Genomic DNA, 143,208 nt, shown 5'->3' with positions numbered 1-143,208 from the left:
AAGCTGACGTCACAGAATGTTACTGCTAAAAAGGTGAGACGATCATAGGAAACAAACAGCTGGAAGACGACCCCCAAGAGGAAAGGACACACGCACACTCCTGTCCCCCGGCGAACACGGTGAAGCAGCCATATTTTTAACGCAGCAGGTGCCGCTCGGGTGGATAAATTGCCAGATATTTTGCAAGAATTGCACCGACTCATACAACGCCGGCTAACAATCTCTCGACAGTTCTTTGTGCTGCTTCAATAAACACAGCCGCCACTTTCCCAGCTTTTAGTTCTTATCCCGATAAGGCGACGGCGTCCGAGCAGCTGCCCCGACAGAACGGGGAAAAAAAGCGCCGTACAGGGTGTTGAAACACGGCAGCTTGAGTTCTTTGCAGACGACGGAACCATTGATATTAGCGTCACTAAGTAAGCTACGCTTAAGAATACCGCCACTTCGTGCACCCAGAAGCGTCTGGGGGCCATTTTGTTTCTGGCTTGCAGTGTTGCAATCTCTCTCAACGACACCGCCGCCGGTTGTGATGGGCCACTGATCTCCACTAGAGTTGGAGATCAGTGTGATGGGAAGAGTGTGACCGGCCGCTCTAGCGCCCGCGCAGCAGGGAGAGAGAGAGAGGAGACGCCCAGAAACAAAATGGCTGCGCCAATATGTAAACTAATATCACGTGGTGCCGACCGACCAATGAAAATCCTGGCGGCACATAACAATGAGAAAAGAGTGCCGATACTCTGAAAGCCTTTATTTAGTGACACTAATTTATATCGTCAGCCCACATGCACTCGGTAAGAAGGATAATAAGCTCGCAAGCTGCGTGCATTTCCACGGTTAGCACTTACGCCTACTTCGTCAGAACGAAGCGATAAAGTTGATGCAAGGGACTTTCCTCCAGACAAAACTTAGGCGAGCTTGAAAGAGTCTTTCATACCGAAATATACTGTAAACGGTTGCTTCGTGATTCTTCGTCATATTTGCATTTTTCTTTCTCTGTGTTGTTCTCCCACTTACTTAGCAACGAAAGCCCGCGAAGAGCTACACTAGTTCTCCGTTTGCACGACCATGCGCGCAAATTCACTTTGCAATTCTCCTGAGCGAGATCATTGTAACGCGTAGCAAAGCCTTATCAGCACTGTATCGAGAAATCACACAGTGATATCTTTACCGGTACTTGAAAGTGGATAGATGGACCATTAGATGACGTCGAAGCCCTACCTAGCCAGAACGTAAACGAACAAGGCATCGAATGCCTTAAACAAAGTACTTGAAATTTAGAAGTGTTTTCGAAACGACAAGGTAAGAGGGCACTAGTCACGGCCAAAAACAGTCCTAGCAACAATGTGTAGCACTTGACCTGAGTTTCAGATAAAATATAACTAAACGCTTCGGGCACAACGCAAGCGCAGCCAGTTGATTTTCAATGCCTAGGACATGAGCAAACAAAAAAAAAAAAAAGCAAAAGCTTTTGCTTGACGTTTCCGCGCCTATTGTTGAACCTTACGACAAAGAAAGCAAAAACTTTTTTACAAGTTTCTAGTTTTTTTCCCCTTTTGTTATCACTTCAACGACGTCGCAGGCTTCCAAAAACGCTCGAGTGAACAATAACCTACTGTTTAAACTTTTCCTCCTGCTTTCGTCGGCACGAAGGAAAAGAAAATTTCTAGAACCAAGGGACTTAACACGATGTAGGAAAAATAATGAACCGAGGTTATGTAGCTTGCAACATCTCGTTTTATCGCCGATAAAGTACACCCGCTTTTCACTAAGGAAGAATAGCAAGGCGACTTGTTGAACTCAGACGAAAAAAAAAACACGCCACGCAACAAGGGCTGATTCTGATCAGCAAGACGTGCCAGCGAATCAGTAAAGGAGGGGGGAGAAGTTGAGCAACGCGTTACATGTGCCGGCCCCACCAAAGGTCCCCACGCAATGGAAAACCAGTATTAAACCGCGAATCGAAAGGAAAAAAAAACAACACGAGTGCACACAACGGCGACCGCGACTCGGTATTGAAATTCACTGGACGTCCAGAGGAAAAGCTAGAATCGAGGTCGGCGGCGGCCCGAGCCAAGGTATGCCATCGGCTGGGTGCCTTGCTGCCAGCGCCCGTACGGGGAAAAGTTACCGGCGTCTGCTGAGGCTGCAGATGGGCCGCGGCGGTAAGGACGAATGCAGCAACGGGGACCAGCCACAGTGAATACAAAACGCACCCTGACAAAAACAAAACTCGGCAGTACCGACAAACTGCTCGTAAACTTCATCCGGCGGCGTCTGCAGCAGCGATCGGCGCACTGAAGCCGCTCGCAAACGGATGGAGACAAGCCATGAGTCACAGTCAGCTGCGAGCTAGAGTGCCCTGACCAGTACCGCGAAGCTCTTTATTTACTGCACGCTGATACTTTACGGCACACCCGACATCTGCACGCGAAAGCTGCGAGCGCTGGGCTCGCTAAGAGGAACTAAAAAGCGAGAGTAAACATCCCGACAGGCCTGCGCGTCCGAGGGAAATGATAACTCTCCACTTAAATAAGAACGATGTCGTGAGCCGGGCCCATTACCTTATCTCTCGCCGATCTTGGCCACGCTATTCTGACAAGAATGCGTGGAAACGGCGAGAATTTCCGCTGCCGTGGCGCAGGAAAGCACTCGCGAATGCTAAAAAGCAACAAAATAAAAAGAGAGGTCCAAACCGCGTCATTAATCTTATGCGGAATGTTATAAATTAAAACCGCCCTCGTTGAAAATAGACAAAAGTCGGGTGTGAATGCAATCGGCACATTGCATGCTGCAGTACTGACAATTACTGAGCCTCAATTACGTAATCATAAGTCAAGAAATGGTTTTGAACAATTACGAAATTATTTTCACTAATTTATAGCAAAACACCGGATATGGATGTGTATTAAATGGCGCAAATGAATAAAAAAGAATGGCATCCCAAACAAAAGCGGCGCGAAGATTGCTTTGGGACCGTTTTGCAGAGGCGCGGTTGTTAGCGACTTCAGGTACTGGTCATGAAAAAGCAGATATGGAGGTGGGTTTACGAAAAACAAATGCGGTGGCACGCAAAATGAACAGACCGCTGCACGGACTCGTGACAAACAATGGAAAATGGAGAGCCGCATAACCGTTGTGAGCAACTGGAAAACTGCAGCCATACTTTTTGCATCATTGGCGCCATTAAATTCGAAAGTGGTTCATTCTTTATATAACGGGTAGCGGCCCTGGGTCTTCAAATACCACCACATCCTTGTTCTGTCCTCAATGGCTAAATGTAAACGAAAGGCACAGAATAAGCATTCAAAACTCGCCGGGAAGTTTTTAAAGTTCCGCCATCGCCATTGACATCAGCTACAAACACCCCGACCGTACGGGCACGTACCACAGGTAACGCAACGGAATCACCTCATCCACGTTCGTTCCACTCGGCCAGCAAAAATGTGCGCAAATACCTTGCAATCACTTCATACCGAACATGCCGGAGAGAATAAAAACTCACATAACGTCGTTACAGGACCAAACGCTTACCTAGGAGATCGTGTGAACGAGGCAGCGGACGGACAGAACAGTTGATTTCCGTCGGTGGCACACGCAGGATATACTCCAGTCGGGCTCAGAAATCCAACTTGTGCGTGCAGACGGAGGCTTTGACCTGTTGCTCGCCGAGTACACCAATGAAGAAAACGGGCGAACTCGTCGTCGGCGCACGGTATACGCTCCCGATTCAGGAACAGAGCAAGAAACACACTCAAACAGCAACACTGCCCAGTGCCGGCACGCACTGTCCGGTGTGGAGGAGGACCGTCGTTCACTAATCACGCGAAAACCGCACCAACTCCAGACCCATGACAACACCGTCGAAGCGTTCCAGAATGCGAGTACACAGCGAGTAAACGGCGTACGGCGCCTGCCACGACTGCTCGCTGCCTCGGACAGGAATAATAGAGCCGCCGGGCCGTTCAGGTTTTTCTTCCTCGCCGTGAGGCCACGATCGCACGGGACACGCGTGAGCGTAGCTAACCCGCTTCTACGGCCGTTGAAAGCCCGCTCGTTGCGCCATCTACACAACAAGCGGAAAATCAACAAGTGTATAGTTTCCCAGCCACGGCGCGCGGTGGCTCTGGGTCGCTTGCCAACGGGTGCGCGCTGTGTTTGAAGTATTCGCCGCGAGCTCGACATGTAGGTGGCGACAGCGTCGCGCTGCTAGTGTGGATGCTCCGCTGACCGGCCCGTAAGAATGCATACTGTGGGCGCGCTTCGTTCCTTTTTCCCGCTGTATGTGAGCACGAAAGGTGCAAACAAGAGTGGTATGCTGTAGTTCGGTTCCTCAACGTTCAATGTATAGCATGGAAGCGGCAGTCAGTTTTCATTACTACGTCAAAAAAAGCGACGACTCATCGGGAATCTCAGAATGGCCGTAATTGTGACAATGGACTTGTACGCTGTGGCTCGTAGCAAGCTCGATCTTTCCAGACTACGGCTTTGAGCCTTCAATAAGAGCATAAATAGCAAAAAATCAGGAAGCCTCGATCTCTGAAATTCAGTTTACAACGGCAATCTCAATCGCTTTCACTGGTAGCATGGCGCATTCTTGCATTTGTGGGATGCCCTGAAATGGTAACACTACTTAACTGCCCCGAAATTCTTTCTAAGAGCTTACGATATTTTTTGTGTGTTCAAAAAGCAACATAAAATTGCTGAATTTGGTCAGCGCAGAGATATAAATGTAACCGCTCTAACGGGCCTTTTAAATGAAATTTTAACGACTCTGAAGGAAGGTTTGATAAATAACGATTTCGGATCACTTATTTACGGCTTTCGTCGCAAGTGAACTTGCGAATTTAATTGTCAACGCACGCAGAACAATCAACATCTCATGTTTAGCTAGGCTTTCGCAAAGTGACAAGCAGGTTTGCAGTGGGCAAACCAAGCTTCTGGGACCTCACTGTGAGCACAAATTTTCTGTTATGGCTGCTCTGTTGACCATTTGCGTTCCTTTTAAAATCTAACAGGTGCCTGCAACAGCGAGATGTGTTTGCATTCTTGCGTATAAGGTCGCTTACAAACCCTAAAGATGGCAATAAATGAAGTTGCGCTGTTGCAGATGTAGTAAAACATTTCCTTTTTATTTCTCGTTGCGAATCAGCGCAACGGGTTCCCGGTAACTACTTTGCTTTGTAAACTGAATATCGCCTTTGTCTTGGCATTTAATTATTAAGTTAAAAATGAAATTCTGTGCATTTAGTTTTTTTGGGGGGAAGGGGGGGGGGGGGGGGTTCCTACCAACGTTGCAAGAGCAGCGAGAAGAGAACGCATGTAACGCGAAAAGCCAAACTATGGTTATAAGTATTACTTACAATCGAAACTACACTAGGCGTCGTGTTCTGTAGCGGTGAAAAAGCAGTACGTATTTTCAAGACTGATTAACCCCGTTTGGTCCGGGATTGTCCAGGAATTGTGGCTCGCCTTTTTCAAAATTGTATTGAAAGCAAACATTGTGGGAAAAAATAAAAAAAAACAGCGAGTCATGGCACACACCCCTCACACATGTGGGCAACAATGTGCATTATATTACGCGTTTTTTCCTCTTTCTTTAAACTTAGTACGTGACAATATTAGGCATTTGGTTATGCTGAGTGAGACACGTTTCTGGACAAGGTGATTGATGTCGGATTTGAAAAATGATATATATGGAAATGACACATGAAATGCCACATGACAGACGCAAACTCACAACTGCTTAATTTTACCGAAAAATCCCCCCTAAATACTCTTGCGCAGCCATATAGAAACGTGTTTTAAATAATACGTAAAATTAGCAACTCGATACAGTTGAATAAATGTTTATTCCTCCTCCTGCAATATAAACAACGACTGTCCAAAAATTGTATTTATTTTAGAAAAGGTACGGGAAGGACACGATCACACAGGCGCTTGCGGGTGTAAAATACGTGTCCGGTAATGTATGGGCGATAGCGCACGGGTCGTGTGCAGTGTAAATGTTTTGTTTCTTTCTTCTTTCTATAAGGACACAGCGCAATTTTACAATGGTGTGGAATTTGCACGCGTGCACAGGTCTTGTCGCTTCTTACCCGTTTCGCGTACTAAACTTTTATCCTTTAAATAATCACCACGCCACCTTCAAAAAGCACCCTTCTACGTTCCCGAAACGGCAGACGACTTCACTCAACAATACGAAAAGTGCGATGTGTGGAAGCAATGTTTTTAACACGGCTCACACTCAAGCGGCGACCAGGGCGAAGATGTTTCGTGGAATTAAACCAGCGCATTAACCCGCAACGGCCGCTGATTATTGCGTTTCTAGAGGAAATGCGCAAGTAGAGGTAACTATGCCATTGCTTACTGACAAACGAGCACACATATTGGTTGTTTTGTCGTGTGCAGCACGCGTCTTGCGCCGCACGCGCCACGTGAAAAAGCAGACGACGCGAGAGCGCCATCCACACTAGGAGCGGTTCGTCCCGCCGCCGCCAGGGGCCGACTGTGTTCGCGCTTGGGGCGGTGGTAGGTAGGTAGGTAGGTAGGAATAAATTTATTGATGCCGGCAACCGACGGTTTAACTCGTCGTGACGTTGGCCAAGCGTCGACCCGGGGTTATGCCCTACTCTGCAATACCCCAGTTCGGCCCGTTTGTGGCGGGTCGTGAGGCTTGTGCTTTTCGAGCGCACCCCGGGCCTGCTGGACGGCCCATAGTTGAGTGTCCTTGTCTTTAGACTCCACTGCGCTTTGAAGTTCGGGCGGGTATGTCCTGGAGGTAGCTTCAGTCGGGAACCTGGCGCAGTCCCACATGATGTGCCATTGATCCGCCAAACCCACTGCACAAACACTGCACATACCACTCGGATAGAGTTCTGGGTGAAGCACGTGTAGCACTGCCGGGGCGGGGAGTGACCCGGTCTGTATCTGCCTTAAGATAACGGCCTCCTCCCGACTGAGTGCCGGGTGGGGAGGCGGCATTGTCCGTCGAGCTAGGCGATAACACTTGGTAACTTCGCTATAACTGGTCATTCGGTCCTTGGTTTCAAACCACCACACGGAACGGTCACTCTCGGGGGAACGGAGGGTAAGCGCTCGCGCCGCCGAATGGGCCGTCTCATTGTGGTTCGGTGAGGATGTACACTCGCCCGCGTGAGCCGGGAACCACTTGATACGGATGGTGCTGCCGCGGTCTTGGAGCTTGAGCTTGCCGATGATGGCGGCCGCCGGCGCGCACACTCGCCCCTTGGCAAAGTTGCGCACGGCGTTCCTCGAGTCGCTGAGCACGGTGCGACACTCGACCTCGGAGATCGCCAGAGCGATGGCAACCTCCTCGGCGTCTGTGGCGTCTGTGCACCGCACGCTCGCTGCCGTTGTCTTGGTCCCGGTAGCCGCCGCAACGACCACTGCCGCAAAGCCTTCTCGTTCGTATTCCGAAGCGTCTACGTACCGGGCGTGCGGGTCTTGGGCGTGTTGCTTGGTGAGGGCCTTGGCCCGCGCCTGCCGTCGTTCTTGGTTGTACTCGGGGAGCACGTTCTTCGGGATGGGGTCCACGTGGATGTGGGCCCGCGCCTCCTCGCTGATCTCCCATGGTTGCCGGCTGGGAGCTCGCGGGTTGTAACCTAGGGACGCCAGGATACTGCTGCCCGTCTTGGTGGCAGAGAGGCGCTCCATTTGCGCGGTGAGCTGCGCCTCGGCTATTTCCTCTAGGTTGTTATGGACGCCGAGCTGCAGGAGCCGAGCCGTACTCGTGGTCTCCGTTAAGCCCAGAGCCGTCTTGTAAGCCCGTCGGATCAGCGTGTTGATCTTCGTCCTGTCGGTGACGTGCCAGTTGAGGTAGGCCGCAACGTATGTGATGTGACTGATTACAAAGGACTGGACGAGGCGCACTACTAGAATTTTGAAGAGTGGAACTTGCAGTGGAAACAAGATCACAAGATCTGCCTCTACGCCAAACTGCGACTTGAGCATACGCAAGTGGTTAGCAGTGAATCATCGCAATCAATAACGAATTGCTAACAAACGAAGCAAAATTACAGGCAATGTCCCACTGAGGAACGTGAAAGAAAACCACCTCGAGGATATCCAACGAACCATGGTCTACTCTGGTCTCTACTGTCTCCGCAACGAATTACTATTGGACTTTGTCTCCACCTCGTCCTCTACACGCTAATAACTTATGCAGCAACGTGCACTGACTTCAATTCAAGGGGTGGAGGGGGGGAGGGGGATCACTGCTGTCTTTGGCATGCGTCGCAATGGTTTTCCACTGAAGCGATCCCAATTTGAGCCTGGGCCACCAGATGAGGAAATTAAAACGTTTCCCAATAAATACCCCCAAATTAAAATAATTTCCAATTCCATTAAAAAATGGCGGAAATCATTTATTGTGAAAGTAAGTTCTGCCCTTCCTCATTCATTCGAAGTAATCAATCAGCTTTGCAAAATGATCCTTCATCTGAGAGTGAATCGGCACAATAAATGAGGGTGAAGAGGCTCTCGGTGTGAAGTCCCCGAACCTATATAATGCCGAGACCAAATACTCTATGTAAATATGTACTACGTAGTTCTAATCTTTTTTTTCGAAGCAGGGATTTTCGGAGCTCCAGTACATTTCCGACATGGTCAACGCGAACTGGCAAATAATTCAGACATATCTTTCCACTCATTATGGAATTTATCAGCAATTCTGTTTGAGATTTCCATTTGAGCTGACCAACCAAGTTTTCGGATATTTAAGAGTTTGCAAACCGATGATCGCAGCAGCCAAAGCAGGAAGACGTAGCCAGCACGTGGGCGGGGGGGGGTCAGAACACTTTCCGAAATTTTCTGAGCATCACATCCCCCTCCCCCTTTCTGTCACCCTATTTTTCGCCTATGCTATTTACACACCGAATTTATTATACTACCTTGTAAGAGCAAAAATACCGAGGGTGTCGGTTTATTAAAACCGGAAAATTACTAGTTTTTTTGTATGTGTGGGGGGGGAGGGCTGGATCTCTCTCTCTCTCTCTCTCTCTCTCTCTCTCGCGCGCGCGCGCGCGCGAGCGCGCGCAAGTTGTCCGGATGAGATGACTTATTGGGCTTAGGTATATGAGACGCATTTTCGCAGTTTTCCATTGGGAAGGAGGACAAGAAGCAGCCCAGTGGGTATAAATGGGGTGAAGTCGATTATCTGAGAGAGTTGCCGTCGAGGTTTGCGAAAAACTTGCAAGTTACTGGTCTTGTCCTGGAGCGCTATTCTTCTTGTATTCTGACAGAGCTAATCCTAATTCGTAGATGTAAAAGTCCCTGTCAAGCAGATGTTTCGGTAGGCGTGTGTATGGGGGTGGAGAAAAACTCTTGCTGGCCTTTGGGGAACCTTCAAGCGAATGTATGGTCCGAGCCATGCTGCATTGGGATGCGCTCATGCTGGGTAGGGAGCCTATCAGATGTCTGAGTAAGCGCCAAATTTTACGTGGGGTCAGGGTCCCTTGGAGACTATCGCGTAGCGGAAGCCACTTCGCTTTCGAGAGGGCATATTCAGTGGCGGTTTGATTTAGTGCGGAAATTTTATGGCGAAGTCGGCGATTGTGGCGTTTGCGTTTCCATCGCTTGGTGAGGCTCCGACCGGCTTTCCAAATGTGGAGGAGCTTGGGGTCGACGCTGGGTGTTTGAGAGGACGTAGCGATGCTTTTGGTGGGCGCCCGTACTGTTTGAATGAGGTCGTCAATTCAAGAGGGATTGAGTGATATCAATGGAGCGGGAGAAGGTAGCCCCTCGGAAGGCGTCCCAATTAGTATCACTTATTGTGGAGATATCAACTGTCCTCTGAGTAGGGCGGCAATTAATATCGTCCTCGATAAACACGCACCGGGGTTGCCCCAAAACCGGCGCGGTACACAGTGCCCCGGGACGGTGCGCACCGGCACGGTGCATTGATTGAGGACTAACTGAGCAGTTAGACCAAAGCGCCACCGAAAGCAGCTCATAAATACGTTCACAAAGTGGCAATAAAGGAGCGCAATATGGCACAGCGCTACTACAACGAGTATTTATTGAAAGCCAATGATTATATGCACACAAAACCCATATCGCAAAGCTCCAACGGACTGGCCATGCATGCAGTCTTCTTTCCCATCATTTGCAATCGCTGGCAGCTACAGCGCCCGTTCTGAGCCCGTCGCATCGTTGCCCCATGAATACGCAAGCAACTCAACCTTGTCAGCAGCAATATACGCCTCGAGCTTCGCGATCGCTGCGCCGCCTGCCGCCGCTTCTCCGCGGCGTTGACGGGATTTGCGCTGCGTGGCTGATAGGGCCGCGTGCAGTGTTTAGGTTCTGTTTCGCTTCTTTTCGCCTTTCCGCGCCCTGTAAAAAACTTGTTATGGTGACGTCTACAGGCAAAGAGTACGTTTAGGTCACTTAAAAAGCAGCCGCGTCTTCGTAGAGTACGCGATCGCCTGCAAGAGCTACCCGGGGACGCGGTTCTGCGTGCTTCGTCGCCGCTCTTCCGGGCGTCGGCGACGGTAGCAGCATATCACCCCTGTCACCTCCAAAACATCAGGCATAAATGAATTGTACTGTCGCCTCGTTTAGACCTGATACTGGCACAATGAGAGGTTGGCTTCATTTTGCAGCGTCGACAACGAATGCGGCTTCGTTTCGAATATATACGTCGCAGAAAAATATGTTTCGGGGATGTGATTACCAAACCCCGGACAATAACTTATGCCTGTTATAAGCATATAAACCATGCGAAAATGTTAAGTATATTCCAAGCCTAGCTGTGCGTCGTTAAATATGTGCCCACAAACCAAGGCAAGTTAATGAAACCACGGAAAAATAAATGCTGTGCAAGTGCGGAATTAAGAAACATAATTCTCTAACGGAAATAAAGAAAACAGTGCAGCTTCTGACATGCTAAAGACGTTCGTCGAAACTTAAGCCAGGTAGGGTTCACTAGACCAACTATACGCGAAATGCACTGCTATTTCGCAAGACATCGTTGATCATTGGGGGGGGGGGGGGGGAGAGGGAGGAGGGGGACGCTGTGTACAAATGCGGAGCGGAATCAGGCAATGAACGTTTTAGTAATCACACACACACACACACACACACACACACACACACACACACACACACACACACACACACACACACACACACACACACACACACACACACACGCACACGCACACGCACACGCACACGCACACACGCACACACGCACGCACGCAGGCACACACACACACACACACACACACAAATATCGCGTTTACTTTCCTTTTCTTTTTCTACTTCAACGAACAGCTGATCATACGGCGGCCGCATTTTTGGAAATATACAGGGTAGGCTGTTCAACAAGCGATGGTGTCGTTGGAAGAGAGTGGTTGTGATAAGGCCCTCTGATTTCAGTTTCTGCTTTATTCTGCTGGCTCCCTGTGCCATGTGACGATATTTCGAAGAAGCATTAGTCGCGGACGCGGATTATATTCTAAGCCCGTCTCCGCGCTGCTCGCAGAGGAGCAGATGAATGTTTGCGGGCGCTCACCTCACGACAAGAAGACTTTGTCGTGTGCTGATCCCCGAGTATAATTACGTATGCATTGTCCATCGTACTTTTGTTGAATATTCCCGAAATTAACACAGACTGGCTTGTAAATGGTGGTGATCAATATCAAAGTTATAATATTGGCAAACGTAACTGGCGTGCTGTCAGGTATGAGAGCCCCGCTGATTATGTAAGCGCACAAAACCAATTTAAATCGTAATGTATAGCCGTAGAATGAACATCTGAGGAACCGGTGGTTACGGAGACACTGCTAGTAAATTCAGGTCAGTGTAACTACAATCGGCTCCATCACACGCCGGTTCCGCGACGCTGGCCTGTGACACACACCTGGCGCTTATACAGATCGAATATACAACACTAAGATCGCGTCAGAAATATTTACACTCTCGAAAACACACCTCATTTGCGAACAGAAAGACTGCTCCACATAAACATGGATTTCAAACGCCCGCACACGGTAAATCTCAGTCGTGGACGTGACGCAAAAGCAGCGGCGGCACTGGGGAGCGGGACGCCGACTCCCGCGCCTGCTTTCGAAACGGGCCGCTAGGGGGATTTCAGTGGCGCCCCTACTAAGGTCCCTAATTTTAGGGACCTTAGCCCCTACAGGCCGCGCTCGAGGCGTATACATCCCGTTCCACCTTCACACGAGTGCGTCGATGCGCCGTCGCTGCAGCATATGGCGGAGGTAGCCGCTTCGCCGGCGTCGTCCCCGATGCACCTCTGGATTGCATTCCGGCGCACCATCGACTCTCTCGGTGCGCGGCAGGGTAACCCGCGGCGGTGCGCCCTGGTCTATCGAGGACAGATGGTGCGCACCGGTGCGGTTTGTCGAGGATGAAAAAGCGCACTGGGGCGCCCCTGTGTGCCCCGGTGCGGTTTATCGAAGATGCTATTACATGCAAGGTGAAAAGGCGTGGTCGAAGAGGAGAGAAGCTCTAAGAGAACGTGAATGCACGCCCTTTGCGGGGTGACGTGATGAATTGCGCACCAGAGTAAGTATAGGAAACGAGTCGATGGAGCTGTAAGGGACATGGCCCGCTAGTCTGGTGAGTTAGCCTCCTGCAAGGCGACAACCGCAGACTTTGGGACAAGAGTGTTAACGAATTGAGTTAGGACAGCTGCTTTCTGTTCAAATGCGCGACAGTTCTATTGAAGAATGGTCGCGATATCACCGATATTAGACTTGGTCCCCACTAGTGTTACTAAATACACTATATTCCCCACCATCTAAAAGAGACGCGGTGATAAAGTTCGGAGTGCGTGAGTATGGGACGCTTCACTCTTAATAAAAAAGGTCGTAAAAAGGTAGTAACGGCCATATTTACTAACTCCTTACGAATCTTACTACCCCGCGGTTTCGTACCTAGGCTCTGCCACTAACAACTGCATGGTTAGTAAATTAACTGAGTGTAGGAAGTAGTAGCACTAGATTAAGGGCGTGCTTATGACTAGGTTATGCATGACCAGTTAGTAAACGCATGTAGCTCAGAACAGTGCTATCGCTGGGACTTTACTAGTGGGGTAGTGGTGCTTACTGCCTGCTTTGGTTAGTAATCCTGACGAGTGCTACATTTACTACCTCCAGTTACTAAGTACCTAGTGTATACTGGGACAAGTAACTTGTTAGTATTCCATTAGTGAATGCCCCAACCTTTTTTTTAAGAGTGTTGGGCTATCGATTCTCATGGCCCCTTTAGAAGACCTCTCTTGACGTATACGGTTCCATTTCATGGTTGTGATCGAGAGCTGCAGGTGGTTGAATTACTGGCGGTAAGAAATTCCTGTCGGAGGGCAGTGTGTTCGGAACGTAGGTACCGGAATTCTTGCTGTAGCGGCTGATTTTCTTGGCGAATGTTTTGTAGTCCTTGGTTGATGTAAGTCAACCGAGTGGCTAATTTAGAAAACACGTCTTGTATCTGAGGTGTGGGTGCTGGTTGCGTTTTCGTCGCAGGTGTAGCGGGAAGGGCCGCTGAGGTGGGCTGATTCAGTTTCTCGCATTTTTCACTGGGCGTTGCTTGCGTTTTCTTAGGTATGCATAAGCGAGCCCTGAGTGACGCTATTAGTGTTCTTTGTTGCTTTAGTAGTTGAGATTGATGTTTACATTCCCCAGAAGAATCGGGGTTTTAGGGCAAGGTTGAGGGTGTTGGAGGGGTAGTTTGGGAATGAGCTTCGGAATAGCCCCATTGGGCCCAGCTTACTTGTTTGCGCTCGTTTTCGTGATCTAGTGAGCGGGCTGTCGACTTGCTTCGAGAGTGGGTGAGATAATCTTCGGCTGCGTTGATTATCGAGCCTGATCAATTGATTGTCTCCTCCACCAGCGGATACCATCTAGGGGGGTATGTCTGGAGCTGCTTCTCCCACCCCCGCTTGGCGTTGCCGACCAGTCTTGGAGTTTGGCCTCGAATGGACTGCGCCCGTCGCTGTAGCTGCAGCTGTGATGGCGTATGCGTCAAGTATCGTTCTCCGCATCCTTTGGGACTCGCCACCAGGTGGCCGAGCTGTTCGAACGCCCCTCGTGTCAGCTCAGAACAAAAGCCATGTTTATTCAATTAGTGAGCCTCTACACCGGACAACTGAACCGCCTCGATGAACATTAACCTTTCGGGAACCTAAACAGTGAGTTTCTGGACTCTCCGGTGTTTTTTACGCCCGAAAGAAACATATTTCTCTCGCGACCACGCCGACGCGGAGCTAAGCCTGCTCGGTTCCACCAGTTCCTCGCCGCACCGGCCTGATCACGTGCGCCTGGCTGTGCACGGGCGCGTGCTACTAGCGCGCGCACCTCCGGCTCCGGCGCCCACCTCCTCCTCGTCGGCCTTCATGGCAGACGGTTCAAATTATTTCGCTCCTGCCGATGCAAGCGACTCGTCGGCTTCGCCTTCCCACCGAATGGAGTACGTGGTCGAGGGCGAGGACATTGACCCCCAGGTGCTCACGGAACCCGGATGGCTTAACATTCGCCGCAAGATCGCCGCAGCTGAAGCCACAGCAGCAACACGGACCACCCAAGCCCCCACCGCTGGCGACCAGCCACGCAAGCGCCGCCAGAAACGGCACAAACGCAAGCCCACACCACCTGAAGACCCTCTACCGGACAATGACGTTAAGGTGATCCTTCGTCCACAAGGAGGCCTTGACCTTACCAGCGTCAACGCAGCGACTCTAGCTGATGTCCTGCAAGACCAAGCCAAGCTACCTCGACACGCGGCAGACCAAGTACGCCTGCACTACAGATCTAACTTCATTGTCGTGAGCACCCCTTCGGAAGCTCGGGCGCAGTGCTACCTTGAACTCCCCTCCCTCCTCTGGAAGGAAGCCACTTACGCCCTAGCCAACCACATTCCTCCTCCCAGCGCCACTGTAGTAGGTGCCATCTTCACGGTACCGCCAGAAGATGATGGAAACACTATCCTTGAGAGCCTGTTGAATTACAACCAGTCGCTTCGAATCATCGACGCAAAGCGGCTGAACGGCTCTAAGATTGTGCAAGTGCTCTATCAAGGCAATGTAGTACCCTACTGGATCCGCTACAGGGCAGCCACTATGCGCTGCTACCCCTTCAAAAGAAAGCGAGAGGCATGATTTGCCTGCTGGCGCACCGGCCACCGCAAAGACGTATGCCCTCATCCACTCACCGAGAACCGTTGCACCACCTGCGGCACGCTAGCACCCCAGCCAAACCACCCTTGCACGCCATCGCGTATCCTATGTGGCGCGGCCCACCTCACTGGGTCGACTGGATGCACCAACCGCTTCAAAACACTGTGTATCATTTCAAAAAATGTGTATCATTTCGTTTGTCCTAGCATAAAACTGACGTTTGTTGCGAGTTGGCGTTGTTTGTAGAGCATAGTCTGTAGAGTTTGCAGAGCATGTAGAGCAAACAACAACAACAACAACAACAACAACAACAACAGTGGGTGTGGTTGAAAGACAGCTGTCGCCTTCGTGCTATCCTGCGGCTGGCACTGCGGCGTAGCTGTCTTACTGTGGGTGTGGTTGAAAGACAGCTGTCGCCTTCGTGCCATCCTGCGGCTGGCACTGCGGCGTAGCTGTCTTACTGTGGGTGTGGTTGAAAGACAGCTGTCGCCTTCGTGCCATCCTGCGGGTGTGGTTGAAAGACAGCTGTCGCCTCCGTGCCATCCTGCGGGTGTGGTTGAAAGACAGCTGTCGCCTTCGTGCCATCCTGCGGCTGGCACTGCGGCGTAGCTGTCTTACTGTGGGTGTGGTTGAAAGCTGCTGTCGCCTTCGTGCCATCCTGCGGGTGTGGTTGAAAGACAGCTGTCGCCTCCGTGCCATCCTGCGGGTGTGGTTGAAAGACAGCTGTCGCCTCCGTGCCATCCTGCGGCTGGCACTGCGGCGTAGCTGTCTTACTGTGGGTGTGGTTGAAAGACAGCTGTCGCCTTAGGGGCGCTGCATGTCGCCAATACTCCAGCGCAGGAGGCCTGTAGGGGCCCTCTGCTTGGTGCGTAGCATTAAAGACTGCCGAGTCTTCATAAGAGCTTCTCAAAAATACTTTAGGTAAGCCCAAACAATGACTGATAAACTTGGCGAGTTCGTTGCATCAAGCTTAGCGAGTTCGTCACGACACATGGGCTTCTATGGTGTGACAATGCATGTGGAATTGAAAAAAAATTCGTTAAATCCAGGATTTTGTTGCATAGAGGTTTGTTACATCCAGGTTTAACTGTATTCGAACAGAGCAACAGTATTGATTCGCTGCCCCAAAACGAATTGATCTACGCTCGTAGGCACCGCATATTTATTCCCGAAGCTCTAACGGTCAAACAGTTCTCCTAGTGTTTCTGCACACGGCCCGAACATATTACAGACACCCGACGCTCTTTCAAAAGGTCGTGAGGGGCCGGCAGCGGCACTTGTTGAGTATTAGAGAGGGGGGGAGAGATCTCGGCTGCGGTGTCCACCCCGCCGGGGCAAGTTTCAACTTGTAGATCCGTTGGCTGTCGCTGCAACGGTTTGGGTTGCCGACAGCGAAGCGCCCACGCACCCCGCTCACGTAGTGGTAGGCTCTGCACAAAGCACGGGAGCACTGCATGAAGCTTGCAGTACACACGAATAGAATAGCGGCGCGCTGAATCGTAACAAAGCAAACAGCTTTGTAAATCTGGACCTGCTTTATTTATTCGCAATGCCAATGATTGACACTCCGGCAGGTATGCTAAGGCAAAAAAAAACTGCCGACGGTCTATTTCATCTCAGTTGATAGCACCGCGAAGTCGGAATTGCGCCTAACTTTATTACCCTCGGCAAAATGTCAGTGGAAGTTCTTCTGTAGAAATAGCAGTTCGAAACGCGACGCTACCACGCGCATTTGGAGGTTGCTGTGAGCAGCAGACGCCCGTTCCCGTTCCATCCTCTTCGTCACGTCCGGCTGCCGGTAAGGGCCACCTTTCAGTTTCGGTTGCTAGAGCCCAAGTGCTTTAGGCCGACGCCTAGGATCACCAGCCTCCCCCAATAAAGTTATTTTTCTCTCTCTCTCTCTCCGAAAACGCGAATCTTCACTAGCCGTTTGCGTGGCCCAGGCTCCTGTTGTAAACGCAGAGTATTGCAGTTAGTACTTTTTTTATGTGTGCTATTAGATGGCATTGCTTTTACGTTGGCGAAAATTTGAGTGCAGTTGGCTTTTAAGCCCGAGGGGCCCGGTTCATTTGAACCCTTTGTTACGAATCAGAGCGCCACTGTGCTGCAAACACTCTTGTGCTTTGTGGCGGAGCCTCCCTCTGTGTCGGTGACTCATGCTTGCAGAGACAGCCAACGGATCCCGACTCGCGCAACATGCATGGGAAAGGCCGGCGTAAAGGCGCCTCGCTGTCTGCGTGTTTCAAACTTGGGCGGCGGCAAACGCAACGTGTGGCTACATGCCCGAAGGACGCGGACACCGTTGCGGAGACCTCCTCTCTTCCCTCTCTCGGACTCAGCATGCGCCTCACGACACCTCACGAAATCTGGAAAGAGCGTTGTGTGTGTCTGTACCATGTCACGTCGTGCGCAAAAACCAGAGGGAAGGCTTGTTCGACCATTAGCCCTTTGGGTATGAAATTCAGGGTGTCGAACCGGAACCGAACCGAACCGAAAACCGGAAGTGAACCGGTATTTTTGCCGGAACTGAACCCCAACCCGAACCGTTATTTTTTGAGCACGCTGAACCCGAATCGGAACTTAACCGAAAAAAGAAATAACGGTTACCGTTTCATGCCGAAACGGTTCGACCCTTCGTTGTTGATATTGCACAATCAATGCAATTCACGCCTTTCTTTTCCTTTCACGTACCATCAACTTCGTACCCGCTCGCCCACTTTCCCCTCCAGGCAATTGAACACTAACACGCTCTATGTAACAACAGAGGAAATGAATGAGCACCAATGTAGCAATGGTCTGTTGCTGCTGGAAGCGCGAGCGTAGTGCAAGCTGACCAAACGAAATGTCATTCTCGGCAGCTCGCGGGGGATATAAAACGACTTTGCCCTTCCCTAGCTGCGGCTTTGTTGGAGCAATCAGGCTGCAGGAGTGCTCCACTGCGCAACAGCGAAAGCTCACACCCGATGTGTGCAAACTTTTTGCATTTCATAATTTGTTTAAAAGGTCCGACACCTGCAAATTTTCAATACTTGACAAGTGTGTGACCGCAGTAGCTGCTCAGTGGCTAAGCCGTTCGCTGCTGACCACAAGAGGCCTCGATCTCCCTTCCCCCCGACCGTTTTTCTGAAGTAGATGGAAATCGAGAACGTCCGTGTATCGAGATTTTGATCCACGTTTAATATCACCCGGCGCCACGGAGCAGAGACAGCACGGGGCATCAAATGCGCCAGTTTTTTTTTTTTAATGTGTTTACACGGAAGACAACAAAAAAGAAAAGGCGAATCATGTTGTTTTAAAATATTACGCAAAAAGTAAGTAAAACCGAATAAGTAAAAAAACGCACCAAAACGTGGATATTGTTCTTTACTTTTGTTTGCCTTGCCTTTCACAACTAAACGTGTCATCATGCGAAGGAAGTGAGTTCCGTGGTCAGTTTTTGGGGACAGTACAGTGGACAAGCTCCGTTTTTAACAGATAACAACAGATATGTCAGGGAAAACTGTTAAGGTGCGCACATAATCCTTTGGCAAGAAACTACAGCCCTAGACCTTGTCTTGGAAGCAGAAACAGTAATAAAGCAGATGACCCGTGCAGAAAGGTAGGCCGGTACCTCACACTGCCCCATTCGCCCAGCGATCATCTTTACTGCTTGTTCTACAGTTTTGTCTCTTTCAGATCTGCTTTTTTTTTCGAAGATGCACTTGTACTGACTCCCCAACTTGCTACATTACTTCTACTGCTACTCGTTCCGGAGGGGAGTACTGCTGTGGATGAATTAAAGAGCGTCTACCCAAAACAGTCTCATGCTCCACGCGTCAAATTTCCCTTTCGTTTTGTAACAGCATAATCTGTGATAAGATTCCGCAATGTAGCACGCGGAACGATGGCCGGTGGTCAGGCGGTACGATGACATACTGATTGTAATGCACACATCCGGTATAGCTATCGCAAAAGGAATTGCAGTGGTCAGAGCAATAATGCAGTGACTGAGCGTTAACTAAAGCTTACTTTTAACAAATAGTGTGGCTAACAAATTCGGTAAGGTGACAGCTAACAAATTATTAAGGGTGAACAAATAATATAATTCATTGGTAGTACTTAAGTTCCTGTTGTAGGACTTTTCTGTTTTGTTACAAATATTAAAAATGTGCGCCATTGGTATTAAGCGCTGGTACTTGAACGCGCCAGTACGCAGGCCTAAATTTAAGGCTTCAAGGTTAGCGTGATTGGCGATTCCATAGCTACGATTGCGATTTCAGCAAAAAAGGAAAGGGCAGAAAATATATCCCTCCGTCATATCTTTTGGTGGTGGCTTTATGAATACTCGCTAGGACAACATAAAGTCCGGGCGAGAAAGTAGGTGGTAAATCGTCGCCACTTCATCTGTTTTTCTAATATCTCGTAATTGTTTAAAGTTTGCTTCGCAATTGCGCCACTGCCCTTGAACAGCAGCATTTTGAATTTTGTTTGTATTTTGATTTGACTGTCGTTTTAAACTACTAAATCTGAACATCAATGCTGATTGATAACATAGATCCTTACTAGTTGGAACCTGCACAATTGCTCTTGCTTGTCTTTTCTTTTTCTGGGCTTTTATGTATTATAACTGAACATGTGTATTTGGTAATTTGGTATTAGTTTTCTCTGATCTGCTTTTTGTTTGTTGTTGTTGTTAGTTGTGCTGACTGATGCATGTCAGTCACTATTTTTTCCTTTCTTTTTTGTTGTCTTCTCTATATGTATTTGCCCCCCCTTATGTAATGCCTTCGGGCCCTTAAGGAACAAATAAATGAAATGAAATGAAATGAAAATGTTTTTTTTAATTTCAGTGATAATTCAACTCATCGAACTGGTTTGCAAACCGGTTCGGTACGTGATTTTGTCGAACCGGAACTGAACCGGAACGAAATGATTTCACCTGAACCAAAACCGTAACCGAACCGGTCTATTTTTCAGTTCGACACACTGGTATAAATATAAACTCCAAGCGCCGGAGTTCCTGTTGGAGCAGTGAATCAATTGTCGCTCCGCTCTAGTCCTGTACTGTAATCTCGCCCGTCAGGGCATTGTACCTGCTAGTGCGCCCAGCGTATCACAGTACGAAAGAAAGATCGCGTATCTTTTGAATTGATACGTGTTACCCTCCCCCCCCCCCTCCCTTCCGCCCGTGCGCTTTAGAACTTATTGCTACAGCGCCTTCACCCTCCTCTCTTTTCTTCTTTCTTGTTGCGTAGAGTTGCCTCGCTGGTGTAAAGCCTGTGCTCTGACACAATAAAAAAAGTATGGTTGTTAGTCAGCGCCAGTGTTTGCCTTTTCCTTTATCGTGCTCCGTCAATCGTGCTGCTTTCATCGCTTCGTTCTTTTTTTATTTTGCCACCCTCTGATTGGCTACGTAGCGCACATAAAGCGACTCGCTAGCTGAATGAACGGCATTTTTCTTCGTGAAGCCACGTGCGTCTTCTCTCTGTTCCCAGGCAGCCGGCGGTCGTACAGCCCCAGCAACGGTAACGACGGTGGCCTTGGCGTCGAATTTGGTGAGAGCACGGCTTTTTTGTAGCGTGAGCTAGACTGGCCGAGGATGAGCAGTTTCGCGTGGCTCCTGGAAAGCAGTCCTGCGCATGCGCAGGGAGCAGTGACGTCAGACGGCGCACACAACGTTGCCCGCTGCCCGGCGTCTCTCACACACCCTACGCACCCAACGTCTTCGCCGACCTCCGTTCCGCACGTGACGGCCCGGTCCATTTGAGGATCATGCGAGGAGTGGCCTGGTGTGGAACCGATGGCTCGTGCGTCGCAGCAACACCGGCTTGCGCCCGTGGAACCAGCTTAGCTCTGGGGCGATTGGTGACACTGCGCCGGAGCCGCTTGATAAATATACATGTGTCACATAATGCGTATACCGCGTGTGTGTTCCATTGAAGCAGCAGTGAGCATGATAATCAAGCTAATCCTAGACAACCAGGAAAGCTAAGTAATAACCAGCTGAACCTTAGCTCACGCTACGTATATCCTGGCATAGCCGGGCTAATCCACTCATAATTTTTACTCCATTGGGTGCATTAATGACATTTGCTTGGTAGTCGAGGCTTTCTGACTTTGCTAGATATACGTAGTACGTCCAAGAGGCACTTTTCAATCAATCAATTACAATCAATTGTAATCAATTACAAGAAAACGCAGTTGAATTACCAAGAACGTCAGAGTTTCGAAAAGGTAACCTATTATATTAAAAAAAATTGCAAGAAAATGTAATTGATTACAAGTAATCGATTACTTGTAACGCGTTACGTACAACTCTGGTGCTCACGTATACACGTGAGAAATGAGGAACACTTCACCGCGAATTTGTGCAAGTTTGAAATTGTTTATTTACACGTTCCGCCGTTGCTTTGCACTGTGCTAGTAGTATTCTTCTGTCATATGCATCGATATCGTCGTGTTCATTATGCCAAGCATTACATGTGCGGCAGCGCTTGACGACAATGCTGGAGGATTTTTTTTTTTTTTGCAAAAGCCACTGCGTGAGCTGGGGACTCGGCGGTCGCCGCGAGGCACGCGCTCACGAGCGCTCCGCATTTCGTCGGCATTTTTTCCTGCACCACTGAGCTTACTGCTTGTACAGCAGCTCCGCTGTTTAAAATAGCGATTACTGGTTTACAACATAATCGCACTGTTGAATGCGCGGTCAATGTCATTTGGAGCCGTTTTGTCTCGCGCATGATTAACCTCGTCATCGCTCAGGTATTTCCCTTTTCCTGTCAATAACAAGGATAAAAACAAATGCGGAAAGGGATGTGCATCAACACTCTAAGCGTATGTTGTCGCTGATCACGCGTGCAGAGTGCAAGGCTGCCCAACGCAAATATCGCAATGTGCGGCCGGAATTGAGGCGGTATAGAAACATCGGCATCGTCCTTCCCTGGCGTATAGGTCTCGCTGCGAACGGTAAAGGTGCAACGAAGCCACAAACTTGTTGCGCTGTGCATCAGCGAGGGCGCCAGTTCTCAAAGTGCACCTGCTTATTGAATTTTAACACTCGTTTTACAAGAAAAACAAGGTCCCACTTGCGAAGAGTATACTTGGGAAGTGTGCTAACACAAGAGGAAATGAAGCAGAATGCCGTGCCCATAGTTTCTGAATTAAACCACATGCAGACAAATACTTTCTGCTCTCCTTCGCTGCCTTCAAACATCGAATAAACACAACCAAACCGTTAGTTTTCCTTCAGACGTCACTACCTCTGTCTAACCTCGCTCTCCGCTGTTGCTGCGTAAAGGACTGAAAGCTTAGGAAGGACGCGATGTGGATCGGTTGTATCACCCAGTTTCGTCCAAGTCAGGTTCGTGACAGTTGACTATTCATCGTGTCACAATGACTCGTCACTGGACCATTTGTTGCACACTGGAAACAAGATGAATAGTCTCATCCTTTAAAGGGACCCTGAAACCCTGCCGACAAAAGCTTTCACTTTCCTTGGTGACTAGAATCACCGCGAAAGCAATGGTTATCTCCTGCATGAGCCCTTTGCTCGCCGATACGTCTTACTATTTCTACTTTGGGGTTGTCGCCGTTATGTTGAAAGTGGGTATACAATGATTTCTTTTTCTTCTACTGAAAACGGGCCAGTAGCCGCGATACAGAGAAAAATCTTCTGACCAAGTCTCTTTACGGTATCTCATACCCCCAGAGCCGTAATATGACCACCGCACTTTGAGGCGGTTCAATTCAACTACTCGATGTGCTTTTTGAATCTGTTCTGAAAGCTTTTCAGATTTTGAAAAACGTTGAAAAAAAAAAGTTCCAGGCTCCCTAAACTCAGTGGCCCAAAATTTTTACAAATGGAGGGTAGGTAGTGCATATTCGCGCCGGAGACCGGCGAGTTTGTCACACACTGATGAATCTGAGCCTTCTGTGTGGGTTCAGCCCCGCAACTTGATCACTCTAGTTCCATTTCTGACTAAAAGCGTGATTGAAAGTCGCTTGTATTTCATGGGCCACGTACTGCCGATGTGTAGCAGCTAGTATACGGAAGGGTGGAATGGGCACTTATCTCAGGGACAGCCATTGGTTTACGCCGGGCAGCAGTTCCCTCCACCTACCAAGCGGGTGATGGGAGTGTCAGAGGGGCGGCTTGGATACGCTCTTTGCCCAGCACACTCTGCGCAGATACGCTTGCGTATGTACTGTATCGAGTGGTGCCCACCGTAGAAGGCAGATGACGGAATGCTCCTTGATCACGCACGAAATGAGGCTACAGAATAGCTCGTTGTCATGACCTGCAGCTGTCCATTTGACCTCCCTAGACAACGGCAGAGCAATGTTGACGGCGGCGCTACGAGTTATTTATGGCCAGTGAGGTGTAGTCAGCCGAGTGTGGGTGTCCGATAAAAAAATTCTGCAGAAATTCAGACAATTATGTGCTAATGCGTAGCATTCTTATGCCGCCTGTTTTGAGTGTGAGTTTTTTCCAGCCAAATTTTATTTTTTTCAATCCTGTCCGACCAATTATCTCCATTTACGGAATTATAACGACTACAGGTGAAACTTTCGCGAAGTCTACGTTATTGTGGAAATGCCATGCGGTATACGTTTTGACATTTTCTATAATTTTTTTATATTTTTAGTTTCAAAATTTCGCTCGACAAATGATCTCCATTTACGTTATTCTAATGATTACATTCGGAACTTTCGCGAAATATGCATTTTTGTGGAAATGCAGGGCGTCACACACTCCTGGCTGTGGGGGTACTTGGCAAAGAATTCTACGTATTAAAAAAAAAATAAGAGCAAGCTGCGGACACATGCGCTATCGATGCGGCGTTTGGTCGCCACGTCATGTCGTGCACGCGTCCATCTGCACAACGTCACCGGGAAGGCACGCGCGGATCGTGCGTCTTTCTCGAAAATATCGGAACTCGCGCGCGAGGGAGGCGTGACTTTCCCGTTGCCATCGCAAAAGCCATTGAATGTTTCCGAGCCCCGTGCTCGCAAATGCGCATGTTGCTGCTCGTTATCGCGTTCCCTTAAACAACCACGTCAACGGGCTTTCACCGGTGATCTTGCTTGTTTTACACTGAGAGAAAGCATTTAACGCTTGTGAAAAGACGTGGGATTACCGATCACTCCAGCCTGCCACTCCCCACGCTATTCGTCCTGGCGCTGTCTGTACCCGCAGTTCATGGCCTCGCGAATCCTGCAAATTCCTTTTTAGGCCATCAGTGTCCACCTAATTTACGCAAACCAATACGCACAGCCTGTGGGCATTGGCGAGACCACACTTTAGCCGATAAAAGAGGAGGTTAGGTGGCAGTATGTGTCGAGCAAAATCATAGCATGTCTTGCGTTTAACGGTTCAGACTTGTTGGTGGCTAATGCCGCAAATAATGACCATTGTTGCGTGCAAAAAATTATAGAGGCGGAGTGATATTTGTTGGTGAGGCTTTCGTAACTAGCAATTCTGCACCAGTAACCGGGTGGCCTCGTTTTCAGCCACTTTGTACTTTTATTCGGGAGTCTTGTGCCTGATAATATGCCTGAATCACATTTTTTTGGCCTCGAAAGAAACTGTTGGAGTTGAAGAGATTATTTCCGGGTGCTTTGCGATTCACGAAACAAAATTTTTTTTACCATGTTTCACGGCACGACATTGTGCTTTGCCGGAAAGCCCACCTCTGAGTCACACTGCTTTTGTCGTAGGACGGTTCGTAAAAAAAAAGTTAATATTAAGAGATATTGAGTAAATGAACCTTGGTAGGCGGGAAAGTTCCGAGTAAACGAATGATTAAATATATATCGTATGCTTATCAAACTCAGCTGCTTCACATTTGTAGGGCTCCGTAGGGTAAGCGGTTTACGGTATATTCGCGGCGAAAGCTGACACTCCCGGGGTGCATATCCCGCTTACGTTTAAAAAAAGTCCAGTGACCAGATCCGCGCCTCTTCCCTCAGAAAACCCCATCTTCCCCTACTACGCACCTAAGTGAGAGGCCGGTGGATGTGGTGGTGTCTTCATGCACGTGCCACGCGATCGCGAAGTGCCGACCACGTGCCCCGGCATGGTTCATGGAGGGACGCTGAAGTCAAAGGAGTTTAGTTCGTGTCGAAAAGATGTGAACGACACCATTCCATTTGCTTTCGCAGGGAATCTTTTCCAAGTAATTTACGCCACGGCCTTAGTTTCGCGATTCTCGAGTGGCGTCACAGGCCGGGCGAGTGCCCCAAAGTGTGCTCCTTTGACTGTCTCGGCCAACGCTCAGGCGCGCCCATTCGAGAATAGGTAACCGTGTTCCAGCCGCAAGGCAACAAAGGAATTCCGTGCACAGCAAGGCGGCCCTGTGCCGTCCACTGGGATCCAAGGTCGGGAATGATGACGTAAGCCAGACGTGGTGTTTCCCAAGCCGACGCGGCGAGTGGCATCCACGCAGTCTCCGCGACCTTTCTCCTCCGTCCCGCCAGGGGCGCCGTCAAAGAAACCACCCGCCGGGGAGTTCCTTGGTCACCTGGGAGCCCAGAATACACACGCTCGCGTGACGAGCCTCTTGCTTTGTTTTTTTTTTTTTTCATCTTCGCCTCTTGGACCAGGGCCAGCCAGTTCCGAAATTCACTTGTCGCCAAAGCTGCCTTCACGCCGGAAGGTTGCGTAGTTTACTTTTCCGCTGAACCGGCGTGCCGCTGGGGTCTCGAGGCGCCGGGAACACAGGCGCGTGCGGTCTAAAGTCCCTCCCGGATACGACGGGCAAGCTAAAACTATAGTGCCTAGAATATACTGTCGCCCCACGTGACGTCACAGGTGCTAAGTCGTCCAGCTGTGCCCACCGATATCTTGTGGTTAGAAGACAGACTTCCGCGTTCTAAAATTACATGCCGATGAATATATTTAGGAGGAAAACGACTGTTCACAAAGTCCTCAAGCAGCAGTGACTTACTCCTCCTAGTGTATCTGTATCCTTATAACACACCTCGGCTTGCTTGTTTTACGGAACGGCTACTGTAAAATTAAGTAACTGTTTCTTTAGCGGTATTGTAGCAGGTGACGCAACCCCCCCCCCCCCCCCCAAAAAAAAAAAAGTTTTGACTCGGACTTCATGAACTAATATCTGATATGCTAGTTCGTAAAGTAAGAAACATCTAAAAAACGTTTTTAGCAGCCTCCTAAGCAAAAACGTCTCTGCAGCGCACACTCCCTTCGTCTCATACTTTGAATCCATTCTTTTGTAGTTCAAGGGTAATTTAACGTTCGGTTTGCCTTGGAAACAAAGGGAGAAGGCAGACAGGAAGAGAGAGAGAGGGGGAGACAAAGAGTGAAAAGAGAGCGAGTGAAAGAGATTCCTCCCTCCGCCCTGCAGCGTTTGAACAATTCCTAGCTCGCTACGCGCGACAACGGCACACGCCCTGTACAAATGCAAGACATTCAGGCGCGATGCTCAATTAAAGAGCATGACGAGGGTCTGGCACCTTCTCTCGGGAGCTGTCCACAGAGGGGTAACTACGTAGCCGGCCGGGGCACGTGACCGGAGGCGCTGTTGCGAGCGGCGGTTGCGCTAATGCAATGACTCGCGCGTGCCGGGGGAGCAGTCGCCGCCGTTGAGCGAGGCACCAGTTGGATGGATACCCGGAGTACGGGAGTAGCGTCTGTTCACGCTTGCTGACGTTAGGCGCCCGGTCGTCGTCGTCGCCGTCCCTGGTGCAGTGCCCCGCGGTAGCCGTTTCCCGGAAGAGGACGCAAGAGCTCTCTGCGCCGAGCCGTACACCGTGTGTTGATTACGGTAGTCGAAAGAGCAGCGAGTAAAGGGTGCGCTCCGATTCCAGGATGAATATGAATATAGATCGTCTGCGCTTCTGCGTCGGTGGCAGCGTCTTCGCACACGGACTCTACTGGGTGCTGCGGTGAGTCGTACGGATGTATATCGTACGCAGCGTTTATCGACTCTTGAAGTGGCCCCTGTAGCACTGAGCCAAGCTTCGACAGAAATATAGTACGGAGAAAAGGCACGACACCGAAGCCAATGCACATTACTCGGTTTTGAAGGAAGAACCTGCCGTCGTGATGAACTATCGTTGAATTCAATGCACTTTTAATAACCCAAGGAAAGAATCCAAAGGGGTGGACATATTCTGGGAGAAAATTGTCTTGGTCCCTTCAATTAATTCGCGCTCTGCTCCCAAAAAGCTCCTTGTTTAAAGCCGGGCTATGTGCGTTGTCACCTGTGTCGCGCCTGTTTTCTGTAACGTATTTTTTTAGCGAAGTCACCAAAGTGTGTGACCCGGTGTTACAGGGCTCAAGACTCGCCTGTGGTTAGGGTTTTCAGATATGTCGTTTATCGACTGTACATGAGGAGGCCGGGGTTGCGGAAACGGAAAGAAATGTTCGAAGTCGTTCCGTGCTGACATGGTTGTGTGACAGTGCGTCTGGCTTCCGACCACGTGCGCCCGGCTCGGCAATACTTCTTCCTAAAAGCGTGAAGGGGTTGCACGGTTCAGATCGAATGGAATCGAGTAGAAGGACCAGATCTTAGTCGTCGAACGACCTGCTTCCATTGAATCCATCACAAATTCGCCTGTACCACACCCACTTCTACAGCAGCCTGCATAAGCATGTTTTTCAATGTAAATGACAATGTGTGTTTCACCTAAAACCCATTTCTTAGCCAACGTATTCAATTGTAACGTCGTTTAACCCACCCGTGTGGTTTGAGGGACATGACATTTCATCCCATGCATCACTTCTTTACTTCTGGCATCCCCCCCTCCCCCCCCCCCTGGAAATGTGATCAATGGGCAGCTGTCTATAGTTCATATCACAAGCTGCATGCAGCACTGTGGAGGCTACATTGTTGTCAATAGAGCGCCCACTGAAGGCATCTACCTCACCGTGAAGGGGGTTTTGAAAGGATCTTCCAGTCTCTCCTCTCGGCTGGTGGAACCGCAAGGCCCTGGCGCCTACTCTCGCTTTCCTTCGCGGGCGCTCTATTGACAACAATGTAGCCTCCACAGAGCTGCATGCAGCTTGTGGCATGGACTATAGACTTTGCATCCTTGGTTTTCCATCTCGTTTCACGATTGTTACGTGTATACACTGTATTGTGTATGCATTACGTGCTTTTTCAATTCCCATTATTGACCTATACGTGAATTAGCAAGCCGGCCCTGGCAGTAGTTGAGCTAGCCTCTTCAGTTTTATTTCACTTTCTATAGTTCAGCCCGCTTACAACGAACACATCGGGAAACGGAAATCAGTTCGTTATATCCTCCTTATCTGTTATTTCCGCTATATCTGTTCATAAATTATATGTATGCAATGGTAACGGGAAACAAAATTCTGCACTTTATAGTCGGGATTTCGTAAAAACTGGGTTCGCTATATGTGGGTACTTGTACGTACAACTATATAAAATTTGTCAAAAGGTGTAAACTGCGCTAAGGAAGACGCCACTCAGAGGCACCCAAGGACAGGCGCAGACTTGCAACTCACTTTTATTCCACGCAGAAACGCGCATAAATGCAGACGAGCAAATCATTGCGCACGCGAGAAAAAAAAAAATTCTCCCAATAACTTTTTTTTTTTATTCGCATTTTGCCATGCGGCATATAAAGAAAAGATAAGACATTAGGTAGAATAAAAATACCGGGTATAAAAGCACAGGTAGTCACTGTGGGGAGTATTTTCACAAACGCTCTTCGATAGACATCGTATCACTGTTGTGCAGAACAATTGGCGTATCGCTGACAGTCATTTCCCTTTATGATATGGTAAGCCTCGCGAACCTCTTGCTCGGCTGTCCAAATTAGCTTCAAATTAGCGTCCGTTCCTGTTGATTGGATGCCCTGTAAATGGTTGGTTTTCCGTAACATGGTTGTACCCCCCCCCCCTCCCATTCCCCACTTTCGGTTATGTATTGCGCATGTTGCTATCGTAGCCTGTAAGCTTCCTCTGAACTGCATGCCTTGTCACCCACTAACCAGCAGGCAGACTTTCCTTTTCATTCTTGTTTCAATAAATGCTATTCAAAGGGGCAATACTGCATTGGAGTTCACTATAGATGGTAGTGGTAGAGGAGAAAAGATGGTCACTGCCCCCCCCCCTTCCCCCCTACCGGTCAATGACCAACTCTGAACTTTTTAGATGACACCTAGAGTTCTGTATACAGGGTACGTGTTACAACAATGAATGAGCGTCTGTAAAAATATGAAGAACGACTGGCTTATAACTGCACTCAAATCGCGCGAAGGTCAAAATCTCTAATATATTTCAGATGAAAATAAAAACAACCGAATCGCGCTGTTTTTTTTTTCATCGCTTTCGCCAATGAGTTCAAGTTAAGCCTTTTTGGTTTTTTTTTACATGTGTCAGCATAGTGAAAATGGTTTTTTTTTTTTTTTGACAGATTTTTCCAATTGGAGAGAACTGGTTTTCGACAACACGGGGCACTGGTGCTACCGGTATTTTCAAACAAAACAGTCTGAATTGATGCCTCCTGATAAAACTTCAGTGAGAAGGGTTCACCGTTTTCTGACCAGAATTTATTTTAATGAGCTCATTTATTGCCTCCATCGGGAAAATCTAAAAGTTCCTGTCCACCATAAATTGCCTTCCTTTTCGGCATTTTGAAGTGTACAGCGGGAGAGGGAGAGAAAGGAACTCTTATTTTGCATATTTACGCGTGGTAGTGAAAACTTGGCATGCGCACATTTTCCACCCGGACAACCAGCGTTGAGCGGTTGCATTTTTCCTTGGTGGGTATGTCGCATGCAAACTCAGTCACATGCATAAATGCGCGCAGGAAATTGCGCATGTTCATCGCTTGCGCTTTTGGACTAGCCGGAAAAATGTTGGCACCGCTACCATTCCGCCGCTTCCGCGCGCTGCTGCGCGGCGAGTCTGGCGACACCCGCCGTCAGGTGACTCCGTCATATGTTTCGTGACGTCCCGAGAGGCTGAGAGCCCTAAGAAAACAAACATGGCCGCCGCGCAAGAGCAGGTTCAGCGACTGTACGCTTGGTCGCGGGAGTTTCTACGTAGTGGCTTCGAACGGCAGTTCTACGCCGCTCGAAGAAGCGACTGCGAGCGAGATGGTTCGCTTCTGAGCGTTTTGGGGCCGTTCGAGGCCCACTTGGTGTGGCTCCAGAGCTTGCTCATCTGGGAGAGACCGTACGTGAGTGCATCTGCCTTTGTTGCAGTCAACTGCCTGTTTTGGTGAGTACGCCGACGCAATACCACCGCTCGTTTGTCCCTGCAGCTATGACTCTGCCGCAAAATTGTAGGTGACTGGCAGTAATGGCACCATAACTGCGTGTAGTGTCCTCAAGGCCGCCGCTGCCGTCGACGCGTAGGCTATGTATGGGCAGTAGGCAGCGCAAACAATAGCAGCGTTTGCGTCGCGTCGCGTCGCGTCGCTTCTGCCAAATCACTATTGTTCCCAGATACTTGCGTATCAACTCCTGAAACGTGTATCTTAGTTTTGTATGCCGTTTTTATCTACGACCTGGCAAATTATTCGCACATTTCACTGTCCTTGTCGGTTCATCGTCCATACACTCTTCCAACCAAAACAAAGGCGCTTGTTGCGAAGTTTCCGTGTGTTTGCCGCTGAACGCGCCTTAGAAAAATGTATTTTGCAGTCTTGTTTTGGTGGGAGGAAGAAATTCTGAGCCACGAGTGTAAGCTGGCATGTCGGCGATCGGCAAAGCGAAATGCGATCGATTCAAAGCGTCCGCTCAGAAGTTATTCCTGTAGCACACGGGTGACACCATGACCTTTGTTTGCGAGCCCTGGCGTGTGTTAATTTTTAATTTGCAGAAACAGTTATTTGGAGTTTTTAATTCCTCCTCTGTCCGGTGGTTTCACTTCACGCCTTTAAACTTTACCTGCCGTGCGGTTCTTGATCTCGATCGCCTGTATGTTACGTAGTGTTTCATCACGAGTCGTGTTGACTACACGCCCTGCTGTTGGTGCTATCGCTTTCAGCTGTTCCTTATCAACTGCGGAAGCGCAGTTTCTTAGCTTTCACGGGCGTTTTCCTGTCGTTTTGGTTGCTTAGCAGTCGTGTTAGTCCATCTTATCTCCGCTGCGGACATTGTTCATGCTGTTCACAGGCGCTGTCCCGAAGTGTCTGCACTCAAAGCCTCGTTCCTCCTTCATTTCCATTTTTCTCGACGCTTTGTTCGCTGGAAACTAAGCTGTTGTCATGAAATACAACCCACACTTGAAACGGTTTACTTTGCCCGTCCAGAGCGCTCGCCCAACTCTGCACATTCGGGGCGTGTAATTATATGTTGCAAGGAAAAAAAAAAAAAATCTGAAGTGGCCTTCTTTTCACTGTATATTTGTCTATCCTCTTTCTTGCTGCATAACCTCTCCAACCAAGTTTTGCAACTACGTTCAGCTGTGGGGCAGAAGTACCAAATATAGATGCAAATACCAGGAGGTTTTTAACACAGCACTGTGTGTTGATGTTTTACCTGTTTTACCATCAGTGTCTGCAGTGTGCAAAACCTTCCCGCTCAGAGTTTGCAGCGTTCAATGAAATTTCGACAGCATTCTGCTTGCTAATTGCATGCTTATTAGATTGAGATTCCCTAATCTAAGTGTATTTGGCTAGTTTTTCGAGTGATAAACACTCCGCTATTTCTTTTTCAAGGTTTCACTAAGTAATAGTTCTTCCTTGGTGTGTAAAGCATCTTGCAGGTGCTTATTAGTCTTGGCAGTTAGCATGTGTTAGCACATTACTGGCTGTAGATAGCATGGCAAAGCAACGTGATACGGTGTAGCTGTCAGATGTTTCACTCGCTGCTTTAACCCTGCTATTCCGATGGTAACAGAGGGAGGTGATGTCGCAGTTTTCAACACTTATCTTGTTTTGTGGTCCATAGGCACGCTACAACTATCCAGTGCAACCTAATCTTTAATGAGGACGTGGCGGTGCTTGTGTGAGTTTTTGCAGCATGTAGTTTTGTTTGCAGCATCTGTGTGCACTATTTCGTTGATCAGCTGCAGTTCGTCGGTCGGGTTTTGCCATCGAGTGGCACAACTCCACCTGGTAAGCATGGAGGCAGGGAAGGATTTGCTGTCCGGACTAAACAAAAGCATGAACGCACATGCTGGCTGTGGAGAAATGGGTGATTTGTTGTTACATCACGCAGCGGCTGTTGTTGCTTATCGCTTCTGCCACTGCTAAGTAACAAGAGGTTTTTGCTTAGCCAGAACAGAGTAATGCAGCAAAAGCAAGCACCAAGTGCCCCAGTGGCAGCCTGATTTTGCCAATTGTAGCTGTCACTGGTCGCGTTTCTTGCAAAGATCTCCTCGTATCATTATGCCCTACACATAGGCTTGGCTGAACAGCTCCTTCAAGGCTTTTTGCTGTCCTTGGAAGTTCTCTTTTACTATTTTTGAATTTTCTGATCTTAGTAGCCTGTAAAGTTTGCCAAGCTACCTCTTTCCCTTAGTCAGCTCTGTGCTCACAGATGTCAGCCGACATGTCTGGCTCGAAATCTATGACGTCTTCAAAGAGGGATCTTACAATAAAGTGCCCTGGCCTCCTTGGATGCATACCATGACACACTGCCTTCTGTCTTCTCTGTTTCAGGCTGGTGGTGTCGTGCAGCAAAAGATTCTACTCCTTCGTGGCCCTGGTGGCAGCCGTGGTATTTATGTACAAGACGTGGGTGAACAGCATTTGGCCCGAGATCCGTGTGCCGCCTCCCGAGGGAGAGGATAGCGAACAGTGAGTCTCCCGGCTGGGCTCCCACAAGCTGGCAGCTCCTTCTCTTATTTGCTTTCCCACATAAGGGGAATTTTCGCTGAATGCTTCTATTTTCAAAGTTAATGCATTGAGAAGTCCAGGCTAACTTCTGTCTTGGCCGCGAGATGTTTTTTGATTCAGGAAGCTAAGTGGCTTCTCGTGAGCCTTATTTTGCAGCCACGGAATTTGGAAAGTATCGATTTGTAGCTTCCCCCATCCCTGTCGTTGCTGCTGGGGGCTGGTGTTTTTTTTTTTCTCTTTTTTTTTCTTTTTCTTTTTTTTCCTCTTGAGCCAGTGGACACATTTAGCATTGCTATGTATGAAATTGTAGCTTATAGATTGCTCTTTCAAATACAAGCAGCAGTTTTGTGAATGGTACAAATATTAGTGTATTGGCAAAAAAACAAAACAAAAAAATGCCAAAGAAAAGTATAGACAGTACATATAGGCAATTTTACTGAGCCTAAAAATTGGGAATTCTACAATATACAAGTTGCTTCTATATTCCTAAGCTACGATTCAATATATACATTAACGCTGTACACCAAGTTTTGGATTTCTACGGGCCCACCAATCTAGCAGCTCTGACGTGAAGCCACTCGAGAGCAAGTCGGTCTTTCTAAAAGATGCATCCAAGCATACTTGTTTGCTTTCTCGCACAAAATTCTTATCACTTGAGTGGTAAAAAAACACGAAAAAAACATCCAGTACTTTTGAGAGGCCTCCTAAGCGCTAATCTGACATTAGCTCCAGCTATCTTGAAGTTGATAACGCGATGTGGCAGTGTATTTGGCAAAATATCCTTACTGCACGTTTTCCAGACCATACACATAAAAGTAAAACCACAGTCGTTAGATTGGAAGCACATTTGTATATAAATACAGCGCGACTTTGAAAACGAAACTTACTCCCTGCCCTTGTCTAAGGCTGTTGAAGGGAGCATCTTTATCAGAACTAAAATTGGACAAATCTACATCATTGCTGTAGTAATCACTGCCGCTGAAAAATCGGCAGCTGGAGCTGCCCAAGCCGATGTTACAGCTGTCCGCTTTTGCGGAGTGCGCTGTGAAGTGTGGGCACCATTTTTGCGCTACTCACAGTTATCGCAGTTGAAATTTCACTCTCGATGCTGTCTCTGCATGCGAAATGTAAACAGACGATAATGAAATTGAAAAAGGAGTAGCCATTGAATACGCCAGATGGCATTTGAAATCATGGGAACTCCGTGTCCGGTGGCCTGTGGTGCTGTAAGGAAAGAGTTAAGGTGAAGTGTCCAAAGTCAGTGCAGTGGTGAGCTAGTTAAGAAGGGAGTGCGCCCTTGACTCCTAACCTTTCAGGTGGACTCCCGTACACCCGCAAGTGTTCAGTGTACCGGAGCTGAGCCGCTACATCACTGACTGGTCGGAGAGTGTGAGGAAGTGGTTGGCGAATGTGATTCTCCTACGGCGGACCAACCCAGGGCTGGTGAGTGGTGTTGTCTTTTGTGCCTTTTTCCTCCTTGAGCCTTTCATTGGACTCCCACACCCGTTCTTGGGTAAGGATGTTTCTTTTGGTTGCTAAAGGCTGGGAAAGCAAACACTGCTGGGACCTGTTGTCGGGGTGGGGTGTTCTACTTATAAAGCAGAAGCATTAAAGGGCCCTTTGAGTGAAAAAGCTGGCTGGCATTGGAAGCCAAAAATGGCTACCGTGTGACTGCACGGCATTTTATGTCTTGTGCCTTGTCCGCATTATAAAAACAAGAGTAATAAACTGTGCTGTGTTGTGATGCTTGGGCATGCACAGAGCCCCATGGAAAGCAGTGTGTGCAGCTGTGGATTTGGCTGAGGGAAATGTTGGAGGTCTTCAGTAACAGTTCATCTTGTCAAGCATGTGCTCCGCTGATTCTGCACAGTGGTGCAACTACCACTATACTCGCAACGCCTAAGTACAAGGAGCACTCAGCTGCATTCATTGCACATTGCGCATTGCCGAATATTGCACAAATCGTTACAGTTTGCTGTCACTTTTTCAGTGTTATGTTGAAGAGGAAGTGCTGTAGTGTTTTTTTTTTTTCTTGTGTTTCGCCCTTGACCCTTTTCTTTTTCTCCTCAAATTAGTTTTGATTGGATAATTGGGTTTAAACAGTTAAATTCTTATCAATATGTTAATCAATTGAATTGGGGGGTTCATTTTTTTATTTCACAACAGTGAAATACACCTAAGAGCTAACTTTCGGTTACTGTGTTGTGTGATGTCGCAATATTTGTGCCCGACGAGAGCTCATTGGAGAAGCATCTATAAATTTTTCATAGAAAAAACAATGCCGAAGTGGTTGAGCACTTAAAATAAATGTAAATCAAAGCTTTCTGTGAGCTGACATAACTTTAAAAATGCAGACAACAGATATTATACACATAGAGACAGGCTGCTTCCCTCACGCTTCTCAGCCATTGTGCTTTCAGTTTGATTTTGGAAAGGCATTGGTGCACAATTACCTACCAATAACCTACAATGTCAATAACCTACCATGGTGGATGCCAGAGCTTCTGCAAGCAATATCTCTGGCAGGAAGAGGCAAAAGAAACACTATGCACTGCAGGTGTTTAAGCGACTTGCCTGAGCTTCTAATCCGTTCTCCGCGTGCGGATGTTGCTATTGGTAAGGCCTGCCCACGCCTCATTTGAACCTTATTGCCTGTGAAAGGTTAGGGTATTTACTTCAGGGCGTTATCCGACGGATCCGAAGGTGTGCTCTCCTGTTTGCTGCGAGCCGCTGTTGATGAATTATCCGTAAATCGTGCGCGCACAGCTCTACCCTTGTTATGTTTGGGCGGGGCCGAGCTTTGACCACAAAGACTACGCGAGACGGCTGCGGGAAGCAAGTGTGTATTCCACGCCAGGTTGGTGCATCGCGTGAGAGAAAGAGAATGAGATAGACATGATTCCCAGATGAGGGGAGATGAAGGCTCCCGCTTGAGCGACGCATAGCCGGGCAGCTGCTCTTGCGTGATATTTGAAACTGTGCTTGTCGCTGTTTCGTTCACTGTTGGCATGCAGTCTGGGTGTACGGTATAGGTGGGCACAGCGTCCGCTGATCTGGTGAAAACAATTTCTTGTTCGGTTGGTGACAAATAATAGTAAAAGCCAGCCTCCGCGGTCAAAGAAATGTTCTTGGTGGTCAGCCATGGCTTGGTGACATGAAAGCTACTGTTGCCAGCCTGAGAGCGCCTAGCGCCACACCCATTTAAGCTCTGGACCACATTGCTGCCTTGCTGAAATTTGTGACGCGACATCTACTTCACAAAAAAATGAAAGGGATGCGGGAGGGAGAAATGCCAGCTTCCTTTGTGGATTTCTCGGGAAATAATGGATCGTTGTCATCGAACAAAAGCTGAGAGTGCTACGAAACGTATGTTTCAGTTTAAACAAATTATTATTCAGCCTTTGGTGTCCCTTTGATTAAGGAGGCGTAATTTAGGGTACTTGCCCAGTAATTTAGTGGGAATGTGTACCAGTAAAGTGGCTGCAAGTCCAGTCGCTTATTTATAAAATCAGATGGTTACCTCAATCCCAATCAAGGCCTACAGAATTCTTGCTTTTGCGTTGTTTACTTCGTTAAAATCCTATGTGGCTAGAATCTCCACCTTGATAAGGGGAGTGAGGAATGCCTCAAATTATACTTGATTTCATACAATTCCCGCAGCAGTTAAAAGCATCACACCAGTAGAGAGGGCGTGCAGTGGCAGCAGCCGGTGGAGACAGCACATTGTCACCATACCAGCAGCTGTTGTCTGCAGAAAATTAAAGGCCATCTTGTGAAACAGCAAGCATCGCACCAGTAGTGAGATGGGGCACATCTGTTCGCCAAAATTGCAGCAGCCATCGGAGACGACCAACAGAAAGCTTGTAATTTTCCTACTTTGTGACATTTGTCACATTCATCATGGGGGAAGCGCTCAGGGCTTGTTTTTTACAGCAGAGCTGTTGCTACTGGTTGTAAGTTCAGGGTTTGTGGGCGCTGAAAACACCCCACGAGGAACTTTATCGCGTAGGCAGAGCGCAGCTGTCTCATTACCCACTCTAAAACGGCCGCCGCAACACTCGAGAGGAGCGTGCGCATGTGCTTAGCATTGTACAAGAGACCTCTCGCGCAACGTCTTCGCAGTTCTCTGCATGGTCCGACCACGGATAGTGCACATGGCCGAGGAAGAGGCCGCGAACAGAAAGGCAGGGCGTGCTACTGAAACTGTGTCCATGAATGCTCACCTACAACAGCTTCACTATTTAAGTCTTGCGCATGAGTGCAAGCTTCGCTAGATTTTTTTTTTGTAGGCGGTGTTGCTCCTGCGCCTGTGAAGAGAAAGGAGATTCTACGTGCTTTGGGGATGCTTTCCTCTGGGCATTGTTGGCTGTACCTCTTTGTGCCGTGTAGCTGGGGAAGCATGTTCCGTGGGGCGTGTTTAGAAACACATGCCAGGAAATTGGTTCCAGGTTTGCCTTGACTGGCATAGCAAGGAAATCAAGGGCAGCTTCGGACGAGATTCTTTGCCTTTGGTGCCCTTTGGAGCACTCGCACCGTATTGTAGCTGAAGGAACATCATACCGTAAACGTTGCGAGGGTGTTTCTCTTGAATATTGGAGACCCTGCAAATCTTGCAAGAGGTGAAAACATAAGGTTGTAGTGGACTGTGAAGCAAATTGTCATGCAGCAAGAGGACAAAGCACCTTAAACACGGAGCAGAGACGAAGGGTCCCAAACGTTCTGTTGGACATTAATGCTTCTGCATTTAGAACCCTTAAAAAGTATTTCGGTGTGCTCTGACCATTGGTTAGTTACGATGACTCTACCCTCTGGTCATGATAGGGGATTTCAGTGTGGATGTGTTGGGACTGCAAAGGGAGTGGTATGCGCATTTCGCGTTGGAGACATTTGGCTTGCGATTACACACCGATCTGGCAGACCACCCTCTGGCCTACATGCACTGAATATACATCATCTAAGATTGTGTTTGCAGTTGCGAGTATACCGATCAGTGTATACCACAGTGACAACAGTGGGACTGCTGTTACAAAGTGACGTTACTAAGTGACCTTACAACTCCACTGGTTATCCACCTTTTCATGTGAAACGGAATCTTTTTGCAGCTTTTCTGGACATCAGGCAGAGGTGCACGTTAGGCCCTTGTCACAGTGAAAACATCATGTCACAGTGCATTAACCAAAACTTTCTGGCCCCAGGTTAACACCACAAAGGCCAAGACGTGTTTTCTTGTAGTTTATGTTGTCACTTGACGTGCCTAATTGATATCTGTTTCATGCTTCCCTTTCAGTTCTGTATTTTGGCGTCTTCTACTTTCGCCATGACTGCTCTTTTGGGGAGGATGGTATCCGGCGTCCTCATACTGTACAGCCTGTGTAAGTGAACGAGTGCCGCTTCCCCCGGAACTCTGTGGAAACTGCCAGAGTTCCCGTGTGACCTTATTTCTCCACCCTGTGTTTCAGTGATGGCTGTGACCCTTGGGCCTGGCATTGCGTTGTATGTAATACCAGCCACATGGTACGAACAAGCTGATGCACTTCTCCGAATCGCATCGGGGAAACCACCAAGGAGGACACAAAGTAAGTGTGATTAGTGCTTGCACGACTCTAAAATGTTGTCATCAGCGTGCCATTTCATTCTTTAATTGTGCACTGTGTGCCTCAAGCAGCTAGTCTCATTTGTTGCTGCATCAGTGGAAACGAAAAAAGTAATCGGGTACTGTTTTGCAGAAATGTTAGCATCCAGCAATACGAACAGAAATGAGAATTGGACTGCTAATTTTTTGAGCCACTTAATGACCATGCTGAGATTGTGGGAATACAGTTATGTCTACTACAAGTGCCGTTCAGCTGCGACAAAGTATTTTCTATTTGCTGTTAGTCACTCGCGAGTTAATGTACATAAATGCCCTTCTTAACAAACTTTCTCTGGGCCATTCTGCTCTAACGAAATTTTTATGCAGGGAGAAATTTATTTTGCTTATTTGGGAACTAAAACTTTCAATATCGTGCATTCCTAACATTGTAAATATGTGCAGTCATCATTGTAATGTCGTCGCTTGTTTTTTTACGTGAAACGTCTCTCAGTGCCAGCAGTACTGGTGCTGTTGTCAGTCTTGCTGTCAGCACCACGACAATGGAGGTAGTGCCAACTGGCAAAGAGCTGTCTTGATGTTAAGCCACGGACAGCCTAGCAATGTTGAGACAAAACTACATTTTGGTCGCTGTGCATTGTAGTGATCCCTGTTGCACGTTTGTGAAGCACAGACCCACACAACCCACAACCCACAAGCACAGTGCTGTCAAGTGAAAAGTGGGTTTTTTGAGATTACGAGAGCATAAAAATTCGCTCGTGCCTAGAACACATCAGTCGTAGCATCCGTAACCCAAGTACACGGTGTGCCCGATGCAAGAATCTTTCCAATTGGCATGCTCATTCTTGTGTATCTTATCGCCAAGCACCCATTTTGGCGGTTTTGGGGGAACTCGCCAGTGAGTTAATAACTTGTTGTACGGCTAGCTAGTTCCCGGTATAATACATGATTGATTGTAGGGTTTAACGCGCCGACGCAGCGCAGGCGATGAGGTGCGCCGTAGTGGAGGGCTCCGGATTAATTTTGACCACCTGGGGATCTTTAATGTGTGCCGAAATCTCGCACACACGGGCGTTTTTGCTTTTCGCCTCCATCAGAAAAGCGGCCGCCGCGGCCGGGAATCGAACCCGCGACCTCGTGCTCAGCAGCGCAACGCCTTAGCCACTCAGCCACCGCGGCGGGTCCCGGTATAATACAAAGGAACACTCCTGGAACTTTTGTAAAGCACCCTGCACCAATTCTAAAAACTGTACCGTGTCAATAAGTGACTGCCCTTGAAAGCAGCATGGCCAGGTTCTGTTGTTGCAGCAGTGTTCCTTGGAAGTAATGCCCTCCATGTCTTGAGGCTGGAATGATTGTTCACGAGTTGCCTCTGTGGCTCGAGTTTCTTCAGGAGAGATTGTAATGCTGACAGTGCTGACAGGACTGCGCAGACAAAACACAAGTTTGGTTCATTCGAACGAAGGTTTGCCTCAGAATCGTATTGACACCATTTTTAACGTAAGCTTCGCTCAAATAAGCTGCTTAATTAGGAAAAAGGGGAGTGGCTATGCCACTCACTAGCTCATTTCCCGCAACAAAACCTATGATGTCATAACCCCTGCTGTGCGATTGGCTGAGGCCGGGATTACGCAGGGCTTATAAGCTTGCCGAACGAGCTATTTGCGCCTAAACGTAGGGCACAATCTTATATCAGTAAGAATTGCAGTGAGAACAATTCAAGTTATGAACGAACACGGAAACGCCGAAGCAGTTAGTGCAGCACTTTGCCGGCTGATCCTAACACAGCCATCAGACGCGCTGGACTTGTCTGAAACGCTAACCAACTGACACAAGCAGCACGGTCGCTTTTGTCACCAAGTTTGTTGAGTTATAGCTTAAGTTTTAGGAAACGATTGGTATGAGGCCGGTGTAGAAATCCAGCCAAAAGCAAAGTGCAATCACTGGCACTTCAGCAGTATTGCAGCACAGTCTACGAAAGTGGGCGATAAACAAGTAGGAGCAGCCCTGGTCAGCAGGCTATATTTAATTTTAAGGCCCTGCTTCTAATACATCACTGTTGACGTCACAAAAACACTAATTAGTGGGAGAACTGAAATTTTGACTTGAAATATTTAATTTTTTAGTGAATAAAGCATTGTTCGCTACCAAACAAGCACTTGGGGCCCTATAAAACACTAAATCTGTAGAATAAAACAAACTTCTATTTTGTCTGCATGGCCAATTTAATTAGACTCTCAGCTTGGGTTGAGCTTAACCCTTTGCCCAGACTTCTTAACGCTTTTTACCCAAGTGTAGCATATTTCACCCAGCTTGCTTATTACACCTCTCATGTAGAAACTGTTGCACCATTTACTGTGCATGGAACTAGGCTATTACTGTTCGGACAGTAAAGTTTACTGTTGCAGGGCAGCTCATGCATTTCTTTTTTAGAAATGATAAAAATTGCTTATTGGAGTACAAAATGGTTTTGTTGTACTGGTGCAATTCCTTTCTACCAAACATATCAAAAACCAAAATTGTGTGGGCACCTTCTTACTAAACCACTAACTCTATGCAAGCACAGCTCAATGCTGTATGTAACAGTAGCTATTCTGAGGAAAAAAAAAAACAAAAAACAAATAAACCAACAAGGCAGTGCGTGGCATTGAAGTGGAGCATCCCATTGCTTGTACAATGATGCGGTTTAAAGTGGTTTAGATAGCAGCTGCAGATAGTGATCAACCTGCACGCAGTGTCTTCCTGCAGTGTGCCCATCTGCCGAATCGCCTGCCCAGGCTACTACTGGAAGCCTTGCCTGCTTCACTTTCAAAGCCCAAAGATTTGCTGTGCCCACTCAGGACAATGCCCAAACGTATGTTTGGTCTAGTGAGAAACTTTCATAGTATGCTAGAGCAGTGGTTCTCAGCCATGACTGCCCCGGGGACCCCTTTTGGGCTTGCTAAAGTGATGGGGGACCCCACAATGGAGTATATGTTGTTTGGTGTCATAACGTCAAACAATTTCTACTTGCAGCTTACGTAGCCTGCACACTTATTCGATGCCCGCCTTTTATGGTTGACGCTAATGACGATGCGCACCATGTTAAACAATCTGGTCTTGAATCTAAAATACTTCTAAACACCTATATATTGCCTCTTCTGTGTATGCTTTTTTCCTTCTCATAGCTGGCTCGTCGTGCAAAAAGCAGTTGTTAAAATATGTGCTACGCGGAGAAGCTAAACGTACATGTAATGTGACAAAGCTACATTTTTTACATTGCAAGAAAGTGCTGGCAAAATCGAGAAAAAGCTTTGAGTAAAAGCTTTGAGGTAGGCTTCGCGGACCCCTCAAATGCTCTCGCGGACCCCCAGGGGGGACCTAGAGCATTGAGCGCAACTATATGCTAAAGAGTGCTTGGTGGAGCGGTGACTCGGCTAGCAATGTTCGCCATCCGAAATTCCTACTTGCCTGTGTTACGACTATGCTGATACGTAGGTACTGACTAACTGGAAAAGGGGGGGTAAGTTATAGATGATGCTACAGGCACCCAACGCCCGATTCTGCCCATCATCAAATAATGACTACGGATGATTACTTCTGTCACAAGACATGCTCTAAGCTTGCACGGCCTCATTGTCTGCTTCAGATTGTTTTCTTCCCTTTACATTGCACCGTTTGTTTCATCTTTTGAACAGATTCTGTTGTGTTTCCCCCCTTGTCTTACCCTATTCTGTTCGCCATGAGGGAGGGGAGCCGGCCCCTTCCGAAATAAATAGCTGTGTAGTGCGCTCCCTGTAAGTGTGCTGTTGCGTCATGAGTAGCAGCTTTGTGTGCTAACCATTTTGTTGTCTGGAAACCTGCAGCACTTACCACTGACTATTCAAAAATCATTTTGAGTTAGTCTAATGTCCCAATAATCACTTGCCGCAAGGAAAAAAAATCGATCCAGTGTCACCGTAGCTACGCGGGATGAAAAATCGCAGGTAGTCGTTCCCTCTCAACTCGAGCTGGGAATATGCAACAAAGGCTTCACTCTCCCTCTCCCAGAGAAGGGGGTGGCTCATGGTGTTCTCTTTGATGGCCTTCGGTATATTAAACAAAGACTGGGCAGTTTTCTCTTTTTCTCGGCAACATCGAGTATAGACTATTTACAGTGTGGTGCAAAGCCAAGCAGGCATTCGTGCCTGCTAAGGCTGGTACGGTGCTTTTGCAGCAATAAACGCTTGTTGTCGAGTGGTCTGGTTAAAAGTGAAGTACTGTTGTGTTCATCGCCCTAACTCCGCACGCACACCACCCCAAAAAAAAGCCAGAACTGTGCTTCACGTTCAGGCATAAACAGCAAATCATTACTAGAAATACGAATGAACTGTGATGTTGATCAGCAGCAGCCAATGGGACAGCCACCGCTGCAATGACGTTATCAAGGCGGTGCATAATGAGGGAAATTGAAAAGAGCGAGGTTGGTTTTTCTGCATTTTTCACGGATTTGCGAGCATACCATTCACGTGCACGTGTAATATTTGGCTCGGGCATTCCTGGCAGTGTGATGTAAACGTCTCGTAGGTTTACTTGCAGTGCTCGAAGCGTGCTGCAGAGGCCCTTTAATAATAATCCAGCCGATCAGCCCAGCTAACCAAATGCTTGGAAATCTACTCGCGCAGGTGTGGGCAACACGTTCCCACTCTGTGGTGCGGTCCACAGATGCATAGTAGGCTAAAGCTTGGAGGAACTCGGCTTCTTCCTGGCCCCGTAGTTTGTAAGCAGCCCGGAACTACTTGCTGGGGTGGTTCAGTCTTTTCACCTTGCCTTAGCTCGGCATTAGCTCGGCTGCTCTAGGCGTGGCTTCACGTGTGTGTGACTGACCCTGCTTGCCTGCCTTGGTGCACTCTGTTCGCCTCAGGTGATGGCGGGGGGGATGACTCCACCAACGCTGGGGAGGAAGAGGATGACGAGTTGGCGGAGTTCTTGCCCAAGATGGACGAAAGGCTGCTAGCGAAGCAGCTGAGCCTCTCGCAGGACTCTGACACCAGGTCGAGCACACACAGCGAGACCTCACTTCTGCCTTCGGGGCTGGCCACTGCACCGCTTCTGGATTCCCTGGGTTTGTGCAGCACCTTCCTTCCTCCTCTCCTATGCGGGGAACTCTGTCTTTGAAAAGGACAGGCAAATCGAGAGCTAGCTGGGTTAAAGGGGCCATGAAGACAAAATACAACACTGTTGAATTTGGATTTGAACTGGCCTTCGGTATTTTACTCTGCTTCATTCTAGCTACTGAAGACCTTTTTTTTTTTTTTTTGACAGAATAAAATAGATGCCTAAAATGTTGAAAAATTTGCTCTACAGTGACATATGGGCAGGAGCGTTGTAATGAGGCCGGCACTAAAGGCTTTTTTTTTTTTTTTTTCTCGGTAAGTTAGCTGCACATTAGCATTCAAGCGATATGATCAAATAGAACTAGTGGCCTACTGAAACTGCCCTGTTGCATTTCTTGGCAAGGGCTCAGGTTGTCTTCTGCCAATCCGAGAAACAAGAATGCGCAACGTTGCGGAGAAGCTGCTGGGAAGTTTTTGTGGGGCCACCACTGCTTCTTATGTTTCCTTTAATGTTTCTATTTGTATGCAGATTGTGATAACATTTTTATCGGGAAATAGCATTTCTTTTAATGAACCACATTTGCATTTTGTCTTCCTGGCCCTTCTAAGGCAGTTAAGGAACACTGCAGTCTTTGTTAGCCTCCGGGGCAGTAGTGGCAGGGAAGGAAGAGAAGAAGCAGTAGTGTGACTGAGCAGTGACATTGGCATTTTGTGGAGGCATAACTGGCTGTTATGCCTTACTATTGTTTTTAAAAGGCTTTCCCACATGTCACCGATTGCGATGGCGTTGACAGTGGCAACTTTAGCAGCCTAAGTCACGCCGTTGTCCTTGATTTGCGAGCCATTTTTTGGGCATATGTGAATGCGCTGTGAGCCGATTATGCGAGTTGGGATACAAAAAATTAGTCAATAGAAAGCGTTACTTCCTGTAACCAGGGGCTAGCTGATTTATTTATTTATTTATTTATTCACAATACCCTCTTGGCCCAGGGGCATTACTGAGGGGAGTGGTACATGAGCAGTACAACACAAACAAAAATAACAAACAAAACAACTTGGCATCGTGTATACGAGGCAAAAAAGAAAAAGGAAGATACGGGAGTGTGTGCTTCTTCTGGACAAAATAGTGAGGTAGCTGCACGGGTATGCTGAGTATGAGAGTAGTGCATGCGCAGATTGCTACAGTATGGGCAGCCGATTCCTGCACTGTTTGCTGCCACTGGGAGTACAACGTAACAACGTAGTGATTCCCAAAGTATGTTGCTGCATGCGTTAGGCTCCCACGAAGTTAAATAGGCACATTGTAGCTTGCCTTGGACGCCCAGGTAATCTAGGCAAACGTCCTGTTTAGAATACCGTGCTGTAAAGGCCCAACCATATGGGTGCTTTGATGTAGCCTGGTGTAGGTGCGTGTAAAAGTGCATACTCCAGCGGACAGCAAATGCATTCGTGCAGACATTTGTATGAACTAGGTATCCATGCACTACACCTCCACATAAGCCCACTCATCTGAGTGGCCGACTAGCCGGCCCACGGAATAGGCAGGGAGATTTCCTATGCGTTTACTCCCACGTTGAAAATGGGTCGTAATTTTCTGGTTACAATAATAAAACAGTCCTGGTTACAATAATTCTTCATTCGGATTCGATTTAAAGGTTGGAAATGGTAAAGGAAAGCTTTGGTTGCAGCGGATCCAGCAGCGTAAGCCCTAGACTGTACAGTGGCCAGTGTGGTGAGGGCCAATGCCATATGGTTGTCCGCATCACCAGCATAGTGCGCGACAGTGCGCACTTCTATGTGTGCTGCACAAGTACGTAATTAATTTGCGCCTCTGTGGGTGGATTTTGAGATGCCACCCATGGAAAACTTCTGTGCTGGGAATACCATATTTGCACGACTCTACTTCATGTTACTGATTGTAATGTGCAGTAGAATGCAACACCCAGAAACCACTAAAATATCTTGGTGTCGACTGTACCGCGCACATGAAATAATGCAGTGAACAGGTGCCCGTGTTAGCGCGACGAATGCAACATCACAGTTCTTGTTCTAGTCGTTCGGTCTCAATTCCTGTTGCCGAGGTTACAGGGCTTAGCTCCTGCCACCTTGTTCGCGCCATCGTGGTGCTATTTGTGCTTCATTACCGCGTTGCCGTGTTCTAAATTCAGTGGGCTCGTAAGCACTCGAGAAGTCGAAGCCTGAGGCTTGCACGCCATGCGCGTACACTAGAAAAGAAAGGACGTCATTCTTGACCTTGCAAGCACCTCTTTGACGCATTTTAAAGGAGCCATGAAGAGAAAATGCAAGTTTGTTTTATTTGAAAGATTTCGTGTTTTATAGTGCCCCCAGCGTTTGTCTATACAAACGATGCTTTATTCACTGAGAAATTAATCAATTTAAGTTAAAATTTCGGTTTTCCCGCTAAATCGTTTGTTTTCGGGGCCTGCAATGACATCACAGGAACCGACCGCTCTGCAGCCTAGAGTACCTTGATTCACGCATTCGCCGTACAGGGTAGAGACATGTATACGCTGGCGCCGCTATTTTGGGTCACTCGCTCGCCGCCGAAGCAAGTCGTTGTGTCAAAACCGTGCTAAAATTATCGGCGCAACGCGGTTTACTGGCGAAGTTTGAATCATCTTCTCTGTTTCGCATTGCTAGTTCTCGTGGGAAACAAAAAGAACAACGCGTTGAGCACGTTGGCCCAATTGCGGCGGCAGGGGACCGTTCAAAGGGTGTCTCCCTGTACGGCTGTGCTGGCCTCCAGGTACCCTACGGTGGCTTTCCCGCGTTTCTTTACGTTACCTGAACCTAGATGGCGCCACCATACCGTGGCAAGCCTTTGGTTTGTTTTTGACCGTATTTAAACCTGGCTTGTTTTTGTTCTGGGAGAAAATAATTGTTCCCTCAAACAGTGCTCGCTCGACAAATATGGTCACTTAAGACACCGTTGCTTGCGTCAATCGGCCGGTGTTGTCTGAGACAACCCCAAGCCCTGCAGTGCGGTGCAGCTAAACCAACCATAGTGTGCGCAGTACCAACAGCAGTACGCATAAGTACTTCTATGTTTACATGTGCTTTCGTAACTTCCACTGTTTGTCCCACCATTCTTATTGCTTTGCAAAGAATGTGACCTAAATTTAAGTGCAAATCGCTCGTTCGGCTAGCTTATAAGCTCTACCTAATTTGCGTCTGCTTGTGCCGGCCTCTGCCAATCGCAGAGCAGGCTCGAGTGACATCATAGGCTCTGTTGCAAGAAATAAGCTGGCGGGTCACATGGCCATTCCCTTTTTTTCTAATTATGTAGCTTATTTGTTTGTGTTAAAAGTGGTGTCAGTATGATTCTAACGAGGCAATCTTTTGAATGAACCAAACTTGTGTTTTCTCTTCATGGCTCCTTTAATGCATTTTTAGGGCACAGTGACTAATTGTTGCCAAGTTTTGTACCTAAACCTCTTATAGTTTTTTGTTTTTCAGCTACTTTTACCTTCCAGTGCTTAAAGTTCCATGAAAGGCCCTAAAGAGTGTGTGCGCTCTTAAATTTGCACTTTTGCACATCACTCTCAGCAAACATAATTCCTGTTAAATGGAACTAATTCTTTTAGGTCCCGTGAAGTTCCGTTTATCGAGAGTCTACTGTATTACAATCAAACTTCGTTCCTTTGGACAGCAGAAAAATTGCAAAATAGTTCAGTATAGCCAAAATTGTGAGAAGTTTCGGCTGCAATTTTAAAAACAGCAGCACAAATAATCTTGCTTGTGGTCAAGTAAATACACACTTGAGGCATTGTCATGGACATTTCATTTGCTTATACGGGAAAAAAAAACTACAGCATCGTAGTCTGCGTCGACTCTTTGCACAGGGAATTTCGTGGCAAGGTGGGGGTGCCTACTTGTTGCGAAGCAAGGCCTTTCAATTTGTATTGGATTACTGGCCACAACGCGTGTACATTCCAAGTTCGCACGTTCATGAACCACTTGTGCAGCACTCTTCCCACGCCTTCGACTGACAGTGCGTTGGTCAGAGTTCTAACTCCCTTTTGTGCCCCGAATGATCGGAAGTTTCATTGCAAATACTGACGGCGTATGGTTGTCACCATCTTGCACCATACATAGCCACAGTGAGATAGTGAGATCGAAAGATTTATTGGGGTCACAAATGGCTAGTGCTGTAACTCAGGCTGCCAGTAAAGCTAAATTTGCTTCCAATATGCACTGCCGAGTCAAAATTGTGCCCGTGGCACCAAAGAGATGTGCTTGCCAGTGTCGCAAGCATCCTTTTGTCAATGCTGTCCATAATGTACTGCAAGAAAGCTCGCCGCCTGTTTCTGGAGCGGGACAATTGTGCGGCTAACCAGGTTCGATATAAGTTCAAAATACATGCAAATTGTCTGATGAACCCTATAATTCAATGTATCCATGTCTAACAAGCTTCAATTGTGTTTTGGAATGTGTTTTTGTCATTGTCTCAAAATGGGTTGAAAAAACCCTATTCTGCTGTGGTCTGGAGACGTAGCATTTGGCCATTACTTTCGTTCAATGAAACTGCTGCATTCATAGCATTGCAAGACCAAAATGGCTTCTTTAGGGCTCTCAGAACACATACGAAGAGCAAGAAGTTCCCTATCATGGAGGGAACCATTACTATTAAGAACTTCAACTGGGCACTTTGCACCATTTTCAGAGCCCAGTCATGCGGTGTACGCTCTCGGCTGTAAATGCCCCGGATGTGTTGCCAGGAATGCCGGTTGGAGAAAAAATTTTGCAAACAGGGCGGTGATTGCGAGCTTTGCTTCTTGCCCCCATGTGCTGCCACTTCAATGCTTGCTTCCTCTCCCGCAGACGAAGAGGCTCACTTTTACGAGGGAATGGGCAGCCTGCCGGACTATGATGAGGAGACCGACCTGGACAGTTTCCTGCCCGACGCCATGCCGTCGCTGAGCGAGGTGTGCGACGACGTCCGCATCCCCCCCACCGCTTCCGAGCAGTCGCCACCCATGCACTTCACGGCCAGCCACTTCCGCCAGGACAGCTCTGACTCGGACGGCGAGGGAGCCCTGGTCAGGAGCCTGGCCCTGGCGGCGGCCTCGCGGCCACAGCCCGAGCAGGCAGCGTCCCGGTCGCGGCCGCTTGCCGTGGGGCCCCGCTCCTCGCGCCACAGCTCCCAAGGTAGTGACATCGACATTGACGACTATGAGGTGGTGGACGAGAGTGAGCTGCTGCTCTCGTGATAACCGCACTGCGTGTGAGGCGTGCGTGCCTTGTGGGCGAGCACCCTGTGCAAGTGGTGACAGGCTTCCTCTCGCACTCCTCCCTGCTCTCATCGTTCTGTTTTCATTTTATCCCTCGTGTTTTGTACTCTGCTGCTTCTTTTTCACCACTCTGTACTCTTTGTGTTCTTACTGTTGGTGCAGACATCGCTGTTACGTGCTTGTGCAAGCAGTGGCATGGCACCTGGATTTCTTTTTTTTTTTTTTTCTAATAGCATGGCAGCTAGTTTTTTTTTTCTCGTGTGCCCAGCACTTTTGTTTCGTGTAAAGAAAAGAACAGCACAGAGCCAAATCGGATTGTAAAATACTATAAGGATGTTGCAAGGTTCCACTGTGTTCGAAACACACTTGGATGCCCAGCTATTTGAGTCAGTATGTCAGGTAGCGTTTCAGTTGTTAGTTTCTTAGTTGTTAGTTTCTGTGAATATTGGTTCCACTTATAAATGGAAGGAGGCTTTGTATTTTCTTTTCTTTGCCTGCAAACACACATAGCTACCACAAATAGCTACTCTGTGCCGTGTTGTACCCAAACGTTATCTTCATTTCATATTGACAAGGTTTGCCATCCAGATATATGGTTGTGTGGATTGGGCATATGTAAGGGATAAAAAAAAAATTGCTTCCTATTTTTCTTGCACTACTTCCTTCTAGTATGAACAAAATTATGTGGCATCACCCTCGAAAAATGTAGCAAATGCAGCTATTCTCGTAACAATGGGCATTTTTATACAGGTTTCTAGAGATGTGTTCGTGTCAGATTTTTAATATGATGGCTTTGTTTTTGTTTTCCCTGTAAAAAATGTACCTAGGCAACAAGAGTTTATTACGGGCACACTAAATCTAATCCATTGCTGATGTAGAGTAAAGTAGCACTTGGCATCATTAAGAAGCATGGCAGAGTTCTTGTCGTCTCGTATAGTGCGAAGAACTTTTACACAAACTAGTGAGCTGTGGGAACTCTAACTGGCAGCAGTAGTTACAAACTACGCAATTGTTAGTTAGTGGCACGTACTGACTGCTATATACTATTTGCGGCCATGAAAATTTGCATGCACAAGCAGGGTAAAAGCTAGCACGATTGGTTTGCTGCCACGAAACATCTGACCGTTGGACTTCTGCCTTGTCAGATAGCACATGAGGTCACTCTCCGACATGAATGCTTGCGTTTGTCAAGTGGTGCATGTTGGCTGCACTAACACTGACTGGGAATGTGTTTGTTTGTTGGTGGTGATGCGCTTGACTTTGTTTGCATATCATCAGTGCATTTCATATAGTTTGTTTTGTTGTTATTAAGTTATTAGTAGTGGTTTATCAACACAGCACGCGCAACATCATGACGAGCGTCCTGTATTTTAAAACGCCCAGTACACTTGTTTTCCGTTCGGCACGAGGTTGAGGTCGACACTGGTGTTGTGGGCTGCTGTTTTCTGAGAGAACATACAGAAGTAAGATTAAGCAAGTCTTTTTTTTTTTTTTTTCATCCATATTTTTAGACTGTTTACAGTATTCACTGCTGAAATCTGTTGAGGGCAACATATCAGAGACTGTATCATTTTTTTTCTCTTTAATTGACCAGGAGCCATTTGTAAAAGGCTTCTTACAAAATAGTGTTCATTGGCTTGACCGTTTGCAGTAACGTGCCTTGCATTAAGTGAGGCATTTGTTTGTTTCAACTCTTGGTCACCAGGGTATTGGAGACTTGTTCCTAACTGAGGGTTGTTGAAAACAGCACCAATGTGTAGGGTACAGTCACTCGAGTTTACCAATGCCAGTATGTACATCGTTCGGTGTAGTACATAAAATGACTGAAAAGTGTAGAGCTGCTATGTTCTGTTATTGTTGCCTACCGCAGTCTTCTGTACAAAAGAACTGTGATTTTACATTATTCCTGTTTTATGTATTACCATGCAGAAGTAGCGGGTTGCGCAACTGCTTTTGTTCTTTGTTACAAAATCAAATTTTGAAAGCAATGCAGCCTGTTTTAATATAAAGTGACGAGTCTTCTGTAAATTGTACGGGGTCATTACATTTTTCTCTCTTCTGAACATCCTGTTGGAATTTGTGCAGGAATTCTTGGCCATATTGGAAGGCTTAGTTAGCTCTTTGTGCTTCTGTTGTGCCATTGTACCATCAAAATTGATTGAACATTGCATAATTTGTATGAATATACTTTAGTGAATGCATCCACAAGGGCAGACGGCTACATAGGACTTGAATTGACCAGAACATCCGTGTCAACTCTTTCATTATTCGTTAGCTTCCTTTTTACACGACTAGAATTATTAAACAAGAGGTAAGGTACTGAAAGTATGTACAATGCTTTATTTTTCCTTAACTAATATTGCCTTATGGCTTTTTAATTGTTTTACGTTTCAATAGCCAGATGGCAGATTGCTTGACAAGTTTCTGTGTGCTGCTTTGTATTGGTGTACTCCGACCTCGTAGCACGCAAACACTGACACAATAAGCTCCTTGCCGATGTGGCATTATATGTAAAGTTTGTATTTTTCAACATATCATGATAATGAGTTGTGGGTTACATTCCGTTTTCCATTTTTAAATTCTAGCCCCCCAAGGAGCAGGCCTACATAGAAGGCTAAGTAAATTCTTGGGCGTTGTTTAGACTTCAAAGCTTTATGAATGCCCTTTTGTTACTCAAAAACCTCAGTATTCTTGCTTTGAACTGGGCCATGTGCTCAAGTTGAGCAACTGATGTAGGGTGTAACTGGTCAATGTAGAATTAGTGGAGTTTCATGTGAATGTTGAGTGGAGTCAGTCAAAAAAGGTTTTGTGCATTTGGTGCAATTGCTGTGGCGTAGTGTTGTGTGCGAGCGCGTGTAATGTGGCTTCTGTGTTCTGCTGTCTTTTTCAAAGTGTCACAAAATGAGAACATTTCATCATGCACAAGCGGTGACAATGTTCGGGATCGTCAGTAGCCCAAAGAACAGATTGTAAGTTGCCTTGATACCCCCCCCCCCCCCCCTACCCCCCTCTTTTTTTTTTTTTTCTCACTGCAACTTTCTATTAGCATCAAAACTTGCACAAAATCCTTCTCGCACTCGTCTTGTGGTGTGAAAGCACAATTTTGTTTTTTTAGCTCGCTGTTTTGTAATCGCACCTGTATGCCATTGAGCTTATCTAACCTCAAGTCGCTCCTATTGGAAGCTCCATGTACAAGAACTTTGCAGAGTCAAGTCAAACAGGTTGCCTGATTTCAGTGCAGTCTGTTAGAAAAACTTGACTTTGTCAAGTTCGTGTATCTGGCGCAAATTTAAAGTTTTTTTTTTTTACCACTTTTTGTGTGCTAGTCACAACCTGTGCTTGCATGGAGGCACATCACGGTAGTCCTGCTGTGCCATTTTACCAAGCCGAAAAAAAGAGAAAAATGTTGCAAAAGCTGCGTTTTTTCCAAAGAATCTCATATTCGACTGTTTTGTACAATAGCACCACAGACCCCACCTGGTTGAATGCGGTACGGCCCGCGCCAGCTGCTGGAGTCTCTGGAAAGGGCAGGCACGTCGAACCGACTTTTGCGGTGGGATTAGGTTGTGATGTTCGTCAATACGTGGATGTTCAGGATTGCAGTGACCCAGGCATCGTAGTGATACCAGCACGGACCTATTTTTAAGTGCCTTGTACATAAGTCGACAATAAAAGAAAACGTTTCAGATCTTTGTGCTTGCCGTCTTGCTTTCTGCAATTTCTCGCAAAGCTGCTTTGCCTTGCTTTGCATGTATTACGCAAAAAAAAAATCGACCAGGAATATGCAGAAACAACCAATGGTGACATGACTTCGTAACTGTAAAGAAGTGTAGTCGCCACACGCCACTAGTGTTCTATCTCAATGAACTGAAATTCTAAAGTTGGCGGAAGTCTACCTTTTTTGCACTTGTTTGTAGTGAAACTGTTCCAGCCTTACGACAGACACTAAGGGTCTATTCGTTTCACCTGCACTGCGTGAACCAGTTCAGGCGGTGCCGCACTTCGCCGTTCGTTTCAGCGGTGCAGCTCGCGGCACCTGAACCGCGCCGTTTGATTCACCGGTGGTGCCGACGGGTGCAGGATGGGTTCATGGCTTTGCCTGCACTCCCTGCCGAGGAGGTGCAGACGCAGACGAACAATGTGCAGGTCTGGTTTCGCCCATGGCGGAACCCGCTTTACACCGCTGTGAACTGGTTCAAGAGGTGCAGGCTGAATCGAATAGACCCTAAGCGCTACGTAACTTTGAGATTAGGCACGCAAGTAAGTGTGCATGCAAATTCAAGTTTCTCAAGTAGATTGTCTACGTTGACGCTGCAGACTACTACGGCAATTGCAGTTGTCGGCAATGACTGAGTCGCAGTGGTGTCGGCATCCGCACCAGCCAAAGATACCACTCGGGGCGAGGAAATGGCCATAGCCCTTGATATAAATTCTACCCGAGCAACCACTATCATAAGCGACTCTAAGTCCTCCATACTTAACTTCGCAAAACGCAGGGTCTCCCGTGCAGCAGCCTCGCTGCTAGAAAAGACTACTAACCAAAAAGAAAAAATCGTTTTGATATGGACTCCGGCCCACAGTGGCCTACAGGAGAATGAACTTGCCCAAATCACTACAGGTTATCCAGATGAAAATATCCACCAGCCCACCACACCCTTTTCCGGAAAGAGGCAGTCACATGGCGACTGTTGCAGACTAACGCTCTTCCACTCCATAGGAGCAGAGTTTGCAAACATGATGCACAAAGCGACACGACTACGGCATCAGCATGGTCAGGGACGTTCCCTACTGGTCCCCTGGATTTTATACGGGCATACGCCTCACATTTATCTTTGTACATGCATGAGATGTGGGAGGCAAAAACTTTTGCTACCTTTCGTGGTGGCAGGACGGTTTCAGTTGCATCTTGACTTGAGGCACTTACAGGAGGCAGGGCTAGGCACAAGATCTGGTAACTACACGAAGAGTGGGCTCCTCTATTACTCTCATTTTGACACTTCACAGCATGTACCGTTGTAGCTCTTTCATCCAGCTAGTACACTTTGTATTTCCCCTGCACATGCTGCAGTGTCTTGCCAGCCCTGCTCTTGTAACAGTGGAGCTGTTCTAGGGCTGGCCCTGACGATGGTCTCTGCTGTTACCGTGTCATACTCTCTCTAGATAAGATTTCTCAGCCACACAAAAACCGGTTCCCAGTATAGAAAAAATTCCTAGGGCCTTTATTGGAGAGATGTCTTCCTAGGCATAACAACGCTTTTGCGTTTTGAGGTGAAGCCAACTTTAAGAGGATCGATGTGCTAGGCTTTCCTAAGCTGGCTTTTTCACATTGTGTGTGTCACACAGTGAAGCATGGTCACTTACAAAGGGAGTAATATTACAGAAAACAGCTCCAACTCTTATGTTATGGAAAGTATCTCAAAACAAATTATGACAATTCGCTGCCAAGGCGACTCTACGATTACTCTAGAGTTTCATTTACTTGTCATAATTAGTTCACAGTGAAGTTGTCACCGTTCCAGAATCACTGCCTGCTGTCAATACATTGACATCTACGGGAGTACGTTTACTGAAAACTGCTGCAACTGTTGTTTTACTGGAACTATCTCCAAACAAATTGTATGACAATTAGCCGCCAAGACGCCTCTAACATGACGCACCACAGCTTCGCTGGTCGTCCTTCAAAAAGTGGAAGGGCTCTGAATTTTAATTCCAAGCCAGTCTGCTGTGAAGGCACATCGGCACTGTTTCATCAATCCACCTCCACAATAAATTGGGGGCCTTAATGCCAATGATTGTTCTGACCGATCTGCTGCATCATGGCCACCCGTATAGCGTTATCTTGAAATGGCGAACCAGCCACTCTCCCGTCACTTTCTCCTGCAGATTCTCACTCTCTAGAGCTTCTGCAAGCTCCCAGCCTCAGTACCATCCACCGGGCAGCATCACTTCACGGAAACTAAGCTTAACGATTCACAGGGTTTTTCACCCTAGCAAGATGGTGCTTTTATGCCTCCATGTTCAGGGCCCTTGGGACGCCTAGTTTCGCTACTCATCTTTACTGTTGCACACCGCTAAGTGTCCGAGGTGTTTCTGCTGCTCCCACTGGAAAGTGAGTGATCTGTCAGGCAATATACACAAGGCAACATTGGGGCTCTTCAATTTACAGTCTCGGACTCACTGCGGACTCCCCGAGAAGCAGTCCAGCATCCGATTTTCCCATGTATCCCTATGGCTTCGGGGAATCCTCGGACTATCCGCGGGGAGTCCGAGACTAAATCGAAGAGCCCCATTGTCTGCATCGAGACTTGCCATTTTGTATGCCGTGAGACCATGCTCTGGCACCAACTATCGTTTTACAGCCAGATGCCCCGGAACATACCCTTGTAAACAATGCAGACTGCCAACAACCACTTGGCAGTGAAAATGTCTTGCTGCTCCAGCAGCATGCTTCCCAACGGCTACACCCATGGCAGAAGGGGTAAATTTACCAGCTAGTCGCGTAACATATGTGGAGCTTTAAAGACGCCTTGCAGGCATCAATCACAGCCATTCGACCTGCAGTCACCCCACTTACAATGCACCCTCTAACAAATAACTCAGGGTTGGTTAAATAAGCCCCTCCTGATGTGACCAAGCAAAGGTAGTTTGCAGCCTTATTCTGGCCACCACGAGGAAGTGCTGGAGACCATTGGCTTTTTGTGCAGTTTTTATTGTACACGAGGTGGACTACTGCTGCCTTGTCTCCCGAAGCCGACGCACAGAACTCCTCACAGTGGCAGCAGCCGTGGTGCTGCAAACACATCAAGAGCAACAATCAACTGCATGCTCAGATAACAAACAAAAGCAAACTACCTATTAATACATGCACCAACACGGTGGTCACCAACTTGAAAGTGGTCACCACTTCGAAAGGAAGTTTCTGAGATTGGGTAACCTTAAGGAGTACTGACACCAATTTTCGGCGTTAATATTATTGCACAGTTTGCTTCCTTTACTCAACAGAATACCCTGACTGAAATATGAGCGGCCTGCAACGCAAAGAACATACTTCAATGGGATTTCATTTATCACATAGACAGAGCAGCGCGCGGAGCGGCAGTCAGAAAATGGACATCAGCGTGACATCACTCCGTGAGAGGAAAAAGAAGTGACGCGACAGCGCTTGCCAAAAACTGGTGACGCCACTTCATGCACGCGGCGGCATATTCATGAACGGGTGCACGCAGCCAGAGGTGCAGGCATAATCGCTGCCCAGAAAGGCACTGTTGGCAAAAATAAAGTTCCACACTCGGGAAAGGCAACGATAATATAGCCCAAAATCACAACAGAAGTCGGCATCAGGACATTTACTGAAAGCGGTCATCGAATTTCCGCCGCAATGGTAGGCCTAGCACCTTCAGGCAGCTCAGCCGTTCAGCTCCGGCGGCGGCGCGGTCGAAACAACGCCCCCCACCGGCCTCCGCAGTGTTTTGACGTCCGCACAAAGCGGTGAGGTCATGCCGGGATTCTGTCATATGCGCCTTTCGGGATGAAAGCGCAGGAATTTGAAACGTGATTTTCAGGCCGTTCAATGTAATTAATTATCGCGCGCCGATGTATTTAAAATGCTGTTTCAGCTTCGCCAGACCATTAAGCACCGATAAAAGCAATAAAAGTGAGCGAGTGCTAGTGACAGCCTGCCTTCTCCTCCTATGGCTCATAAATCTGACAGGCACAATGGATGTTTTGCAAAAGGCTCCAGCAATTGCATTTCAATAAGCATTGCGCAACTCCAGACACCGCATACCCCAACAGATATTTTGCAAGAGCAACAAATTTACTAGATATTCGTCTTAACATTATGCTGCCCAGCATTACAGTGCCTGCACTGTTATTCGTGTGGCTGTTTTTCTGCTAGCCCCAACAAGTCACCAAGGGCACAACACAAGCACTCAGAAAACCAACAACCAAGCCACCTCGCTGTTTTGGCAGCCATTATAAGGATGTGCTCCTCTCGTTCTATGGTAAAGACTGTGTTGGCCATTGTGGCAGTGCAATGCAGTATTTGCTTGACAAATTGCTAGATGGTCCTACTTGGTGTGCAAGCAAAACATGGCTCTGAGCCACGAAAACAAATGTAACGAGACACTCATACATGTCAGAGTATCGCAATATATTCAATACACCGTAGAAGTATTTCACTACTGAGACACAAATACATTTTTCAAATGTATTTCGATACTGAAATACAGATGCAGTAACAGCTCGTTAATTCGAGCTCATGCCTTTGTCCCGGCGCAGCCCTGTATATTCCAATGAGGGGAAAACCTCCGATATTTAGAAATAGTCGGTATCCATCACTCCTCGCAGAAGACGGCCCAGAGTGATTACAATGTGTTGCCAAATCACCCAAACCAATCCAAATTTACTAGAGATGCAAAACAGCGAAAGTTACAAAACAGGAAAACAGCGTGGCGCGCACGCTACACTTCTGCAACAGCTTATTTAGCTTCTACAGAGGGCGGCACGCCACCTGCGCACGCCATTATTATTTACGAAATCACCTGCCACAAATGTGTAGTAGCGTCTAATTAGCGATAATGAGTCCAAAAGTGGCTTCGTTGTCTCGTGACCGTGCAGTGTGGCGCAATTTCCATTCATTCTAGCGTCCGCCTGCTAATTCGAACTCCGCTTAATTAAAATTTTATGGCCCCCTTCGAGTTCGAATGAACAAGCTTTTACTGTACAGTTAAAACCCAATCTAACAAATTCACTGGGAATCACAGATTAGTTCGTAAAATTGGGAATAATTTTACAAGCAGTTTAATCCATAAACTTGATGTCTAAAGGGAGGCCCATCCCAGCAGTTGGCATGACATCATAATTGCGGCGGCCGCGGTGCCCACGTGCCTATAATTTAGCAATGCTAAAAGTCTGCGGTGAAAATAAACAAAACGCTAAGAGTTTTGGGGGAAACAAATTGATTTTCTGGTAAAAGAAAAAAAGAAAAAAGAAGCCTGTGAAGTTTGCTTGAGTGCACTTTGTTGGCATTGGGCATTCAAAGTACAGTGTAGATCATTTATAACGTAACCGCTTATAGTGCGGGACCTGATATAACGCGGGTTTTTGTGACCACCGGTTTGCCTCCCATAGAACTGAATGCATAAACATACCGCTTAAGATGCGGTTGGCCGAAGCACAACACCGTTTATAGTGCGGTTTTTCGGCGGGTCTGCTCATCGACCGGCGCAGCTCGGGCATTGTTTAAGGGTAGCAAAAGAAAAAAAGAAATGATGAAATCGGCCATGTGACGCAGCGCCCACCCCTTGCTCTCCTCTAACTTCGACACAGAAGCAAAAAATAGGCACCCTTTAGTTCGCGCGTACGTGATAACCACAGCTGTCCTTGCTTGATGCACCTCGGAAGATTGCGACCGGCTCCCCGTCCGCACGTGGCAAGTTGTTTCTATTAACCGTGAACCGCATGGCCCGTTTTCACACACGAATTGTGCACTTTGGCGTTGCCCGTGCGTTTTTTCATGCTCGCGTCTACGATTCCGCGCTGGCTTCTTCGCGTGGCAGTGGGAGGAGCCTGACGACTTGCACCAATGGAAAGACGCGCACCTAATGGCGGGAGATTTGAAGCACTCCGAGCCGGCTAGCCGCGCCAGAGGTGTTTAGGCTAAAGTCCCTCGATCATATGAAGGGACTTTAGTTTAGGCGGTATTTTTTGATGGGTGCTTTCACAAGCAGCGTGGATGGCACTTTGCGGACACATTATCAGCTCTTTTCTTGCATGGGCATCTTCGCTTGCGCCTCGTGCGGCATTTCAGAGAGCGGTTAGAAGTGGTCGCTGGAGCTGCCTGCACCGCTTCACGGCCAGTGCCGACGCCATGTTGCCGCCTCTTACCGCGTCGCCGCACACATTACGTCAGTTGTACCCGCGCCGGCGTCGCCGCGCCTGCGGCGTGCGCTGCACGTTTTCGCGAGAAATCGCTCTATGCGGGTCACGCTTTAGAACATTGTGCAGATAAGCCACCGCTCTTCCCGATCAAGCGAGCCGCGCGAAGATTTCCACCACTAGTACATTGCGCTGATAAGCAGCCGCCTTCGGCATCGTGAACACAAGGTGGGGTGTAAAGAAAAGAAAGAAAAGAAAGAAAAAAAAAAAAAAAAAAAAAAAAAAAAAACCGCTGGCCTTTCTAATCATGTTTTGCGGCATCTTCATAGACACAACAAACGCAGCCATGGTCTTTCAAAACTCAACGCAACGGAAGTTAAAGCCGCACTCGCCGTTTTAAGACCGCGCTTTTGCAATGTGTGATACCCGGCAGCAGCGGCTGATGTTAAAAATAATAAGAAATAAAGACCCTTCCTTCATTTTTAGGCGCTGTGTGTTTGGGTGATAAAAAATTTAGGATGACTTGAGAGGTAATGGCGATTTGGTTGAATTCACGCACGTTTTGGTTATAGTGCGGTACCGCTTACAGTGAGGATTTTTGCGGCTCCCGCGACATACATTATAAGCGGCCTACACTGTATGCTCGGTTTCTTCGAGAGCCCCAGCAAACCGCATGAGCAAGTCAGTAGACACTGGATCCTCAGCAGTTTCTGGGTCGTCAGCATCCTCATACACCTCTTGTGCGCCGGAAACTAACAGTACGGTTTCTTCATCGTTCAAAACCTACATCATGTCGGCGTCTGCGCTCAGATAGCCGTGGAAGCCCAGATGCGCTGTCGACGAAGCCGTTCCCAGAAACTGGGCGGGATTTCTTTTTCCTGCTCGCGTTAAGCGCTTGCAGAACTCAAAATACTTTGCTAAATCAGGAATGGCGCTGAATCTATTTCTTTAGTTTGAGTTCATATAAGCATCGAGCCATATAGGCACCTGCGGGGGAACCCGAACTTGTTCGTTAGATTTGGAATTTCGCAAGAGTTTTGACTGTACTCAAAAGTATCTCCGAGATGCTATCGCGATACTGCCTAGCCTGCGCGGAAACAACACCAGCTGTCTGATGCATGCCCAGGAGCATGGATATCTCTGTGATATATAGGAGGGTTGCACTCGACGTCATCCGGTAGGAGCGCTACTGGCGCCGGTGGCAGCCACCATTTGTGCGGTCGTTGCACAGAGGTCTCGCCTGCCATTTGGCGCCCAGAGCTTCTGCAGTTATGGCACAACAGATTCAACGTAGCCTTCTTTACGCAGTTTTGCAGAAATTATATCGCTCAGTGCCTATGCCCATGAAGTGGATCAGAAAAGTATGGTACTTGGAGAAAATATCACTATGCGGTAGCATAGACCCTGTCTACGGTGCAGGAGATGCGGTGTGTGACATGAACTTGTTTCTGTGGGTCGTTTGCCAGCACCAGTGACTACCTTGTCCATTATATTAGCTTTATTACGCAGGAAGGCTTGAAAGCACACTTTTTATATGCTTTGCACGCAATTGCGTATCGCACAGTTATGTGGCAAGTGGATGGGTGCAGGAGCCAAGCGTCAAGGCACATTCCCACTGGCGATTTGTCTCGTCGCGCGACGGCGCGCGTCGATGAGGCGTTGAGGTGGTGTTCGCACTTGCGATGAGCGATGATGCGACTGCGTTCAGCGCAGCTGCTTCCCGACTTGTACATACGACCTCGTTGGTGCGTCAACCATTCGAAGTCAAAGAATACGCGACAAAAGCAGGTAGAAATCAAACTAAAACACATTCTACTAACCTGGAGCAATGCTGAAAGCATTTGCGGGTTGCGGGAGGAGCAGAAAATAACAAACTCACGAAGGCTCTTTTCAACATATTATTGCACGAAGAAATGCACACGCTTGCTTTCACGCCACAACACCCGCATCACGGCCCACAAATGTCGCTTCTTTTCACATGCGCAACGTTCTGACGCCTCCGAACTCTACGCGTGTTTACCAGTCGCCGATAGACGAAGAGGCTGCAAGTCAACCTACCGTCTCGCTGTCCACCTAGCTCCATTTACAATCCATACACGCTTCTCCACACTGATGAGCTCCACGCTATTCGTTGATTAGTACACGCGCACGCTGAAGCCACTGACGAAAGAACCGATGCACACGGGAAGTTGCTTGCCGGCCCGACCCGGCGGGTACAGCGATAGCGGGCCAAGCGCCTGGCCGAGCCAGCCGAGCGAGCCAGCGGCGGTGGCGGCGGCGGCTCGTAAGAGGCTGCAAGTCAACCTACCGTCTCGCTGTCCACCTAGCTCCATTTACAATCCATACACGCTTCTCCACACTGATGAGTTCCACGCTATTCGTTGATTAGTACACGCGCACGCTGAAGCCACTGACGAAAGAACCGATGCACACGGGAAGTTGCTTGCCGGCCCGACCCGGCGGGTACAGCGATAGCGGGCCAAGCGCCTGGCCGCCTGGCCGAGCCAGCCGAGCGAGCCAGCGGCGGTGGCGGCGGCGGCTCGTCCTCGCCCGCCCGCAGCGTTTGCATACCGGATGTAAAGAAACGTTTCGTTTCCGGCTACGTCAGCCTACTCCGCGGCCATGATTGGCTTACCGGTTTTGCGGGGCCGTCGCGCGACGAGGGAATTCGGACCGAGACCGATCGGCTCCGCCGTCGCAAAACTCCGAAAAGCGACGGCCGGCTCGTCGCTTTGCGACGTCGCTTTTAGTCGCGCGACGAGGCGCATCGCCAGTGGGAATGTGCCTTCAAGGGGCTAGTTGATGGCCGTCACGTCATGGCCAGCAAGGTCTAACTGTCTTCGTGCAGCACTTCCGTGAGGGAGTTTTCGAGAGTGCTACCAAATGAAGTGGTGAACAGCTCTACCATAATGCCTAGCTCACCCACAATTGAGCAGAAGCAAATGTGTGGCTGTGGCAACTAGTTTCGCCCACGCCAGACTCGTAGCTTAGAAAAGTTGCTGTATGTAACTGATGGACAACCGTTTGCAGGTGCTAGCAACTAAAAGAATGCGAATCTGATGGGCGCACACCTCTACTGTCGCCATGAGCTGAACATATAACATGTGTAATGCAACCTTTTGGTCCTATGCTCCACACTTTTTAAACCTTTGGCTGTGCCGGTGGGGGCGACCGCACAAATGGTGTGCAAACCATGACAATGGCTGCACCATTTGGGAACGCAGTGGCAGTGCAACCCTCCTATAGATTGCAGCTAAGCCTGTTCTGCATGGTGCGAATTTACCAGCAAATTTGCTGTAGCGGCATTGCTTGTGTGGCAAAATGACCTATTTTCATAGCTTCAACAGCAAAGAAAAAACTTTGCTTGGCCGCACGAGCGGCACCGCAACAGTGAATTTACACGTAAATTTGCACCATGTAGAACGGGCTTCAGAATGGGGAGGGATATATATATATATAAAAAAAAAAAAAAAAAGGAAAAAGAACAGCGAAAAAGAAGAGCACAGGAGTGTCGGCAGAAATGCACCGATTCAGTTTCTGAGTGCGCCAATGAGAATACGCGCACGTTCTGGATGAGGACGGAATCCAGAACATTGCACAGAACGCTTGTGCATGTGCATTTTCCTCGCAAGAAATGGTGGAAACTGGCAATCTATCGGTACCATGGTAGTGCCCAAGACTACCCCCATGAAGCTGTTACACACTGAGCAACAATACTTCAGAGCACCAGTTAAACATATCAGAGGGCACTGCAAATAGGCAGCGTGATGTGCACATTGGTTTCAATGTTGCCACACTGATGCCCCTCTGCTACTTTCCCGTGCTCCCATTATTCCCACTGGACCTGTACACCACCTCATGTATGTCGTAAGTATTGCTGCAGACTATTCAGTGACAGGTGACATGTAACTGGCAAGCAACGTATGTACAAAGGTATCAACATCCAAAATAATGCGTTTCTGTAATGTTCCGTCGCGACGCACAAGCATAAAGCACGAGCGCAGTGCAAGGTCCCTGCGGTGCATGATGAAACAAACTGCTGGCACACGCACACAAAACGAAACGCACGATAAAGACTCAAGCGCAAGCAATGTTATGGTTTAACAGGGTACAATGGATCACTGAAATTGCCCTGCACAATCGCCATTCCCCAAGCCATAGTTTGGTTTCTTTAGTGTCACTTTTGACAAGTGATGCTTTATACACCGAGATGACACTCGAACCCTGTCAGTACTGTAGTCATGCTAGCCATCCGAACCACAGTAACCATTGCAATCTACAGCTCAAGAAACCTAAATTTGCAACACGATCATTAACAGGATCCCATGGCACTAACCTGAAAACGTAGGCACCGCCGGCAACAGTCTTGCGGCAGGACCGGCACTTCCAGATCCCCACGCACGTACGCTTCATTGTATCCTGTGGCGCACAGGAATCAAAAGCGCACTCAGTACGGCTTCGCTCAAAACTATTTCACGCGCACACAGCACCATAAACAAGCAGGCACTTAGGGCCATGGTTTTCAAACGTTTCGCTCACCTTGCCACAGAACGTGCAGGTGTACTTGGCATGCTGGGTTATTTCAATCTTCTTGGCCATTTTACGGAGGGAGGCACCGTACCTGGTGCCATATTTTCCCACGATTCCTACCTTCTTCGTGCGCTTTGCCTGAAAAAGACGGTGCAGGGGCACTGGTTATTCACCCGCAAAAAAAGCAATATCCGCCGCCCCAGACGACAATTGAAAGAAATAAACAGTATATCAAGAATTCAGTTACTCTAATAGAGACAAAATTTCAACGAAAGCCATTTCATGTATCGGATTTATTTAGATTTAATTCGCACTTACCATTTCTAAGCTTCCTGCCGGAGACGACGCTTACTGAGAAAAGAGCGAGGGTTGCCTGGTTGCTAGACTTCACTGAAATCCTCGCTAAGCGTGCAAACATTTATTCAAATCAAATAAGCAAAAAATAATCGTTTAAAATATTGAATATTTTTTCAAACAAAATTTAATCTCACTGTAAATTTAAAAAGCGGAGAATTTACTATCAACATAAAATTCGTATGCATGCAGGTGAACGGCTCTTTTTGCTTGCCGCAGCAAAATTGCAATCGACACTAGCCGTCTACTGCTATAAAGGACGGAGCCGGTTTGCATTTGCGTTGGTTTTTTCCGTGAGTGTATTCTCTCTCTTGGATTACCAGAAATCCAGCATGGCTCTTGACGAGGTGAGATACCGAATCTAACGTGCTTTGATCAAGAACGTAACGGTAAAAAGAAGGGGCAAGTGCGCCATACGCCGCGCCACTTTCCAACGAGGGAACCTACCTAGTTCCAGTGTGATTTCAGCGTCTTAGCATACACGTCAGTGATTGAGCGGCACCGTAGATTCCTTCCCATCTTTGTGCGCGATTTAACGCTCTTCTGCCACTGCAGCAGCAATAAACTTGTTTTCCTCAAGCCTACCGAGATGCGCGATGCTGAAATATTCAATAGGTATGCTTGTTTGTGTACGTATTTAATAAAATATCAGCGGTAAATACAAGCAGCATTTGTTACGGTCACCTGGTGCATTCTGATCGTTTTGTTTAAACTTTCAGGGGACTCTTGACGAAGTAAGCTTAAAATTTTTTTTTGTCCATTTCAACTGTAGCTTACATTTACGATTGCTTACGTCGTCATTCCTATCCGGTCTGTCGAAGCAGGAAAACCGGTAGGCAGCGATGCTCTTTCTGCTAACGCTTGCGACGGCAGACCTCGTTCGAAAGACGCCACCTTGTAGCTCCCGTGGTTAGTTCCCGCCAAATTCAAAATTGTGCCGAAGCTACACCTGGGCCATGAGGCGCGCAGTAGTTGGAGCCTCCGGACTAATTTTGACGACCTGTGGATCCGAAATCTCGACACCCGGGCGTTTCCTTTTTTCTCCGCCTGTGTCGGAAAAACGGCGGTCCGCTGCCGCCATCGAACCCGCGTCCATGTGCTCAGCAGCACAACGCCTTAGCCACCGAGTTACCGCCAATTTACGCATGGGTCATGATGGGTGTATGCAATGTACCGTATTTTTGCGATTCTAAGCACCCGCCCCTATTCCCGGGGGAAAAAAATGGAAAAAAAATTAGTATGCGAATCTAAGCACCTCCTTGTTAACCAACCATCGCAAGGTGGATTCCAGACGCTTGCGAACAGGTCCGAGTTGACGTTGTAGCCAAGTCACTTGTGTTTTCAACTAAAAACCACTTAACGGAACAGAAGGCGACCTGCTGGGGGATACTGAAAGCGGCGACCCAAGCGGGACGACAGTCTCGAATGGTAGTGAGGGTGACTGAGTATTATAGGTAGACGGTGGCTTCACTGTCTGTACCTATTTTTCTTTTGAATGTTCGCCAAATGAAACATCATTCTTTGCGATTGCCTCGTCAAGATACGGCCGCGAAAAAGGTGGCGGGGAAGGGGGGAGGGGGGGGCTTTGAGTAAAGTAAATAGGGTACTTTTCTTTATCATTCGCTGCACTTAATAGTTGTACATATCGTGCTTGTTCTTTTTAAATTTTTCTCCCGTTGTCGATTGTCCTCTAAGCATCAATTTGTGGTTTAAGCAGGTTAAGCGGGAACGCTACGGAAGAACCACTGCATGGCGCAGTGGTAAGCACTTGCGTTTTTCTTTTTTTTTTTTTTTTCCTTAGCTTGACGGGGGCCGTAGCTCTACGGTCATCGGGTAACAAAAAATTAAAACGCTATACGTATATACCGTTGTCTTGTGCCCTTCGTAGAGGTTCAACAAGGCCGCCGAGGATGTGAAGAACCTGAAGGAGAGGCCGTCTGACGAAGAGCTCCTCGAACTGTACGCCCTGTACAAGCAGGGTTCCATCGGCGACTGCAACATCAGTATGTTTCCCCTATTCATTCGCCACTTGCGTGCTTTGCCCGTTGGCGAAATTGGGCCTCACAGCTGGTCCTACTCTGGAAGCTTTTTCAACTCTCACTAATAACGCGTTTTGGCAAGACGTCCGCCAACATTTTGTTCGCTTTTAAATTTACGTTTAAAGTTATAAATCGCGTGGGACAATTCGCTTAAGACCAATAATAGCTGCTCGTATTTTTTTTTATCATTGTGGGGGTAGAGTTATTGGAGCCCGCCTTCCTTTTTCTCTATGTCCAAAAGGAACAGTGAGATTGCTCGCTGGCCACTTTCAGCTCTAAGTTTAGATTTGGATAAAAAAAAAAAAAAGGCGGGGGGACGTCTGCAATTAATAGCGCGTCCCCTTTCTCCGCTACGGGTTTTGCTTCTGTAAGTTTTTTTTTTTTTTTTCCGTGCCTGGTGTGAAAGGCATTTGGACGAGCGGGTTGGGTGCATGAAATTAAAAAAAAAAAAAACGCCGTTACCAACGTCTGGACGCCAAGTGGGATGTGGGGTGTTCTTAGGCAGGAAAAAAAACAAAAAACCCGCCCGGTTGATCGGGCCGGATGGTGGGAGAAGACGTTTGACGTACGGAACACAGCTATTAACGGACGGATAGTAGGCGTCAAGCCTCTCTATCTTTTGTCAAGTCTTTTCTCTTCTTTTCGCTGTTTTCCCACCGTGCGTAGTCTATGTACTGTAGGCCGCGATGGCATGTCGGATCCGCGCAGCATTGTCTAGTACGTGAGCTACACTACCGTTTCAGAGGCATTCCGAACAGCTTCGAATAGTGCGTTTTTAATTAAGTCTTGTCAAGTGAAGTTTAACTGCAAACTTCATTGTAGCACAGGTATACCACTAGCGCTGCATGAAGCGTTGCGCATGCGCAGAACCTCAGCGCCTTCTTTACGCACAGCGGCTTGTTGCAGGTGGTGTCACAGCTACTGGGGTGGGTATTTGTTTGCCATTAAGTTCTCCTCGCCTGGTGCAGGTCAGCCCGGCATGTTCGACCCGAAGGGACGCGCCAAGTGGGCCTTCTGGAACAAGAAGAAAGGTCAGTCGCCGCCTCCCTTTTTCGAGGCTATGCCCGCCGCGTACCTTGCATGGTTAAAAGGATCGTACAGCTGTACTTCATTCGCAACGTACGGTGTTTGAAGCAAGTTGCATTTTACTGGATTGAGTAATCGGGAAGAAAGGGTGCCTAAACATTCCCTGGTTACGTCCCGGACTTGCTCCGGGATGTCGCAGGCACGGCCTGCCCTTATTGGCTGGTGCCAATCGAAAGGGATTGTGGTGCTCGCGAACTCGGCGAGGCAACGTGTGGTTGGAATTCAGCCACCCTGTTTTTGAAGGATGAAGAAAGTGGCTATGGAGCGAAAAATTACGTGCAGTGCGGAATTAGGTGGCAGCAAGTAGGCGGCTGTTTTGAAGTAGCGTAAACGGTAAAATGTTGGGATGCAGCACTTGTTTTTTAATGCGTAGCATTCTTTGCCGAGTACCCCCACAACCAGGACCGTGTAACGCCCTGCATTTCCACAAAAATGCAGATATCCCTGAAGTACCACCCGTAATCGCTACAATAGCGTAAATGGAGATAATTGGTCGAACGAAATTTTGAAAAACTAAAATTAAGAAAAATATAAAATAATTACGGAAACTGGAGAACCTTGTAACGCCCTGCATTTTCACAATAATGCAGATTTCGGGAAAGTTCTAAATGTAATCCTAATAATAAATTAAATGAAGATAATTGGTAGGACTAAGTTTTTGAAGAACTAAAAAGATAAGAATATCAAAAATTGCGGAAAATGGCAAAACGTACAAAGCATGGCATTTCCACAATAATGCAGATTTCGCGGGTGTTCCACTTTGAATCCTTATAATAGCGTAAATGGAGATAATTGGTCGGACAGTATTTAAAAAAAAAAAGCTAAGAACTGTATACTCAAGACAAGCGGCATACGAATGCTACGCATTAGCAGATAATTCTCTGATTTTCTGCAGAATTTTCTTTTCTTTTTGCACCGCGATAGGCGTGCAACTCGGGCATCCTGCCTTCCTAGAACAAAGATTCAAGCCCAAATCTCCTTAGCGAGACCTTCGTTGCCGGAAGCAAGATTACAGCCCGTCGCTGGGTTTTTTACGCGATATTCCAGCCGCTCCTGCTTCTATGACGTCAGAGTATGGTGATAGTAAGGCCCCTCAGCGGCCGTGGACGTGTTAGAGGGGCTTTTGGTGACAGAAGCGGGCGAAACCACATCGTGGTGGGCAAATTCCAGTCCCCGTCGAACAAAATTATAGCGAGGCATGAATGCCGAATATTTTGAATACAGCAGATTTTGAATATTTTGAATACAGCATATAGTGTGCTGGCATCGGAACTGGGGTGATGTTAAACGCTTTCCTCCTTCCCTTCCTTACCCCCCGCGTTGGCTGCTGCTGAGCACGAGGACGCGGGTTCGATTCCCTGCCGCGGCGGCCACTTTTCTGATGGCGGCGAACAGCAGAAACGCCCGTGTGTTCGAGATTTAGGCGCACGTTAAAGATCCCCAGGTGGTCAGAATTAATCCTTAGCACTCCACTACGGCGCGCCTCAGCGCCTGCGTTGCGTCGGCGCGTTAAACCTCATAATTACGCGCACGGCGGATAAAATATCGGAGTTATCTTGGGAAATTAAAGCGCAAAGCGATTGCAGTTGCACTTGCACACTCTGTTCTTGCGTCGTGTTGAAGAGACTATTTCAACCGCTTGCAACGAGCAGAGCGGGGGCCAAAGCGCTCTCGTCAAGCGTCGCTTAGGCTACCCGCGGTAGCCGGCTGTACAGGCATTGCTCCGTTCACAGCGATGACACCGCGGTAGCGCAGTTCGTATAGTTACACGATGATTTCGTTTACGCAACAGCCAACACGTGTTGCGAAAATTCCTGTAATTACCGATCGCCAAGAATGCATTCAAGCGGTTTAAAACTCGTGAAACGCTGGCGCTTGTCATATATCTCCCCGTTGTTTAGCGCAAAGAAAACTGCAGGTACATTTGAGGCAAAATATACGTAATCAACCGGGAGCCCCCGCGTTCATTTAGTTTGGAGTGCCCGTTGGGTTGGTTTTTGTGATAGTAAAGCGAAAAGAAGTTTCAATGCAACGCCGGCACGTGCGGGAGGAAAAGCAAGCACAAAAAGAACAGAACTCTCGCTGGCGCTGTTTCAGGCGGGGGCGCGCGAGCACTACGGAGGCGGGAAATTTGAATTGCTTTTGGTGGTAGCAGTGAGCGGATAACGGCGCTACAGCCTACAGCGAATTATGGCGAGTCACTTTCTGTGCACTTCCGTCAGCTCTCACGTTGAGTGGAACGGCTTTAATTTTTATTATGTGTCTAAGCCAAGGTAGCCGTTGTTCTCGCCCGAGCTTCAGTAACACCGTAAATGCATTCTTGGCCATCGGTAATTACAGGAATTTCCGCAACACGGGTTGGCTGTTGCGTAAACGAAATCGTCGTGTAACTATACGAACTGCGCTCCCACGGTGCCATCGCTGTTAACGGAGCAATGCCTGTACAGCGGCTATCATCGGTAGCCTAAGCGACGCTTTACGGGAGCGTTTTGGCACCCGCTCTGCTCGTTGGAAGCGGGAAATTTTCCGCCTTTCAAGGCCCCGCCGTGCCTTCCTCCTGTAGGAGCGTTTGCCGGCGAGATCTGGCGGCTCGCTCGCAAACATGTCGTGCCCCCGTAAATCGCGTACTCTGCAACAGCTCGATGCGTGAAAAAGTGCACCACACTTGTTTCTCTGACGTACCGTCTTGGCCGAGAGCTTCCTTTCCTCAAACGTTTACGCTGCTACATTTATCTTTATGTTCGACCGTATAACGTGGCCCGTACCTACCTGGCTTGGAGGAAAAATTCGTTCGTACGTCACGGCGTCACCATGGCTATGATTATTCTCGTAGTGAAGAACCCGGGGCAAATAATAATCGCCCAGAAATTTCTAGGAGGAGGACGAGGAAGAGGCGGATTTTCCTAGACTGGAACCGTGAGTCAAAATTGAGCTTAGGTAAACAGCTGTGAGCGAGCTTGGGTTTGTTGGCGGAGCGGGGTGTACACTCGTCACCAACTCCTGGTATTGAGAAAAGGGTTCATTAGTAGTGCATACAAACAAGAATTTTGCGTGTTGTTTCATCATTTCCATCAGCTCGTCCGCTTCAGCTGCAGTTCAAAGGCCTCTTTCAAAGGATTTTCGGCCGCTGCTGTCGCAAGTTTGCTGAGTCTATTACTTTCCTCGGAATTTTCTTAGTTCGTCCCTCCGTTTCTATATTCGCAAATGGTGTTAATAATGTGGTTCAAAAATGAGATTGGCGCCTCGAGATTAATCAGAGTGGCACCGGCTGAGGTTGCCACTCCGGTTGCGGTCGATATGCGGTCGATGAAGGTTGCGGTCGATATGCCATCGACCGCGATGGCTAGTGGCTAAGGCGCTGTGCTGCTCAGCACCAGGACGGGGGTGCGATCCCGGCCGTGGTGGCCGTTTTTCAGATGGACGCGAAAAGCGAAAGTGCCTGTGTGTCGAAATTTCGGCGCACGTTCAATACCACCCGGAGGGTGGGGGAAAGGGGGGGGGGGGGGGTTCAAAATTAATCCGGAGTCCTCCACTACGGCGTGCCTATAGCACAGGCGCACCTTACGCGCTTAGAACACCGAATTGGAACTTACGGTACGCACTCCCCCGTGGATTAAGCGGTTGATGGTCTTCAATCCCGGTGCGTTCAGTGCTACTGTTACACCGGGCGCGGGGAGAGCCTTCGTAGAGTTCACTAATGTGCAGAGACAAGGGTATGCGGCGGGCCGAGGAAAGTGGTAAGCGACTGCTCCAGGGCTGCGCGACCCGGTCGTCTGTAAGTGGTGGCGTCGGCAGGATCACTCGTGAGGTCTTTCCGCGGACATGCCAGCGCATGGCGCGGTCCCTTCGCGTTCATTTTACAAGAGGTGTACCATTGATGCCTGTTGTTAGCTACACACCCGAGGCGCCGTAATTGCTCGCGTATACCACCACCGTGTATACGGACTACCTTCCGCGCTAGCAACGCTCTGCGTTTGCCGCGTTCCTCGTTCGCCCGCGGGAAGGTCGGGAGCCGGCGCCGGTCTCGTCGTCTTCCTCCGACCCAGATAGCGCGCTGCCGCCCAGACTGACCCCCTTCGCCGTAGCGGGCCGCCGGTTATTACTATTATGAGTTTTCCTTCCCCGCTTGTCGACCGCGGTGAGGGCTGCTGCTTGCTTGCGGAAATTATTTTCCTTCTCTTCACGCCCATTCGGGCCGTGTAATCGGGACGCAGCCAGAGTTCCCTGATTCGCGTCACAACACGTCGTAACTGCATGTTGGACGTAGTTATAGCGGGGCCCTAAATTGTATTGGCATGCAGGACACCGTGTCGGTATTTAGGTTCACGTTCCGAACGACCTCCGCTAATTGTGGCGGCCAGTTATGTATTTCAAAGATCCTATAGTATGATAGAAAAGCACACTCAGTTGCACCTTTCAGGCGTCTCCTCGATGACAAACGCCGACGGCGATACTTTGCTCGTTGAAAAGTAATTACAGGCAGCCATGCCACTCGTTTTATTTCCCTTCCATTCTTCCGTGACTCAAAGGAACAAGGCACAAAACGTTAGACCGCAGACTGCAATGGCGACCATACAACGGTGAGGCTGCCACCTGGGGAAACCTGTTGAACGCAACCGCGCTATTCCACAACTGCAAACCGGTCGCGCAGCCGACTGCTAATACCCGTCTTTTGATTTTTCGAGTGACTGATTTTTTATTGACTTTTCGAGCGCGCTCGACGCACCGCCGTTGCTACGCGGCACGTTTCACCCGACTGAAAAGTTGCTCCGGTATACGTAACTATATAAATGTTACCGCACGCTTATTTGGGTAAGCCTATTTGATAAAAATTGTGGCGTTAGTTGAACTTGTCAACTTCTATGCCATTAGTCAGCGGGGACGAGAGTATCACCGCTTCTTTCGTCCGATCGCGCTTGGGAAACCAGGATTAGAGTTCAAGCGTGATCGGGCTCGATGGCGATTGAAACATCCGTGTTGAGCTCGATCTGGATCGACTCAACCGCGATTGAATGTGACCGTGTGACAGCGGTATTAAACAAAAGCCTCCCACGCAAGCTGGCGACGTGCTCTCGTGAGGTACGCGGAGAGGGGTCCAAACAGCAGCGATTTGGTCCGTCGTGTGGGTCCACCTTTTCTGTTAGAGTTGCTGAAAGAAAAATGTTGCGTCTGTAATATAGCTTTCGAATGCTAAAACTACCGGAGCTTATAATTCCGGTGGGCTTTATCTTAATTCCGATGGATTTCATCATAATTCTGATGGGCGCAACGTTTCTGAAAGCTGCGGCTTCGTGCATTCCCCTGCAAGAAGATACCTCGGACCTGTAAAGTCTGCAATCTGTGCTTCTCTGAAAAGCCTCCCTTAACGTGTACTCACGCGAACTCTGCCATTTATTTTTCGTGCCGAGCCACATGCGAACTCGCCGAGGTTAATGTTTTACTTCTTGTAAGATATCGTCGAATGATGCAAGCCCCAGAACGCACTATCGGGGGGTACCGGCTCAGAATAGCAAATTAAGCACCCCAAGTAGTGGTTTCTTCTGGCGGTCGTGGCTATACGGCTGGCGCGAAAACATGCCTCTCTTTATCTCATCTCTCTTTTTCCTCCCCTCTTACCGGCCACACCTGGGAATTCTAACATTTGGTGCCATGTGGTTAGCGAGAAGCTCGCCTCGGGCGATGTGCATTATTCGGGCAAGCGCACTCACGTGGAACGCGACCAATCTTTCTGTTCATTGTATCCGCTGCCATTTTCCCTCCTCTCGCTTCGAGCAAGGACTGAAGTCATAAATCCGCCGCGTTTCCTTATTGGGAAAACCGGGCTTGCGTGTCTATCGTCTCTCTTCAGTGCCTCAGGTCGCATTGCGCGTCACCTTTTCTTTTAGTATTTTTTTAACCGCTGTGTGCGTCATCGGCTTGCCCGCTAAAAGTATGGATATTCTGGTCGTACGTGCTGGCTATGTATAGACGTCTATGAGGGCTGTTGTCCGCAACCGCTTCTATTCTGGCGACGGTGAACGTATAAGATATGGTTTAACCGGACTTTTTTTGTATGCGGCCCTCGCACATCGCGAATTCGCATACTCGCCACGTCGTCGCGGCAATGTAACTGCCGCTGGCGGTATTTTTGCCTTTCCTCGCCCTTTTTTCCTTCTGTTCGGGCTACCAGAAAATAAAATTAAAAAAGAAAACATTCAACATCCTCGATTGGCTGTAATTGGGTGACGCACTTGCTCCAAAGGCGGCATTTTCTGGCATTTTGAGGCGGAAAAAATGGTGGGCTTTAGTAGTTTGGCCAAACGGCAATACCTGATGTAAATGATTGCCGCATGAGTGTGCCTGCCAACTGAGAGTTGACTTTAGGCTGCTCGAAAGCGCGATGGTCGCAACCACGTGGTCTTAAAGGTATGCTGGAAAAAGGGAATGGGAAAATCTCCCCCTCCCCTCTCTCTCTCTCTCTCTCTCTCTCTCTCTCTCTCTCTCTCTCTCTCTCTCTCTCTCTCTCTCTCTCTCTCTCTCTCTCAGAGGGTTTAGAAGCTTTGTCGAACGAAAAGAGGTGTGCGCTGTGCTACGTGCCCTTTATTGACATTATTCGTTATCCACACTGTGTTGGGCTAAGACATTTTCGTGTCCGTGACACCGATTTCGCAAAAACAAACAAGGATTGCGCAATCGATGCCATAGTAGATTCCAACTAGGCCGGCTCACGGTATTGCTTCATTTTCGTGTCGCTAGCTGCTGTCAGCAGTTGCAGCTAGAACAGTTCCCAGCTAGAATAGCTTTTTTTTTTAGGGGCGAAGCTCCTTAAGGCGTGGGTCTGTCCATCCTCGACGTATGTATGTAGCCACCTCTAGTTTAGTTCTTGGATTGTTTACTAGATGGCGTGGCTACCTCTAGTTTAATTCTTGGATTGTTTACTAGATGGCGGGGAGCGTTGTAATAAAATCCGTTCGCTGTTGGCGCGCGCTCGGAGTCGCCCGATGGATAAGGCTGCAGATGTGCGAGCCCGCGAGGCAGAAGCGCTCCGTGAAGCTGCGCGACGCCGCCGCCAAGATCCTGCCGTACGAGAGCGGGAGGCCGAAGCGTGTCGTCTGGCTGCGCGACGACGCCGCCAAGATCCCAGCGTTCGAGAACGAGAGGCCCAAGCGTCACGGCAACGGCGCGAGGACCCTGCCGTACGCGAAGCGGCACGGCTGCGGCGCGAAGAGGATCTCCAAAACGTCAGAGAACGGGAAGCGGCGAGAAAGCGCGCGTATCGGCAGGCAGACCCCGATGCAGTGAGAGCTCGCGAGGCGTCTGCAAAACGCATCAGGCGAGCTCAGCCCCAAGGTGCCGACGCGCGGTTTAAGCGAGACTTTCTAGACGTTACGTTCGGACACAGATGTAGTGGGCGAACTTTCACTGAAGAGTCACGGTTTTACCGATGATTTCCCCTCAGGAGCTTCGCCCACTCATCATCATTCACCCCGTGGATATGCTGTGAATTTTTTTTTTTTTTTTTGCGGCCAGCCCCTCCTTGCTTTTCAGGAAAAATAAATATTGATTAGCTTATAACGGTAAAATGCGTTAATTTATGCCAGAAGGCATACTGTCGCGTTAAAAGAATCCCGGGACAACCCAACTATTCCTTAAAAACAGCCATAAAGCGCCGTTATTGTGAATGCGTCTGCATTGTGCATGCAGAAGTTGCGGATGGTTACGTCGAAAGAATTTACTTGCTGTACGGAGAGCCATTGCTTGCCCTGACCAAGAGCTGTTGGCTTTGCAAAAAACTTGCCTTCCTGTAATTTCGGTTTTGCGTGCAGATATAAAATTTGTATATTGGTCGGGTCGAGAAGTTCAAGCTTTCTTGACATCAGATAACCGAAGTTTTCTTCAGTACTAACTAGCAGTCTTTGTTTTTGTACTTTTCATTTCTCAAAGGAATTGGCCAGGACGACGCCAAGGAGCAGTATGTGGGCTACGCTAAGCAGCTCATCGAGAAGTACAACAAGTGAGCGGTGCCGGCCATGTCAACCGCGGTGACCTCTTCGGACACACTCGTCCCCGTGCTTCGTACCGCACGTGTTTTTTCCCCCCGCGATCTGTGTTCCCCGTTTAACTCCTCGTCAATGGTGAACAACGTCGTTCGTGACGGCGTGTCGTCGAGTCGCCGCGGTGTAATCGTTCGTACCCGCGAAAAAAATCTCCCTCCTTCTTCCTTGCTCCCATCCTTTCCCTCTCGCGAATGTCCTTCTCATCGCGGCAATAAGGAGGTCCATTTGTACCAAACGCCCAAACCCTGAAGATGTGCACATTTTTAGTTTTCTTTTCTGGACAAATTTAATCCTTAATATATAGTTTTTTTGTTTCCGTACATGGCTGCAAGCGATTTTGTACATTCAAAGTATGAATAAAGGTGGACATTTTTCTCATTTTTACCCGAAATGTGGTCGCACTGTGAATCGTTTATTATTCGTGGGCCTTTATAACCCGACTTGTGGAGCAGCAGTTGCGAGAACAAGTTCTGGATTATAGGTGCCGGAGAGCCCGCCTGCCAGCAGGCAGGGAGGTGAATGTTTTGTGACTAGAGGCCACGTAACGCTACCGTTGCTCCATTATATGGTCGATATGCGCCCGCGAAGTTTGCATCGTGGTCTCTAGCTATAGCGTTACTGGCGTAGCCGCACGTGTAGTTTCATCCAAGTCGTGCCTTGCATTATTTCGTTTGCTATTGGTATGCGCTAAAGTAAGCGACGTGTACGATCGTTTATTACACTATAACGACGTAACCATCTTACTTCCCAACGTCCTCTGACAACAGGATGCTCATTACAATCTGTCCGTCACACATCATCAGAGACGGTTCATTGAACTTGTCCGCCTACCAGTGGACAAGTTTAATTAACGGCCCAGAGTCTTGATGCCAGCCGCCTGTGCAGGATCCTCGCAGAAGTGATGGTGCGACAGACTTCAGGCGAGGGTTCTCTTGATTCTCTGCGCGCGTCACTAAAATCTATGGAGACTCGAGCTGACGCGCGAGCAACGCTGATGTCTATGCTCGCCAGACATCGGAGTCGACGCAGAACCAGGAAGCATTGGAATGGAACCAGGAAGCATTGGAACCAGGAAGCATTTCCTCTTCAGCTCATGGGTTGGCGTCAATCCTTTCAGCAGAAAACAATCAATTTCTTTTTAACCTGCGGTAATCGGCTGCCTTGAGAATAATTGCAAGCTATTTTTGTTCTAAAGCGCTCATTCATTTGGGGCTCGACTACTAGTGGCGTTCGACTCTAACCTATAGCAAGGCAGCGCTGAAATTTTTGCTCACGCTTTTTATTCATGAAGGAGTCCGTAGATAACATTAAGGTGGGACATGAAGTTGGAAGTAAATTATTCGAAGTGCGTTTTTGTTTATTAAGCTGCCTTACTTTGCTCAGATTTGACGCTGATAACTTGAAATACATTTTGCAGCAGTGCAAAATATCCCGCTAGCATTCTTAGTAATGGCTGAAGCAAGGCAAGTGTATTTTTTGTGGCAAATAGAAGGTTTTGTTAATGAACCTACAAAATAAATAACTACTTATAAACGATCAAAAATGGCTTGACTAAGATGACAAAGTTGATACAAACGTGTCCACCAACGCACGTCGATGCAGCGGCTGACGCGTGACGTCGCCTGTACTCCCCTCTCCCGCGTGTCGCCGCGGTGCAGCCGAACGACGTCGACGCTCGTACGACGCGTGATTTCGCGCCCATGTGGCTGGGCTTTAACAGGGACAAGTGTAGCAGAAAGGACACAATTGCCTTAATGGGTGCACACGAGGTTGCTCCCACTTTTGGCGTCGACCTTTCGTTTATTTATTCGCACACGAAGGGGCGAACAGCCGCTAAGAAGATAGGGTTATACAATCAGACTGCATACTCTACTCTACTCCATCGCTGTCTATCCTGTCTCTTCCACTCAAATCGGGCACAACAGCTGCAAAAATGCCCAAGTTATTGTGCGTAGATTTTAGCTTCGGTAATTTCCTGAAGGCACGTTCCGGAATATGACAGTGTTCTTTCGCACTGCCTTGCATGATATGCAATGATTTTTCCGCGCGGTTTCGTTGAAAATCTAGGTTATATGCATCCGCATATATGCATGGCTACGCCGCCATGCGTATTTGCGGATAAGCGTAAATGTGGCCAGCCACTCGTCTTTGCGGTTGCATTCTACGAGAACCTGCGTTTGGGAAGTCTCGTAAGAGTTAATCCTGATTGTGTGGAACTTCGTAAAACGAGCAGATGGAGTGGATCGTCTTGTGTGTGGCGGAAGTAGTAGAGCCCGGCTGGCGCGACGAACGAAAACGGTGGATGAATGTTTGTGGGGAGATTCTGCGAGGACAGCCATCCGGCCTAGAGATAGAGGAGAAAAATCGGGGTTTATTCCTCTGTTATAGGAATCGGTAAAACACGAAAGTGAAATGTGCAGCGAAATCTGCAGCTGAGCATGATTTGCGGCTCGGCGGCTTTCTTGTGGGTGTGCTTGGCGAGCGACGTCCTGCTGGCGGGTCGCTTCGGCAAAAATGTACAGGCGTCATTTCCGTGACGGATATGACGTCAGTGAAATCTTGGTGTATCCCGGCATAGAGCACTTTCGTGTTAAAATATAAACCCCGAAAACGAACAACCCTAATTATAACGTACTCCTTGGTTCTAAAGGTTGCTTCCCCGCAAGGAGACCCTGTGTGCGGGAGTGCACCATTCACAGGCCGCTTGCTTCGTTGTACTGGCGTCATTTCCGTTACGGATATGACGTCACTCAAACGTTTGTGTATCCCGAAATAAAAAACTATCGTGCTAAAACCTGAAACTGGCATGTCCTTTAACGGTGTATACGTTCTTGCACGATGAGACTCACGGTCCACGCACAATATACACTCTTAAAACTTGTTCTTGGGGAAGTTTTTAGAGTTGAAGCTAAACAAATGTTCTAGGCTCTGCATTGTGAGAGGGCACAGGTCATTTACCACTTATATGCGCTGACACTAAGGCCGCGTGCACGTAACACAAATCAGGTAGGCTGGACGATACCACAATTAAGCCGCTGGCTCGTACTAAATTTGTAGCGCCAAATGCCGTACTTTTGCAATATGAACTTATGTAAGCCACATAGACGTTCCCGTACCTGATATAGTCAATTATATCGTTAGTTACCAATGCAAGTATACATCGCGCAATTTTACAATACGGCCTTATGTAAACCACATAGCCGTTCCCGTACCCGATATAACAAATTCTGTCGTTAATTACCAATGCAAGTACACATCTCGTATACTATGATTTTGACGAGTCAGGCATTTTAGACGACAAAAAAGAAAACAGCTACCTCCATGCACAGATACCTTCATGTTGCGTATTGGGAGGGTGTGGCTCATTTTATTTGGAGCGGCTCTTTGCCGTCTTCAAGGATGTCGAATTGGGGCTGATTCACGCAGCGCACACCTCTCGTTTGGCCGACCTGCCTGCCCACGCGTTAGTCCTCTTCCCGTCTGCTTGGAAGACCACATGCAGCGTCACTCCAGCTTCCAGAGGGCGGGCGATTTTGACAGCCGCTGCGCGAGACTTCTTCCAAGCTCTCAAAAAGAAAGAAAAAAGTCATTGCACGCAACCTAAATGGCGTTGCCACAGTGAACCGGAATGAGTTGGAAGCCTCGTAACCTTTCCGAAGGCTTGCGATCCCGCTGCAACAGAGTGATGGTAGGCATCTTCTACAATCTTACACAAGTCCTGGCCTGATCAGTGATTGTCATTTAGAGCTGGTCAAGGGAGAGTCAGGCGGCCGCGAGCGTCGAACCCGGCCCTCTGACTGCCATTCCTTACGGTGAATCCGTCCGACGAGCCGACGATTCTCTTCTGGCCTGCTCGGACAAGGATATACCGGCTGGGGTCGCAGCTGACGGACATCTTGACCAACGGCGTGGTCACTGATATGCTGCCCGCAGTCGGTGACGACCAAATAACCCGCCGACCCGAGTCGCAGGAAACCTGCACGTCACCCCAGGGCGTCTGCTTGATGCGCGCGTGGCCAACGACCCAGATCTCGTCACCGTTTTGCGCGCTGCGCTGCCTGGCTCGGCTCAAAAGTTCGTAGCAGTCGTGAAAGACCTCCATGCCCCGCTGCAATTTTGCGTAGAAGACGCCCATCGGCAGGTCGAAGTTGAGATTCCGGAACCTTTCCCTGGTCGACTTGGTTCCAGACGGGTCGACCAGGTAGACGAGGCCATGGTTTAGGGCTGTAAAAGTGATGCCGCGGCTGGAAATCTTTGCCAGCCGGCGCCCGGTGGCCATATCCACGTTGATTCCCTCCTGCAAGGCGCGGCCGCACGGGTGGCATACGCAGCTTCGGTCACCGTGGCTGCTGATGGCTGCCGTACAGCGCTTGGAGAAGTTAACGACCCTCACGGCACCATCCACACTCAAGTCGACGCGCATGTTGTGCTGGAGAATGACTGACACCGTGCCGTAGTTGGTCACGAGGGGACCGTAGTAAATCTTCTGCAGGCTCTCCCACACGTTCGGCTCGTGGGTTCCCGGGCACTCCTCCGCGTCGCCAGAACCCTCGTTGTTTCCCAACAGCAAAGGCTCTTCCTGGTCAACGCAGGCGTAAGGCTTCCGAGGGCTGGTCCTTGCTTTCCCTTGCAGGAATGCATTCTGGCCCCGCAGCGCCGAGTACGGCATGGGTTGTGCGTACCCCAAATTCTTTGGCTGCTGCAGCTCGTCGATGCCGTACTCCTTCAGAAATGACTCGTCTTGAGGACTGAATTCATTCCGGTCGCCGTACTCGAAGGCGTACGCAGGTTCATACGCGTCTTGCTCTCTGTCCATAAATCCTCCGTACGGGCCGGAAGGAAACGATTTCTGAAAGCCCTCGTACTCTGGAGGCAGGCACCCACAGAGCGAGACGAAGGCCGCCCAGGGCATGATGCTGCAAGAGCTGTTCTCTGTTCCATCCTGGTCGTCAAGGACACTTCGCTCCAGCTGTTCAAATCGGGGGCCAACCTGTTCAATGCCGAGCCGCGGCACCAGGTGACGGGGAGGCTGTTGAGGGTAACTACTACTGTAGATATTGGTGGCAATGCCGGCCCGGCGGGAGGCCATCATGGTGCGCTGGCTCACTCGTCCCCGTCACCTGCGGGAAATGGCAGGAGGGAATGATAATCGTCGTCATCATCATCATCAGCGTATCTACGCCCACTGCAGGGCAAAGGCCTCTCCCATAGATCTCCAATTATCCCGGTCCTGTGCTAACTGCGACCAATTTATCCCCGCAAATTTCTTGATCTCATCTGCCCATCTAACCTTCTGCTGTCCCCTGCCACGCTTGCCTTTTCTAGGGATCCACTCGGTTACCCTTAGTGACCAACGGTTAATGACCAACGGGAAAGGATCACGTTGTCGTTATTGTCATGGCGCTGTCAGTCATAAGAGCGAGGCGGTTTCTTGTTCACACAAGAGGAATGGCGTCGTTTCCTTAGCATCCCTGGCTGCATGCTGTATACGTATGTACAGTCTAAAAAAACGAAAGCTCGCAAAGAGCGGGAAAAATAGTTTGAGGGGAAAATTCGAAACACGTGAAAAACAATAACGAAGTTTCCTACTAACGTTTCGGCAAGTGGACTGGCCTTCATCAGAGTACGTTACAGACTGACTTCACTGTGCCCGATTGAGTAGGTATACCTTTTCCTTGCACTTCTCTCTCCCTTGGCGTGTCTTACAACCGGCCGACTGCCGCCTTATGACCGAATGGAGCCGCGATTCGAGCGCCTACAACCCGTCGAGAGTAGCCTGCTGGAGTCCTAAGCTTAGCTAACACAATACATATAATGCCCTAGAAAGAGGCAGGGAACACATGTAGCCGCTCCGTTAGCCGTATCGGTAGGGCACTGTACGCGAACTAGAAGGTCGAGTTCTGTCCCCACAAGGGCGCTTTCCTTCCTCCACTTGCTCTCTGAACGTTTCAGAAATAGTTATCCGAACTGGAAAAATAGTTCTTTCCTCTATGCTTTCCTTGCTGTTCGACAGTGCTGACTTTCATTTTTTTGTGCGTGTGTATATATCTATATAGACTATAATTGGTGATGATGGGTTCTTTCAATGAAAATTGGAAGGGAAGCCAACACACAACAACGTCAAGGAAGACATACTGTAGCGTACAGCAAATACGTGCTCCGGGAGGTGGGCCGGGCCTTGCACTTTAATGACTCAAAAACCAACAGCGGCGGTGAAGGGTCTATCCTCAAAGCGCTCGAGCAGCGAGTTGGAGACACCAGCGCGCGCTATTCGAAGACGATGATTCCGTTTCTTCTTCGCCGTCGATCTCCGTTGCGTATCGCCAACAAGAGGGTGTCCTCTCTCATAAAACACATGACGATTGATAGGGGAGGTAGTTCGTCACCCTTTAGAATGGGCATCTGGATTTTGTGGTACTAGAAAAAAAGTTGATCGAAATGTAAAAATTAGACCAAACATGTTCAAAATGCCTGCTAATCTTTCAAACCTAACAGCAACCAGCGCTGTTATAGGCGGGCCTGTGGCGACCGAAAAGGCTTTGGGAAGAAGCATACGTAACCAACCTCACCCATCTGGATTTAACTCCTCAGCGCTGTAAGGACCGATATCTGCATGTATCCTTACACTTGCCCGCTGGCTCCTTGCACTTTGGTACCAGTTCCCCTAAAATATCAGAGCTCTTGGACAGCTCACAGTGCTGATTTTAACCGTCGCTCCATCGATTTTTTCATCAACTCGTGCCTCCCAACCACCACGGACGCGTTCGTACGGAGCGGCAACGTACGGCAACGTACGGCCATTGCTAATTCCCGCGTACAAGGTTCGGCGCTCTTCAAGCAATACCGCGACCTCCCTTTATGACGGCGTCGCGGCTACGGGCCCTCATGAAGCCTCATATCTTTGCTAACTGGCGTTGCCGGCGTCTTAACACGGAGCGAGAATATGTAGGAGGGAAAACTGCCCATTGCGACAAGTGCGGGCGAGCTACCAGATAATGTCACGATGAAAACCAAGGCGGACTGCAAAACATCGTATCGGCGACGGTGAAGGAGAAGGTAGCGGTACCTGATGGACGAAATGATGGCGACAGCAATTCATTCCAGGGCTACGCAGTGAAATGCCGATCGCAGCGGCTACGCACTGTCTCGACCCGCGGCTGATCATGCCGCTAGCTTAACCTATGAAGAGTGCTTGTGACGTTATTTGGCCGCGCTAGTAAGCCTCGTTTCCCTTCCTGTGTTGTTCTTGCTCCGTGGTCTTAAAGGGACACTGAAGGGATTCGTAAACATTGCGGGATTACTAGCGCAAATTGTAGTCCGCGGAGTCCATAGGCCATGTTTCGACCACTCTGAGCGCGTTTACGCGAATTTATTTAGTAGAAAAATCAATTCGAAAATGCTGTCATCCCCTCTGCATCCTCGCCCATTTTTTGTGGCGTTTTCGTGTGAGGTCAAGAGGAAATGACTTGGCTTGACTGCGCTACTGCACGGCTCGCCGACCTTCCGACAGTCAGTTACACTGGGGCATGTACTATTATGAGCAATATGAAAGGGAACACAGAAACGCGTGGCAAAAAGCCTCGAAACAGACTCGGAGCGATATGCGGACGGCGTTGTGAAAAACGAAGGGGGAAAGGAGGGCGCTCTTCCACTAACTGTTGGCACCCCTACCACGCGGAATTTCTGCGAAGCCGCAGCTTACGTCATTTCACCGATAATATGGTTCGTCAGACAGCCGATAAGACAAACGGCGGGAATGGGAACAGTTATTAGAACAGCGTCCTCTTTTCCACTTTGTTTCCGACGGCGGCCGCTGCGTATCACTCATATCTGGGTCTGAGGGTATTTTCTACGCGTTCCTGTGTTCCCTTTCATATTGCTCATAATAGTACGAGCCGAATTTTTGTGTGTGTGTATGTTCCCGTCCCCCCGCTGTAATGCCGCAAAGCGCTGTGGGTACCAGAATAAATAAATAAATAAATAAATAAATAAATAAATAAATAAATAAATAAATAAATAAATAAATAAATAAATAAATAAATAAATAAATAAATAAATAAATAAATAAATAAATAAATAAATAAATAAATAAATAAATAAATAAATAAATAAATAAATAAATAAATAAATAAAAATATAAATAAATGAATAAAATTAATGCGTCACCACAGACATATGTCATTGCGTAACGAGAAGTCTGATATCTTGAGAACAAATTAACGAAATGTCAAATCTGTTTGCTAGAAGGTAAATGAGAGAAGCGGCCGCAAAAAAAAGCCGGGAAAATAGGGCGCTTCATTCCCCACATGCCTCCTCCTCGATAGAGAATGCCAGGAGCGTGAGATTGCAAAACCGGGGCTCCAAATCTTTGCGGACGTGTAGTCATATTGCAGCTGCCTGCGTTGTAGAAACTGCAGCGTACATAGCCGGCTTGCTGTCCAGAGGGCACCTCTAGATTGTTCTGACGACTATCGTAAATGTGTTTTAGTTTGCAAAGCCTTATTATGCACAAGTTATTCACGCCGTCTCTTTAATTCTTTGAGTGTCCAAAATTTAAAAGGTTCAACTAACGCTTTCAACAAATCTTTTCTTCCGTTAACAATTGATGATTGGAATCGGCTTCCAAATGCAATAGCCAATGAACGTAATACTCTAAAGTTTAAAACCTTACTCGAAACTCATTTTACAACCGCACCGTCGTAATTTCTGTGTGTAGCCAGTTGCTTTTTTTACATTTTTATGTCACTTTGAATCGTGCTATTACTTGTATAACGAGTTCTGTTATTATTATTGCCCTGTAATTCCAATTCTTGAATTGTATCCTACTTTACGTTCTTGGTCTGACATTGCCTTTGTGTATGATTGTTCGACCCCCCCCCCCTTATGTAATACCCCGTCAGGGGCCCTTAAGGGTAAATAAATGATGATGATGATGATGAAGTCGCTGTCTTGAGCTATAACTAAAACAACAATCTCGCCGCTTTTCTTTATAGTTACAAAAACTCGCTTAAGCATTGCAGAGCTGCGGTATTCTGAAGGATCACTTATCAAAACTATTTTACACCCCATCACAAGACTGTTGCATTTATATCGCCCGTGACTGAAAACACGAGCTAAAAATAAAATCCTCACGAGGGTGGCTGAAGGGATACCAAGCATATATTCGCTAAAAATCACGTTGAATATCTGTTTGACGTAAATAATACCTATTTATCTCGGTTCAAATACAACCGCCGCGCGCCTCCTCTGCACCCCTTTAGGCATGGGTTCGTCCTGAGAAGAGCCACAGCGTTCGCAATTCCATTTTGTCCAACGCTAAGCAAAGGTCGTTTTCGACGCGAGATTAACGGTTTACATTGCTCGGCTTATAGTCAACGGCCAAGCGGGATGTAATTTGTTTCTAAGCACTCACATTTCTCTCTCTCCCTCTCTGGCTCTGCCTCAGGATCTAGAGGATCCACTTCACATGAAAATGCTTTACAAATATTCGACGTTCACTCTCGGCCGAAGGGCCGCACACACGGTTTTAATTCCGCAAGAAGGAACAGAAAAAAAAAAAGGGTGTAGAGGGACGACTTAAACAGAAAACCGGAAGCAAAAAGTAAAAATGAAATAAAATAAGGACTTCTGTGTAAAGTGGGTGCATCTCCACATACGCTTCCTGTTTTATTTTTGTTTTTCTTAAGGAGCACCCCAAAACGGGCGACACTCGGGTTGAGATTAGAGGTCGAAACAGCGTGAGCTTGATGCATCGCTTGCGGCGTAAAAAAAAAGCTATCGGTTGGCTTCGTTAGCTACACAGTCAGCGGGAAAGGGGACCTATTTCTGCCAAGCCACGGTGCGCGCTTCAAACGAGGCGATGTTCCTGCTACAGGGTAATATCTCAAAGTCCAAAAGGTCTGCCCGCGTTCCAAGCTCACAGACGACAAGAAAGAGCCCAGCAGGAGAGTGGTACTCACTAGGCGCAGCTGGGTTCCATGAAGAAGCCAGCAACGGAGCCTGCTGTCCTTCTTACCGGCGCCACAGGAACGTCCGAACCTCGTGAGCCCGACCACGCGCGCTTCGACGAGATGGTGATGAAGATGATGATGCCCCCGATGAAGATGGCGAGTGACCGTCGTGGGGATTGCTCATGGCTAACGCTGGCTATCTACGCTCCTCTGGGAGGGAGAGTGGCCACTTATATTGCCCAACCCACGTCCAGGTCTTTTGGAGCTAGCTTACGGTGAAAAAAAATTCACGCATCTCCGCGAAGTGAATCATGACGAGTGGGCGAAGCACTGGGGATCGTTCTTACCGTAAATCACCCGTGGCATTGCCCACTCGCGCATGTAAATGAGTGACAACGAGTGTGTACAGTATATAAAATTCCAACCCAATCCAATCCAATCCAATTCAAATCCAATCCAATCTAATCCAATGCCCCTCGCGCATGCGCAACACTGTGTACACGGACGCCAAGCCCCGAACAAAGCGAGGTCCTAAGGCACTTCGCCCCTAATAAATTGTAGCTAGTGAAAGGTAAATAAATTCTTCCATGGCCAAAAATGGTCTCGTGCTTGGTGAGAGACGGTGTCGCACCACCATCGCCAAAGTTCGAAAAGCCTGAAATTGACTTTGGGGTTGCAACATTCGCGCCCTGACGACGCCAATGCCACCGCACATTACGGGTTTTAATGTCGACCATCGGTTCTACCTTAATACACCTGAAAAAAACGGAGCTCGAAAATGTTTGGAAATGACGAGCCTGGGGATAATAATCTGGCGTAAACAAATGGAGGAGCTCTGGTCTCCGCTAAAAGTATAAACAATGAGCAATGATCCCGACGAGTTCAACCAAACTCAGGGATACGCATCAAATACGTATGTTCGTCCGCCTAATCACCTTCTTTTCTGCCTGTACTTCGCCTTTTAGCAGCGGAGTGGTTGCACAAGCTGTAAGTTCGCCGTTGCAGGAAAAAAATATCAAGAAAATGTCGAGCGCTCGTGAGCGCGTGCCTCGGGGTGACCACTGAGTCCCCGGCTCGCCCAGTGGCTTTAGAAAAAACAAAAACAAAAACAAAACAGCGCTGTCGTCAAGCGCTACTGCGCGTGTAAAAAAACAACAAAAAAACTCTAGCGCTAATGCTAAAGTGGAACAGACACCCTGCTTGGGAGAGGTCACCGCGGCTGCCGCATTCTCTAGAAGGCATCCTGGATAATTGGAGACATGGCTACGACTATGGCAATCCTTCCCGAGACGACTTGCAGATCTCGCCACCGCTGCCTCCAGTCGATGACGAAGAGCTGGTGGAAGTCTACAATGCTGAGGATGACTTTGCATCCACCACTCGCCGCGATGAAGACGACGACCTCATCGATGCATTTGACGACGATTACTAGCACCGAAACTGTGCAAATGAACAATGATACCGAAACTCAACTATGTCTCCAGCAATGCTCACCTACAACAGCTTCGCCATTCGAGTCTTGCGCGTGAGTGCAAGCTTTCCTGAATTTTTTTTTTTGTATCTGAATATCTTCATCTTCTCTATGACGGTTTCTGCTTTGTTTCCAGGTTTCCGTTTTCTCAGCTCCTTTCCTTTCACACAAAATCATCGCCGTATACGCACACAAGTCCCTGGTGAGAAATTAGTACGACGGCATAACTACGCTGCGAAACTGTCAGAATGCGGGACCGGCATGCGAGCCGAACTTGATCAGTTGCGTCTAACCGCTGCATTTTACGGCCTACGCATTCTTTAACGAGTACTCCGCAGAAAAGAAGGTTTGAACTCCTAGCGTGTGGGCTTATACCGGCAAAATAAACTCACCCGTGAAGTCGATGTAACTAAGGCTGTTTGTGATCGATGCGAAATACGAAATATTAGCGCGTGTCACCTGTTTGGGCTGTACCTGTAGATGAAGGGCTAACCCTCTACTGTAGGGAAATGGGTTGGTCTCTGACTCCCAGCTTTCGTGGGCAGCAGAGAAGGGAATGAGTGGGATCCCAAATAATTAAGGAAACAATTTTAATAGCGCGGATACGCATAAAGCCCACTTGATACAAAATCATAGTTGAGGCCGAACACTAATATCTGTGGCGCGCACGTTGGTTACGTAAACAAACCAATGAACGATGAGAGAGGGTCTGAAAATTCGAAGAAATGTACATACACAGGTATGAATATCAAATTGCAAACACAATTAAGAGCGAAGGCAAACTAAACGGCATGCAAGTGCCTATGCTAGGAACCCTTAAAATCAATAGCTGTACGCATTCCGGCGGCAGGGTTACGCGTTTCCCCTTTTATTTGCGAACAGGAGCCAGGGCTACAGGCGTGGCTGCAACATGGGCTTTGTACTGTAGTGAGGTTGACACGGTCTGAAAACAAAAGGTTTCATTAATTATCATCTGCTGAAGAAGCCTCTATTGCCCTGCCATCACGACGGGAAAAGATGCAATCACAATTTTGACGGATTCGCAGGCGGCGTGCCGCAGTTACCAACGAGGCCGCATCAGCAAAACGGCACTTCAAATTTTTAAGAATACTGCTCACATACCTGAAACGCGGCTCATCTGGATACCTGGACACGATTCTCTCGAAGGTAATGAGGCGGCTCAAGCCGCTGCCCGCGCGCTTATACACCGGGCCATTACCATAGAGGGACAAACACCGCTTGCGGCCCCCAAAACAGAACCGCTTGTCAGGTATGCTGACATTCTCACTTACTACCGTCAAGGCCGAAGAACCTTCCCGACTCCGCATTCCCAGTTAACAAGAGCAGAAGCCACCACCCTTCGAAGACTACAGACGAATACGTACCCCCACAGAACCCTACTCTGATTTACCCCACCCAATACCCGTCTACCTGCAATTTCTGTCCAACGCCCGGTACACTGTACCACCAGATTTGGGAGTGCCAGAAGACCCCAGGCCTTGCCCCAATAACCTCCCCCTCCTACAAGCAGTGGGTGAACCGCCTGACGAGCCAGGACCTTGGGATCCAGCGTGAACTGGTGAAGAGGGCCTGGACCGCCAGCCGAGCTCAGGGTATCCCGGAATAGGGAAGCCCCCCACCGGGCGGGTGCCCTAACATCTGCACCAGCTTGGCAAATAATGTTTATTCATCCTCATCATCATCATCATGACGATGGCCAACCCTATTGCGATGGCCTTGCAGATAGACTACAACGAAAAAAACATTGGCCGTGTATCTGCTCACTTCGTTGCAAAAGTTGACGAAAGACAATAGTCGTCTGGCGCCCCTGCCAAGTAAATGCCTAAGTCATTTTAATAATATAACTCATAAGCAAGTCATTTTAAATTTACCACGTTCCACTGCTCCACCCCGAATTCCTTAATGCCAGCGCTGCCGTACGGCGGATACGCGCATGAATTGTGGCACCCTACTCCACGTGTGTTCCAAGCGGAACGCGAAAACTATCTAGTCAAACCTTTGGTTACTGCTGGGGTTTGATTTCTTCAAATGCCGCTAGGGAAACCGCGGGTAACCGCTTTTGCATTTTGTAGGTGTATTTTTTAATAAATCAACCATACGTGCATTTTCGATAAAGAAAGCACTGCGAATATCACTTATATATTGATGTCTTGTCCCAGATACGCCTAATATTTTGTTTTGCCTGAACAATGTTGACAAGTATAGAGAAGATTTGGCTGTGGGTATATGAACCTACTGTGCAGTATGCGCTTAACTTTGGCCGGGAGGCTTAATGAGGGACAGACAGACAGACAGAGACATACATACATACATACACATACATACATACATACATACATACATACATACATACATACATACATACATACATACATACAGACAGACAGACAGACAGACAGACAGCCCAAGAACTATCGTCTTTAAAAAGAACGATGGGAATACCACGTTGCCTACGGAATGCTAATACGGAATGCTAATAGCATTCCGTAGTTGAATTGATTTTCTTTTGCAGTCTTTCCTTCAGGAACCCCCCACCCTCCCGGCCTGTGAGTTCTATACTGCGTGCACTAATGCGGCTGCTTATGCGTTATCGTCGAGCCGCAATTATTCCCACCAAGGTCCAGCAAAAAAAACGTCAGAGTGAACGCTAACACTGTTGTATATTTTGTCAGCGTAGACCAACCCGTCAGCGTACGATGATAACACCATTAAGCACCTCAAGTTTGCACCCAAGAAATTGTTTCCGTTCTGTCGTTATACCCATGCAGGTAGATCATAATCCTACATAGTTTGCATGCCGATTCGCCATTTACATGCTTATCTGGTATCAGTGGAGACCTTGCTTTGACGTTAGCAGTTACTTTACACAACGGCTAAAGATGGTATAAAGAACTTATGCCATGCACCTACATAATAATCAGTCTGAAAAACAAGTGAGTGGGACGCGATTTATTTACAGCGCCGCACAGCGCCCCATTCCCTGGTTCCAGCTCTCCTCTGATCTTCAGGGCGTAGTTTCCGGAGCTACGTACAGGACCTCAAATACTTTTGGCCTCTACACAATAAAAACGGCTTCACCGCTTTGGCTGGACATGTTTTGAACGGGAGCAAGAGACTCCCGTTCACGCGCTAGTGTAGACGCGTTCTTGCATGTCTTGCGCGCCGTGAATGACGAGCGGCTACGGGAGGGTCAGCCTTCCCCGGCGATCGAGCCCAGCTTCTTGGGTGCCATTTTTTACGACGAATCCACCTGCCGAGCCGCAGATGCTTTTCTCGCCCATAAAGGCGTAGAAATAGTTGCTGGAATCCCAGCTGGCACCCATCTTGATGTAGGGCGTGGCCACAAAGATGTTACCCCCGGTCGAACACCGAAGGACCAGCTCACCGGAGCTACGGGACACCTGCACGTCGCCTCGGGACGTCTGTCTGATCCGCACTCCACCGACCATCCAGATGTCGTCGCCGGTCACGGTGGTGTGCGACCTCGAACGGCTCATGAGTGCGACGCAGCCTTCAAAGATGTCCATTCCGCGGTCCGAGTTGGACCAGAAGGCGCGCATCGAGTGGTCATAGTTGAGGTTCTCGAACCTCTCAGCCGTCGACTCTATTCCCGATGCGTCCACGAGGTACGCGGGGCTATGGTTCAGGGCCGTGAAGGTGACCCCACGGTTGGAGATCTTGGCTCGCAGGGGACCGGTGGCGACGTCCGCATTCATGCGCTCCTGGAACGCGCAGCCGTGCTCGTGACACACGCTGCTGCTCTCGCCCCAGGAACTGATAGCCGCCGAGCAGTGTCTTGCCAAGTTCACAACCCGGATGGCGTAATCCACCGTGATGTCGACGCGCATCCTGTTCCTGAGCACGAGGGACAGCGTGCCGTAGTTGGTGAGCGCGGGGCCGTAGTACACGTCTTGCAGGCACTCCCAGACATAGCGCTCGTAGAGCTCAGTCTCTGTCTCCAAGGTGCCGTAGCGCCCAGCGCTCACGAGGGGCACCCGGCCGACGACGGAGGTGGGAACGTAGGCCATTGTTGCGCCCGGAGACAACACATCCGGCGGCGGCTGTGAGTACTCCCGGTCCTCCTCTGGCTGGTCTGGCCCATTGGCAATGTACTCGTCGGGCACGGGTTGGTTTTGCGGGTTGAACTGGCTGCGGTCCCCATGTCCGTAGTTCAGGGAATGGTCGTAAATGCCTCCCTCTTCGTCTTGTCCATGCGATGGGCCGAAGTAGTCTGTGCTACCGCGATATCCAGTGTAGGAGGCAGCGGGGTAGTGCAGTTCTCCCCCGTGTAGGTAAAATGGTGGCATATTTGCCTGGTCCCCCCAAGTCTGGTGTGCCAGCTGATGGATATGCACCTGCTGACGACGCCATGGTGACCTGCGGCTGCGTTGATCACTTCTACGTGGGAGAGGGTTGGGACTTCGGTGCTGTCTGGTAGCCATCGTCACGTGGGCTTCTCCGTCGCCTGCGGGAAGAATGGGATGGTTCAAAACGACGCTCATAAATGCGGTCATCCGACACATCAGGAATGCCAAGATGTAAGCAGCGATAAAATACGGCTCCTATCATGCGACAGTGGCGGAGATAATAGTAGCACCGTAGAACGAATCGAAGCCACTGTTCCTCTTGAGACGGTGGGATTGTGAACCGACTCCTCAACAGGGACAATAGAGCACAAATTAGGTGCGGAATTGTAATTTCTCAAGTGAGACAACACCGTGCCACCCGTCCCCCCCCCCTCATGTGAGGACCATGTGCTTGCGGATACACCTGTGTCCTTGCCGATTCCTTCAATGCAGGAATTTCACCTGAAAAAGATGGCGGGAAGGTGGCATGTACATAAAACTTGACCTGTGCAACTGCTCACGATTTCGGTTGTTTACGCCATACAAACAGCAACACAATTTCCCGGCACACCGTCGCACAGGTCAGGTACAGCTAATTTTTGTTACGGCGGCCGTCCCTGGAGTCTTTCCTGGTGTTCAAAACATTAAACACCGAGACACCGATGAATAATGAATGGGGAAAGTCAGATAATGTGCGTGTTGGGACTCCTAGATTTCCCGGCCTATACGTACTGGAACTTCCAAGTTTCCCGGCCCCATACGTATTGGGACTTCTAGGTTTGCCCGACATATACGTATTGGGATTCCTAGGTTTTTTGGCCCTATACGTATTGGGACTCTTAGGCTTTCCAGCCCTTCCCGTTGGGACTCCTAGGTTTCTTGACTCTACACGTGTTTGGACTCCTAGGTTTCTTGGCCCTACACATATTTGGCCTATAGCATAGGTTTCCCGGCTCTATACGTATTGGGACTCTTAGGTTTTCCGGCCCGTAGTAATCCACGGGCAATCCCTGCGAAGATGGCGTGTGGAAAAAACTTTGAATCGAAGGAAGCAATAGCTGAAGTTCTACAAAACTCACGGTCGAGCGTTCTCTCTGGAGGAAGATAACAGCCAGGCGTGCTTTGCACGGTTAAAGACGACGCCAAGCGCACTGTAAAGAACACGTGGTATTACAACTACAAAATATATAAACGAGGCATCGCATCGGTATAATGTTGCAAAATTTTTGTTGCGCAAACAAAAGAGGCAGGCAGGACCCCTGAGTCTTCTCATGTGTGAGCATGCGGAAGCACAGGTGTGCGGGCCTTTGTTTGCACGACAAGATTCGTTGCGATCTGTCCACTCTCACTCAGGCCGGTAGTTGACTTAAGGTTGCTTGGAGCCTCATGGTGGGTCGCAGCCAATAGAAATTTTGCTTTCGGCCGACACCATTTTTTTTTGCTCCATGCGCTGCCTATATTCTATCGCATAGAAGGTCAAAGAGGCAAGCAAGGTCGTATCGCGTGTGGTACATTATAACAAAGGGCTGTGGACAGAACAGAAGACCCATAATACCACTATGGGATGTTATCTGAAATATAAGCAATGGTTCATCAATCACGATCGCATGCACATTGTCAACATAATTTGAACGATGCAACGCGGCCCGCGGTTCTGGCAGCTCGCCTTGAAGTGACACGTGGACCTGGCATTATTTAGCAAAAAAAAAAAAAAAAAGTGCCCAAGAGGGAGAAAAATACCATGTACAAGCTTTGGGAACAAGACTTCGAAGACGCATTTTTCGATTCCGCCGACCACCTCATGTGCCTAACTTTGAAGCTTGGGTCTGGTTCGCGAAAGCAATCAAGGGACAGCTGTCGGAAGCGCTACTTTTCATGGAACAACAAAGGCGGTTGCATTTCGAGATCCCCCCTCCTTCCATCCGGGACTGTAGGTGCAAATAAAGCACAGAAATTTCATTTAGGGCCGGTACTCACAAGGTACTTCGCTGTACGTAGTGAGAAGCCTGCGGTGCCGGCAACGGAACAAGCGTTGCTAGTGACAGCAGTGGAACCAAGGTGGAACGACCGACCATCACGCGCCAGCACGGGCCATGCAGCCCACGTTTCCTAGACCAATGTAACCAATTGGCGCTGTACATAGGCTGAAAAATTACTTTTCGTTTAGTTTTTTAGTTAATCCGACTGCTTTCTTTGGCCTTTCCATAGGAAGTTCTTGTAAGATTACTTCATCTCGGGACTTCCTGAAGCACGGTAACCCCGTGGTTTTCTAGAAAATCTCAACATTTTCCTTTTTCTTGTCGCCTATGAGAAGAAGACGAAGAAGACCAATAAGAACAGGGCGGGCAAATTGGGCAGCTTACAGTAAGAGAAGCACAGTAGCGGCCTGTAGCCTTTTTGCGCATATTACAAACTTGCCGTTTTTTTTTATACTATGAACGCCGCATTGGGGCAGCTCGTTCTTGTAGAGCAAGAAGATTATAAGAATGAAAAAAAAGGTTAAACCGCAAATATATAGCGTAGCACCGGGCTGCGAACGTTTATTAAACCCGACTTTGTACAGAGGCCAAATGCTTAATTTAGCCTCTGGCTGTGGCTGGCTCTGCGTGTTTTCGAGAACCGAGATTCGGGCTTTCATAGCCGAGAATTTTTTCGCGATGGTATCGGTGATGTTCGTGATCATTCCCTTGAGTTCCTCCAGGCGGTCATGAATTGGGCGTTCAGTTTTCTCTTCGAGTAGTACTAGTTTGGAGTCCACGACTTGCTCAATTGTAGACTGAGCATCCTTGGGTTTAGCATCAACTCCCTTACGACGTCTGGAAGGCTGTATAGAGGCGGTTTCGGTCTCTGCGTCGGCGGCTTTGGCAGGTCTCTGGGGAGCTCACTGCGTGCCATTTTAGAACGGGTGTGCAGCGCCGAACCGGAAGGGAGTGTAGTGGTGGTGTCTATGAACTCCTGGTACGGGAGCTGTCCTGCCGCCTGTCGGGCGAGCTGTGCACGTAACTGAGCGTTCTCTTCCGCTATGAGTTCTATAATTGGCCGGAGCTTTGCTAATTCCTGCTGTACCGGGTCTGCCTTATGTATGTGCTGCGCGAACTGGGAGGCCGCTGCTGTCCAGCTCACCTTTGAGGGCGCACCGGAGCTTGTAGTGCCTTATACCGGAGACCGGAACTGGCGTCGACCGAGAGAGAAATAACATTTATTGAAAGAGCTCCCCCTTATGGGGCGGTGGCGGCTGCCCACAGGTCCGCAGCGACCTGGAGGCATCGGGAGGTGACTAGCACCTGGTCCGAAACCTCGGAGCTCCGCATGGCCTGCTCCGAGGCCTGGGGGGTGGGGAGGGGTGGGTAGGGATTCTTGGGGCACTGGCAGAGGGAATGAAAGTGCGTGTCCACTGCACCACAGTGCGGGCAGCGAGGTGAGGGAAACAGGTGGGGGTGGGAGTGCTGTAGGATCGTGCGATGCGGGAACGCGTCCGCTTGGATGATGCGCCACATGCGGGCCTCCTCTGGTGATAGGGAGCTGTGTAGGGGGGGGGGGGGGGAGGGTTCGACGGTTCAGTTTGTGGTGCAGTGTAATGTCGGTGTATGTGTACAGGGGGATGGGGATGCTGTGGTTAGGAGCAAAAGAAGCAGGAGCCCGGGTAATGAGTTCTCGAGCATTTGAATGTACAGCCGGTGTGGGCCGGAGTCCACAGTAGCTCCACAGGATCCTGAGGAGGGTGTCGGGGGATGATACGGAGAGCTTGTGACGAGATACGTCCCTTAAGGTAGTTGGAGAGGGCATGCTGGGAGTCGGAGAGGATGGTGGCGGGTTGGGGCTGTTGAACTATGGCGAGGGCAATTACAACTTCCTCTGCCACCGTAGGAGAGGGGGTGAGGACAGACATGGTTGTGGGGTGGGGAGGACCGTCCATAGAAGTGGCGTAAGCCTGATTGTTTGGGTATTGAGCCGCGTCCACATAGATGGTAGTGGGGGAGGGTGGGTGGGAGATGGCGTGGCGCTTGGCACGTGCCATGCGGCGGCCTGCATGGTGGAGAGGGTCCATGTTGCGAGGAAGGGGTTTGATGAGGAGTAGGCGTCGTATGTGGGGGGTATAGGCAGTGGGGGGGGGGAGGGAGTTTCAATTGGGTTGGTATTGAGGGAGGCTAAGATGTGGTGTCCAGTGGAGGAGCGGGAGAGACGGAGGATTTGGGAGGAGTGGTGCGCTTCGATGAGTTCCTGTGTAGTGTTGTGGAGTCCCATAGCTGTAAGGCACATGGTAGAGGCATGGGGAGGTAAAAGCAACGCGTGGCAGTAGGCTTTGCGTATAAGGCCGTTGAGTTGTGCGTGTTGGGTTTGTGTGAGAGGGGTGAAAGGAAGGTGGTAGGTTAATCGGCTGATTAAAAAACTTTGGAGAAGACGTATGCGGTCGGACTCGCCCATGCCATGTTGGCGGTTTGCCACCCCGCGGATAAGGTGAGAGGTTTGGACTACGTATTGTTTTATGTGAGTGAGGGCTTTGTGAGTGGAGCGAGTGAAGGTGATGTGGAGCCCTAGAATACGGAGATGGGTGGTTTGGGGGATAGGTGTGTTGTGTGCAAATAAGCAGATTTTGGGGGGGGGGGCAGTTTTGTGTGGTGGAAGGACGAGTAGGGCTGACTTGGTGGGGGAGCAGTTCAGCGTGAGGGGTTGAATCCATTGCAGGGTGGTAGTGAGACCTGCCTGTAAGGTTTCCTCGATGTGTGCGTCGCTGCCTGAAGGAACCCAGATAGTTATGTCGTCTGCATAGAGAGTGCTGCGGAGGTGTGGGATAGTGTGGAGGGCTGTAGCTAGGGAATAAGAGCTATGTTAAAAAGAAGAGGTGATAGGACAGCCCCGGCGTCGACCGAAGCGGCTCCGCTGGCGAGCGGAAGAGGAGCCGCGATGGCGAGTAGTTGACCGGCTTTGCCGCCGTTGTGGAGTGGGGCTGCCTTGCGTCCAGTAGACTTGGGTTCGGAGAGCGTACGAGCGATCCGAGTCCCCCTTGTTTGTTGATCGTGGTTTGGAGCGGGAGTGGTGCTGAGTTCCTTGGGATGCGGTGGGGCCCGTGAGACGCGGAAAGGAGGTGGAACGGTCCTGTGGGTTGCGAGAATGCCAGGGGTATCCCCATCCTTGTCGTGAAAGGATCATCCGTGGCTGTGTTGTCGGTGTCGTCTTTGATCCCAGCGGCGTCGCTGCAGTAGGTATGGGGCGATACCGCTGATTGCATGTTTTGTCGCCTGCCTTGTGGTCCAGTCCACAGATGGCGCAGCATGGGGAGCAAGGGTGGACAGTAGTTGGATTGCGAAGACCACAGACCGGGCAGACTTCGAGAGTATAATTATCGGGTTTTGGGCAGACGTCGACCCTGTGTCCATACGCCCCGCATCGCTCATAAACTTCGTGTTTTTTCTTATGCAGATAGCACTTGCATTCGTTCCCACGATAAAGAACGGATAGGGGACGGTGCCACCTTCGAAAGCAATAATCACTTAGCGGGAGGTGCCAAGGCGTCGGGCTTGCATGATAATGGGGTTGCGGTTGTTGACAAGGCGGCGGGTAGTGGGGTCGGCGTCATCAGTATCCGGGATACTGTGTATGACGCCCTTCGCAGTACCTTCGGGAGAGGCGGTGTAGGCGCTCAATAAATGAGTACGGTCCCCGAGACGAAGCGAGTCAACGCGTCCATAAAGAGTTGCTCTGGTAAAGCTAGGTGTGCTGACGACACCGGCTGACACCGGCTGCGTGGCGCATGCTGTCGTGGAGCGCGGCGTGGCTGCATCGTCGTAGGTCGGGGTTATTCGTCGGGTGGGGAAGGATTTTCACGTCGGTCGCTGGAAGCTCCGGAGCTAGAAGATCTTTGCGGTGGCCGCGAGATGGAGAGCGAGGGCGGCTATCTTGCCTTTGTCCTCCGGCATCGACGTGGCAGCAGGAGCTCTGTTGGCCATTGTTCGGCGACGTTAGGGTTAGCTGGGCCAGCTCGCGGTGGCCCTGGTGACGGTAGCTCTCGATCCAACCCGCAGCGTTATTATAATCTTCAGGTGAGAGGCGCTGCGGTCGCCGTGGAGAGCAGACGTGCTCCACATGAGCTCCGCAGATCTCACTAATTGCGCCGAGTTAATTGACTTTGAGCGAACGGATTTCAACTCCTTTGTGTCCGTGAACATCTCTGGACTCTACTGACACCATTTTTGGCCCGGTTTACCGAGTGAGTTCCGAATTTTCGCCGATTACCGGTGAGCGCGGAACTAAGCCTAACTGGCCTCGCCTAGGCTTAGCTCGAGTTCGGCCGCGGCGCACAGCTGCGCCGGCCGCCCGGAGACGCCGGTAGCCCCGGCGCTCGCCGCGCTCGGCTCCTCCGCTCCGAAGATGGCCTCGACATCATCTCAACCCAACGCTGCTGTCACCCACAACCGTTTTGCGGCCCTCGCCATGGAGGACATGGAACTTGGCGCCGACGAGAGCAACAACACCACCACGCCGTCGAGGACGACGGAGGTACTCAACAACGCCGGCCGCACCGTTATCGCGGTCCTAGGCAGCGACCTGAACCCGAGAGACACCGCAGGTTGGAAATTCACCGCAACGAAGCAAGTAAGTCAAGTCCAACTTCAGCCCCAGGCTAGCAAGGACACTCAAAACAGCAAGTCAACCTCGCAATTCAGTGAGAGTCAAGCAAAGCGAATCGTCGCAAGGGTTACCAAAGCATCGCGCCTACCGGTAAATCTACCGAAGGAGGAGCGGAAAGTCATCATGAGACCAAGGGGAGGACTCTGCCTCGCAAGGCTCGAGGTTGACGTAGTCCTATCGGCAGTTATCACAGCAGCGAGCGTTGCCAAAACCGTGGCCATGGCGGACACCATTTGCACAAACCCGACGCAAAACATCATCGTGGTAAGCACACCAGATGAAGATCGAGCAAACAAATATGCAAACGTACGCTCCCTGTACATCGGGGGCTAGAACTACGAAACATACGCTTAACGTACCGCCCCTCACGGTACGGCGAAGGGAGTCATCAGAGGCATAGCGCTGGACGCCACGGACGAAGACATACAGAACGACATTGCGCACCCGGCCAACCCATTAGCGCTGGAAGCACACAGAATTGGCAATACAACATCGGTGGTCATTTTATTTCAAGGGACGAAGGTTCCGAGGAATGTCAAGTACGGCCCGTGCAGAGTTCCGTGCGGAATCTACAAGCAACACTACGACGTATGCAGAACATGTGGGAGGATCGGACATCGCGCCGACGTGTGTCCCACGCCGGAGACCAAAATTTGCTTCGCATGCGGCGCACCGAACCCGGCACCCGACCACGACGGGCAATGCAAGCCACGTTGCAAGCTGTGCAACGGAGCTCACGCCACGGGGACGGAAGGCTGCACACGCAAATACAAAGTGCCCTTTGTCGTCACTCAGCGCAGATGGGCAAAGAAGATCAATGAAAGGTCATCACTATCGCAAGTGGATTTTCCAGAATTGCCCCCGCCCTCGCGAGGACAATGGAAACAACAGCAACAAAAGCAAGGCGAGACGCCTGGAACCCGAAGAGGGCGCAGCCGTTCGAGGAAACGCGATAAAAGCAGAGGCCGCTCCACGAGCCGGGGAATTACCTCGCAAGAGAAGATGTACTGCAACCAAGGAAGACAACAACCGGCGCGACAGCTCAACTGGGCCCAAGCCGCCAAGACCCAAGAAACGGTACACACCAATGCAGCGCTAGACCAAATTAACAGAGCGTTACGACAAGAAAATGAGCAGCTGAAGAGGAGCCTAGCCGAGCTAACTGCAAGGCTGAACTCATTCCTTGATGCGCAGAACAATCAAGCGTTGAAGCTGAGGGAGCACTCGCCCCAGCCAAGATTACAAGAAACAACCCCGCAACCCCCGGCACCGGAGGAGGAAAAAGATAACATCGAGATGGAAGCACAACCTAGCGCGGAGAACAACGACAACGCCGAAACCGAAACGGGAGAGGCAGACAGACCGTACGGACCAGCACCAAAACGGAGGGCGCTCGAAGTCGCACGGGAAAGACGGGTCAACATGAGGTTGGATAGACTCGAAGAACGCCAGGACCAACTGGAGACGAAAATAGACCGCCTAGACCAGAAAGTCGGAGCACTCGAGCAGAAAGTCGACGCACTCGATCGCAAGATAGACGTAATCATCCAAGCACTCGTTGCAGCAGGCATTATACCACAACAAGCGCTGAACCTAACCCAACCATAATGGATAGCACAGCTAAAAAGGATCAAGGTAACCACCAAGCACGAAAACAGCGCAGCGGGAAATTAATAATATGGCAATGGAACTCCAACGGCTTTCAGAAGAAGAAAGCACAGCTTCAACAATACATACTACAAGCCGAAAATACGCCCGACGTCATCCTACAAGAAACGCTTAGCAACGAAGCACCGACGCTACCAGGGTACAGATCGTTTGCGAAATCCCCCCCAAGCGCCCGTGACACGGGATCTAAAAAGGGGAGGGGAGTCTGCACCCTGGTGAAGAAGGGACTCATAGTAATACAACACGATCTCGTGCCACGCAGCGCTATTGAACACGTGACAACTGAAATCGTGGCCGGCAAACGCAAAAGGCGCACGAGCATCACGATAGTCAACCTCTACAGCAACCCAAGGCAACACAAGCAAAAGTTTAAGGCACTCATCCAGAAGACGAAGCAGATCGCGGGGGACAACATCAATTTCATTGCAGGGGACTTCAACGCACAGCACAGACTCTGGGGTTACCCCGAAACCACCGAGAAGGGACAGCACCTGTTGGACGACATGACAGAACTGGGCTACCAGCTGATTAACGACCTGGAAACCACAACAAGAAACGCACTAACATCAACGCAGCGGGACACAAACCCGGACCTGACGTTTCTGGGCGAAACCACGAGCCCACTAAGGGTGAAATGGAGAAACACCGAGGAGACACTGGGAAGCGACCATAAGATCCTCGAGATAGAGATACCCATCAGAGGCAACATCAAGGAAAGCAGACAACAGCACATTGTGGATTGGCATGACTACAGACAGAAATTAGAAGCCAACGGCCCGGAAACCATAGAAGACATTGAGACATGGGCGAACCTGCTCAACGGCACGATCCAGAGCGCCACGCAAACGGTCGACGCCGAAGCAGACGGCGTGCAAATCGACAGCCGCCTAGCGCACCTCATGGAAGCCCGAAACTCACTTAAAAATCGCTGGAAACGACAACGCCACAACAGGAAACTAAGGGAAAGAATAGCACAACTTAACATCGAAATCGAAAAACACAGTAAGGTGGTGTGCCGGCAGCAGTGGCACGCTGTATGTCAAGAAGCAGACGGCCAGTTACACAAGGGCAAGACCTGGAAACTACTACGGCACCTGCTGGATGAGCAACAAACCAAAAGAACCCAACAATACATACTCAACAGAACCCTGCACAAGGCGGTCACAGAACTGGGCGAAGACGAGGTGAAAAAGCGCCTCAACAACAAATATCTCCCGGAAACGCCGGTGGATCCGTTACCGGTATACACCGGCGCGGACAACGCACTCCTAGACGCAGATATAGAGGAGTGGGAAGTGCGTGCGGTGCTCCAATCGATCAATTGCAAGTCGGCGCCCGGGATAGACAAGATCACCAACAAGGCACTGAGAAATTTAAGTGATACGGCAATATCCGCCCTCACTAAATATTTCAACCGGTGCTGGAAAGACGGAAAATTACCACAGCAATGGAAGACCGCCAAGACGGTCCTAATACCAAAGCCAAACAAGCCACCGTGCATCGACAACTTGAGGCCCATATCCCTCACGTCATGCGCCGGGAAACTACTCGAACACGTCCTGCTGAACCGCTGGCAGCAATACCTGGAGGAAACCAACATATACCCGGACACCATGCTCGGCTTCCGGGCCAAACTCTGCACGCAGGACGCCATGTTACTGCTAAAACACGAAGTGATGGACGGAAAGACCAAAGACAACACAGCGGTACTGGGGCTGGACCTACAGGGCGCGTTTGACAACGTGCACCATTCGGCCATCCTCAAGCAAGTATCACACCTCAACATGGGAAGAAGATCCTTCACATACATCAAAGACTTTTTGACCGGACGCACCGCACATGTAGTAGCAGGGGACCTACAGCTCCCGCCCAAACAATTGGGAAGCACGGGCACGCCGCAAGGGTCGGTGATTTCCCCACTGCTCTTTAACCTCGTGATGATTGGAGTTGCCAACAGGCTAAACACCATCCAGAACGTTAAATATACGATATACGCAGATGACATCACGATTTGGACAACGCAAGGCAGCGACGGACAGATCGAGGCGGCGTTGCAAGAGGCGGTGTCAGCGGTGGAAGATTACCTACAGCCCACGGGGCTAAAGTGCTCACCGGCAAAATCAGAGCTGATGCTAATCACTCCACGAGGCAAACGCTTCAAGGAGAGACCAGTGGACATCACAATCAAGACGGGCGACGGGGGAGAAATTCCCAAGGTCAAAACACTCAAAGTCTTGGGTCTAAGGCTCAGAGACAAGGGCAGAAACGAAAAGACCCTGGTAAACGAACTACAAACAAAGATATTTCGAGCCGTTCAGCTCATCAACAAGGTGGCCACAAGACAGCAAGGCATGAAGGAGGACAGCCTGCTGAGACTAACACAGTCATTTGCAATCAGTCACGTCGCATACGTAGCGTCCTACCACAACTGGCGGGCGGACGAGAAGAAAACAATCGACGCCGCCATCCGTAGGGCATACAAGAGCGCCCTCGGATTATATCACCACACGAGCACAGAACACATGCTCGCTTTGGGCGTACACAATACGCTCGAAGAAATCATGGAAGCACAACGAACAGCGCAATACCAACGCCTGGCTCAAACCAGAACGGGGCGAGCCATCCTGAAGCGGATCGGCATGGAAATCCCACACACCTCGCCAAAAGAAGCGGCCGCTCTACCCCGAGACGTACTGCGCAAGATCCGGATACCACCTGTACCGAGACACATGCATCCACAGAACGATCAAGAGCGAAGAACAGCAAGGGCTGTGGCTCTAACCAAAAGCCACGCCAACGATCCACATGCTTACTATGTGGATGTGGCCAAATATCACAATATACGCAACGCTTACGCGGCGGGGGTCATCAACGCAAGCACCGGAGAACTCGTCACCTCAGGCAGCATACGGTGCAGGACGCCAGCGCAGGCAGAAGAATACGCCATCGTGCTGGCGCTGCACGCACCGGATTGCCGCACGATAATAAGCGACTCGAAAACGGCGGTCTCCAACTTTTCGCAGAATAACGTGTACCCCACTACGACAAGAGCACTAGCCCCAATCACACAGAACAGAAGACTGGCAACCAACGTCACCATCAAGTGGTTCCCGGCGCATGCTGGCGAGCTGGACGAGTCGGCTGGCCCGAATCGCAACGAGGAAGCAGACAGGGAGGCGCACGCGCTAACAAGACGCGGGCTCCCGTCATCGCTCCCCGCAATACGCGAGGCAAACCCGACAGAAGCCGCTGCCGAGAACGAGAACAGCGAAGAGTATGCCATCACAACGTACGGGGAAGTTCTGCAATGGTACAGAGCGAACCGTAACAGATACCCACCGCCTCATCGGGACCTAACACGCAAAGAAGCGACCACCCTACGACAACTACAGGCAAGAGCGATATGGACTCCGGTATGGGCGAAACACGTCTGTCCGGAGATATATCACACAGACACGTGCCAACGGTGCAAGAAGGCGCGAGCCACCCAGAGCCACATACTCTGGGAATGCTCGCCCCCTGCACCCAACACCCAAGACAACGAGTTGCCAGACGAGATCTGCAGCAAGCTCATCAGCACAGAACTCGGTAATCAACGGGCCGTCGTCCAGCACGTCCTCGAGCTCCTGGACCGGCAGAAACCCGGGACGTCGTCTCGCTTGCGAGACAACGGATAGGGTGAACGCGGGGCTAGGACGAAGACATGGAACACCACAACGAAGAAGCAGCAAGACTACCCACAGAGACAAGGTCCAGCACGTGCCACGTTCCCCTAGGAGCGTGAGACGACCGGTGCTCGCCTTCGGGCTCGCAGCACGGCCGCCGCCAACGTGGGGCAAGCGGGCACGCAAGAGTCTCCCCTCCCACACCCCCTCCCCTGAACTGCCGGATCGATTCAATAAAGTTGTTTCTCTCTCTCTCTCAGGTGAGATAGACTCACCCTAGATCTCGACCGTCGGCATGACGGCGGCATCTTCTGACGATGGAGCTCTCCGAGTGATGTCACGTAGCCGCGGCGGTGAGCCCGGATGCCTCGCCGGCAGTCGCACTGCTGAGTACGCTCAACTTAAGCTGCTTACCGTAATAAAAATCACCTCTGCGGTTAGCGCAAAACTTGCAGACGATAGTGTGGTCCGTGGCTCGGTCCAGGTAGATACAGGCCACCCCAAGTTAATTAGACGCGGCGTGAGATGCGACTGCTCGTCATCGATCTGCCAGAAGATTCACAGCCTCCACAAGACCGCACAGCAAATGATACGTGTACATGGGGTATACAGGGGCACGGTCAAAATTTTTCGAACCAATTAGCGGACAATCGTTCGCACTTTCCTTCCTTACCTGAATCTTAATCCAACAGTAGCCCCTTTCTTTGTGATCCACGCTCCCGTCGTTTACCCTGGAAATCTCTTCTGAAAAGGGACACAGTGCCCTAATTGCCTCGTGTGTCTTCTCTTTCCCGCCTAATTTTCCCGAGTGGACGAAGTTTCTCTCAGGAGGCTTCGGCCTGGGGTGGCTCTCACGCCTTCAGTCACCTGGACTCCGGAACCTGCAATAGAAGACCCAGGAACTTGTCCCAAGTTGTCCCTTGACCAGGCTGATCAGCTGTCCCCGGATCCTGCTGCTCCATCATCACCAGCCATTGCTTGGAGGCACTGCCTTCAGTGACGACACCTAGAAACAAGCCAGCATCGGGTGCCGCGCTCCATTGGCAGCAGTGTCAGCACTCCAAGCAGTCGCCCGAATTTCTTATCTGTCTGCGCAGGTTAGTCTCTAATATCCAGAGATCCACTGACAGTAAAGTGCTCCGAATCCGCAAAGAATCCGACTTTGTCCAAACTCGTGTGGAGTGACCGCACCAGACGTAACCTATGTAGATCGTTATCATACCCCTGTCATGCCCATCCTTCTTGGCTGATGAATTAAGGTAGTTTCTTTCTAGCGTCTCTCATTCTATAATACATTTCAACGCGAGAAGTCTGCGAAAAAAATTTGATGAAATTCACATTTTACTTTCATCCTTTGATAACCATTTTTCTATCATCGCAATTACTGAATCTTGGCTATCGGACGAAGGTAAGGACCTGTACTGCTTCCCTTCGTATTCACCTGAATATTGTCACAGGCAAACAAGTAAGCATGGTGGCGTACCTTTATTTGGGTCGTCTAATATGTCCTATAAGCGAAGGTATGATTTTAACATCTTGTTAACCAACTGTGAATCTGTCTTTATTGATTTCTATCCTTCTTTTATAAATGTCGATGGCAAATCTTTTATTTGTGGCTGCATTTATCGTTTGCCATCAACATCTATTCCTGAAGTTTGCTTAGCACTTCAACATTCATTAAACAGTGTATGCCTGGAAAACAAAAATACGGATACCTTGGGTGACATTAATATAAATTTACTTGATAACACATCTCCCGGCAGTATTAACTATACTAATACAATTGACAGCTTCGGATTTGAGTGTCTTATCAATATTCCAACTCGTCAGTCCAGTACTGGCGGTATTTTTTAATGATCACGCCCTGTCTAATCTACTTACTCCACCTCTAGCTAGTGTTCTTGACATCGATGTTACCGATCACTGCACCATTTTTTATTAAATTTAACAATACTCAGCACCCACGTTCTTTTGCTTTTGTAAAAAGTATCTTAGATAAAGAAAAGTTAATTGAAGTGATTACAAAAGTAGTTTGGTCTGAAATAATGCGTACAGGTGACACGCAGAAAGCTTATTCCCAGTTTTTACTGATAATTTCATCATGCTTGCTTTCTAGCTCCTGTACCCGGAAATGTAAGAAGCAATTTCCATTTGCAGATAATCCATAGATGACCGACACACTACTATCGGCCATGCGCAGACGAGATAATCTTTACAAAAAAAAAAAAAACAGCCTTTCAACATTAAATGGTTGCTCAGTATAAAAACCTAGCTAATGACGTTTTTGCGCAGCTGAAGACCACCAAAAGAAAGCATTACGAACATAAAATAACAGAAGCTGACCATAACTCAAGAAAAAAAAAAGGGAAATTATAAATTCTTTCCTAAATAGAGGCATGCGTCACGATCATATCTCCAAAATATCACATAATGGTATCGAGTATGTTCAACCATTCATATGGCTAACGCTTTCTGCAATTACCTTTTTTAGTCACGATCAAAACGACATTTTCAGTTACGAGCCTATTTACGCACGGCTACCGCATTCGTTATTCCTATCCCCTATAATACCCCACGAAATCTTTAATACCATACACAACCAAAAAGTAACGAGCTCCGGGCTTGACAATATTCACCCCAGCCAAACACAAATGGCCGCTCATCTCATTTCAGAGACACTTTCTCATTTAATTAATCTAATGTTTAAAAATGTTGTATTTCCGGAGGAACTTAAGCAAGGTAAAATTATTCCAGTCATTAAGAACGGTGATCGATCATTGCTTCCTAACTACAGGCCCATATGCATGCTACAATTTTTCAGTGAAATAATTAAAAAAATATTTGCAAATCGTCTAACAAGCTATTTGAATAAGTTTAATATCCTTTCTTCATGCCAATTTGGTTTGCAACCTGGTTATTCCACTGATCTAGCCCTCCTTTCCCTTACCGACAAACTAAAATCATTTATTGACGAAGGCTGCTGCGCTGGTTCAGTTTTTATCGATCTGTCTAAAGCATTTGATACTATCAATCACTCTATCCTATTTACTAAACTCGAATTGCTTGGAATTTGTGGACCACGCTTATTGCGACTTAAAATGACTTACGAGAGAGAATTCAGGTTGTTTCCGTTGCTGACGTTTACTCACAAGGCTAGAACAACTAACATTGGGGCACCGCTAGGTTCTACATTAGGGCCACTACTTTTTTGTTGTACATCATGGTTTGCCGAATTGTCTTTCCTCTTCAAAATGTTTACTATATGCAGACGGTACCACTCTCTACAATTATGACACTACTGTTTCGTCACTAACGTCTAAACTAAATATCGATCTTTGTAACGAGTTAAACGGGTGTTGTCTTAAGTTAAAAATTAAGGCTTCTAAAACAAAGTTCGCTGTCTTCCATTCCCGCCAAAGGGCCATAGCATCCACACCATCGGTTACCATTGACAACCAAGAGGTTTTTGCTAGTGAACACTCTTCATTTTTAGGCGTCCTACTTGTCTCCAACTTGAAGTATCATCATCATATTTCTAACATAAAGAGAAAAATGGCTTATGGCATGCGCATCCTTATTAAAGCAAGACCTCCCTTCAGTCATTCAACGCTTCTATCGCTATACTTCTCTTTTATTCATTCACATATTACATACTGCATCTCATGCTGGGGCAATACATACGACACTCACCTTACCCCATTACAAATAATACAAAATCAAGCTATTCCAATAATCTCATCTGGTTCGTATAGCGCGAATGATCATTCATTGCTTAATGCAAATAATATTTTGTCTGTTTCCAAGGCGGTGAGTTATAACCTAGGAAATTTTTTGTTTAAAGTGCTTCGCAATGAGTTTCCGTGTTTCTCTTTTATGGCCGCTAGTCTTGTTAATACTACTAACACCATTAGGTTTGCTTTTATAAAACAATTTCATTTTACCGAAAGTAAAAACTAACTACGGCAAACAGACAGTGCACCTCTCGGCAATATCCCTATGGAATTCTATGGTACCCGCCATCAAGTCTTCCAACACATTACACAAATAAAAAAAAAAAGAATTGAAGTGCTACCTCATGTCCCTGCCTCAGACATAACCAAGATTGTTTCTGATGCTTTATTGTTCAGCGTTTTAAAGACGATAGTCTTTCTTGGGCTCCTTAAACGCAGAAATTTTGGTCTGTCTGTATGTCTGTATGTCTGTCCGTCTGTCTGTCTGTGACTCGATTCAGCCACCCGGCCAAAGCAAAACAATGCCTGCCCATTAGTCTTATATAGTCACAGCTAAATCTACCCGTCTATGTCCGGTGTAAGGTTCATACTTGTCAACATTGTTGAAGAAGAACAAGACATTACGCAAATATGAGACAGCAAATCAACACAGAAGTGATATTTGCAGTGTTCCTTTACAAAAAAAATCAAACATGCTTGCTTTTGCGAAATTAAATACTTCATCAACTGCAGAAAAAGAATTCACTTCGCCGTCGCCTACTGTCGCCCGCGCCACTATAGCTTCTTGCGCCATTTTAAGAAATCAACCGGCAACAGTTACGCAAGGTTCCACTAGATAGGTTCCACGTTCTGCTTGCAACGCACGTGGAGTAGGGAAACGCGGTTCTATAAACGTTGAAGTAGGGCGCCTCGATTAACGCGCGTCTCCGCCGTACAGCAGCGTTAGCATCGAGACACCCGGTTTGGAGCAGTGGAACGCGGGAATTTAAAATGATTTAAGCAAACCTTTGGCGTCTTTACCTTGGGAGGAGCGCGACGCAAGAGGAACAACATGAGAGGTGAGCGGCAAAGCGAAGGGAGGCATTTACTTCGCAATAGCCGATAAAGACTATCGTCTTTTGACGACATTTGCAACGAAAGGAGCAGATACGCGGCCAATTTTTTCTAAGTTGAATCTTTATAGTTATTGCTGCCACGTACTTTCATTTATTGACTCTGCTTTACAGTATTCGTGTATGCATTACTCTTTTCCATCATTTCCTGGCATTATTCACTGTATTTTAATTTATTTTGTACAGGAGCTCCCACTACAGTCTCCGACCTTGGGACCTCCTTCTGTATATAACCCCATGTATAATTTTCAGAAATTAATAAATTGATTGATCAATTGATTGATTGATTGATTGATTGATTGATTGATTGATTGATTGATTGATTGATTGATTGATTGATTGATTGATTGATTGATTGATTGATTGAAGTGTCCAGCTCCGGTGGCTGAAGCGGACGTCAAGTACCTCTTGTGGATGTGCACAGGAACGGGAAAGCTCGTGATAATGCGCTCAGAGTGGTTGGTATTCGGTGGAATAACCCGGGGGGACTTCAACCGCTGGGTGCAAGAAGACCGCTACTGCAGGTCGCTGATGAATGTTCTGCACGAGACAGGACTGCACACCTACCTGTAGGTGTAGAGTTGACCAGTGCTATCGATTTCCTGACTACCTGTCATTTTTGTACCCGTTCTCAACCCTTCTTTTCTACCTCCTTTTCTTTCTCTTGCTTTCATACTTTCTTCTGTCTTCTCATCTTTACACCTTCTACATATGCCGCATGGAAAAATGACGAAGTAAAAAGAAAAGAAATAACTTCTCGCTTCCTTTGTTCCGACAAGCCGCGGACTAGTAGTGCTGGTGCATTACAGCGCGCAGCCGTGGGGTGAGAGATCGCTTGCTGCGAAGGTGGGCGAAACGACAGGACCAGGGCAGATAATGTCTCGTCGCCGTCGTTGGATATACATGCAAATAGTTACATTAAAATCCCATATTATTGATGTTTTGCCTCAAATAGACCTGTTTCCTTTTCGTCGACACTAGACATCTTCGATTTACCAGTCCTGGACAGTCCGCGGGCAGTCCGCGGGCAGTCCGATTACTGCCATCGGACCGGAAGTCCCATAGTGAAATTCACATGGGAAAATCGAGCGCCGGATCGCGTCCCGGGCAGTCTGCCGACGAGTATTATACTAATAATGCTAGAGGGAAATATGGCGCTGCATTCGCGGGCAGTCGTGGGCGGCGCCTTTGCAGCTAGCGACATTCGTCGCCCACTCGGCTTTTTTTAAATGCAGAGCATTTCAGAAACTCACGATGTCACCCGCGTTGACGTCCGTAGTCGTAGTCCGCACCCCTCCCCCTACACTATATGTAAAAAAAATACTATCCGGCGCCTGGTTTCGATCCCTCGACCCTGCGGGCGGAACGCAATGTACATGGTGCTCTACCCACTGCGCCATAAAGCCGACACAGAATGGGAGGCTACAAACGCGCCTTATATCCTTCACTCATTCAAACGACGTCAAGAAGCTACTGATACAACGCATTCACTACCACCAACTCCCCAAACACTAAACATTAACGCAATACACCCACCCCCTATGCGACGCATTTACTCGAGTCCCCCTCGCGGGAAGATGGGCCCTTTGTCTCGAAGCCGCAATGAACAAAAAAGGAACAGCATTTTCTTCGTGTTTATTTTGCATGAAGCTTCTAAATAGTCACTGACAAGTAAATGTTTTTGAAGCTTCAATCTTATAACAACAATAACAACAAAACACATTTGAATAATCTTTTACACTAATATATATATATATATATATATATACATATATATATATATATATATATATATATATATATATGGTTGCTTTATTGTAGCCAGAGTCAACGTTTCAGCCTGTTCTTGAACCATGCCGGGACAAGTGGGATGTGCCTGCCCGGTGCATGACGGAACGCTCGCTGAAGTGCGGCTCCCTGGAAAGCGGCGCAAGATTTCCTTATAGTAGACATTATTATGAAGCTCTATGCGAGGACGATCTGGGAGTGAGAATGGAAGAGGCCCAATGTTGACAAGTGTGAAGCACGTACCAGATTTCATCATCATCATCATCGTCATCATTCCTTGGTACACTGCAGGACAAAGGCCTCTCCAATTGACCTCCAACTACTCCTGTCCCTCGCTGCTCGAGTATTAGTTGCCCCGAGTTTGCTTAGTTCGTCCCTCCATCAAGTTATTAGCCTTCCCCATTTTATAGATCCGTCTCTCTGTATCCACTCTGTTGCACTGGTGGTCCACGGGTTGCCACCTGGGTTGGTGGGTTGAAAATGTTTTGCTTATATACTCTTCTCGTTCAAGAGTTTTGGACGGGTGGCTGAATCGGGAGACGGATGGACGGACGGACAGACAGACAGACCTAGACAGACAAACCAGAGTTTTCAGGTTTAAAAACACTATCACCTTTAAAACTCTCGCCATACACCTAAATATTCAGGCTGCAGAGCGTGATGGGCATGCGGTTTTTTTATTGCGACGTAGAGTGCATTATTCCCTGCTTCCAGTTCTCCGATCTTCGCAGTGCTCTTGCCAGGGCTACGTCCAGCCGCTCAGCTCTATATTTGCATCAGCGCAAGTTAAACAGCTTCACCGCTTTGGCCTGACGTGCTTTGCATGATGAGCAAGAGACGTCCGCACATAGCGTATAGTCGTACGTGGATGTCTAGCGCGCCGTGAGTGACGAGTGGTTACAGGGGGGTCAGCCTTTCCCGGCGATCAAACCCCGCTTCTTGGGTGCCATTTTTCACGGAAAATCCACCTGCCGAGCCACGGATGCTTTTCTGGCCCATGAAGGCGTAGAAGTAGTTGTTTTGATCCCAGCTTGCGCCCATCTTGATGTAGGGTGTGGCCACAAAGATGTTACCCCCGGTCGAGCACCGAAGGACCAGCTCACCGGAGCTACGGCACACCTGCACGTCGCCCCGGGACGTCTGTCTGATGCGCACTCCACCGACCATCCAAATGTCGTCACCGGTGACGGTGGTGTGCGACCTCGAACTGTTCATGAGTGCGAAGCAGCGTTCGAAGATGTCCATTCCGCGGTCTGAGTTGGACCGGAAGGCGCGCATCGAGTGGTCATAGTTGAGGTTCTCGAACCTCTCAGCCGTCGACTCTATTCCCGATGCGTCCACGAGGTACGCGGGGCTATGGTTCAGGGCCGTGAAGGTGACCCCGCGGTTGGAGATCTTGGCTCGCAGGGGACCGGTGGCCACGTCCGCGTTCATGCGCTCCTGGAACGCGCAGCCGTGCTCGTGACACACGCTGCTGCTCTCGCCCCAGGAACTGATAGCCGCCGAGCAGTGTCTTGCCAAGTTCACAACCCGGACGGCGTAATCCACCGCGATGTCGACGCGCATCCTGCTCCTGAGCACGAGGGACAGCGTGCCGTAGTTGGTGAGCGCGGGGCCGTAGTACACGTCCTGCAGGCACTCCCAGACATTGCGCTCGTAGAGCTCAGTCACTGTCTCCAAGGCGCCGTAGTGCTCAGCCCTCACGAGGGGCACCTGGCCGACGACGGAAGTGGGAACGTACGCCATTGTTGCTCCCGGAGACAACGCTTCCTGCGGCGGCTGCGAGTACTCCCGGTCCTCCTCTGGCTGGTCTGGCACGTTGGAGTCGTACTCGTCCGGTACGGGTTGGTTTTGCGGGTTAAACTGGCTGCGGTCACCATTCCCGTAGTTCAGGGAATGGTCGTAAATGCCTTCCTGTTCACCTTGTCCATGTGATCGTCCAAAGTGTTCTGTGCTACCGCCATATCTTCGGTACGCAGCAGCCTGATAGTGCAGTTCTTCTCCGTGTATGTAAAACGGCTGCACATTTGCCTGCTCACCCCAAGCCTGATGTGCCAGATGAAAATACGCCTGCTGATGATGACGCCATGGTGACCCGCGGCTGCTTTGGTCACTTCTACGTGGGGAAGGGGTGGGATTGCGGTGCTGACAGGTAGCCATCGTCACGTGGTCTTCTTCCTCGCCTGCGGGAAAAAGAATGGGAGGGTTGTAAACTACGCTCATAGACGCGGTCATCACAGACGTCACAAATTCCCAGAAATAGTGGCCTCGCTCCTAATGCACGAGAAAGTGGCTTGTGAGAGGACATGCAGTGGCATTGTTGAATGAGTCGACGCCTCTGTTCGTCTTTAGCCAGCGGTATTGTGAACCGCCTTCTCAACAAAGACAATCTTATATGTTACAAAAAAAAAAAAATAAGTTGCGGAGTAACAGAGCAATAGAGTTAAAATAAGTAACAGAAAAAAAGTAGCGGCATTGTAATTCTTTATCTGAAGCAATGCCGTTGCCACCCGTTCCTCAGTAATGTGAGGGCCGCATTGAGATGCTTGCGGATACACGTGCACTTGTCGATTCCTTCGATACAGGAATTTTACTTTAAAGGAGGACGGGAAGGTAGCATAAAAAGGATACTTCACCTGTGCAACTGCTCACGATTTCAGTTATTTATGCCATACAAAAAGCAACATAGTGACCTGGCACACCATTGCACAAGTCAGGTGTCACTAATTTTTGTTATGGGGGCCGTCACTGCACGGAGTCTTTCCCAGCGTTCAAAACAATATACACCGAGATGTCGTGGTCACCATGAAAATTAAATGGAGCTAGTCAGCCCCTATACGTATTGTGAATCCTAGATTTCCTGGGCCGAAGTAATCCGCAGGCAGTCCCGCGGCCGGCCGACCTTCCTTGCACGGAACTTAAAGGACACGCGCCTAACAAATGTCGAATTGAATGCTTAGAAGCGTGTAGATACTCCAAGGTTTCGAATCGAAGGAAGCCATTGCGGCAGTTGTACAGGACGCGCGCTCGAGCGTTCTTTGAGTGCACAGATGCATGCTACGCGTGTGGTGCACGGTTAAGGCCGACATGAAGCGCACTGTACGCAACACGTGGTATTACGAATGGCACTCCGAGATGCGTAAACGAGGCATCGGGAGAAAGTTACAGAAATCTTGCGGTTGAGTGTTATCTTAGCGTCACCAGGCAGGCAAAAAAATTGAGGAGCACATCCAAGCCTGCCTATATATGTGTGTGTGAGGATGAGAAAGGATACGTGTACTCTGCTGAGCGGTGTTAGCAAAATTCATTTGTGATTCTCCCCACACATTCTTACCATATTGCTATAATACGGTATGTCGCCGTTCATTTGTAGCCACGTCGCGCGTCGCAGCCAATAGGGATTTTTATCGCTGCTGATGCAGGAGTCGCATATTACTTTCGTTTAGACAAGTCTGGTATACGGATGCAGCGGTGTACCACGAACTATGATGAATCAAAACAAGGGGCAGTGCATAGCCCAACACGGAACACCCATAATACCACTGTATGGTGTTACGTCAAATATAAGCACTGGTTGAGCAATCTTGATAAAATGCACGTGGACGACATGATTTAAACCATGAAAAGGGGCCCGTTCCTGGCAGCTCCCAATAAGTAAAATGTGGGCCTCCCAATAACTAAAAAAATACAGAAAGCGCCTAGAAGGAACATAGATCCGTGGTGCAAGCTTTGGCGCCAGTCGATGACCCGCTAATAGAAATTACGAGTTTTGGAATACGCGGGCCATCGCATGTGTCTCACTCCGGAGGTCCGGAGGTCCCTTTAACGCATTCAGGTCCGGGAATGCGTTAAAGGGACAACGTCTGTCACAAGCGCTTGTTTTTGCGGTTCAGTGAAGCTGCCCGCGTTCCGAAGCCCTTGTGACTCTAAGTATTGAAGCCCAGCAATTTAAGGCCGCCACTCACGAGTAACTTTGCCGTTCGCGGTGAGGAAGAAGCTTGGGCTGCAAGCAATGGAGCAAGCGATGCTGGTGGCCGGCGGCAGTGGAACGACCGAACCTCACGCACCAGCGCGTGCAATGCGTGGCAACAGCGTTTACTAGACCAATGATACCAATAAAAGCTAACTGAAGATGGGCGGAAAAATTACGTTTATTCTCTTGTTTTGTAGCCAATCTCATCGATTGTTTGGGCTTTTTCCCAAGAAGTTCCGGTAATATTCATACCATTTCAGAAATTCCGGAAATTCGAGCAAGGTAATTTCGTGGTTTTCTTTAAAAACGGCCACTTTTCTTCTTCTCGGCTTCGAGAAGAAGAAGACATTGCAAACTTATTGGTGATGGCGGTGATGACGACGACGACGACGACGACGACGACGACGACGACGACGACGACGACGACGATGATGATGATGATGATGATGATGATGATGATGCTGTATCTCCCCACCCCTCCCGAAGGCGGCCTGCAGCACTTGGGCGCGAGCGGCACCTTCGGCCAGTTGGTATTTCTCAAACTACGAGTAGCAATGTACCCAGTGCGGCAGGCCCGTCTCGTATATCAAGAAGAGGCGAAGAAAAAAAACAGTATATTCACCCAATTACAGTAATCCCTCGTTATAACGAAGTCAGCGGGACGGCCAACAATTTCGTTATATACAGGGTTTCGATATACGCGACAACTCGAGAAAAGCTAAAGCACTTGAGATTTAATTGCGCCACAGCTGTGAGGAATCAAAACACAATGTATTCCTTGCAAAACTTTATTATGGTGCAAAAAAGGCAGCTAGCTTTCGCTGTTCCAAGCTCTTGCTGGGCGCGAGCAACCGTTGCTTTGGCTGTTGATATGGCCAAGCTTTGCATGACGCTGCGGTCGCCGCACATAAAAGTGTCAGTGGCCACTTTTATAGGGGCGTGCGGGCGTCACGGAACGCTACGAGAGTACCGCGCTGTAAAGCGCCGCAAACGCAGGGGTTCGAATTTGAGGTTGTACTTGTTGAGCCAAAAAACGTTTAACTGCCCATTGTGGGTGCACAGCGCAATCATGAAAACCGACCGGTCTTACCCTAGGGGCTTTGCATGATGACTGGGAAATTCTTTCCCGAGTCGTGCAGCCGTTAAGTTTGCGGCACAAGAGTTATTTGGCGCTCTGCCAACACTGCGTATTGTACGGTTCGACCGTCGGTGTTCGCGCACGGCCGTCTCCGCCTCATTGACCAATGTCTAGAAACAAAATTCAATGACCCTACCACGAATTTTTACTGTTTGTCAAAAGTCGGATGGCGCGAATCGAGCATGTCCAGCTCGAGAAAATCGCCGGGGAAACACCAGCTTGCGTTGACCCGCCAAGTTGATAGCCTGACCCGCGCTGAGTCGCCGCCGCTCGGCGACACTTCCGCTCGCCACTTCGCTCTAAGCGGGTCAAGTTCTTCATGCTCTTCGAATAATGCGGCCTAAAATACATGTGTTTGGGGTGGGACCATTAGAAATTTCGAATAAAGCGATATTTCGAGTAAAGCGAGTTCGTTATAACGAGGCCAGGATTACTGCATATAACGTAAGACCACGCTGCAGGCATTTATCCAATCCTACTTGGTACATAAGCCACATTAGATGACGTATGAATAAAAGGTAAGTATAAAGGGGTGTAATTTGCACGAACGCCATAGAGGATTTTTGGCACATTTACCACGTAGAACGAAGCTGTTATGTCGCTTCCACTGGGGTCTTTCGTGACATGGGCGTTCATCAGAAACTTTTCCAACAATGATGGCTACAGCTGCCATCAATAGGTAGCAAAGTTAAGCAGTTCACGCCCTGTGCTGCTTTCACAAATGAGCATCATCATCATCATCGTCAGTAAATGACGAAGATGACCAGAGTAACCCTTATCATAAGTTTAGTCTGCTCCTGCTAAGAGATTTGAAAATTCTTTCTTGTCAATACAGATGGGGGGTTATAAGACTGGAGATTTAAGAGTGACAATGCAGATTCTAATGCTGGTCAAGTAAGTGAACAGAGGATAGATGACGCCCCTTCTCCAACTACTCCCAGGTTACCTCCCCCCCCCTCCCCGTCCTCAACCCGACACATATGCACCCTAGCAAATTCCGTTCGCCTCGAAGTTCATGCCACTTACTTCCTGGCCGCACTAGCGCCATCTGCTGGTCTCAATTGGGACACTCCTATTCTCTTCAGCAACGGCTACAAGAGCTTCGCAGTTTGGGCTCAGTGACGTAGGTGTAGCGTTGTATGTTTTAACGCTAGCGGCTTGGGTTCGAGGCCCAGCAATTGTAGCATTTTTTTGTGGGGCTCGTGTTATATTTTTATTGTGAATATTCGCTTAGGAAAATTCAGCGACACTTAAAAAAAAAACAAGGCTGTGGCGCATCTGGCCAAAACGTTTAATTAGCGTTCTTCATCGCACCGGAAATGCCTGGCTTCTACGTTGTGGTTAACGGAATGTCGCTTGGGGGGGAGGGGGGATTCTTCTCACCAAGAAGAAAAGTCCGTCAGTGAGGAGTGGAGCATGAGTCGCTGCACCTTATCATTGTTCTATTAGATTGAGATTCTGGCATAAAATACCTGTGATAAACGGGTACCATTTCTTGCAACATTTTTAGCCGGACTTAAAGGGGCTCCTAATAAAGTGGCGAAGGCTATAAAGCCTGGGATTTCACCCATCCGTCGCGCCTCTAAGTGCTGCGGATGCTACGAGATGAGCAGCTTCAGCAAAGCAACCTAGAGACACTTGTCAGGGCGCTTCCGTTCCGAGGTACACGCAGTCACTGGCTCCGCTAAACGCTCGTTGAGATTTTTTATTTTTAGCAGCCGGCGCGTGTTCTCCGCTTACTACTGGCTGCGTGTCACTGCTTTTCGCGTCGGCCGTGCTAACGATGGCACGTCAGTTACAGCATAGGGGAAACTAGCTTTTGAAGGCCAGACAGGAGGGCCCAAAAACATCGTTCTCACTCACGACAACAATTGAATATTTACACCTACGACTAGCGGCCCTCTTGAGTTTCTTGCATGCGGCGCTGTCGAGACAAACATGTCTTTCCGAGGCAGGGTCGCGCGAAAAAGATATAGCATCACCGAAGTTATTCGGTCACCGCTTTACGGACCGCGCCGACGACGATCCCAAGCACAATCATTTCACCGCACTATTACCCCATTTTACGCATTTGTGAACTGATTTTCAGCAATAGTCCTGATCTGCAGGCGGTGACGAGTTTCAGCTGCGGCGGTGTGTGCCGATTTGTGCGCGGTTCATGTCCACCATTAAGGGAGATAGTGATCCACGCTTTTGTTGTCTATCCAGGAAATCTCTTCTGATTAAGGACACAGTGCCATTATTGCCGTGTGCGTCTTCTCCCGTCCCACTAATCTTTTCCGGGCGGACGAAGTTTCTCTCAGGAGGCTTCGGGCTTGGGTGGCTCTCACACCTTCAGTCACCTGGAGTTCGGGACCCGCAATAGAAGATCCCGGAACTTGTCCCAAGTGTCCAGCTCCGGCGGCTGAAGCGGACGTCAAGCATCTCCTGTGAATGTGCACAGGAACAGGACAGCTCCGGAAAATGGGATCAGAGTGGTCGGTCTTCGGTGGGATAAACCACGTGACTTCGACCGCTGGGTGCAAGAAGACCGCTACTGCAGGTCACTGATGAACTTTCTGCGCAAGACAGGACTGCGTATCTACCTGTAGACTTGCCTAGTGTTACCGGTTTCCAGACTACCTGTCATTTTTGCACGCCTTCTCTCCCTTCTTTTCTGCTTCCTTTTCTTTCTCTTGCCTTCATCATTTCTTCTCTCTTCTCATCTTTACACCTTCTACATATGCCGCATGGCAAAATCGCGAAGTAAAAAAGGGCTGAGTATCTGCTCATTTCGTTGGAAATGTCGCCGAAAGACGATAGTCGACTGGCGCCCCTGACAAGAGAATGCCTCCCTTCTCTTTCCGCTCACCTCTCATGTCGTTCCTCTCCCGTCTCGTTCCTCCCAAGATAACACGCTAGAGGTTTGCTGAAGTCAATTTCAATTTACCGCGATCCACTGCTCCAAGTCGGGAGCCTCGATGCCTGCGCTGCCATACGGCGGAGACGCGGGTGAGTTCAGGCGCGTTACTACAACGTTTATAGAACCACGTTGCCCTATCTCCACGAACGTTTCAAGTGGAACGTCGAACCTATTTAGTAGAACCTTTCGTTGCTGTTTCCGTTTCATTTCTTTAACGCGGCGGCTGCCAGGAGCGCGGGAAACAGCAGGCGGCTAAGGCCCCTAAAAATTTTAGGGACCTTACAGGCGGCGGTTTTCTGCAGTTGATGTAGTACTTCATTTGTTATCGTAAAAAACAAGCATCGATAATTTTTTCAATCAATGAACACTGCAGATATTACTTATATATTCATTTTCTGCTTTACGTTTGCGTATGCCCTCTTCTTGTTCAACAGTGTTGACAAGTAGGAAATATATTGACACCGGAATTAGACATTTGGACATGGCTGTAGGTAAGAATAAGAATAATGTTTATTGTGTGTTCATAACCGCTATACATAGTCGAATATACAGAAAGAGGTCCCATAGAGGTCCCATAGAGGTCCCATAGAAGACTATTGCGCTGCTTCGGTTTCACTTGGCGGGGTGGCTGAATTGAGTCACAGACAGACAGACAGACAGACAGACAGACAGACAGACAGACAGACAGACAGACAGACAGACAGACAGACAGACAGACAGACAGACAGACAGCTGACTTTCTGGATTTAAGTAGCCCAAGAAAGATATTGTCCTTAAAAAAACCTCCTTTCCCTTCCTTTGTTCCCACAAGCCACGGCCAGTAGTGCTGGCGCATTACAGCGCGCAGCCGTGGGGTGAGAGATCGCTTGCTGTGAAGGTGGGTGAAACGACAGGACCAGGGCAGATAATGTCTCGTTGCCGTCATTGGTAATACATGCCAATAGTTACATTAAAATCCCATATTATTGATGTTTTGCCTCAAATATGCCTGTTTCCTTTTTTGTCGACATTGGGCATCTTCGATTTACCAGTGCTGCACAGTTCGCGGGCAGTCCGAGGACTGCCCTCGGACCGAAGTCTTATAGGAAAATTCACATGGGAAAATCGAGCGCCGGATCGCGTACCGGGCAGTCTGCGAACGAGTTGTATGCTAATATATGCTGGAAGGAAATATGGCGCTGCATTCGCGGGCCGCAGCGGGTGGTGCCACTGCAGCTAGCGACGTTCTTCGCCTACTTGGCTAACCATCCATATGGCTTTTTTTTTGTCTCGAAGCCACAATCAACAACAAAAGGGTAACAATTTTTTTTCTTGTTCATCGTGCATGAAGCTTCTAAATTGTCACTGACAAGTAAATGTTTTCGAAGCTTCGATTTTATAATAACAAAATGAATTGTAATAATATTTTACAGTAATATGGTAGCTTTTTTGCAGCAAGAGTAAACTTTTCATCCTGTTCTTGAACCATGCCAAGGACAAGTAGAACGTGCCTGCCCGGCACATGACGGCACGCTCGCTGAAGCTCGGCTCCCCTACATAGCGGCGCCAGATTTGCCTCTAGTATATGTTGTGTAAAACTATATGCGAGGAAGATATGGGACTGATAATGGAGGAGGCCTAATGTTGATAAGTGGGAAGAACGTACCAGATTTGATCATCGACATCACCACCACCATCACCACCACCAGCACTACTATCAACATCATCGTGATAATCATCATCATTATTCCTTGGTCAACTGCAGGACGAACGCGTCTCCCATTGATCTCCAACCACTGCAACCTAGCGCTGCTCGAGCCGATTCTTTGCCCCGAATTTCCTTATTTCGTCCTTCCATAGAGTTATTGGCCTTCCCCAACTCCTCGATCCGTCTCTCGGTGTCCACTCTGATGCCCTGGTGTCCACAGTTTACCACCAGGTTTAGTGGTTTGAAAATGTTTTGCTTATATACTCTTTCGTTCATGAATTCTCTTAACTTTTGGACGGGTGGCTGAACCTTGGGATGGACAGATGGAAGGACACAGTGACCGAGACAGACAAACCAGAATTTTTATCTTTAAGTAGCTGAAAAAAATTCAGAGCCCTTCCACCCCGTGAAAAGGGATGGCCAGCAAAGCTACGGTGCCGAGCCTCAACGTGAGGTTTGGCTGGGTTGTAGTCCAAGGGGTGCACGAAACAAAACACGTTTGTTTGTAATTTGCGATCAAGCGTTGTTCTCGGTTATTAACTGAAAGTCCAGTCCTGTCCAGTCACCGCTCCTCGCGCATGCTCAGCACGGCTCTTCACGAGCCACGTGAAACGGCTATCAAGCGGCTCCGACGCAGCGTCAGACTTGGCTATTGCGCAATTGAGGGCGCACACATGGGCACGCGCCGGCGCCACTGCGTCTGCTGCGGCTATGACGCAACACAATCCAACACAATCCACTTTAATCCAATCTAAATCCAATCCAATCGAAGCCAAGCCAAGCCAAGCCAATCGAATTGAATCGAATCTAATTCAATGCCCCTCGCGCATGCGCAGAACGGCCCTTCACGGCACACGCGAAACTGCTCAACCTCGGCCAGTGTAGCTTACGCTACAAAACACACAGGAATCTTGGGTAGAAATTTATTATAGCGCGGGTATGGTAATCACGGCGCATGCTCTATGAAGGCCGTAGGACCTTTTTAATTTTGTATGATTTTTTCCGTTCGGGGGTCTGGCGCGCAGTTTTACGATTCCGGGGATTTGAGTGGGCTCCACAACGTGGCGCTACGCTCGCTAGCGATTCCCGTCTACATCGCTCTGGGACCGGAGACGATCTGCTGGATCCTAGCCATTTACAGCTTTGCTGTAAAAAGACTATCGTCTTTAAAACTTCCGCCATACACCTAAATATTCAGACCAGAGAGTGTGAGGGGCACGTGTTTTCTTTATTGCGACGCACAGTGCATTATTCTCTGCTTCCACTTCCTCAATATTCGCGGTCTCTTGCCAGAGCTACCTCAGTCGATCAGCTCTATATTTGTATCAGTGCAAGTTAAACGGCTTCACCGCTTTTCCTGACGTGCTTCGCAAGGTGATGAGCAAGAGACGCCCGTTCATGCACAAGCGTAGACGCGTACGTAGATCTCCAGCGCATCGTGAGTGACGAGCGGCTACGGGAGGGTCAGCCTTCCCTGGTGATCGAGCCCCGCTCCCTGGATGCCATTTTTCACTGCGAATCCACCTGCCGAGCCGCGGACGCTTTTCTGGTCCATGAAGGCGTAGAAGTAGTTGCTGGAATCCCAGCTGGCGCCCATCTTGATGTAGGGCGTAGCCACAAAGATGTTACCCCCGGTCGAAGACCGAAGCACCAGCTCACTGGAGCTACGGGACACCTGCACGTCGCCCCGGGACGTCTGTCTGATGCGCACTCCACCGACAATCCAGATGTCGTCACCGGTGACGGTGGTGTGCGACCTCGAACTGTTCATGAGTGCGAAGCAGCGTTCGAAGATGTCCATTCCGCCGGCCGAGTTGGACTGGAAGGCGCGCATCGAGTGGTCATAGTTGAGGCTCTCGAACCTCTCAGCCACCAAATCTACTCCCGATGCGTCCACGAGGTATGCAAGGTGGTGGTTCAGGGCCGTGAAGGTGACCCCGCGGCGGGAGATCTTGGCTCGCAGGGGACCGGTGGCCACGTCCGCGTTCATGCGCTCCTGGAACGCGCAGCCGTGCTCGTGACACACGCTGCTGCTCTCGCCCCAGGAACTGATAGCCGCCGAGCAGTGTCTTGCCAAGTTCACAACCCGGACGGCGTAATCCACCGTGATGTCGACGCGCATCCTGTTCCTGAGCACGAGGGACAGCGTGCCGTAGTTCGTGAGCGCGGGGCCGTAGTACACGTCCTGCAGGCACTCCCAGACATTGCGCTCGTAGAGCTCAGTCTCTGTATCTGAGGCGCCGTAGTGCTCAGCCCTCACGAGGGGCACCTGGCCGACGATGGAGGTGGGAACGTACGCCATTGTTGCTCCCGGAGACAACGCATCCGGCGGCGTTGAGTACTGCCGGTCCTCCTCTGGCTGGTCTGGCCCGTTGGCGATGTACTCGTCAGGCCCGGGTTGATTTGTCGGGTTGAACGGGCTGCGGTCACCATTCCCGTAGTTCACGGAATGGTCGTAAATGCCTCCCTCTTCGCCTTGTCCATGTGATCGGCCGAAGTACTGTGTGCTACCGTCATATCTTCGGTAGGCAGCAGCCTGATAGTGCAGTTCTTCTCCGTGTATGTAAAACGGTTGAACATTTGCCTGCTCTCCCCAAGCCTGATGGGCCAGCTGATACACCTGCTGATGACGCCGTGGTGACCCGCGGCTGCTTTGGTCACTTCTACGTGGGGAAGGGGTGGGACTGCGGTGCTGACGGGTAGCCATCGTCACGTGGTCTTCCTTGTCGCCTGCGGGAACAAGAATGGGAGGGTTTAAAACCACGCTAACAGACGCTGTCATCACAGACGTCACAAATACCCAAAATAATGTTCTCGTTCCTCATGCATGAGAAAGGGGCCGGGGAGAGGAAAGTAGCATTGTTGAATGTGTCGACGCTAATGTTCTATAGGCAGCGGGATTGTGAACCGTCTCCTCAGCAGGGACAATATTATCTATATAAAAAAATGAGTAGCGGCATTGTGACTCCTTATCTGAGACATTGCCATGCCACCCATTCCTCAGTGATGCGAGGTCCGCATTGAGGTGCTTGCGTAAACACGTGTGCTGGGTGATTCCTTCGATACAGGAATTTTAAGGATGAAGGGAAGGTAGCATAAAAAGGAAACTTCACACGTGCAACTGTTCACGATTTCGGTGAGTTATGCTATATATATATATAAAAACAATAATTTGGCACACCGCCGCACTGGTCAGATGTAGGGTGGCCGTCACTGCATGGAGTCTCTCCTAGGGTTCAAAACAATATACATCGAGACGTCGCGGTCGCATTAATAGTAAATGGAGCCAGTCATCCCCTCTATGCACTGGGAACCCTAGATTTACTGTCCTGAAGTAATCCGCAAGGAGTCCCACGGCCGGCCGACCTTCATTAAAGTACACGTGCCTAACGAATGTCAAATTGAATGCTTGGCAGCGCGTGGACACTGTATGGCTTAGAATTGAAGGAACTGCAGTTGTACAGGACGCGCGCTCGAGCGTTCTTTGAGTACACAGATGCAGCCACGCGTGCGGTGCGCGGTTAATGCCATCGGGAAGCGCACTCTAGGCAACACGTGGTATTACGAATGGCACTACGAAATGTGTAAACGAGGCATCGGTAGAACGTTGCAGAAATCTCGCGGTTGAGTGTTATCTTAGCGCCAACAGGCAGGCGAAAAATTGAGGAGTACATCCAAGCCTGCCTATATATGTGTGTGTGCGAGGATGAGAGAGGATACGCCTACTGTGCTGGGCGGTGTTAGCAAAATTCGTTTGAGATTGTCCCCGCACAGTCTGACCATATTCCTGAAATATGGTATGTCGCCGTCCCTTTGGACCCACATCGCGCGTCGCAGCCAATAGGGATTTTTATTGCTGCCGGTGCATGAGACGCATATTGCTTTCGCTTAGGAGGTCTGGTAGGGATGCAGTGCTGTACCACCCACCACGGTGTCTCAGTGGCTCAGGCGTTGCGCTGCCGAGCAGAATTGGATGCGGGTTCGATTCGCGGCTGCGGCGGCCGCTTTGCTGATAGCGGCGAAAAGCAAAAACGCCCGCGTGTCTGAGATTTCGGTGCACGTTAAAGATCCCCAGGTGGCCAAAATTAATCCGGAGCCCTCTACTACGGCGCGCGTCATCGCCTCCCCTGCGTCTGCGGGTTAAACCCTACAATCAATCAATCACCACGTGCTACAATGCCTCATAACATAGGGCAGTGGATAGCATAGCACGAAACACCTATGATACAGGAATTTTACTTTAAGTGGGTATGATGTTACATCAAAGATAAGCACTGGTTCACCAATCGCGATCAAATGCACATGGATGACATGACTTGAACCATGAAATGCGGCCCGTTTCTGGCAGCTCGCCTCAGCGTGATGAGTGGGCCTCCCAATTAGTAAAAAAATACAGAAAGCGCCTAGAAGGAACATAGATCCGTGGTGCAAGCTTTGGCGCCAGTCGATGACCCGCTAATAGAAATTACGAGTTTTGGAATACGCGGGCCACCGAGCCTTGATCAGGTCCGGGAATGCGTTAAAGGGTAACGTCTGTCACAAACGCTTGTTATTGCGGTACAATGACGCTGCCCGCGTTCCGAAGCCCTTGTGACTCTAAGTATTGAAGCCCAGCAATTTAAGACCGCTACTCACGAGTAACTTCGCCGCTCGCGGTGAGAAAGAAGCTTGGGCTGCAAGCAATGGAGCAAGCGATGCTGGTGGCCGGCGGCAGTGGAATGACCGAACCTCACGCACCAGCGCGTGCCATGCGTGGCAACCAACGTTTACTAGAGCGATGTAACCAATTTGAGCTAACTGAAGATGGGCTGAGAAATACGCATATTCTGTTGTTTTGTAGCCAATCTAACCGTTTTTTGGGTGTTTTTCTCAAGAAGTTCCTGTAATATTTATACCATCTAGGAAATTTCTGATATTCGAGCGTGGTAACCTTGTGGTTTTCTTTAAAAACGGCCACTTCTATTTTTCTTCTCGGCGTCTAGAAGAAGAAGAAGTCATTGCAAACTTATTGGCTTGTCTCACACTACGAGTAGCAACATCCCCAGTTCGGCACCTCCGTCTTGTATAGAAAGAATATGTGAATAATAAAAAAAAGTATATTCTGTCAATGTATAGCGCAAGACCGCGCTGCGGCCGTTTATCCAACCCTACTTCGTATATATGCCACATTCGGTGACGTCTGAAAAAAAAAAAAAATTTCCCCGCATTTCCCCGAGGGGAAGAATGTGAAAGTGCGAATGCAGGAGTTGAATTTGCGCGGTTCGGTAATGTTCGCGAAAGAGAGATCACACACACATACACAACTACAAAAAAAGAAAGATGCATTTATTCACAGACACCTATTTGTGTTGTCGTTGTACTTGATTGCTAGAGTGGATCTCAGCTTTGAAATTTCGTGTCAGTACTCCTTTAAGTGGGTGCATTAGCCCTTCTCACGCCCGATTCCTGGCCAATCCCCCACGTGAGTATGTGCCATGCACAGACACCTATTTGTGTTGTCGTTGTACTTGATTGCTAGAGCGGATCTCAGCTTTGATATTTCGTGTCAGTACTCCTTTAAGCGGGTGCATTAGCCCTTCTCACGCCCGATTCCTGGCCAATCCCCCACGCGCCCATCTCCCCCCGTTGCCAAGGCAGCGCGCGCCCATCTCCCCCCGTTGCCAAGGAAGACGAGGAGCGCGCGCACCCGCAGCTGTTGCTACGTGGACGGACGGCGGTCAACGGAATTCAGGGTCGCTTATAAAGTGCATTCGCACTTAAAAAACCTAAACATAGAGGGGCGTCATTTGCACGAACGCCATTGAGGATTTTTGGCACATATTCCACGTTACAAAGAAGCTGTTGTGTCACTTCCACTGGGGTGGAGTCGTTCGTTACGTGGGCATTCATCAGAAACTTTCCCAACACGACAGCTGCCATCAGTAGGTGACGAAGTTAAGCAGTTCACGGACTGTGCAGCATTGTCAAATGAACATCATCATCATCATCGTCAGCAGATGATGAAGATGATCAAAGTAACGATTATCGCAAGTTTAGTCTGCTCCTGCTGAGAGATTTGAAAATTCTTTCCTCCCAATATAGATCGTGGTCATAAAAGATTCACCCGCCGCGGTGGCTCAGTGGCTAAGGCGTGGCGCTGCTGAGCACGAGGACGCAGGTTCGATTCCCGGCCGTGGCAGGCGCTTTTCTGATGGAGGTGAACAGCAAAAACTTTCATGTGTACGAGACTTCGGCGCACGTTAAAGATCCCCAGGTGGTCAAAATTAATCCGGAGCCCTTTACTACGGCGCCCCTCATAGCCTGCGTTGCGTCGGCGCGTTAAACCCTACAATCAATCAATCAAATCAAGTGATAAAAGACTCGAGCTAGCTTCTAATGCTGGTCCAGTAGTGAACAGAGCATAAGTGACGCCCCTTCCTTCACTCCGTCTAGGTTACTTCTCATCCTCAACCCGACACACACGCACCCGAGCAAATTCCGTTCGCCTCGTGGTTCAAGCCAGGTCCTTCCTGTACGCACTAGCGCCATCTGCTGTTCTCAGTTGGGACACTCCTATCCTCTTGAGAAACGCCTACAAGAGCTTCGCAGTTTGGGCTCAGTAACGTAGGTGTAGCGCTGTATGTTTTAACGCTAGCGGCTTGGGTTCGAGCCCCAGCAATTGTAGCATTTTTTTTTTGTGGGGCTCGTGTTATTTTTAGATGCGACTGCATCTCATTCACTCGCCTTGTCCATGCAGCGTCGGCGTCGTTGTCGTCCGCCCCTCCCCCATTCTCCTCGCCGCGCGAGCTGCTCTCTCCGCCACTCACCCCCTCTCCTCTCCGATAGCGAACACTCTCTCGCGAGGGGCATTGGATTGGATTCGATTGGGTTGGCTTGACTTGGATTGGATTGGATTGGTTTGGCTTGGATTGGATTTGAATTGGATTGGATTGGATTAAAGTGGATTGTGTTAGATTGTGTTGCGTCATAGCCGCGGTCGTTCCAGCACCGGCGTTCCGATTTCCATCGATGCGTTGAATGGAGCCTAACAATTCTGCTATCGCCCGCGCAACCGTAACAAGCACCGATCACTGTGATAACAGGAATGCTAGCACCACTGAAGACAAGGCTGCGAAGCGGCGTGAACGTGATGTTGAACGCAAACGATTGAAGCGAGCAGCCGATTCCGAACTTCGTAAACGTGATACCGAACGCAAACGGTTGAAGCGAGCAGCCGATGCTCGCTGTGGCGTCGCATCTCCACAGGGTTCCCCTCGCGGGAAGGTGGGGTAATTTTTTACTGTAAATGTTCGTTCATGAAAATTCAGCGATATATATACAAAAACAAGGCTGGTTTTTTATATTTTACGTGGTGTTATGTGCGGGGCGCAGCTGGCCAAAACGTTTAATTAGCGTTCTTCATCGCACCGGAAATGCCTGGCTTGTACGAATCGGTAAACGGAATGCCGCTTAGGGGGAGGGGGATTCCTCTCACCAAGAAGAAAAGTCCGTCAGTGAGGAGTGGAACATGCGTCGCAGGACCTTATCATTTTTCTATTAGATTGAGATTCTGGCATAAAAAAACCACTGATAAAAGGGTACCATTTCTTGCAACATTTTTAGCCGCACTTAAAGGGGTCTTAAATAGAGTGGCGAAGGCTGTAAAGCCTGGAGCTTTTACCCTTCCCTCGCACCTCAAAGTGCTGCGAAGGCTACAAGCTGAGCAGCTCGAACAAAGCAACCTAGAGACACTTGTCAGGGCGCTTGCGCTCCGAGGTACGCGCAGTCACTGGATCCGCAAAGCGCTCGTTGAGCTTTTTATTTTTAGCAGCCGGCGCGCATGCTGAGCCTATACCACTGGCTGCGTGGCACTGCTTTTCGCGTCAGCCGTGCTAACGATGGCACGTCAGTTCTAGCATAGGGGAAACAAGCGTTTGAAGGCCAGACAGGAGGGCTCCAAAAACAACATGCTCGCTCAATTGAAGATTTCCACCTACGAATAGCGGCCCTCTTGACTTCCTTGTATGCGGCGCTGTCGCGGCGAACACGTATCTCCGAGGGAGGGTCGCGCGAAAAAGATGTAGCATCGCCGCAGTTATTCGGTCACCGCTTCACGGAGCCGCGCCGCCGACGAGCCCACAAACAATCTTTCACCGCACTATTACCCCCTTTTACGCATTTGTGAACTGATTTTCAGCAATAGTCCGGATCTGCAGGCGGCGACGAGTTTCAGCTGCTGCGGTGTGTGCCGATTTGTGCGCGGTCCATGTCCACCGTGAAGGTAGATGTTTGGCGCCGTGGCGCGCGTATAGCGTTTGTGTCTGCAGAATACGCTCCGTGCTTGTCAGAGTTATTCATATCTTGTAGTAAACGACGCGCTATATCAAAAACTCAGCAAAGCTAGTGTGACGGATGGCGATGGTCGATATTCGTCCCTACAAAGATATGCCATGCCGGACTGTCGCTCTTGCAGACGCCGCCCGAGCCGCCGAAACCACCTGCGGCTTCTCCCAGAGCCGAAAACGCTGGTCGGCTGCAGCATTTGATCGAACCCGCCAATAGCGGCGCCGTAATATTCAGCACCAGCTGCGTCACAGGTGCTACGTGAGAGGCAAAAAAGCTACGTCAAAGTTCCGTTGAATGGTGCCAAAACTTCACATGTTAACAAGGAAAGAAAAGAACGCTTATCTAGCGATAGCGTGCTTGGATTCCCGTCCTATTTAGGGCCCCTTTAAAACGGTTTCAGAAGGTTTCCGAATACTGCACCCTTTTGTTGAAATGGCTATAGCCGAGCAATGAGCCTTTGATTCATGTAATTCATGTAACTGGAAAGGTTCGAAGCGATGCTTATATGGCTGGCCTGATACGTATTGTTCATGTCGAAGAACAAAAGCACCCAGGTCTCCACGTTTTTTTGAAGCACAAGGTTTTCTGTAGCGAATGTCGCGGTGTGTGCTACCAGCACGCGGTTACCACAGTGTCGCACACTTGTCAAAACATTATATGGACCCCAAAGCGCTCGAGGTGGTGGAAGGCTTGGGGACCGCGCTCTAGGCCGAGGACATTTCGCTCTGCACTATATACGAAGGTGGGTTCCTCAGGATAGATTCAAGACACGCTGCAAGCAGGCGTAGACGTGGTTGATAAATGCGCAAAGAAGTATGAAAGTACGGACGTCGATGTTCGCCTCAAAAGTCTGAGCTGGTTATCATCCGGCCTCGGCCGCCCAAGAAACAGAAGAAGACGTGAAGGTGATCCTAGAAGGCGAAGTCATCGTTCCGGGACCCAGCGCTGAAATTCTGGGACTCACCATGCAGGCAGAGAGAGATAAAAAACTTTATTCTGGATCCTTTGGGTCAACCACGAGTGGTGACTACTACGGTGGAGAGGCAACTACGTCCGTGAGCAAGCTCAAGCACTCCCAGAACTGGTCCTGCACATGCTTTGGCGGGTGGCAACCAGGCGGAGAGAAATGAAGGAGAACGACACCCTGAGTCTGGTCTAAGCCTTTGTGCTGTCAAGAATAACGTACGCCACACTTTACCTCCCCATGATTCAGGGATAATAGAGGCAGCTGGTGGACACAATAGCACGCAAGGTGGTTGAACAAGCCATCGGAGTCCCCATGAATGCGTCGACAGACAGGCTCCTGCAGATGGCTCTACACAATCATGGGTACGAGCTGATTGAAGTCCACTTATCCAGCCAAAAACAATGGTTAGTCATCATTCGGCTGGAGCGTGGCAGGGCTGGCCGTTCGAGAATAGCTTGCGGACTGATGGCTAGACGCAATCGAGACCAAGCCTCTCCCAAAGAACATGAAACCGACTCGCCATGCCTGCAGGCACAATGCCAGGGCTCGTGCTCTCAACTGGGGGAGCGACGAGGGTGTCGTTTTCACGGACGCCTCCAAAAACAAAGGGACGACCAGAGCAGTGGCGGTGGAAACACCCAGGAGCGTGATGTTGACGAGCGCATCGTTTCAAGTCAGAGACGTGGAATAACCGTAAGAGTTGGCGATTGCCCTATCCCTCACCTTCCCGGGAATTACCAAGGCGGCCACTGACTCGCAGAAGGCGTACAAGAACTTCAATCTCACTAACTGCAAAGGAAATGGCTTACTTACACGAAGCGCGTGTTGGCACTGGCAGGGCCGGATTAAGAGGGGGGCTACGGGGGCTGCAGCCCCGGGCCCCCCGCTGTCAGGGGCCCCGCTCGATCATATGCAAAAAAATATCTTGAGTGTGCTCGCTGCCCGCATTGAAAGTTGAAGGTATAGGAGCTTCCACATCTCCTTCACACCGAAGCTGACTTAACTCGGGACAGGCGGGGAGGAGTGGGGGCCCCTCACGTTATGGTTGAAAACCTTCGAGTCCATTTCAATTTAGTTTAGTTATTCCTACTCCTGTTCCTTGTTTTCCCGACGTTTATGAGAAGACGTCTTGGACCAAAAGTCATGGGCACACAGCTTGACCGGGCCTAAGAAGCCACATAATAAAGGCCCCGAGCTCGGCTCCGGTCTTTTTCGGCACAGGTCGTTTCGGTAGTCTTTTCGGTACACAGACATCTAAGTACGCGGACGTTTCGGTGCGCGCACGTTTCGGTATAAGAAAGGGTCAGGCATGCGAATAATGATGTAATGTCTGAAGAACATTGTAAATTGTTTAATCCTGAGGGGCGTCATATGTAATTATTGACAACTTAAGCACTGCCCTACGAGCTCAAACACAGTTTCTGCCAGAAATTTCAATGTATAGCGCTTTTGGAAGTTCATTGCAATGACGACCCGTTCAATAAAGCTAGTGGATTAGTTGAATCGCATAAGCGTGATTGATATCGACTCGATATTTCTCGCTGAATGGTCAGCGTATATATGGTTATTTAAATGTTGAAAGGTTGTGTAGGCCACTCGCGGGGTCGTTCGGCTTCAGCCCGCGCCTTTGTGCTGTAGCCTCTGCAGGCTGTCTGATCAACAAGCGTTACGGAAGCTACATGTCAGCGCGACTCCATTCGTAACGCAATTCTCTAGGCGCCACTCCGTGTGGACGCAGAGGCCGCCGGGCCAGCCCGACCGTAGCGGCTCCCTTCGAGCTGGGTAATCAGCAGGACTAGGCGGTGTGAAGAGCTCAGCTGTGGACGCCAAACAAAGCAACAACAACGTCTGTTTCCTTTCGGGATGACGAAAGCTGTGTCCACTTAAAAACGCATCCTGCGTGCGGCCCCTCCGATGCCGTCTCGAAAACGAACCTCCGCCGCAACTCGGGGACGGCTTTGGGATGAGCCGGCGAACGGCACGGACCAAAGGGCGGCCCGCAGATCTGGTCCCACTTGGGCGCGGCGGGAGGAGGAGAGGAACCCCTGAAGCAGCGCCGGAAAAACAGTGGACGCGGCAGACGTGTTGAGGATTTGAAAACGAGAGGTCCTCCCATACTCGCCTCCGTCCGAACAACGACCCCACCGATCGACAACGAACTACTGACTGCTGGAACTGTTGCGCGGCACCGACGGGAGCAGCAGCGCGGGGATGAGCAGAGACATTCTACCCCTATTAAACTGTTGTCTGATGCCACCTCTTGGGTTCACCTGTCGCTCTCCAACCCAAAGGGGACCCGTTAATGCGTAACGGCTTGCCGACTAGCAAGACCATTACAGCTGCGCAACAAGAGTTCATCACCGCTGAAAGTTCGACGGCCATGCGCAAACCCACGCACGAAGCGAACCGCTCCTCAGTCCAAAACGCGACATTTTTTTGCTTATCGTCTTTGTGCTAATCGTGCTGCGATAGGAAGGTTGCGTTGCGCGACACGTCTGAGCGCCCCCCCCCCCCCCCCTTCTTCAAAGGCGGCGCGTGTTCTAACAGCCGAATTCTTTCTCGTCTGCGCGGGAAACCTACAGGATTTTGGCCCGTAAGTCGTGACAGTTAACTTTTTGGCAGGTGTCTGTGAGCGACAGCTGCCTGCGCGAACTTTGAGACCTCCCATACAATAAAACTGAAACCTTACAGGCTTAAAATATGCTTCTTGTAAGAAAATACTCTTCTGTACCATGGCGTGTGCAGGCCGACACGGCGCTTGAATTAATTGTGAATCTGTGATGGACAGGCAATCAAACCATACTAACTAAAGTTTGGGTTTGGACTAGTTGGTTCATAATTAAACTGGGAAACAGCGCTTTAAACGAGGACAGCGAGATAAGAAGACACAGCGCTAGTGTCTGTGTCTTCATCTCTCGCTGTCCTAGTTTAAAGCGCTGTTTTCCAGTTTAAACCATACTACCTTTAAGGCCCGTTCACACTAGCGACGAAAGCGAGCGAAAGCGACGGGAATTCCGTCGCTCTGTCGCGCGACGACCGTTTTTGGCGAATGGTCGGGACCAATTCTTGTCGTCGCGCGACAAAGCGACGTGAATTCTGTCGCTTTGTCGCGCGACGACAAGAATTGGTCCCGACCATTCGCCAAAAACGGTCGTCGCGCGACAGAGCGACGGAATTCCCGTCGCTTTCGCTCGCTTTCGTCGCTAGTGTGAACGGGCCTTTACGCCTTATAAAATCCGTTATATAATACTAGACATCAAGCCAAGAAATTAGTTTCCGGATAGCGTAAAATTATGTATAATTTATCACTGATCAGATAGCATAACATGGGCTTCGAAAATTTTCGCAATATTAAAGTGGAATCATTATCATAATCATCGTCATCATAATAATCATCATCATCAATAGGGCCCCAAGTACGCAGTAGCCCCGGGCCTCAAAGTTTCCCAATCCGGCCCTGGGCACTGGACGGCAACGGCGGGCAGATAAAGTGTAGTGCATTTATTATCTTGTTTATCTTGTTTACCTGCTTTTATGCTGTAGTGTCACTATATCTTGCATGTATAAATGTTTCCCGGGTCAATAAAGTATCAGTTGGAGGTGAGCGTTGAGTATGTCCCTTACTTGTCCTTGTGTGCGTCTTTATTGCGCTGTAAATTTAACATGTTGAACCAACTAGCCCAGACGTCAACCTTAATAAGAACTTCCAGTCTGGGTGGGTGTACATGTCCCGTCTGGTGCTTCGCGTACTGAGAGACAAAACGCCACCAGAGAGCCAAGTTGATCGTATGGGTTCCGAGCTACTCCATTGGAAGGCAGTATAGGTTTCTACACCGACAAGCCCGCGCGTTACCGTACCGGGTAACGACCGCGAGGGAGGCTAGATGTCAACCTCTGATCACTTACAGGGATGGTCACTTACAGGGAGATGGTAAGAACTATCGAGAGGATAGGCAGAGACTTCCTGCTTCGCACCTAGAACTCACCGGGGAGCAGCAAGTAATGTATCGGCTGATACAGTCAGGGTCCTTCCCTCACCCCCGCTTACTCAACGGCATGTTCCCCAGTCAGTACGAGAAGAGCTGCTCTTTCTGTAAACAGCCACGCTCTCTTCGCCCCACGATAGGAGAGTGCTATTTCAGCCAAGAACACCCCCCGTCCCCATGCCCCCCTTATAACCCCACTATTTCCCCTAACGAGCAATGGGAATCTCGCTGTGCAGCTCCGCCTTGGAGGAGCAACTTCGGTTGGTTACCAGGGGCCACAGGACGAACCGCATATGGAACCCTGTCAAGAGGGAGCCACTCTCATCCAGCGCATTTCGTGCATACATGCTCCGGAATAAAAACGGAGAGAATTGGTCGAAGGAAATCTTGAAAAACTAAAAATATAAGAAAAATATTAAGAAATTAAGGACCGTGTAACGCCCTGCATTTCCACAAAAATGCAGATATCGCGGAAGTTACACCTGTAATCGTTATAATAGAGAGTTTTAGCTGACCGTTTGTGACGGTCCGCTCCGCTCCGATAGCAAGCGGGAGCGGCGGGAGCGCCATTGCGCATGCGTGGCACGCTAGCGCGCTACCGGCGATACCGGAGCGGGGCCTCGCTCCGCCGGGGCCTCTTAGCGGACCGTCCCGGCAGGTTACGCTGGTTACGCTACCGTGCGGAATAACATGGCTGCCCCCGCGATGCGAGCGCGCTACGACGAACTTCGTTTCTTCCGTGGAAACACGACCGTCGAAGCCGCGAAAGCGCTTCCGAATAGGCAATGGTGCCACACACCTCAAAGATCTTTAGAACGGAAGCGAAAAACATCGACCGAAGCGCGGGGCGCTGCTTCTATGCAGCGCCGAGGAAGACAGCCTTGGCTTGGCTATTCCGAAGTTTATCGGCTTGTTTATTGATATTTAGAAAAAGTATACCATGTCAGCGACTACATTATACAAAAAAAGGTTAAATGAGGCCAAGAAAGACTATTTTGCTTTTTTTGGGCGACCAAATACAAATTCTTATGTTTCCTTTAGGATGAAGTTGTTTCGGTTTACATGCGCGTGCGAAACGACCAGTCACGCGAATCATTCCCCATCGAGGGAGATACGGTTATCGCTGAGCTAAAAGCCTTTCGGCTGCTGGCGCTCCGGTTGTGCTGAGCGGCACGTCGGGAGCATAGCGGAGCGTCAAAAACGGTTAGCTAAAACTCTCTAATGGCGTAAACGGAGATAATTGGTCGAACGAAATTTTCGAAAAACTAGAAAAACAAGAAAATATAAAATAATTACGAAAACTGGTGAACCGTGGGATGCCCCGCATTTCCACAATAATTCACATTTCGAGAAAGGTCCAAATATAATCGTTATAACAACGTAAATTGATATAATTGGTCGAACGAAATCGTGAAAAACTAAGAAATAAGAAGAATACAAAATAATTACGGAAAATGGCAAAACGTATAACGCATGTCATTTTCACAATAATTCAGATATCGCAAAAGTTCCGCCTGCAATCATTGTAATAACGTAAATGAAGATAATCGGTCTAACAAAATTTTGAAAAACTAATAAATAAGAAAAAATACAAAAAAAATTACGAAAAATGGCGAAACGTGTAACGCACTGCATTTCCACAATAATGCAGATATCGCGGAAGTACCACCTGTAATCGTTATAAAAGCGTCAGTGGAGATAATTGGTCGAACGAAATTTCGAAAATAAATATTAAGAAAAAGAAAATAATTCTGAAAAATGGCGAACCGTGTAACGCCCTGCAATTTCGCAATAATGCAGTTTCGAGAAAGTTCCACCTGTAGTCGTTATAATAGCGTAAGTGGAGATAATTGGTCGAACAAAATTTTGGAAAACTAAAAAATAACAAAAATAGAAAAAAATACCGAAAAATACGGAAAATGGGAAACCGTATAACGATCTGTATTTCAACAATAATGCAGGTTTTGTGGAAGTTGCGCCTACAATCTGTATATAATCGTAAATCGGATAATTGGTAGAAAAAAATCTTGAAACACTAAAATAATAAGAGCAATATAAAAAATTACGGAAAATGGCTAACCGTGCAAAAGCCCTGCATTTCCGCAATAATGCAGATTTCCCGAAAGAGTCAGGTGTAGTCGTTATAACAGCGTAGATGAAGATAATTGGTGGAACAAAATTATGAAAAACTAAAAAATAGGAAAAATATTAAGCAATTACGGAACATGGTAATCCGTATAACGCCCTGCATTTCCAGAATAATGCAGATTTCGCGACAGTTCCACTTCTAATCGTTATAATAGCGTAAATGGAGATAATTGGTCGGACAGGATTTAGAAAACCCAAAAACTTTGACTGTAAACACTCACACTCAAGACAAGCGGCATAAGAATGGTACGCATTAGTTGATAATCCTCTGAATTTCTGCAGAATTTTTCTCCTCCTTCTCAAGCTCTATAAGTGTCATCACTTGGATATGCCTTTTGACTTGTCAGTAAGCACAATTTTAGAGAGAGAGCCAAAAAGATATATATATATATATATATATATATATATATATATATATAGAGAGAGAGAGAGAGCATCTTTATTTGTCCGTCCCAAAAGGTGTTGGAGGTGAGCCTTCCAGTACTCTTCCTCTGTAAGTCCTAATGAGGAGGTGGCCAAGCGTCTTATGTAGATAGGTCCCGGCCGCGGTTTTTTCAAGATCAGGAAGTCAAAATAAAAGTGAGCGTGTATGTGTGTGTCCTTAGGGATGGCCGCCGTCAAAGAAGGCTCGTATACCTTTCGCCCCAGTTCTGTGCCACATGTTGCTAAAAAGCTACCTTCTCTACTCATCCACATTTACCGAATAGAATTGCTAAGGATTTTTCTTTTTTTGCTTGCTGAATACGTACAATCATATTTAACATGCTCGCCGCGTATAAGCGCCGTTGGCATGCTTTGTTCAGTAGGGCGGGCTCTTACACAAAGCGGGACATGCGTATAATGCATGGAGACAAAAGCCGACGGCTCTTCACGTTATCTGCGTTCGGGTCGACGAGGAAAATGTCCCGGCGCGACGACAGGAAGGTGCAGTCTCCAGAATCGGACCAGAGCATAAATTGCCTCTTTTCCTCGAATACATGCGTCAGACGGTGGAGCGATCGTCGAGTAACTAAACTGGCCGACGCTTTGTATGCTTCCCCGCGTGCCAGCGCGTGCAACGAGGAAGATTAGTCAATGAGAAAAAAAAAAGGTGCCTGGAAGTGCACCGCATACTTGGCGCGACAGGGCCTTTGCTCTTGCGCTTATAATTTTAGATGCGACTGCATCTCATTCACTCGCCTTGTCCCTCCATACGGCGTTGTCGTTGTCCATCCACACCCCTCCCCCATTCTCCTCGCTGCGTGAGCTGCGCTCTCCGCCGCTCACCCCCTCTCCTCTCCGATAGCGAACACTCTCTCGCGAGGGGCATTGGATTGGATTCGATTGGGTTGGCTTGGCTTGGCTTGGCTTGGATTGGATTGGATTTGGATTGGATTTGATTAAAATGGATTGTGTTGGATTGTGTTGCGTCATAGCCGCGCCACGTTGCGTCATGGCCGCGGTCGTTCCAGCACCGGCGTTCCGATTTCGGGCACGTGCATAGACTTGATCTTCGCTGCAAATTGCACGGTGGTCCCGTTACTTCACCATCCACTACCCGTACACTTCAGCGACCACAAGGTCGTCATCGTTAACGTTACGCCGCGTGTTAAATAAAGAATACATCATACGCGTTCCTCACACGTTTCACGCAATTAGAGAATCAACCCAACGGAAACACCAAGTGAACCCCCAAGATGCGTCGCATCTCCACAGAGTTCCCCTCGCGGGAAGGTGGAGTAATTTTTTCTTGCTCTGTCTTAGTCCTGGCATTGTTACTTCGCCCCACGACGTCGTAAAATCAAGGGGTTTTAAAACGATAAAATTGCAAGAGTTCCTCATGTCGAATATACAAGTGCAATAGTTCCTCGTGTCGACACACTTACACCGCACACTTGGCGCGACAGGGTCTTTGCTCCTGCGCTGATACTTTTTTCTTGCTCTATCTTAGTTCTGGCATTGTTACTTCGCCCCGAGACGTCGTAAAATCAAGGGTTTTTATAAAGATAAAATTGCAATAGTTCCTCATGTAGAAAATAAAATTGCAATAGTTCCCCATGTAGAAGATAAAATTGCAATAGTTCCTCATGTGGACACATTTCTGGGTAGTCCAAGATAAATTGGTAGTGCTGGTGCCTGCGTGCTTTCAGGCACGCGTATAGACTATCGCGGAAAGGTCCCCTGTATCGAGATAACCAACGAAGAGCGCCCTATACGGGCGCAGCAACAACCTTCCGATGTCCCTCATGGCATGACAGCCGTGTACCCGAGGGCGTTGATCAAACCCTCTTGAGGGACACGCCTTGACTTTGACAGGTCCTGATCAAAACAAGATACTTGAGGGGCGTTACAGACGGAATAATGGCGCCTTCAATCATAACTGATTGATTGATTGTAGGGTTTAACGCGCCGACGCAACGCAGGCGATGAGACGCGCCGTAGTGGAGGGCTCCGGATTAATTTTGACCACCTGGGGATCTTTATCGTGCGCCGAAATCTCGTACACACGGGCGTTTTTGCTTTTCGCCTCCATCAGGAAAGCGGCCGCCGCGGCCGGGAATCGCACCCGCGACCTCGTGCTCAGCAGCCCAACGCCTTAGCCACTGAGCCACCGCGGCGGGTTTCAATCATAACTGCTTACCATATCGTAGGGTTTCCTGTGAATGCCAAGGCACCAGATGTAGATCGATCTCAACCAGGGCCGTACCCAGAGGGGGGGTTTGGGGGTTCAAACCCCTCCCGAAATCTTTTCCAGGCAGCACGTAAACAATACTTACTGTTGCTTTCAGCAAAACTACCCCCTTCCCAAAATTCATAACCCCCCCCCCCCCCCCCCCCGAAAAAAATTTCTGGGTACGGCCCTGATCTCAACTTCATTTAGGTGAAAGGAACTGCTGTCTGGAATAGTGCTTTCTCGAAAAGCTCGTGGCACTTCACCTCTAGCACCTATCAAGATGCTAGCGTCGTCCACATGTCCAATGTAGTGTCACTAGATAAGGTACCAGAGTACCGCCACTGAGGCATGCAAGTCAGCAACGGTGGACATTTTGCTGTTTATCAGTGTATTGCCGCATCTAAGGCCTTGCCGGTAACTTCAACCGGGTCGTTTCGTTAGCAGCTCTGCCGAAGATGCAGCAAAACGGCATCTTTGGACACTTTTCTGCCGCTGAAATGCTGCTACACGCGTTATCTTTGATTTGCGTTCGGAACAATGTCAGTCGCGCTCAGCCACAGAGCAGGTGAAGCCTATCAGAGTTGACCGACTAAAAGGCATGAAAAATAAAATGGCGGCGCCCATGAACCGTCGCAGTGTGAAGAAATGTCACGTAACGCGAATTGACCGATGGTCATGGCGGCGGCACGGAACAATAGGAACAAAGAGTGTCAATACTCTGTAACCTTACCTAGTGACACTAGTCCAATGTCTTCAAGGTCCAGCCCAGTTAAGGTTACCGTATAGATATATCACAGCACGACGACATCTTATGCCTTCAGCCTTCAAGCTTTGTAGTTGGCAAAACTTTATATGTGCCTTTGCGGGTTGTGAGCGAAAATAGAAATGTAACTATCGGTTTCCAGAATTGGCATTTAATCCGAGATGCTGTCTACACCAGAACTAGCATTGTCTATGGACTCATTAAATGTGTGATGATGAGTCGCACATTTTCGTCGATGGTTCTGTAACAGTGCATTCGCCTTCAACCGCTGACGGTTGTGATATCCGGGCAGGAACGGAGTCAGCGATGCGATTCTGTGCTGCCTACAAGACGACGTTTATAGCAACAGAACTTGACAAATGATGTGAAGCGTTTCGGACCATTCATCGCGAAGTACTGCAACACTGAACTGCATGCATTCTGATTCTATGTCAGGGCTGCCGATAATAAGGTACCCTTTGAAGAGAGGTGTGTGGGCACAGCATATGTTTCTATTCTATACAAAGTGTTCTATTCAAAGGTGCACGTTGTGGGACTTCAGTATATACCGAATCACTGCGGCATCCAGTAAACGAATGAGGTGACGCAGGCGCGGAACGGTCACATCAAAGCGGAACCATCTTAGAGACAAGACACCATGTCGACACCACACTCTATACTCTTCCTTCCAACACACAGGCATATTGCACTGGTCAGACTCCAACAATTGACAAGGACGGGCTAGATTCTGACTAGCATAAGTTCTGGCACCCTTCTCGACTTCATAGAAACCAAGGGACATTTCTGCGCGCACTTCGGCTTTGTGTATCATTTTCATTTAAAATCTGCGTTTACCAAGTTTCGAGGAAGGCCCGATATCCGCCTTGTGGTCCATTGTCTTCAGGCTATCATGTACTCAGCGCCTGCCGAAAATATAGCAGTGAACGAAAGAGCCTTGACGACGGTCCCTGCGCTTGAAGGACGAGGAATAAACATTAATCAAAATGGTGTGATGGTTGTAGCCACTTTTCCTGTGGGTGAAGTGCGTCACTCTGCTGGTACCCCTGGGGTCTGTCCGATGTCTGGGCTAGCGAGACCAGAGTCTTCTGGCCTTCCATCCAGGAGCTGGTAGTGTGCCCCAACCCCTATTGCTCAGGCGTCGGGGAGGGTTATAATGGAGCAATGGGAGTCTCATTCGCTCCCTGACACAGCAACCAAAAATGGGCACTTTGGCGCCCACGTGCCCATTTTTTTTCACGCTGAAACAACACATGGGCTATGAGGCACACTGGAGTAGAGTGCTATAGGTTGAGACCAAACACCTATGGAGATCTAATAAAAGCCAAAATTTCGACACATGATACTTCACGGTCTAACTTTCGTAAAGAAGGCTCAGTCTTCTTGGTTGTCAGATCTAGCGTGCGATCTTGGGCTCGGTAGTAGACCGCTTTACCGATGGGGCCACCACAGCAGCGTTTTTCTGAATTGCTTTACGAAATTATTTTCAAACTAAATTAGCGACCGTACGATAAAATGATGCGTTGTTTCTTTTCAAACGCACTACTTTCAACGCAAACTGAAATCATTTACACTAAAGAGCTATGATATAAAAGTAAGGGTGGCAACCCATCTGCCAGCTTCCCATACATCCCCAGTGATGTAACAACAATTTGTGTGATTGGATGAGGTTCGACGTAAGAAACCTTGTGGTCTTGAAGTTCAAGCTGGTTTAGATTAAAATTCAAAATAGTCCTGTTGTTTGGCAAGGCGACAAACCCTTCTATTCAGCATTTTAACTATATGTTCTGAAGTGCTGCTTATCGTTTCGAGGCCTTAGCATGTTTCAGGAAGAAAACGTACTGGACGGGCACCTTTGATTGACCTCGTCAGCGCGAAAAGTTAGCTTTCTTTAAGTTACAGTCTTTGTCAAAATTTTCAGGGCCATGGCGAAGGTGCATAGGTCGCAAAAATTTCAAAGTACGAGCTGACCTCTCAAGAGAGGCTGAAACGTTTTATACCGGAAAGTTAGATCAAACACTTCTCTTTTTCAATGTCACAAAATAGTTTGGTCACAGTTAAACTTGAAGCTGATGCTTTGAATTTTTTGTGCCCCAGAAACATTCGGCGTGGCCTAGAAATTTTGACAAATATTGTACGTTCCCGCTTGTGACTCGCGCATGTCGCACTACGGTGGGCAACACGTGTCTGCGCGATGAGACGGTGTTCACAATTACGACCAGGGCAGGTGCGACTGTGCGTGGCAGAGTTGTTTCCCATTCTGCGCAACTTTCGTCGTGCTTTCAACAAACAGTTGGGCTCAAAGATAAAAATATATTACCCGAACGCGACAAGAACAAGTAGAAATTCATTTGAGACACGTGCTAGTGACCTGAAACGGTTGCAGGAGGAGCCGAAAATTACAATATCAGGCGGGCTGTTTTCAACGTACAATTTCAGGCAGAAATACGCACGTTTACTTCAACGCCCCAACACTCGCGTCGCGGGCTTCAAATGTTTTTATTTTTTTGTGAATGCAGAAGTTGCGCCTTTGAACTCCAGAGTGTTTTCTACGCACCTAAAGATGCACAAAAGGATGCAAGTTAGTTAACCGTCCCGCCGTTCATCCAGCTAGCTACGAATAATACGTGCTTTTACGATTGAGCACATTTCGGCACATTTATGATTCCCACACTGTTCGCTGATTTCTACTCATGTACGCTGAACCCACTTGACAAAGAACTGAAGTGCACAGAAAGTCACTTGCCGGCGGTGCGGCTTGTTGCCGTTTGCAATGGTGGAAGTAAACAAATGTTTGGTTTCCGGATACGTCAGCGGACTCCAGCCATGATTGGATAACTGGTTTGTGGCGCCACCGAGTTACGAGCAAAGTTGGTTCGAGAGCAATCGACTGCTACGTCTGCGATTCGCAAGTGGAAACATACCTTTAAGCGTGCCCTGACCAATATACCTTGAGCATTTCTTTTCGCTAGATTTGTCACCGTAGTATGTTCTCTTCTGCTACTTTGTTTTTTCTCAGTCAGTTCTAAAATAGGTGTGTAAGCTTTCGATCTGTTTAAGCTCGAGCTTGGCCCGTTGGCGTTCGCAAAAAAAAAAAAAATACTAAGAAATAGAACTCCTCCGGCGCAAGGCGCCCGGCACGACCTTCGCCCAGCCGCGTAGGCGGAGCCTCGCCTCTCCTAGCTATGACGTCATAGCGAGCGCCGGTACCGCGCTCGACTTTCGAGAACACTGCCCACCGTTCGTGGCGTTATCCCTCGCAGGCTCTTTTTTTCGCCAGTTCACGTGCGTTCGCGCCTGAAATGGGAAGCACACAACAGCTCACGCCTAGTGGTTTAGAAGGCTCAGGTTTGACCTAGAATTTTGACAAAGACTGTACATGATGTCGCACAAGAAGTTGACTTAGCGGTTTTTAAACCCTGACACGCAATGGGTACGGCCCAGCGGTGACGCAAGATGATGGCAGCTGCTTTTATTTGTTGCTAGGGTTTGCCTTCTTGATGATGCACCATTTATTTCCATGCAGTAGGAAATAAATGGTGCACAGACTTTACTGGTCGTTAGAGCAGGAATCCCTCAACAGTCTATGTATTTCCTTCTAGAAAAGAGGTCAAATTATTATATATTCACTTGCTTCTAAATAGGTAAGATACTGAACTTTGTTCACTGTGATGTGGCACATATAAGGGTTTGTGAGGCCCCAGACTCCGTCACTGTACTGCATTGTTTGTGTTTTCTGCCACATCTATCAGTAAGTTCCAAAAGATTTAAGCTTTTAGTGCCTTTAATTGTAATATCCGGCCCCGTTATGAATTCACACAGTTATGTTCTCAGTTATACTAGCCTCATTTCTAGTTTCCCTTTCTTTCAGCAGTTTTTGAAAGACGAGTAACGGGTCTCAACAACATGCGATCTTGTATAATTTGAAAGAGTGGGCACCTATACCTCACACTGATGTTGGTTGCAAAAAAATGTTGCTGGCGTCGTTAATGAATTAGTGTTTAAAAGGGTGTTTCACATAATCGATTGTAATAGCATTGCGCTAAATAGTAGCAAAGCAGTGGGCTTTGTTATTGCTTCGGGTTGTGAGACCAAGATGACTGGAGTTGAACATAAACCCTCAGGGATCTTAATGAAAACACTTTGCAGAACTTTATAAGTGTCTCCTGTGGCACGCAAATGAAATATCTAGAACCAAGAAATATCGCCATTTTAATGTCGATACTTTTGATACTATTTCATTCACTTTCTTTTTTTTTTTTTTTTTGCTACTTCAATGTGTCGCCCATACACGCCTTTGTGGGGCTGGTGTTGCAATGCTTTTCCTAATATCTATGAGCAGAAGAATGGCAACCCACCCTTGCAAGTGCTTTGGCATTGATATGTTTCCCACTTCTCTTGTGAAAAATTCCTTCCCTTTGTTTTAGTTTCTGATGTCACTGATTTTTTGCAGCGTACACGTGCCCTGCCTTCACCTGTTCCCAGCGGGAGATCAACAGGAGCCTCTGAACTATCCTGGCGTGAGGACAGCTTTTAAAATGAAGGAATTGCGCGGACTTTACTGACTCTTCTGAATGATTCTTCTGTTTGCTCAGTCATGCTTGCGTAAATTTTTTTCTGTGTTCTCTTCTGATCGGTGGGTTTTGGACACTGTACGGAGTAAAATGCCTTAAGTGGCAGCAGAAACTTGTTGGATTTCAATGTGGATGTATGTTATTCATGATAGTTAACGTGTGTACTAGGGAGAAATGTGTGCTGGAACAAGAATTGAGTCAATACAACCTCAAGCTGAAAAGCTTGTGGCTATATTCTGTGCACTACCTGTTCCATCTGGTGTTACAGCTGATAATATATTCAGAGGCTATTCAACTTTAGTACATTAAAAGGCTATTTAGGTGTAGTTAGTACATTCAAAGGAAATTCCAAGGAAGCACATTCGGAGGTGGTTGAAAGGAAGGACGTTGAAAGTCTATTAAAAAAGCAGTGGCCGATTTTTAAATCAGGCGCAGTTCAAAGGAAACTTCCCTTGTACTACCTCTGGGAAATTGATGGGCAACTGACTGTGAGTTAAAAGGAAATAAAGTTTTCATAAGTGTATACGCTCTGACGCCGGGAAAAAAAATTGTGCCGTGAAAGTGCTTCTAGTGTACCTCATTCGATTCCGCGTGGATCGCAGACTCTAGATTATTGACCGATGTCTCCTGAAGAATTTCTTCATCACTTTTGTAAATTTACGGTGCTCTTCACGCAGGTGGGCTGTGAATTGGAATGTTGCAAGTTGTTTCGGCGCCCCTTTTCTTGCTGCGCTCACCTTGTGTGTACGGAGTTCGCAGTTTGCTTTCATTTTCAGTTCTCATCTCTTCTAAACTCTAAGCCAAAACGTACTAAAGGGGCATCGACATTAGTCGTTTTGGGGACTAAATCTGTTGCCACTAGCATTAGCATTGGGAACGTGTCGTGGGCGGCTGATCGCCTGTGCATGGGTCTCGGGAGCATCGGAGAAGACAATTTCCCGCTAAAAGGGTGGTAA

The 143,208-nt window shown here is 48.7% G+C and overlaps 7 protein-coding genes across 10 annotated transcripts in view; 4 read left to right on the top strand and 3 right to left on the bottom strand.

Moving 5' to 3' along the window:
- The window catches only part of Drak (Death-associated protein kinase related), a 230,290-nt gene extending 226,252 nt beyond the window's left edge, over nucleotides 1–4,038 (bottom strand). The window contains exon 1 of the mRNA XM_077699468.1: nucleotides 3,532–4,038. The gene's annotated coding sequence lies outside the window, so the exon portion shown is untranslated. The remainder of the gene's footprint in view (nucleotides 1–3,531) is intronic.
- A 22,670-nt stretch (nucleotides 4,039–26,708) lies between these two features.
- Nucleotides 26,709–52,521, top strand: LOC144169982 (reticulophagy regulator 3). Of its 4 annotated transcripts, XM_077699464.1 has the most exons (9): nucleotides 29,905–30,350; nucleotides 32,740–32,877; nucleotides 34,233–34,359; nucleotides 38,204–38,288; nucleotides 38,376–38,492; nucleotides 43,389–43,589; nucleotides 48,424–48,750; nucleotides 51,726–51,802; nucleotides 52,296–52,521. In XM_077699464.1, the coding sequence occupies exons 1-8, from the start codon at nucleotides 29,920–29,922 to the stop codon at nucleotides 51,785–51,787; spliced, it is 1,488 nt and encodes a 495-aa protein (XP_077555590.1). In that variant the 5' UTR covers nucleotides 29,905–29,919; the 3' UTR covers nucleotides 51,788–51,802; nucleotides 52,296–52,521. The 4 variants fall into 4 exon arrangements, with proteins under 4 accessions (XP_077555592.1, XP_077555591.1, XP_077555590.1 ...); XM_077699466.1 differs by lacking the exon at nucleotides 29,905–30,350 and adding exons at nucleotides 26,709–26,908; nucleotides 26,966–27,043 and having other exon boundaries at nucleotides 48,424–52,521; XM_077699465.1 differs by lacking the exon at nucleotides 29,905–30,350 and adding an exon at nucleotides 26,710–27,043 and having other exon boundaries at nucleotides 48,424–52,521.
- Nucleotides 52,522–55,521: 3,000 nt separating this feature from the next.
- On the bottom strand, nucleotides 55,522–63,700 carry LOC144169981 (ribosomal protein L37A). The gene is made up of 4 exons (XM_077699462.1): nucleotides 63,561–63,700; nucleotides 63,252–63,380; nucleotides 63,049–63,131; nucleotides 55,522–55,623 (listed from the first exon to the last, which is right to left on the bottom strand). The coding sequence occupies exons 1-4, from the start codon at nucleotides 63,561–63,563 to the stop codon at nucleotides 55,560–55,562; spliced, it is 279 nt and encodes a 92-aa protein (XP_077555588.1). The 5' UTR covers nucleotides 63,564–63,700; the 3' UTR covers nucleotides 55,522–55,559.
- Nucleotides 63,701–63,796: 96 nt separating this feature from the next.
- LOC144169980 (acyl-CoA-binding domain-containing protein 7-like) lies at nucleotides 63,797–75,148 on the top strand. Its single transcript, XM_077699461.1, has 4 exons — nucleotides 63,797–63,943; nucleotides 65,485–65,599; nucleotides 66,604–66,666; nucleotides 74,645–75,148. Exons 1-4 carry the CDS (start codon nucleotides 63,929–63,931, stop codon nucleotides 74,716–74,718), a joined length of 267 nt encoding a protein of 88 aa, XP_077555587.1. The 5' UTR covers nucleotides 63,797–63,928; the 3' UTR covers nucleotides 74,719–75,148.
- A 3,360-nt stretch (nucleotides 75,149–78,508) lies between these two features.
- On the bottom strand, nucleotides 78,509–79,849 carry LOC144168514 (uncharacterized). The gene has a single exon (XM_077697483.1). It carries the CDS (start codon nucleotides 79,847–79,849, stop codon nucleotides 78,509–78,511), a length of 1,341 nt encoding a protein of 446 aa, XP_077553609.1.
- A 17,065-nt stretch (nucleotides 79,850–96,914) lies between these two features.
- On the top strand, nucleotides 96,915–98,783 carry LOC144168512 (uncharacterized). The gene is given in 1 exon segment (XM_077697482.1): nucleotides 96,915–98,783. A coding segment is annotated over 1 exon segment (1,869 nt).
- Nucleotides 98,784–99,346: 563 nt separating this feature from the next.
- Nucleotides 99,347–102,663, top strand: LOC144168511 (uncharacterized). Its single transcript, XM_077697481.1, has one exon. It carries the CDS (start codon nucleotides 99,347–99,349, stop codon nucleotides 102,518–102,520), a length of 3,174 nt encoding a protein of 1,057 aa, XP_077553607.1. The 3' UTR covers nucleotides 102,521–102,663.
- Nucleotides 102,664–143,208: the final 40,545 nt, after the last annotated feature.

This window comes from Haemaphysalis longicornis, unplaced genomic scaffold (assembly GCF_048455015.1).
Source record: "Haemaphysalis longicornis isolate Haplotype H1 unplaced genomic scaffold, Haemaphysalis longicornis Haplotype H1 scaffold_2, whole genome shotgun sequence".
Taxonomy (NCBI): Eukaryota; Metazoa; Arthropoda; class Arachnida; order Ixodida; family Ixodidae; genus Haemaphysalis; species Haemaphysalis longicornis.
Note: the sequence above shows the minus strand (reverse complement) of the source record. Positions and strands in the feature narration are given on the sequence as shown.

Coding starts and splice junctions, on each gene's coding strand:
- LOC144169982 (XM_077699464.1), top strand. CDS start 29,920: ATGCATAAATGCGCGCAGGAAATTGCGCATGTTCATCGCTTGCGCTTT. Junction 32,878..34,232: donor GAGGGAGAGGATAGCGAACA/GTGAGTCTCCCG, acceptor CTAACCTTTCAG/GTGGACTCCCGTACACCCGC. Junction 48,751..51,725: donor CTCGCGCCACAGCTCCCAAG/GTAGTGACATCG, acceptor TCTTTTTCAAAG/TGTCACAAAATGAGAACATT.
- LOC144169981 (XM_077699462.1), bottom strand. Junction 63,132..63,251: donor CCTGCACGTTCTGTGGCAAG/GTGAGCGAAACG, acceptor TGTGCGCCACAG/GATACAATGAAGCGTACGTG. Junction 55,624..63,048: donor GGCGGTGCCTACGTTTTCAG/GTTAGTGCCATG, acceptor ATGTGTTTGCAG/CACCACGGCTGCTGCCACTG.
- LOC144169980 (XM_077699461.1), top strand. Junction 65,600..66,603: donor CATCGGCGACTGCAACATCA/GTATGTTTCCCC, acceptor CGCCTGGTGCAG/GTCAGCCCGGCATGTTCGAC. Junction 66,667..74,644: donor CTTCTGGAACAAGAAGAAAG/GTCAGTCGCCGC, acceptor CATTTCTCAAAG/GAATTGGCCAGGACGACGCC.
- LOC144168514 (XM_077697483.1), bottom strand. CDS start 79,849: ATGATGGCCTCCCGCCGGGCCGGCATTGCCACCAATATCTACAGTAGT.
- LOC144168511 (XM_077697481.1), top strand. CDS start 99,347: ATGACAGAACTGGGCTACCAGCTGATTAACGACCTGGAAACCACAACA.